Source organism: Juglans microcarpa x Juglans regia, chromosome 1D (genome assembly GCF_004785595.1).
Source record: "Juglans microcarpa x Juglans regia isolate MS1-56 chromosome 1D, Jm3101_v1.0, whole genome shotgun sequence".
In the NCBI taxonomy this organism is placed as follows: Eukaryota; Viridiplantae; Streptophyta; class Magnoliopsida; order Fagales; family Juglandaceae; genus Juglans; species Juglans microcarpa x Juglans regia.
The window spans coordinates 13,035,199-13,176,072 of NC_054594.1; the positions used below are offsets into that span (position 1 = coordinate 13,035,199).

At 38.1% G+C, this 140,874-nt stretch overlaps 6 protein-coding genes and 2 non-coding genes across 11 annotated transcripts; 4 read left to right on the forward strand and 4 right to left on the reverse strand.

Moving 5' to 3' along the window:
- Positions 1–21,271: 21,271 nt before the first annotated feature.
- Positions 21,272–26,416, reverse strand: LOC121268529 (granule-bound starch synthase 1, chloroplastic/amyloplastic-like). 2 transcript variants are annotated; one of them, XM_041172853.1, is made up of 14 exons: positions 26,020–26,416; positions 24,864–25,210; positions 24,659–24,739; positions 24,436–24,534; positions 24,238–24,327; positions 23,703–23,766; positions 23,511–23,611; positions 23,306–23,415; positions 22,985–23,228; positions 22,719–22,895; positions 22,381–22,572; positions 22,161–22,247; positions 21,817–21,945; positions 21,272–21,710 (listed from the first exon to the last, which is right to left on the reverse strand). In XM_041172853.1, exons 2-14 carry the CDS (start codon positions 25,125–25,127, stop codon positions 21,594–21,596), a joined length of 1,755 nt encoding a protein of 584 aa, XP_041028787.1. In that variant the 5' UTR covers positions 25,128–25,210; positions 26,020–26,416; the 3' UTR covers positions 21,272–21,593. The 2 variants fall into 2 exon arrangements, with proteins under 2 accessions (XP_041028787.1, XP_041028779.1); XM_041172845.1 differs by having other exon boundaries at positions 24,864–25,232.
- A 6,660-nt stretch (positions 26,417–33,076) lies between these two features.
- On the forward strand, positions 33,077–40,939 carry LOC121265149. Its single transcript, XM_041168683.1, has 4 exons — positions 33,077–34,389; positions 34,496–35,976; positions 36,058–36,221; positions 40,448–40,939. Exons 1-4 carry the CDS (start codon positions 33,077–33,079, stop codon positions 40,937–40,939), a joined length of 3,450 nt encoding a protein of 1,149 aa, XP_041024617.1.
- A 15,650-nt stretch (positions 40,940–56,589) lies between these two features.
- Positions 56,590–58,647, reverse strand: LOC121265223. The gene is made up of 3 exons (XM_041168805.1): positions 58,500–58,647; positions 57,610–57,798; positions 56,590–57,080 (listed from the first exon to the last, which is right to left on the reverse strand). Exons 1-3 carry the CDS (start codon positions 58,645–58,647, stop codon positions 56,590–56,592), a joined length of 828 nt encoding a protein of 275 aa, XP_041024739.1.
- An 892-nt stretch (positions 58,648–59,539) lies between these two features.
- Positions 59,540–59,646, forward strand: LOC121243334. The gene has a single exon (XR_005936112.1). It is a non-coding gene; the product is annotated as a small nucleolar RNA R71 (small nucleolar RNA).
- Positions 59,647–74,027: 14,381 nt separating this feature from the next.
- Positions 74,028–100,980, forward strand: LOC121268645 (vacuolar protein sorting-associated protein 8 homolog). Of its 2 annotated transcripts, XM_041172981.1 has the most exons (19): positions 74,028–75,628; positions 76,241–76,552; positions 76,661–76,900; positions 77,015–77,123; positions 77,208–77,365; positions 77,534–78,167; positions 78,740–78,804; positions 78,889–78,990; positions 79,089–79,231; positions 80,613–80,668; positions 86,962–87,617; positions 87,727–87,917; positions 88,022–88,328; positions 89,701–89,988; positions 90,076–90,185; positions 98,957–99,287; positions 99,900–100,310; positions 100,410–100,656; positions 100,741–100,980. In XM_041172981.1, exons 1-19 carry the CDS (start codon positions 74,075–74,077, stop codon positions 100,764–100,766), a joined length of 5,940 nt encoding a protein of 1,979 aa, XP_041028915.1. In that variant the 5' UTR covers positions 74,028–74,074; the 3' UTR covers positions 100,767–100,980. The 2 variants fall into 2 exon arrangements, with proteins under 2 accessions (XP_041028915.1, XP_041028924.1); XM_041172990.1 differs by lacking the exons at positions 99,900–100,310; positions 100,410–100,656; positions 100,741–100,980 and having other exon boundaries at positions 98,983–99,119.
- A 711-nt stretch (positions 100,981–101,691) lies between these two features.
- TRNAC-GCA lies at positions 101,692–101,763 on the reverse strand. Its single transcript has one exon. It is a non-coding gene; the product is annotated as a tRNA-Cys (tRNA).
- An 11,908-nt stretch (positions 101,764–113,671) lies between these two features.
- LOC121268659 (pyruvate dehydrogenase E1 component subunit alpha-3, chloroplastic) lies at positions 113,672–117,284 on the forward strand. Of its 2 annotated transcripts, none has more exons than XM_041173001.1 (3): positions 113,672–114,156; positions 114,660–115,440; positions 116,693–117,284. In XM_041173001.1, the coding sequence occupies exons 1-3, from the start codon at positions 113,917–113,919 to the stop codon at positions 116,968–116,970; spliced, it is 1,299 nt and encodes a 432-aa protein (XP_041028935.1). In that variant the 5' UTR covers positions 113,672–113,916; the 3' UTR covers positions 116,971–117,284. The 2 variants fall into 2 exon arrangements, with proteins under 2 accessions (XP_041028935.1, XP_041028940.1); XM_041173006.1 differs by having other exon boundaries at positions 113,698–114,156; positions 116,369–116,753.
- Positions 117,285–131,638: 14,354 nt separating this feature from the next.
- Positions 131,639–138,476, reverse strand: LOC121255686 (conserved oligomeric Golgi complex subunit 4). Its single transcript, XM_041156166.1, has 2 exons — positions 136,749–138,476; positions 131,639–132,484 (listed from the first exon to the last, which is right to left on the reverse strand). Exons 1-2 carry the CDS (start codon positions 138,357–138,359, stop codon positions 131,855–131,857), a joined length of 2,241 nt encoding a protein of 746 aa, XP_041012100.1. The 5' UTR covers positions 138,360–138,476; the 3' UTR covers positions 131,639–131,854.
- Between the last annotated feature and the right edge of the window lie 2,398 nt (positions 138,477–140,874).

A 140,874-nucleotide genomic window follows, 5' to 3' on the forward strand; every position in this document is an offset into this window, starting at 1 on the left:
TTGTTAATACAATCATTTGTATCACGTGATTTCAGTTTTACACTCTGTATATATACATAAGTAAGTGTGTGTGAAAAATATAATTCATCCAATCAGTCTAGGTATAGGTGTTTTGGCGGACCGAATCTGCGCAGCAAGCTGACATGCAGCAACTTTTTTTTATATAAAAAAAATGAAAAAAGAAAATTACAAAGAGAAGAAGAAGAATCATCGGCTCTCCTTCGTCTCAGTTCCAATTCAAGAAGAATCAGACATTTTTGTCTCCCCTTTGTCTCCCCTCCCCCAAATCCCATATTCGTACCTTATTTTCGCCATTTGTGGGTGGTGCTCTCTCGTTCCTCCCTCCGCTGCAGATTGGCCGATCTCCTCCATGACCCACCTCTTGTTTTAACTATTGAAGATCCAGAAACTCCAAAGTATTTGATGCATTTACCATACTATTTATGGGATTTAATTTCTTTGCATCATCCACAAACCATGTCCTAGAACCATCTTTAAAAGATATACCACCTACACTCTCATCCCTTTGGCATTTGCAATGCTAAAGACAAGAAGGATCAATTTTTGTATTTCTAAGAAAACCACTGCCTCTCCCTCGAACTCCATATTGTAGCATACTTGAGCGCTTGAGAAATTGCGAACAACTTGAGGCTCTTCTCCTCGAGCATTTGAAATGGGACTTAAATGCACATATTGAGTATAATTTTCTGAAACACGGGTTACTATAGAAAAGAAGAGGTCCAACCCCAGACAAAATTTGCAAAACTGCTTCAGAAGTACCCATTGATAAAATTCTTGTATCAAACTAATATCAAACTTGCTCCAAAAGAATCCAAAAAATCTCGTTTGGTTCAAGACACCTACATAGTGCACATTAAATAAAAAAAAAAACTATAAATCATCAAAGCCCTCAATGTCCTTAGATTTTTTTCGATAATGTCTAAAGTCAGAGAACGAATTCAAACCAACGTATAGCCTGGCAGTGTTTTCCTAGAAATGCAATGGTAGATAACAAATGCAAATCTTTTCTACATGCAGCGTAAATTAATCCAAGATTGTAGATGGTTCAAGCAATTGCAGTGTTTACTTGTGTCTCGATCTAAATCCCAAGGAATTGCAGCCTGCTCCCTCTCGGTTTCCTAGGTCCACCGCAGCTAGGGCCACCGTGACTGCCACCATGCCTCGTTGAGGCTGCCAGCCCTCTACTGGAGCTCCCCTTGCTCCTCCATGCCTAGCTTGAAGCCCCCTCTCTCCCGCGCTCCCTTTCTGTTATCTTTGTTCTAGCGACACCGTGACCCCCAATGACGCCACCAGCCACCATCGTGAGTCACGAGCTGTCGTTGCGACCGCCACCTCCTCTCCCTAGGTCCATTGATGCACACCCAGCCGTCCCCTATGTCTCTATCCCTCTCTTTTGTTTCTCTCAACCACGGCCTCAGCTGTGCCATTCCCAAGCCACCTCCAGTCGCTGCCATAGCCACCACACCACGCCACGGCTACCCATCTTCATCTCCTTTCCAGATCTCCTCAGCCACCAAGGACCACCATGGTCTACTACTCCTCAGCCCAGCACCACCGTCCATGGCTAGTAAGCACCCCATCACTACCCTTTTCACTGCCTTGGACAATCACGGTAACCCATTCATAAAAGCCCAAACCAGTAGCTTTTGACACCACGAGACCTAGCCAGACAACAAGCGACACAATGAGTCAGCCCCGAAGCATGGCATAATTCCTATTCTTTTCCCTCGATAGTTATTTTATTGTGAAGCTTGATTGGCATTGTGAACTGTGTGCTGTTGTTGTGATGTGTTGTGTGACGTGTTATGAAGTGTGGGTTGGTTGCATAGTTGTGGAGTGTTCTGTGGATGGTGATATGAAGTGATGAGATCACGGTACAGTTCGAAAGTGATTGGGAATTGCGTAAAGTGTTGGGATAGTTGTGTAGTTTGTAAAGTCACATGATGTCAAGTGACGTGTTGGGTTTGTGAAGGTTGGGGAAGATTGTGAAGTGTGATGATTGTATGAATTTGAGTAGGAGTTTAGTGTCGGGTGTATGAAGCTTGTTTATACAAGCGGACGTTTTAGTGGATTATATGTTGATCTTAGGTGATAAAAGGGGTAGAGTACATGTGTAATTTGGTTCGATGCATGTGCCAGATAGATTTATCATATGTAATGAATAATCTATCTTAAGCATAAGTACACAATATTTAAGCCTCAAGATTGGTTTAAAGTTGTATATTATGCTTGGTTTAGAATATGATGGTTATTGTATATGAATGGAGGAAGAGATGTATGTATTGACTAGGATTGAGATGTATAACTTGGTTGGTTCAATTTATGCATCGGAATGGAAGGTTTGGAAAGAAGAGTGTGATGAAGGTGATAGTGTGCCTTAACTTTAAGTGAATCATGGAGGTTCACTTTAAATGATAAGCACTTAAAGTAAAATGATGTGTTTGAAAGGGGACCTCAAGTGGGTTCCAAGCTATGGGTTTGAGAATTTAGAAAAGTGATAAAGGAAAGCATAGAAGATGGACTTGGATGATAGAGTATGTCTAAGTGAAGGAAGTTTGAGTAAAAAGTAGTATTATGTAAGTTCTAAGTTTAAGTTACATATGCATTTGAAAAGGGAATGATGTTAAGGTTATGTATGCATGTAGGTTGCCATCTGACACGCACATGAATGGACTGCATGAAATGTAAATAGCATGGAGTCTAGGTAAGTATTATGTTCATACTCTTATAGAGTTTTCTAAATGATATGAAATGATGTTCTATGAAAGTATGCTAAGTATAAGTGTTTAAAGGTATACGTATGTAAATGTCTTCTTTGGGAGTCCCTATTTATGTACCCAAAGTAATAGTTGTATACATATGAATGAATGTTATATGTAGTAGCTATTGTCTTTATTTTCATGAAATGAACTGTTGAGGTTTATGCTTAATGCTTTAAATGATGTTTAAATGATGCGATGAAAGTGTATTTAAATGAAGCTATGAAATTAAGTTTAAATGATGATATGAAATGATGTTTAAAGGATGCTACGAAATGATGCTTATGATGATGTTTAAGTTTATGCTATGAAATGATGTTTACTGATGATGTTTATACTTATACTTTTAAATGATATTTATGAAATGAAATGGACTGATGAATGAAAAGAAAGTGATTGAAATGAATGAATGTTTTAGATGTATGAAAATACGTAAACAACGATGATTGAATGAATGAATGAATGAATGATGATATAAATGGATTGGAGAGATTGCAATGTCGGGTAAGTATTACTGGTAATGCACCCAGTGCTGCCCCTTGACTGAAAAAGATTTCCAACCTGCGGCCACGGGCAAAATCTGGGTCCAAAAAATTGCTAATCCCAACATACGGGGCATAATAGTGTGTACCGATTAGAGAAAAAGTGAAAAGAGTTAAATTGAATGTTATATAATCATTTAGCTTTTTATGAAGGATGTACAAGGTGTGGGGAATGTTTTATGAGAAACTAAAACCTTTTTAAAGAAAAAAAAAACCCCCACCTTTATAATGTTTTCAAAGGAAGTGAATGTGTTACATAAAGTATGTAGATAAATGATGAATGCATGAATGAAAATCTATATTAGTATACTTTTACAGTATTAAGTAATACTCACTGAGTATTCGACTCACTTTATTTTTATGTAAGTCCCTCCATCTTTCAAGGAAAAAATGAGTAAGAAGCATCAAGACAAACATGACCCAAGGGAAGTGTGACAGACACCTAGGCGGTTTTACGTAATGAATGAAAGTAAGTTTTGTAAAAGGACTTTTAAATTTAACTTAATAATTTCCGTTGCAAAACTCTCTCTTAAATTTATAGAATATGTTTTAATTTAAAACACAAAATCCTTTATATCATGGGAAGGAAAGGAAAAAGTTTTAAAATGATCAGTAATTCCCGTCTCATTTTCAAAAACTATTTTCTAAAATCCCACCATAAGGACGAGTGTTACATTTAGTGGTTGATGAACTCACCAGGTGGATCGTGGACCACCAGCTCTATCTGGAAGACGAAGTTCGTGCTTTCCATGCATATGCCGAGAAGGCCCACCAAGTTATTTCCTAGTGGGACAAGTTGGTGGCCGATTGCTCTCATTGGGAGTCTTACTCCCATATGCTGGAAGAAGATGTCGCCAGTCTTCGAGATGAGGCGGCTGATCTACGCTAGGACCTGGAGAAGTCTGAGGAAGAGGTTGCAAGAATCCATTTCGAAGTTAGACTGGTGGAGAAGGGGCACAACAGTGGGCAAGATCTTTGTCAATGCCTGGAACAAGACTTGGAAGGAGCCAACAAGCGAGCCTTAGTGTATGTCGACAAACTAGCCTACTCCTTGGACTCCAGTAAGGTAGGGGTGGGCAGCAGGGCCTCGCCCCCGCCCCCGCTACCCCTCCCCGCTTCTGCCCTGCGCCCGTGCGGCGGGGCCACCCACCCACATCTGGGCCAACCTCTGGGGGCGGGGGCGGGATGGGGGTGACCCCTGCCCCGTAAATATCCAGCCCTGCCCCGCCCCGCATGGATATATATATATATTTATTTATATATATATTTAAAAAAAAAAAACCCAGGCATGAAACAACGTCGTTTCATGCCTGGGTTTATATCAAAACCCACCCCCCAGCCCCCCCTCTAGATTCCCAAACCTTCATCTCCCTCGCTCTCAGTCTCTCCCTCTCTCTGAGTTCTCACACCCAGTCCCTCTCTCTGCATCGCCGTCACCGTCATTGTCGTCGTCGCACGACTTGCATCCGGTCCCTCTCTCTTCATCTCCGTCATCGAAGGTCCGAAGGTAAGAAATCCTAAATTCAAAATTTAATTTTTTTTTTGTGATTTTTATATTTAATGGAGATTGGAGGAAGGATGAAGTTTATCAGAGATGGAGGATGAGATTTTGTGAATTGTGTGTTGTGGAGCTTAGATTGTGCATGTGGTTTGAACTTTGAATGACTCATGTTTGTTTGTTTTTTTTTTGTTTGCATTATGTAATGTGTGTGAATCACTGAATCATGATATTATTTGTGTCTAATTAATTCGGATTGGAACCCTAAATTAATTTAGGGCTCCAATCCAAAACCGTAAATTAATTTAAGGTTTCGAAATACCCTAAATTTAAAATACTTCAGCCTTCATATTAATAACCTTGATGCATGATTATTTTAGGAATCCATGGTCGATTTCTTCATTCATAGCTGCAATTTTCATACTTATTTTCACCTTTACACAGACTTTGTTTACCATTCTCTATTATTAATCTGACCCTTATCCGAGTAATTATTTTTCTGTACAAAGTGCTACATTCTAAAGGGATTGAATTTTGTATTGCTTTTTCTCCTAGTTGGTGCGATGTGATGATGTTCCATTTGTTAAATGATTTATGCTTTATCCGGTGAATTATTAATACTTTGAAGGATCATATCTTGAAAACCATCCTAATTAGGTCATTGTTACTGTGATCATATATAATAGACTATCCTCCAATTCAACAAAATTTCATGTTCCCTACCAAATTGAACAAAAAAAAAAAAAAAAAAAGAATGTAATGGTGGCCGTGACGAATTCATTATCCACACCTGGAAACGGCATGTTTGCAATTTAATTTACAGAACAAAGTTCAGAGTTTTATTGGAGATGGTTTTAAATCCATTAAGAATGATACCTGCCAATACCCCATAAGAAAACTCATGAGATTCATCACTACTATTTAATCAATATGCTCTATTTGTACTTGTAATAAAGTGTTGCGTAAATTAAATCATAAACACCCCTGTAAAAGACCCTATATATGAGACATGTATACATTAATCAACCTGGTGAAATGGAGTAGAGATGAACGACAGATACAAGACAATCTATGAGCATAAAAAACAATATAATATCCATGTTATTGAGGCAACTTTAACAGTGATCTCAAACTAGGGTATTTCGAAATACAATATAATTAATTAAGATGATATATATATATATATATATATATATATGAATGTCAAGTGATACTTTTTTTTATTCTACTTTTTTTTATGTTCATTATATAGTTGCTATGCTTATATTGTTAATATACTTTACTACATATATAACCAAAGTACTCAATATTTTTTTTATTTTTTTATCGTGTTTTCGTAATAGTTCTGATCCATTCAATCATGATATTTTTTATTTCTTTTATTGTGTCCAAAATTAAGGATTTAATTGTTTGGCATGTTGCTATGTTTTCTATAATTTCAGATTTCTTGTTTGCTTGAGTTTATGGATATGCCAGCAGATTCTAGTGCGAGCTCTCCTTTCCAGGCCGAGGGCACCCCTACCCCTACACCTACACCTACACCTACCCCTCCTACTCATACCCCTACCCCTAGTCCTACAGCACCTTGCCCCACCCCCAAGCTCAGCAAGATACCTGCTTCAATAGTTTGGAGTCATTTCATCAAACTAGAGGGTGGTGACCCAAGTAACCCCCAAGCCAAGTGTAACCATTGTGAAAAAATTTATAGATGTCATAATAGGAAACATGACACCTCACAATTAAAGGTGCACTTAGAAGAGCAATGTAAAAAAAGTCCAATATTAAGATCATTACAAGGGAAAAGCCAATCTAGGCTAGAAATTGGACTTCAAAAAATGACATATGAGACTAGTGGGGGTGCAACTTTGAGGGGGTATACTAAGTATAATCCCGATGAGTGTAGAAGAAACTTAGCTCGTATGGTCATCATGGACGAGCTACCATTTCAACTTGTTGATGGGAAATGGTTCCAAACATATTCTCGCTACTTGGAACCAAGGTTTAATATTCATTCTCGCCACACGGTGGCAAAGAATGTAAAAAAATATTTTTACATTGAAAATGAGAAGTTGAGGGGTCAATTGGCAGATCAATTTGTTTGTCTCACCACTGACACTTGGACATCGGTCCAAAATTTTAATTATATGTCTTTGACTGTGCATTTTATTGATTGTCATTGGACATTGTAAAAGAAAATTATAAAATTTTGTAAAATCACCGATCATAAGGGTGAGAAAATTGGGAAAGCCTTGGAGGTCGCAATAAAGGAGTGGGGGTTGACCGGAGTTGGTACAGTCACAGTCGATAATGCCTCGTCTAACAATGTCGCATTGGGATATCTGAAGACCTATCTTAGAGAGGCAAATAAGACACTCATGGGTGGTGAGTGTCTGCATGTGAGATGTGCAGCACATATTCTGAATCTGATTGTTACTGATGGTTTGAGGGATCTTCATAACGCGATTGCTCGGGTTAGGACTGCTGTGAGATGGGTGAGATCTTCTCCTTCGAGGTTGGAGAAATTCAAGGTTGCTGTGAGATCTGCTGGCCTAACATCTAAGAAGGGCTTTTGTACTGATATGCCTACACGATGGAACTCAACATTTTTTATGTTGGAGGAAGCCCAAGAATATAAGATGGCATTTGCATTATTGGGTGAAGAGACATCTAATATGTTAAATATTTTGATGATCACGGGGATAGGGGAAACCCATAGATGATGATTGGAAAATTATAGCTATTTTTGTAGAGTTTTTTAGGATTTTTTATGATGTTACCATGATGGAACTTTGTACCCTACATCCAATGTTGTATGTCAGCAAATATGTAAGATAAAAGAAGAATTAGATAACATGGTCGCGGGTGGTCACATTAGGCTGCGGGAGATGACATTAATTATAAGGACAAAGTACGACAAGTATTGGGGAGATTTAACTAGGGCTAATATTTTGTTATATGTAGTTGTCGTCTTTGACCCGAGGTATAAGTTGGATGGCATGATATTTGGATTGGGCCTTGCGTACGGGCAAGTACGGGCGGAGCTTATTGCAGCAAGGGTTCGGGAATCCCTTGGTAGATTATTTGATGAGTTTTCCAGCCTACAGAGTGGTAATATTGCGGCACCTACACCTACCCCCTTAGCCTCAGGCTCACAGTTTCCTGAAGTTGAGGTTGAGAAAAGACATAGATTGGAGTGGGGTGAGAGATATGAGTAGACCCTCTTCCTCCGGGCTTCTGTAGAGGCTCAGTCAGAGATAGACAGATACTTAGCAACAGAGATGCTACCATTTTCACGAGATTTCAATATATTAAGTTGGTGGAAGGTGAATGCCGTGATGTATCCCATCCTTGGAGGGATAACCCGCACACTTTTGGCCATCTCTGTTAGCACCGTAGCCTCAGAGTCGGCCTTTAGTACCGGAGGGCGTGTATTAAATTCATTTCAAAGTTCATTAGCTTCTGCCATTGTGGAGGCTTTGATTTGCATGCATAATTAGATCAAGAGAACTCCAATTCATGTTCCGAATGTTCTTGAGTATGAGGAGGCCGACGTCGAGGAGGAGGGTGATGATCAGCCTGGATCTGGTATTTATTTTAATTTCATTTTCTAATTTCTTATTTTAATTTATTTATTTTAATTTAATTGGTATTCATTAATTTGATTTCAAATTTAATACTTATAGTGATACATGAGACGGCGTCTACGACTACCTCCGATGCAATATGACTTTGTATTAGACTCACCATTGCCATGGTTTACACAATTTCTCCCTTAATTGTTTTTTGCATTTAAAATTTTGTTTCATCTTTCTAACTTTTTAATTCTAATTTATTTTATTTTTAACTTATTAATACTTCAGGTTTTATAACTTATTAACTTTTATGATCTTGATTTTCAGTCTCACAGCAGTCGACACAACTCACCACTCAGTGAACTCACTGCCATGGCTCCACCCCAAAATCAAATTGAAAAATTATGATTTTGTTAATTTACAATTAACTGTAATGTTGCTACAATAGTTAATTGTACAATTTGTAATATTTATTTTTTTTAGAGGAGTTTGTAATAGTGTAATAGTTTATTAGTTCTCTTAATTTGTATAATTGTAAACTACTTATTTTAGCTTAGTGCCTTAGTGATGATTATTACTTAATTAGTTAATAGTTGAAACTTAATATCTACTTAATAGGTCAATCTCTCTCTCTATATATATATTATTATTTTCTTCAGTTTTTAAATCTATATATTTTTTAAGTTAAATTATGGGCTCAAAGTGGCCCAAAAATAGATTCTGGGCCATTTAGGGCCTATAAAACTGTACTGGGCCGAATGCCCAATAGGGGGATGCAGGGTGTGGACGGATGGAGGTCCACCCCCGCACCCCAGCCAGCGGACGGGGCAGGGTACGGGGAAAAATTCCCCTCCCCCACATATGCAAGGGCGGGGTAGGGGTGGCCCACCCCGTAGGGGGCGGGTATCACCCCTACCGTAAGGAACTTAACACTTTTGACATTACTCACGACTAGATGGTTGAGTTGGAAGCTTGGTACGCCGTCAACAAGGACCTCAAGGAGTACAACAAGAAAATCATCAAGCTTGGCCGAGTTCTTGAGGCCAATAGGTTTGACTCCAAGAAGAAGGTAGTTGAGCTCGAGGCAAAGTTGAAAGCTTCTCGAGAGAAGATGGTTTGCCTATCCCCCAGCTCGCGATGGTTAGGGGAGTTCGCGACGAGTATGCAGAGATAAAGTTAAATAAATAAAGTAAAAATAATAGTAAATCCAAATAAGTTATTATTTAATTATCTAATAAATTATATTTAAAATTAGAAATCTTTTAATTTTCCAAATGCATGTTTTCTTTCCCATCCTATGTTCTTTTACCTTACAAATTATATAAGTATCTCTTGACTTCTCTCTTCACTCAAGCAAAATTTCTGATGCAAAAAAGAAACAGTGCAAGGAAGCTAGAAGTCTTTTAAGGTTCTATATATTATACATTGCCTCGAGATATGCTGAGCTAGTTATTATAAAGTATTTTAAATTTAATTATTCGTGCGCATCGTGTAAGTTAACGACTAATTTCTTAAATCCATGAGTAATTATATACCTATAACTTATTTACAATTATTTAACCATTAATTTTCAAATAATCAATGAAATCATGACACTCTATTGAAATTAATATTAATATTACAAAACTACCCTCCATTCCATGTAGAGTTGTAAACTAGTTGTAAAGTTATTATTTTCCTAAACCCAATAGCAAGGACATTTCTTCATGCACCCTTTCATAATATCATACACTAACATTAAGAGTGACAATATATGACACGATCCTTGAACCAGAGAAGAAATAAACTAATTTGAGTTTGATGTAAATAAATTTGGATCAAAACGTTGACCCGATTAGACAAGATTAATAAGCGGGTTAATTGCGGACCAACCTTCAAAATATGCAATCAACTTGTATAATACGAATAAATTCTATTTTCAAAATTTATAAATGCTTATTTTTATAGGTATTTTTTTTTGTTGATGATATGTAATATCTGTAGGGGAAACTTTCCCCTCTCAAGAAAGGCCCATAAAACCTTGGCCCAAAAACTCAGCCTAGTAAAGATCTAATCTGGATAAGGAGCAAATTGTCAACAGAGAAGGGGCTCCATTTGGTTGACAAGACAGCTCAACCTGACACATCAGCGGCCTCCCTCGAGAACTGGGTATGCGTGGGATACGCATGAGGCGCAGAAGACCCGCGATCTGACAGCACCAGGACGTCAACGGCTTCCATAAGCCAAGTTAAGGCTCAAGAAATTATCTCATATTAATGACAATGAAAATCAAGTCACACTGGCCATCATGAAACCAACACGGAGCCCCGCCGCATTTAAAGACTCTGACAGGGAAAACAGTACGAAGGCTCTAGATCTCAAAGCAATGGGCTTGATCCTCTCACTAGACTTCTGGTATAAATAGCTGGCCCCAGGTATGAGGATTCTCTCTGGTTTTTAAGTTTTCTTACTTATTGACAACACTCCAAAAATATTTACTAATTTTGGCATCGGAGGCTCTCCGGCCCCTAGGCCGCTCTCTCAAGCCGCATTTATCCTTCTCCTTGCAGGGCTCGTTGAGAAGAGATGAGTTGTTGGAGCCTGACCCAAGGGTGTGCGAAACACGACATCAACATTGGCGCCATCTGTGAGATTGTAATAGATCTTGTGTGTCCTTCGCACATCTGAGGCAACCCGTTCCAGATAACTCGGAGGATCACTGAACCTACTTGAGAGTGGAAAACATGGTAGATGGAAGACCAGACAAGCGAGGAGAGAACGCGACAAGTGATGAAGGAGGTCAGCACGCCCCCTCCAGTCCCTGATAGTGTGGAGGTTGCAAGTGAAATTCGAGACGAGCGAGAGCTCCGAAAGGCCAAGCCAATTGGGTCGTTGGAACTTATCATCCTCCACCAGAGCAGACCAGAAGCCACGACAATGATCGGTGGGTGAATGGTCCAAGAAGCCTGAGCCGCCATGCAGCAACTCCTCGCTGAGCACATGGATGTATTCGAATGGGATCATGGAGACATGCCTGGGATAGCCCCCAAGATCATACATCACAGTTTAAATGTAGACCCAAAAATGAGAAGAGTGCGGTAGAAGCATCAAAGTGTCAACGTGAAGAAGAATGCCTCAATAGCTGAAGAAGTGGACAGACTGTTGAGGGCCGGGTTTATCTGGGAAGCCCACTACCCGGAGTGGTTGTCGAACGTGGTGTTGGTTAAGAAGTCGAGCGGCAAATGGAGGATGTACGTTGAGTTCACCGACCTCAACAAAGCTTGCCCTAAGGACAGCTTACCGCTCCCCTGGATTGACGTCATCATTAATTCAACGGCGGGTCATCGCATGCTTAGCTTCATGGACGCCTACTCTGGGTACAACCAAATTCGCATGTATCATGAAGATAAGGAGAAGACCTCATTCATCACGAACCGAGGTCTATACTGCTACAAGGCGATGCCGTTCGAGCTAAAGAATGCGGTAACCACCTACCAATGGCTAGTCAATCGAATGTTGAAAGATTAGATAGGGCAAAATATGGAAGTCTACGTGGATGACCTATTGGTCAAAAGCGGGACCTTAGGACAACATCTGGATAACCTGAGGGAGGTTTTTGCAATATTACGGCGATATTAGATGAAAGTGAATTCAGTAAAGTGCACCTTTGGCGTGGGGTCGGAAAAATTCCTGGAGTTCATAGTGTCAGAGAGAGGTATCGAAGTCAATCCCGAGAAGGTAGATGCTATCCTTAGCATGGCTCCATCTCAAAGCATGAACGAAGTGTAGAGGTTAGCTGGACGGATAGCCGTGCTCAACAAGTTTGTCTCGAGATCGACTGACAAATGCCTGTCTTTCTTCAAAGTCTTGCAAAAAGCAAAGGTGTGGGATGACGAGTGTAACTAGGCGTTCAGGGCCCTCAAGGAATACCTCAGAAGACCTCCGCTGCTTAGCCAGCCTAGGTGCGGGGAAACACTTACCTTGTACCTGGTCATTTCCCCTCAGGCGGCTTCCTCGGTACCAGTGCTTGAGGAAGGTGGGATCCAAAAGCCCGTATACTACGTCAGTCGGGCCTATCAGGAAGCCGAAGCCTAGTAGCCCTGCATAGAGTAGTTAGACTTCGCATTAGTGGCCATGATGCGGAAGTTATGCCCCTACTTTCGAGCTCACCCTGTACGAGTACTCATAGAGACCCCCTGAAGAAGGTATTGCAGCGGCCAAATGCCTTAGGGCATCTTATAAACTGGGCAGTAGAATTAAGCGAGTTCGACATCGAATACGCTCTTCGCACCACTATGAAGGGGTAGGTGTTGGCAGACTTTGTTGCCGAGTTCATCGGTTTTCCAATAGGGGCAATGATACACACCCTAGAAGACCCTGGCAAGTATTTATTGACGACTCATCTTGCAGGGCAGAGGGAGGAGCTGGGGTGCACAACGAACATTGAAGCAGAGTATGAAGCACTGCTCAAAGGATTGCAGGTGGCTAGAGCCCTAGGAGTCCCCAAAATCGAGGTATAGGCTAACTCCAAAGTGGTGGTGAACCTAGTGTTGGGAGAGTTCGCCGTCAAGAGTGAGAAGCTGAGGAGATACCTCGCATTGGTGGGAGCGGAGTGGCTTCACTTCTAATATTTCCAAATTCAGTAAGTACCGAGGATAAAAAATTAGAAGGCAGATAAACTGGCACACGTAGTGTCCGAGCAGGAAGACTCAACCTTGCCAGATAATAGGGTGGTTAAGAAGGTCGAAGTGCCCGCTGTCGGGATTGAGGTCATGACGATGCAGCCTGGGGTCCCAGACTGGGCGGCGAATATAGTCGAGTATTTGGAAACCGGTGTGACACCTGAAGACAAGTAGGAGGCTAGAAAAATCAGAAATAGAGTGGCACACTACACCATGATCGAGGGCATCCTGTATTGGTGGGGTCATTTAGCCCCACTTTTAAGATGCATCTCCCTAGAGGAAGCGCAATATGTGTTAGCAAAAATATATGAGGGTATATGTGGGAACCACTCGGTAGGACGTGCACTAGCCGAAAAGTGATGAGAGTAGGCTACTATTGGCCCCAAGCTCTCCGGGACGCCAAAAATTATGCACGGAAGTGTCATAAATGTCAAAAATACGCCCAAATTCCCTATTGCCTGCCAGAGAAGCTAGTGTCGATCATATCACCTTGGCCATTTGCCCAGTGGGGAGTCGACCTAGTCGTTCCCCTTCCCCCGGGAAAGGGAGGGGTCAACTTTGTAATGGTGGCGGTTGACTACTTCACTAAATGGGCTGAGGCAGAGGCTTTTGCCACAATCACTGCAAGCAATATTATGCGATTCTTGTGGAAATCAGTAATTTGCAGGTTCGACATTCCGCATACTATCATCTCGGATAATGGGAGGCAGTTCGACTCCGACCACTACCAGAATTGGTGCCGAGACTTGGGGATCGAATTTCGATATTCATCCCCCGCACACCCGCAATCCAACGGACAAGTCAAAGTGACTAACAAAATGCTGATGGGACTACTAAAGAAACGACTCGACGATCGAAAGGGAGCATGGGCTGAGGAGCTCCCCGTCGTGCTTTGGGCCTATCGGGTCGCGGTAAAAACACCGACTGGAGAGACCCCCTTAACTCTTACCTATGAGCACGAGGCAATGCCACCAGTAGAAGTAGGGCTCCCCACATATAGGGTGCAACACTTTGAACAAGAATCCAACGACAGATGACTAGAAGAACAACTGGACACACTGGAGGAATTATGGCTAGAAGCAGAGATAAAAGCTGCAATCAATAAAAGAAGGACTGAGAAGTATTTCAACAAGCGCGTGCGGCCAAGAACATTCAAGTAGGGGAGCTGGTACTTAGAGAAATCGGAACAACAACGCGGGATTTGGGGAAAATGGGCCCCCGATGGGAAGGCCGCTACGTGGTCATTTTCACAAGTTGACCAGGTTCTTTTCGCCTAAAAAACTCCCAAGGAAACGAGCTACCACACTCATGGAACGTCGAGCACCTGCAAAAATATTACTGCTAAGCCAACTCCCTTGTCATAATTTCTATGTTGTCATGAAAAATTGCAAAACGTAACCCGAACGTATGTTTTGTCTTGTCTCGATTATTGGTTTCAGGTGTATGATGTAACAAGAAAATTGATCTGCACACCAACAAGGCTCGCATCGACGGATGAATACTTTAACAACTTACCTCCCTGTGGGGTGAAAATCATAAGTGTAATGCCTAAAGGCTGCTCTGTCCTTCTTGCAGAGGAGTGTGGGTCGACCCTTGGTCACTCGAAAATAAAACTTACCTTCCTCATAGGCGTTAACAGGCAGGAGCGGGTCCAGTAACATATTGCCTGAATGACTTACCTTCCAACGGGATACCATGGGGAAAGGTAGGCCCTAAGGTTACCTTATCCCCCCCGGAAGGGAAGAGCAGGGTCAGCTCACGACTACCCGAATGACATACTCAGACCTCTGCCACCACGAAGTGTGGGATTAGCACAAGCCTGACTCAAACCTACCCTTCCCTGTGACATCAACGAGTGGAAGTGGGTCCAGTAACAGACTGCCCGAACATATTACCTTTCCACAAAGGGTGATAGGCGAGCAGGCGGCTCGGCCTCCTCAACCGGGAGAGAGGGATCAGCCTCTGGGCAGCCCCAATAACTTACCCCGACCCCCCTCACAATGAAGAAGCGGCCATGCAACTGCTGTCTGAACTTACCTCCCCGCGGGGTATCATAGGGAAAGGTCGGCCTTAAGGTTACCTTATCCCTCCAGCGACAAAGTGCAGGTTAATCCTCAACTGGCTAAGAGTATTAGCATTGGCTTATCAATTCATAATACATCAAGTAAATACAATAAACAAGCTGGCTAAGAGTATTAGTATTGGATTGGCTATTCCATTAATCAAACGTTGTCTAATATTACACATTTTGTATTTTGCTTATTCCACTCAAAATGTAATCTTACATTGGATTATCCATTTAAACTCTATATAATAATAAAAAATATAATAAATTTCATATTTTTATTCCATTTTTTCTAATTTATTTTTTTATATTTTGCAGTTCTATTGGTCATAATTAGTTTTAATCAAATAAAATATATTTTGTGTTAAGTTTCATAATTTATAACGTGCTTTTTTCCGATAATTTTATACTTAATAACATAACAGTTATTTCGTTTATTCTAATTAAATTATTATTTTTACTTTATTTTCAACGGTCATTTAACGATAATATCTAAATTTCGTTGATTATAGTCACCTAAAATTATATATAAATGTCTTAATTAATTTAGTTACTTTTATATATATATATATATATATAAAAGACCTTGTGGGCAAAGAATATTGCAAAGTGAATGTTGGCAATGAATTGAAAAAATAAAAGACCAAACTAAAGGTGGGCAAATCAAACTGCAAATTTCGAATTATTAAAATTCAATAAAATAGTCAAATGGCTTTGCTATAGTAAAGGGACAAATATGTTGAAGCCACCGATGAAATGTCCCGAGGATGGTCACTAATTTCTTTTCTTTTTTTTATTCCTTAGTGATTAAGTAAGTATTTTTTAATAATATTATGATTTTTTTTTAAATCAGTTTAAGGATATAAAAAAAGTATGAAAAGAAGGCATTTAGTCTTCTCGGAAGAATTTTTTGAGCCGATGCAGGCATAATCTGGCTCAAATTAGCCATTTAATAAGATTCATGGGCATTAGGTTAAGTCAACACCAGTACTCTAAAGTTACATTACTTTTATGGGATGCTGGGGAATGAGATGAGATGAGAATTTTATGAATAGTAGTAAGATAGATTGTGAATAGTAGTAAGATAATATGAGTTAAGTATTATTGGGTTTTAGGAAATGAAAAAGAAAAAGTTGAATAAAAAATATTATAAAGTTAAAATATTGTTAGAATATAATTTTTTAAAATTATTTTTGTTTTGAGATTTGAAAAAGTTGAATTATTTTTTATTTTTTGTTTGAAAATTAGCGAAAGTTGTGAGGATTAGTTTGAAAAAATTGTAATGATTATTTTGAAAGTGTTTGTATTTAAATAATATTTGAAAAAGAAATAAGATGAGATGAGATGAGATGACATAAGATTTGTTTCCATACATCTCCTTAGTTTTCGCCATTTGGGCTAACCAAATATAACTAGCCAGTTTGATGGTTATCTATTATTTACTATTATTTTATTCCGAGCGGTGCTACTCCCACCGTTGGGAGCTCCCGTTGGGGCTCCCGCTAGTGGTTTTGAGATGAGTTTTTTTTTTTTTTTTGTATTTTCTTACATGTATTTTTTAACACATTTAAATATATTTTAAAAAATAAAAAAATTGATAATATTATTAAAAATACTTACTTAATCATTAAGTAAAAACAATAAAAATAAAAATAAAAATAAAAAACTCACAGCGGTAGAAACTAGCGGTAAAAGTAATATTTTCCTTATATTCCAGATGTATATGGCTACCAAGAAATAAAAAGAAAACAGAAGGATACCGTAACTATGGACCTTATTAATGCCAAAGATTACACAACATGCCAAAAGGGTGGAAGGAGTTATCCTCGGCCCACGATGGTGATTCAGGTTTCGATACGGTGCTCTTCACGTTTATCTGTAAAATAAATAGTAAATAAGTAAATAAAAATAAATAAAGAGAGACAAGGAAATTTACGTGGTTTGACATAAAATCTTACGTCCACAGGTTGTTTGGGGGTAAAATCCACTATGATAGGTGATTTTATAATCTCTCACATATCGTTCAATACAATAGAGAAATTTAGAATTTTGAGAGGTTGAAGATGATGCCTTCCTTGAGAGAGATCTTTTGGAGTCGCTATGTGTGGTGGAGTTTGCACATAGGGAGCTTGTGCAGAGTCCTGTCATTGGTAAATATCTCCTTTATAGAGGTTTATTTTCTTCATTTGAGTGATTGAGTTCAACTTGCCTTGTGAAGCCTTTTCTTTTTAGGAGTCTGAGCCAACTTCTTTTGGTTTATCTCTTCCTTAGCTTATCTCTTTCATTCTTTATCTCTTGGTTTTATCTCTTCCCCTATTATTAGTGATAGGTTTTCAAAGGGTTTGACCCAGTCAATTTGTCCCTAATAGGTGCCCACGATTCTTTAGGTCAACTTGTTCATCAAGAAGGCTTTGAGAATCTTCAAGTCAACCGTGATGAAGGTAACTTGTAAAAACTTGTAGAAGAAGCAATTTTGGGAACTGGTCCTTAGTCTGTCACTTGTTATATAATGCAATGGGGATCTCCATGAGCAGTCATCAATAAGAATTTTTGAAATTTGTAGTAAAGACCTTCGATGATGGGCTCTGTGAAGTTTGTTTGTTAGAATATTTGTGTGATAATTGAGTGTACTGATGATTGTATGTGACTATTTATCGTTAGTAAAGTGGGCATATTTCCATGCTCGATGATCATTTTTGGTGGCATTAGTGGATTTTGTCTCGTGCTGTAATTTTTTGTTGGCGCTTGATGTTTCCATTTGGATGTTGAAGGGAAAGTTTATTTGTAGTAACCCGCACTTAAGTGATCAGGGAACTTGTCGACACCCTGGATCCATCTTAGGTGGTTGTTGAGCCTGCAAACTCGTTCCCGAAGGTAACCCGTTGGCAGTGGTTGTAGCGAGTGGAAACACTCGACTTGTATTTGGTGGGAGGATGCCTCGCTGCGCTGATGGTGAGTGTGGAGTCAATTGACTTTGAGTGTAGCGGAAGGATGCCTCGACCGTGTAACTCTGACAATTTTAGTGTAGCAGGAGGATGCCTTGACCACATACTAAAAAGCACAACAAACCAACTCAAAGCATAAATTAGAATCCAGGCCAAAATGGGGGTTAGATGTAAGCATTACCTTCCAAAAATTTCGCTGCAAAAGCAGGACGAGTGAGCAACAAGGAAAAGTTTGATTTTCACTTCCATGACAAAGCATTGGAGAGAGAGAGAGAGAGAGAGAGAGTTGTAGGGTATGTTTAGGTGCCAAACCCATTTCAACCTATCTTAAACCAATCATTGATGTGACCTATCATTTTTTCAACTTTTCATAAAAAGTTAAATATATCTCAATCTATAGCCAATCAACTCACGGTGGTGAGCAACCTGTGGTTGGGTCACCTGCAGCTTGTGGCCGAGTATGTTGTGCCCGGGCAGTTTGTTGTTGGGCAACTCCTAGCTAGGCAACTTGTGGCTGGGAAACTCTTGGCCTAGTGGCTTGTGGCCAGCGAACTCCTGGCCGAGTGGCTTGTGGTAGGGAAACTCCTAGCCAGGCAGCTTGTAGTTTGATTGTTCAGAGACTGAGGCCAAGCAGTTGTGGTGAGGGACCGTGGTCTGGCAATAGTGGCGAGGAACCGTGTTCGAGCAATGGTGGTGAGGAACATGAGGGTGGGGGGTTAGTTTCCCTTGCCTAATTCATTGTCCGCCATGTGGGTGGCGAGCCATAGAGAACGTCGACGAGCTTTGGTGGAGGTCATAGGTGGCTCCACGAGCTCACGATTGGGCTGAGTTTCACAGATGTGCAGTGGCGTTGGTGCCGAGCAGATCCTGTGGCTTGCTTCGGTAGTGGTGGTGAGGAGCTTCATGGCAGAGGAGCCCCTAGAGTCGGGGATCACCTTTCTGATAGTAGAAAGCGCCAGTGGTCTAGACAGTGGCCAGTGGTGGTGGTGCCAAGTCACGAACGCGATGGGAAGTGTAGAGTGGTGGAGATCTCCCACTAACTTCTTGGCTGCCAGATGAGGAAGAAACGGCGGGCAAAGCTATTGTGGTTAGGGACCTCCTTGTTGGCTACAGAACACGGTGATGGGTCAAATGACGGCTGGCATTAGCAACGGGTACCTGGTTTGTGGGTCTCTAATGTGCAAACCGGCATGCACCCTCCGTATGCATTGTGCACGGCGTGCACAACACCCCATGGCTGTGGGGAACATGCAAAAAGCATCGTCGTTCCTGTCTAGGTGTCAGGCTAGGCAGCCAGCCTTGGCCAGCTCTGTGTAGAGGAGGTGGCGGGCTCTCATGCCTGCTGTGTGAGTTGTTTGGGGTGCCTCCTTACGTGCACTGTGCATGGTTGCATGTGTGCAGGATGTGCAGAGTGCAATGCAATTAAGTGCACAGTACACTTAAACTGCTTGTGTTTTATGCAATGTGCACTTAAGTACACAGTGCTCTTAACCTTATGGGCAAGTAACTCTCCCTCGCCCTTTTCTTTTTCAAGAGTACTAATAAAACTAAGAGATGGAAAGTCAAGAACACTTATATGAGAGGAAGTTTATCTGCTTGTTTAGAGACGATTTTGTAAGTTGAAAAATCATCATTCTTCTGCTTCTAGTGTAGAAAAGAAATCTATCACACAGATAACGCCAACTGTTAATCCCAAAAATTGCACAACAAGCCGAAATGGGAGAAAAAATCATTTTTGACCCACTTAGGTGGTCCAAGTCTCGATGAGGCAGTCTGAAACCCACCATGGCAGTTTGGAGCGGTGGTACGGTGTCGGTACGTGCATTCATAGCAGAAAATAGAAAATAAATATAGAGATGGAAACACAAATATTTATATGGTTTGGCACAAGGCTTACGTCCACAAATCGTTTGGAGGGCAAGTCTATTATAATATGAGTATTTTACAGTCTTTCATAGTCTCTTGTTTCTTTCTGTACAATGGAAGTCAAATACGTCTTTTTTGGAGAAGATCCTTTCTCTGAAGCTCTCATCGTGAGGTTGAAGATGATGTTTTGTATTCTTGTAATAGTCCCTCCTCCTCTCTCTCAGATCTCAGATCCCTTTTATTGTGGTCTCTGTAAGTAGTTGGTGAGAAAATCAGTTTTATCTTCATCCCTTTCTTTCCACCTGTGTCTGACCTTTTTCTCTCTTTTCGCTTTCTTTCTCGCCACCTCCCTCTTTTTTATTTAACACTTACTTTTTCTTATTCCCTCATCATCTCTTTTTTACTCTTTGATAATGGTCCTTTGGGCTGATCCTGTGACGCCATATGGGTCAGGGGAGTTTTACCCCCTAATATATGGGATTTCACATTGTTTGGAAATAACAAATTCTTGTTCTATATAATGTTCTAATATGACTCCAATTATATAATTTATTAGTACTTTTAATATATATGCTATATGATTTGGCCTTCCCTTGGGCATTATGGGTGTAGAGGTTTTGTTGACTAGTCATGAGTTTGTTCTCGTTGTTATGTTTGTTGCATGGTGTCTTGGCCCTTGGTGGCCTGTATTCTAAAACGCTTTCAAGTTGGTTGTTTGATTCTTGTTTACATCAACAACGGATTTCGCTGTATGAATGTGTTATACAGCTAGGAAAGGCATATGGCGGGCCTGTAGAGTATATTGTCAGTGAGCTGTACTTTGTCATTACCCATCCTTTTTCTTTGTGTTTGCGTTGTGGAAATTTAACTTTTGTTTAGTTACATGCGTCTCCGACTCTTACTGCCCAACCTTCGTCAACGGGACCAGTTGGTTAGAGAGCAGGGCTATTATTCTTCCCGGTAGGCGAAGTCGTTCTTTCTACTAATTGAACGCTCCGTGCGGAGTTGTTCTGGTTGGCGTTGATTTATCTGTTGATTCTGTTCTTCACAGCATCAATAGCCTCTGGTTTTAGGAGTGTTAAGATTTGATTTGTGGATCGTTCGTGTAGTTTAACTCACCTTAAATACCGTCTTTCTATTCGATGCAATATGCCTTGCGCCAATTTTGTTTTTAAATCCGGGAGTCCTGCAAATTTTAGCTCTCCTGTATTTATTGTGGGGATGAAACAGAGAACTCTCTTTTTTTTAGTGTTCCTTGCGCTCAGACTTCTGGAAAAGACAGTGTGGTCAGATGAATGAAAACCATCCAACCAAATGTTAAGGATAGTAATAGGATGTCTGGTTATAACAAGATTGGTCTATTCGCGATGGACAGATAGTAGGGTGGAAAATGTATACTCTCGAGTTTACAGGGATTTTGTTTTGGGCTTTTGCTATGAAATCAGTGAGATTATGCATAAGATGTGTTAGTCTCATATAGTTGGGTCAACGTAGCCTCCTACCATTACTTGTACTCACTAAAACAACTTTTGGTGAGAATAAACAATAAATAAGACGTCTTCGTTAGACAACCGATAGAAAGATCTTGTGTGAGCTTTTGGAATGCTTCCTGCTATGTAGTGGGGTTTTACTAGCAGAGACAATGTTGGGAAATTCGATTGCTCTCAAGGAGATGCAACGTTTTCCTTGGCAAGTGGAGCTATTTCCTCCCCTTCGACTCCTGGTTCACTTCCAGCCACCCCCAAACTCAGCAGCACCTCCTCCCACTTCTTTGCAGGTTCCTGCGCCAATCAATGCCAGCCAAATTTACAAGATTAAGAAACTGTGTATATAAATAATGCTTGCAACTCGAATCAACAGTGAAAACAGAAAGAAATTCTTGAGCACCTTCCAAGAGAGTTCTTGAGCCATGCAACTCTTTATCATCTCTGTGAAAACTGGAGTTCCATAGATTGCGAGGGCTCTTTTCACAGTTGTAGCAACTGCAGTCACATCAGCAGGATCCACTGCCTCACACTAGAAGACCATGCCATCGCAGATTAGAATTCTTGATATATGCCGCATTTTAAGTGGCCACCATTTAAGTGATTGACATATAAAATTACTTAAAATGTGACACATCGGTAAATGTGATTGTTGAATAATACGATTTAGAATGAAGTGGCACCCAACATGAACAGAAAATGTTAGAAGTTGCAGTTTAGAAGTCTGCGAATGGAACTAGTTCTTACTTCCACATTGAAGCTTCCCATCTGAAATCCTGTGAAACCTTCTTTAACAGTATCAACCAATCCACCAGTCGATGCGACAATAGATAACTGCAGAAGAAGAACGTGATTGCATAGCAGGGTGGAGGAATAAAATAAGAAATGCTAGACTGTGATGCAGAAAGATATAGCAGCACTATGGTTGCAGACTGAAAGGAGGAGAAACTTTGGGTTGGCACCATACGGTTCCGTAACGCATGGCGTGCAATTGAATGAGACCACATGGCTCAAATCTGCTAGGAATCATCATAAAATCAGCACCGGCTATTATCATATGGGCCAGGGGAACATTGAATTTCGCCACTCCTCGGGCCTTTTCTGGGTATAGTATCTCCAGCTGTTCAAGCTGCTTCTCCATCGATTTTTTGCCTGTCCCCTAAAAGGAATCAGAAAGGAAGCAGCTAGCGGTAAATTTGAGATTTTGATGGTGGAATGATCTACTTAGTACGGAAGAGATTCTCTTCACTTGGGTCCATAATTTCGGAAAAGAACTTGGGGGGATCTTGATCTATTTATACTTACAAGGACTATAATTTGAACATTCTCTTTGATGAACTGGGGAATGGCTGCCACAAGAATATCTGAACCTTTCTGCTCTTCAAGTCTACCAATGAAGCCTATGACAGGGATGTTTCTATCCACTGGCAATCCAACTTCTGCTTGGAGGGCTTCCTTCAACAGTGGCTTTGCATTCAACACCTGTGAATGCCAAATTCCATAAGTATTGGCAAATGAAGCAGGCAATGATGGATAAGAACATGGTAATTATTTGGTTAGAAGGTTCTTACAGTTGAAGCATCATATTTGACTCCAATATATTTGTCAGTTGATGGATTCCATTCCTGGACATCCATGCCATTCACAATTCCTGTTATGCCAGTTTTGCGAAGGATGTTATCCAATTCCACTCCTTTATCTACACCAGAAACAAGTTCTTTGGCATAGTATGGGCTAACAGTTAAAACCCTGTCTGATTCTAAGATTCCAGCTTTCATCCAGTTAATTTTCCTTCCCTTTGTGGGTTTTTCATATCTGCAAAAACCGTTATCTGTCATGTGAAAAAATTCATCATACAATTTTATGCTAGATGCAGTAGACCAAAATCATACCCATCAATAAAATCAAATGAGCTTTTCAATTCATCTGGGAGATTGAGAAGTGAGAAATCATTGAAGGCAAATCTCCCTTGGTAGGCAATGTTGTGAATGCAAAAGGCAACCTGGAAATGTCATAAAGCACAAATCCACTTTTTGAGTAAATGGTGGGTTAACCAGAATTCTTATACAGATAATTTGAGAAGGACAAGGTACTTACTTTGGCACTCTTATATATGCCCTTGGGTTTGTATATAGTTTTCAGGTAGCAAGGGAGCAGGGCAGTGTGCCAGTCATTGGCAATAAACACAACATCTTCGCCTGCATGAACGAGTGGCGGATGAGAAAATCTATCAAAATTTATATAATGGCAGGAGTTCAGATACAAAGAATCACAAATGACTGCACATACCATATGGTCCGGAGAAATATTTGTTGCTGTTAAGACTAAGAACCCTCGGTGCTTCTAGAGCTGCCTAAAAGCCAAAAGGTCATAAATTTGAGAACAATAACCAGAGAGTATACAGTTATTACGTTTGGATACAAAAAAACATGACAAGTCTAATAAAGGATAAGTAACCCATTTATGAAAGATTTTTGAAACTAAGAGAGGTACTCATTGCTTGATACATTAGAATTATAGAACATATCATTGTCAACAGTTCTATAAATACAATAATCTATTGGTGCAACCTCTGCTGCTGACAACCTTATTGTCCTCAGAACGACCAACTTCCCAGGAGGCTCTTCTCAGAAAACCGAGTACCAGGAACACCAAATAAGTTTTACTCATAACTACCGTGGTTTATTGACATTCCTTGGGCATGACTAAACGTTATGGTGGAAACTGATTGCACTACCAACATCCTATATCCAGCCATCATTTTCTGTGAAGCACTGCAAAGATCAGAATAGCATATGCAACTAGAAGGATGGAGATTATGAACCTGGCATAATAAGCTGAATCGAAGTTGGTTGTCCTGGTAATCCTCTCCAGCAATAGGCCCATAAATTTTGGATCGGGTTTTGCCCCATACCTTTAATTCCAGTCATCAGCCTATGTTAGGTACTTGACTCTCTACAAATCTGACACATCAAAAAATCTGATCTGCAATGTAAGAAGAAAGGATCATATATGGACTAACCTTTTCAAGAAACGCTGGGTGATCCACGAAAATGCGATCAACTCCTCTTTTGTAGCAATGGAAGAAGCGAACCGTTTCTTTCTGATCTCCTACTTGAAGCTACATTTCAAATGGTATTTAAGCTTTTAAACAGAGAAAATATTGCTCTTATTAGAGTGAATCTCTTTGAATTAAGAAATGAAATCTAAAGTCTGCATGTAGACTGGAATATAAGAATAAATACCTCAACTGTCACCTCTGTATCCCATGCATCTTTGTACTGATCATAACGTGGAGACACAGACATGACACGATGCCCATTGGCCTGGAAAAGGATTGTGTCTAAGGAGTTACTACAACCTCATGGATGCATGACACTTAAAAAATCATGCAATTCGTTGATCCTGCAAAGAAAGAATGAGCTAAAAAGAGAATGCCCAAAAACCGACCGCCATTGCTGGTGGCAGACCTCCAAGAACATCTCCAAGTCCACCAGTTTTGCTCCAGGGACCAACTTCTGTTCCAACAAAGATCAAATTCATCCCACTACTACAAACGATTTCTGAAGTCCTTGCATTCCCAGTCTTGAATGTCTTACTCCTTGCTTTCTTGATGGTTACTTTTGCCATGGTTCTGGTTCGCAGCTCATCCACTTTGTTCAATGATCTTAACCCATTGTGAGTCACGGTATTCTTCATCAATCCAAATTTCATCAGAGGTGCTTTCGACTCTGATCCAGAAGTAACTCCACATTTTACAAGTGAACTCGCTGATGCAATGTTTGAGCCAGCTACAGTTGCCATTGTTGATATTTTGTTCTGTTAACGAATGATATCAGAAAGTGACAACAGTAATTGATGCTCATAGATTTTAGACTCACTAGATGCATGTTATAACAACGAAAGGAGCTTGGAGAATTCACTTGCTGAGAAGCTGAAGCGTTTCCTAACCACACCTTGTCCATGAATGCTCATAGAACAAGGGCAGGGATTATACATAGCTCTCTGTGCATTGATGCTTCATCGAAATTATATTCCGGAAAGCTTTTTTCGAAAATTGAATAAAATATTATTAGAATATATTTTTTTAATATTATTTTTTTTTTTTGAGATTTAAAAAATTTAAATTATTTATCTTCTTTATACCAGAATTTGAAAAAGTTATAATGATTAAATAACATGAGTTAGAAAAATTTCCTGAAAACAAATGAGGTCTAAACCAACTTCAGCAAGTTACTTGTCCTAGACTATAATTGGCTACTTTAATTTAGTTTGAAGGCTCAAAATTTCTCAATATTGTAAGATTTTAGTAAACACCGACAGTTTGCCATTGAAGAAGAATCACAGAAAGTTGGCCTCTATTTGGTTACTAAGTAAATAGTTAAGATTCTGTTTTATGGCTTCTAAATTGTCAAAAATGTCAAAACTCAGGCGTTCGATTCTTTTCTAAACTTGGGTAACTGGTAATCAATTGGAAAATTAATAAAATATTACAATATGAGATGGGAAGAAACAAATTGCTGAAGAACCATGCGAGAGCTGGAAAAGACAGGAAGCCACATACCAAGCAATATTCAAAAAAGCAAACAGAGATTTTTCTACTTACGGTTACTTATTGGAGTTCAGTCGCTTCAATGAACGGGTACTGAGAATGAATCATGAAGATACCCAAGAGAGCTGCCATTTATAGCCGTTCTTCAAGCCAGTATCATGCATTCCACCTGGCCACAGCACAATGGCTGAGAAGACGTCTCAGCCCCACCACAGGATCTGTTCACGGCTTAAAAGTCACAAGAAGTGAGAGATATGGGACCAGCTGTTGAAGAATACATAGAGTATGCTCCAAACATTATATATTCTTTAGATTAGAGTCCAGAGACCTCATTTGCTTTGTCCTGATACTGAAAATTAATTTGCTACTGAGGATATTAATGCAAGTTTTACTGTATGGAATGAAAGGAGCATATGGTATTTGGAAGCCATTTTTTCCATCATCTCTCTTATGAGTGGTTCCAAGCAGATTTTTAAAGATTTTTTCATAAGGTCTCTTGCATTGTGTCGTCGGATTTCCAGGCCTTCAGAGTCACAGATATCTGAATTACAAATTGCACACGTGGATTTCTTGCGGCAATCATGGCAGGAGAGGATAAAAAGATATTATGAATTATAAAATTTCTTGTGGTTATCATCATTTATCATATATGTGATGGAACCCACCACCGATTGCCACTTTCCTAGGGCTTGATTAATCTCCCCTGTTTCTTTCGTTGTTTTCTTACCTTTGTCGTATGTAATATGAACGAGAAAATGCATATGCAAAAAGCAGTTTAAAAATTGTGAAGCAAGGGCATAGTTTAATGACCTAGACAATGTTTAGCTCCTTTAATGCTGATTATTGTGTTTCATGCATGTAGTTATCGATTTTGAGGGTCCTAACAGGCCCTTTTTTTCTTTTTGCTTTTTTTTTTTTTAGGAAAATACTAAATGTATTTAAAAAAAATTTACAAAAAATTTACTTCTCCACTTGTCAGTTATTTGTATGCTGAAATTCATGAAATTTGAAAATTTTCAAAAGAAAACTAACAAAATGAGTCTTGTAAGTAAAGTGTAAATAAAACTATAAGTATATGTAGCACTGTTTGCATAAAAATATCTGCAAGTACACATAATCATAACAAGTAGTAAAATATTTTAAAGAAAATGGATGTCAAACCCACAAAAATTAATTATGCTATTGAGTATTGAAATTTATTAAATTAATTACTATTTGGAAAACTGCAATTTTAAGAATAGATTATCTAAATTAAACTAAAGAAAAGAGTATTAAAATTAAGATTTTAAAGATAACAATAATAGATCTAGAGCGTTTGACTTCACCCAACGAATCACGCACAATTCATTCTTCCTTGTTATAGAATTTCAATTATTCCAAATTGATGATAAAAATCCCTTTACTCTTCAATATTTTCTCTCGAGAAATACTAAAAAAATCTCTAATTAATAACTTCATATCTCAATGTGAATTTAACTAATTGGAGACTCATTAAGTTCTTTGGATTTTTCTTAAAAATCACACTAATCGCAGTAAAGTATCTCTACTTTCGCTCAACTAATAATGCTTAATCCTAGAGTTCTAATCACAAATTACATCTCGGTGTCATTGCGATTCAATAGATTGAACAATAATTAGTTAGAAAATTGTAAACATCAAAAACATTGAATAAACACTCAATCATGAAAATATTGAACATAAAATAATTTAAAATATAAATTGTGTGTTCAATGCTAGACTATATCAAAGCTCTAGAATATAAAATTAATTCATAATGAAATTGAAAAGAAAAAGAATAAAACTAGTGTTCTTTGTTAGAGTCGATTGGTGAAGCCTGCAGCTCTTGCCTCTACTCTCCAAATCCGCCTCCTTGAAATAAACTTAAAGGATAAATTCTGAAATATTGGACTCTAAAATTTAGACTCTCCTCTCTTAATTTCGTCCTAATGATATGCTTATATAGGGTATAAACGAAACCCTAATGTTTTCATGATTTTCGCCTAAAAATTTACTTAACTTTTAGGACTAATTTTGGCAGCCTCGTACACACTCCAGGAGTTAGAATTTAGAAATCTTTATTAGGGATAAAGTTGTAGCCCTTTAAGCCAGATTTCCAACCCATCTATAATCGCATCCATTGGATATGTGAGTAGAAAGTTATAATCAAAACACTCAAGTATATCCAGGTTGTCGCCCAGTGTATTCCGAATTTGGACTTCTTGTGGATTTCTTCTGTAATTTATTTCTCTCTCCTTTTTTTTTTAATCAAAATTACTTTCAAACCATTTGCTAGTTGTTGCCCATGATGTCGTTTATGTTAGTCGGTTAGACTGATCGCCCAATCTAGTCGCCCAGAGCTTTGTCACCAAGTCTTCTCGTCTAGAAGATAAAATATCTCGCTCATTGCTTGACTTGTCACCAATTCTAATTGCCATTGAGTCTCCTCACCTCAATTTCCTTGGCCCTCTTCAGACCTCATTGTCTCTCGTTGGTATGGATCCGTAGTCTCTTCTTTTGTACCAAAATACTCTCATTTAGTACTAAATCTTCTCATTCCTTCAAATCCAAGAAAATAAAGAAAAATATGTAGAAATAAAATAAAATCAATAGTATTGAAAGAAAACTGACACTTTTCATAAATAAAAGAGTAATAAAAATTATATAAAAATCACACTTATCAAGCACTACTCTTTATTTTAATGCAAGTAAAACTACAAATGTAAGTATATATCCACCTCATACTGTATGGAAAAGGCTGAAATTAGATTGTCCAGTAACTGTATAGATATATACAAGTTTACAAGTGAGTGTGCGCATATTTACGCACACATATATATAGTGTTTGGCAACCCCTGTTACATGTATAAACCTTTCTTGGTAGACCCCGTTATATGAACCTTTATGATTAATGAAATGCACGTGATGTTGAATGATTACATATTGATGCCCATTATTGAGGAGAGCTAGGTTCTTACCATCTAGTTCTGGGTAGAGTCAATACTGCAAGGATCGCTAACCCTAACACACTAACACAGGGCTTAATTGTATGTAACGACATTAAGGATATGAGGTTAAGGAATACATGCTTTTTAAGGTTCACTGTTACGCCTTTTATTATGTTGATGATTGAGACTGCTTGATATTTGACTCAAGTCTCAAAACCTAGATTGTTATTGAGTTTATTAAGCAATAACAACATCATCAACATAGATTGTTAAGTATGATGTAGTTCTTACTAAGCATTTAACTCTTTTTTTTTTTATTTTTTTTTATTTTTTTATTTTTTTTATCATACCTAACCCAGAGGATGATGATTATGAGGATGGTGTAGAACAGTATACAGCCCAAGTGGACGTGATCGAGGCTTGAGGATTATCAGTTGCCTGTTTGCTTATTTTCGATATTGAGTTATTGTAGCACATGATTTAGACCTTTTCAACAAGTGCTATCGTGAACTTTGTTGTGTATGTTCTTTTAATAAAATACCTTGGATTTATGATTATATATGTTAATGAGATCTTTTATACCTGGTGCTAAGTAAAATAATTTTAAGTTTAATAGGATGTAGTTCCTCTAACTTTTATAATCCCAGGGGACAATGTCCTAAGGAACGGAGTGTTACAATGATGTTCCACACGTGTCTTGCAAAACATCATTTACTTTCACTCAACTGTGTGTCAAGTGCAAGTCCACTGAATGCTCAAACCATGTTTCACACGTGCTCATTGGAGTTCAATCGTGACTCTTGCCATATAAACTAAGATTCTTAACTCACTGCAAGAAAATGGGTCTATTGCGGCAATTTATGGTCTGCTGTAAATAATTCGCCGCAATAACTAGTTATTAACGGCGATTTCTTGCTTAACGCGGGTTCCAACCCGTGCGATTTTATTTTTACCTTTTGCAGTGATTTTTAACACACTTGTGACGCTAAATTGGCGCTGCAAATATTACCCCGACTTTTGCAGCGATTTTAATGGTAGTTAAGGCAAATTAAACCACCGTAAAGGTTAAAAACTTATGCCAACGCACAATTTCGCTGCAATTTTCATTTTAATGTAGACGGTGCCAAAACTACAATTTCGATACAAGATCATCAGATTTCCCCCCAAATCCCGATTTCACCTTCGTCCCCAACTTCTTCTTTTCCATTTCTCTCTAGCTGCACATATAGCAAAACCCACTCAAAATTTTCGCTATGTCCCTTCCACCGAATGAAACCACTAACATCGGCGCAGCTCCAGCCCAGTGATTCTCACATAAGCAAATTACTCTGCTCCCCCCCATCGAAAACCCAGTAATCGGCGTCTTCACTCGCATTTGCCGAGGCCACACCAGTGAAAAAGGTTTTATTTTTTCGACACCCTAAGGCTTCGTTCTTCATCATCATCGGCCCGTTTCCTAAGTTAGTGGTTTGGAGTCGATTGTCCATCCCTTCGTCTCCGGCGTTGCATCGGTTGGAGTCGATTTCCCAAGGTAAATTACTCTGTTTTATGTCTTCATAGTTCTTAATGAAACCCTAGCTTAAGGTAAAGTAGAAACAGGGATGTTTTGCTATAATATTTATGCTTAGGTTTTGAGAAGCACACACATTGGACAATCCCGTAAGCGAGAGTGTGTTTCATCATGTGTTTCTAAGGAATATTAAACCATTCACATGGCTTTTTTCGAGTGAACCACAAACTCCAGAATGCTTGGATGATCCATTAATGTTCTAAAAAGAAAACTAAATTCCCTTTCTATAATTATTCTTCCTCTAAAAAGACAGGCTCAAAATCAACCAAATATAACCTGGTATTGAGTTTCGGGTAGGACAAATTATACCCAATGATTTTGCTTTTATACCTAATACAACAACATTAGCATCTCATTAATTATATTGAATAGTTTAAAATTATCATTCTAAATGGATGCTGGATGAGGAATTTTTTATCAATTTGCTTGCTTGTATATAGTCTAATTTTCATAAAAGCCAGAGAGAAAAAATGAGCAACATTAAACTGTTTCTTAAGTCTGATTTTAACAGTTCCTATTTTCATTGATGGAATGACTTGCTTGTTAGGTTTGGTTGCTGATATATTGGTTTATGCACTCTACTTGTCTTTTAAGGCATATAGTTTTCTTCATTTTAGATTCATACCATATCAGAGTCATGCTTTTCATTTTAGATGCACAATGATCTTACATACTTGTGCTTTGAAAAAATGCACTTGATATATCAACTAAGCTGAAAATGTTTGTTGTTCATGTATTTTGTTGGCCATATTTCATGCCAATACATCTTCCTTTTTTCCTTCTAACTTGATCACCGTAATTAACACTCGATTACAACATGAGCGAGCGAACATTACATTGAACAAACATTATATTTTTTTTGTGTTGTGTCTTTTTAAGTTGGAAGCCATTTGTGTAGTTACATTTTTTTTCTTCTAGCCAAGGTTGTACACGGTGACAAAATTACGATTTATGTAGAGAAGGGGTGTAGGATATATAAAATATTTGTATATAATAAAAATTAAAAAACTACTCAATAGCGTGCATAAGTACATTATAAGAAGTTTCGAGTTTGAATGTAAAATAAAAATAAAAACATTTTATATGTCAATTGATCTCAATATTTTTTTAACAAATATATATAATTAATTATCACTTTCTTTCTCAATATAGACTAGCAAATAATTTATAAGAAAATCACAATTTTTTTTTTTTCAAAACCTTATCTCAACAATATTAAAAGCGGAAAGTACTTTCAATTTGTTTTTATTTTGAAATCTAATATTTAACATGTTTATGATTTAAAGTTTTTGGCTTGTCCATATTATTCAACTTAAGTTTTTAAAATAAAAGGTAACAAAATATTAATTATTATTTTGGTATACCAATTATTGTAATTTTTATACAACAGTTTGAGTGGCAACCTTACAAATCAATAATTATTTTTTTCGTATTCCAAGTATTGTAGTGTTTTGTATCTCAGTTTGAAACTTCAGTGACATAATTATAAACATCAACTTTGGTCAAAATGGTTTTTTAGCTTAGATGCTAGCTAGTTATATAAGTTGACTCAATTCTTAAAAAGGATTTATAGTTAAAAGATGGTTTTTTTTTTACTTAATATATTGGTTTTTCCCCATATTTCCTTTACCTCCCGGCTCCCACTTCAAGAAGAAAATTCATGCTTTTATTCTTTGGGTCGCATCCCTAGCTACCTGGTTCTCTGCATGTAAGTGCCATTTACATCTGGATGCATGACTACGACCTCCAGAATTATCACCTGCAAATGCTTGCTACTGCCACCTTCTCTCATGTCGATCCCTAAATCATCTTGTTCTTTAATTCATGGGTTTTCTTTGTATCCCATGATATTTCACAAATTCTAGGCAGTGCCTATGTGAAATTATGTCTGTGCACCATATCAGTTCCAATATATATATATATATATTAATAACATGAATTGATCATCAGTTTGTTATATGTGTAACTTCCACTTGATATTAATAAATTTTTTTATTCATGTGTCCACACCTAATTTTGTCGGTAATGGTATTTTTTTGGAGTATAAAATTATAAACAACCAAACAAATTAAACAAAATATAAAGATGGGGCAGATTAGTTTTCGTTGGAATTAGCGGAGAAATGGTGGACAAAGTTAATTAATTTATTGATTTTCATGATCAGTTTGCAAGCAGTACCAATATTTTATATATACTAATTATTTAAACTTCATTTTCCAAAGACTTTCTGCAATTAAATTATTAAATATATATATCTCTATTGTTTATAAATAACAATTAATCGATGATGTCTACAGCTTATACGCACATAATAAGATTTGAATCTTAGCTGCATCGATCTTATCTACATTACGAACCAAAGCATTGTGATGGGTCAGTCCCTAGCGTCTTGTACAATATTATATGATTGTACTGTCTCATGGATTGGTTATATATATATATATATAGTTTAATAAGAACTACCTTCGAAATCCTTCGCGGATCACATATATTCAAGTACGTGAGGGCCACGCTCCAAGAAGATGCGGACTTCTTGAAAACTCTCCTTGAGTTTTCTATCTCTGCTACGATCTGTTTCAGTTTCACGTAAGGCTGCATGGCAGCCGTTGAGAATGTTGGTCGACGGTTTGTGGATTTGGTTTCGGTGGTACCCCAGCCTCTTCCTGAGTTGGTTGTGTCTCACCGTGCGCCGAAAACTAAAGATGGAGAGCTTTTCTTTCAGTTCTCCAAAGAGGAAATATTTCGGTTGGCTGAACCTTTCAGGTTCTCGATTGTTTTGAAGTTCCTCCGCAATAGGCCTTCATTGGATGCTATCAGGATCTTCATTCGAAATCGATGGAGTCTTGAAGGTGTTCCAGTGGTTTCGACCATGCGGCATCCCATAAATGTTTTTGTACGCATGGCTTCAGAGGAGGATTGTATGAGAGCACTGTCTAGGGAAGCTTGCGATATTGACTGGATCCCATATTGTGCTTTCCATTGGACACCAGATTTTAAGGAGGAAGAACCATCTATTGTTCCGGTTTGGATTGAATTACCAGATTTGCCTCCTAACTTTTATCATGAATCTTTTCTTAAAATTTTAACAATCCCGATAGGTAGATTTATTAGGCGGGATAATCCCACGCAGTGTGCGACTCGCACCGATGGTGCGCGTATTTGTGTGGAGATGGATGCTGCCATTGAACCTCTTTCTCATTTTTGGATTGGGACTCCTGGCTTGGGGTCTAGCCGTAAGCAAGATATTGTGTATGAAACGTTGCCTGCGTTCTGTTCTAAATGCAAAATTCAGGGGCATAATGTACGCACTTGTAGAGCTAGGAAAAAGAGACCAGAAAATCTATCTTGGGTTCGGCAACAAGAAACTGTTGTTGAAGACCAAGAACCTGTTGTTGAAGAGCCGAAAGAACCTGTTATAGCAGAAGCTGGGGTTGCAGATCAAACAAAGTTGGTTCAGGAACCCAAAGAGTTAACGTTTCCTTCAGTTACTGCGGAAAAAGAAACTGCAGAAAATATTACTTCGGAGATTAATCTGGTACTCAGGACTTCTGCATTAGCTTTGTTGATTGAAGGGTTGGATGTGGATAAAGAGCATGGTGAGGTTCCTAATACAGAGGGTTCTGTAGAGGCAAGGCAGAATAAGGCAAGATTGGAAAGGGTTGATGTGCTGCATGATTCAGTTACTCTGCTACGGGAGGCGAAGGTGGCTACAGAAACTTTAGTTGGGGATGGTTCTTTTAATGATTCGGAGGTGTATACAGAGCAGAGGGTTGATGACCAAATGCAAGAGGATGTTGTCTGTCTGGAAGAAGGGTCTCTTTCAGATCCGGAGCCTGATATACATGCTGAAGTTTTTCCGCAGAACAAGGACTATCATACGGAAACAGAGGAAGAAGCTGAAAAGAGGAAGTATAATAAAAAAAAAAATTCGAGAAAATAAGGAGTTCTAATCGGGTGATTACTAGAGCAACAAAATTTTCTTTATGACAGGTTCTATTTTGGTATGGAACATCAGGGGACTCGGAACTTCTATGGGACGTTTAAAGAGTTTGATTAGTAAGTTTAAACCGAAGATGGTAGTTTTGTTGGAGCCTTTCCAGAGTTTTGATAAAGCTCATTATTACATGCGGGCTCTTCACTTTGATAATGTAATATCTAATGATAAAGTTGGTGGGAAAATATGGGTCTTGTGGATGAATGATCTGGTGGTGAATGTTATTCGGATGACATCGCAGTTCTTATCTTTAAGTACAGTGGAGGGTGATTTTCAGTTTTTGGGTAACTTTATTTATGCAAAATGTAATATGATGGATAGGCGAATTTTATGGGAGGACTTGAGGTGGAATAATCTGAGTGAGGATCCTTATTTGTTTGCTGGAGATTTTAACATTATTCATTCGGATTTGGAAAGGAGGGGTGGTAGATCAAGGTCAATAGCTGCTATGGATGATTTTAATAAATGGATTCATGAGGGTGGTTTGATTGATTTAAACTCACATGGTAGTAAGTTCTCTTGGTGTAATGGTCAGCGTGGATTAGCTAAAGCTTGGGCTAAACTGGACCGTGTTTTACTTGATGCGAATTTAATGTCTATTGTCCCTAATGTGACTTGTTCGTATTTGCCGAGGATGACTTCGGATCATTGTCCCATGTTAATAGAGTTCCTTAAAGATCCTTATTCCTATGACCCTTCTCCATTTCGTTTTCAGCAAATGTGGGTTGAGCATCCAGAGTTTATAGATTTTGTTAAGAGTGTGTGGTCTGTTCCAGTGGTTGGGATGGGGCTTTTTAAACTTGCTAATAGGCTTAAAAGGGTTAAGGTGGCTCTTCGTGAATGGAATAAGCGGGTGTTTGGAAGGACCAATGCTCATATTGCATCTCTGGAAGTGAAGGTTGAGGGGCTTGAAGGGAGTCTGCAAAGAGAATGGGATATAGATGCCGAGAGGGAGCTTGTGGTGGCTTCTGCTGAGTTGTCCACTTGGAGACGTAGGGAAGATATCAGATTAGCTCAAATGGCAAAAATAAAATGGAATAAGGAAGGTGATAGGAACTCTAAATTCTTTCATGTGTGGTTAGCTAATAAAAGATGTAAAAGAATCCAAGGAATGAGAACTTCGGATGGGATTGAGTTTAATTCACCGGAAGAAATTCATAATGGTGCCGTGGATTATTTTGCGGATTTTTTTAAAAATACTAATCAGTTAAGAGCATTTCCGGATTTATCACATTTGATCTCGCCGGTTATTGAAGAAGTGGATTGTACCTGCCTTTGTTGTATTCCTTCCTTGGAAGAAGTCAAGGAGGCTCTCTCTTCTATTCCTATAAACAGTTCCCCTGGGCCAAATTGTTTTGGAGCAGGTTCTTTTAAAAGTTGTTGGGAGGTGATTAAGATGGATGTTTTGGAAGCTATATCTGAATTTTTTCTATCTAAAAAACTTCTAAGGTTTTATTCGGCTTCTTTTATTGTGCTTATTCCGAAAATAGATGTACCTACAGGTTTTGATGAATTTCGGCCGATAAGTCTTTGTTCAGTTTTCCATAAAATTTGTTCAAAAATTATTGTGAGTCGTTTGGCAGGTTTTCTTCCCAAATTGATATTCCTTGAGCAAGGAGCTTTTATACCTGAGAGAAGTATTTTTGAGAATATTAGTATTACTCAGGAAATGGTTCATTCCCTGAATAAGGTTTCTCATGGAGGCAATATTATGATTAAAGTTGACATGGCAAAAACATATGATCAGGTAGATTGGAATTTTTTGTTGGAGGTTCTCTGTTGTTTTGGATTTCTCCCTTCTTTTTGTGAGTTAATTCGTGCTTGCATTTCGAATATTTGGTACTCTGTAATGCTAAATGGAATGATGAAAGGTTTTTTTTAAGGTGGTCTTGGGTTACGTCAGGAGGATCCATTATCGCCTTATCTATTTATTATTATTCAGGAAGTCCTTTCTCGTCTTTTAAAACAGAGTGTGGTGGCAAAAAAGATTGGGCAATTCTCTCAATCTAGAGGTACTCCTCAGATTTCTCATCTTATATACGCGGATGATATTGTATTTTTTTTAAAATGGGAGTAAGAAATCTGTTAGGGAACTTTTAATGGTGTTCGAACAGTATGAAGCATGGTCTGGCCAGATGATTAATAAAGAAAAAATAGCCATATTTTTCTCTTCAAAAATTTCTGTTGCTCGTAAGAGAGTTCTAAAAAGGTTGACAGGGTTTTCGGAAGGCTCTTTTCCCTTTAAATATCTGGGAGTTCTGATAGTATTGGGGCGTCTAAAACATGTGCATTTGGAGGAGATGGTTAATAAAGTTTGGAATAAAATTAGCGGCTGGAAGATGAAGCTTCTCTCCTCGGGTGGTCGTTTAATACTTCTTCGGCATGTGCTTTCTAGTATGGCCTTACATTTATTTGTTGTTTTGCAGGTGCCCCAATCTATTATTAAAGTTTTAAACCGTATGATGAGTACTTTTTTTTGGGGTGAGGTGAATGGTAAAGCAAAAAAAAAGTGGGTGGTATGGGATAATATGTGTAAGCCCGTGAAGGAAGAGGGTCTGGGCTTGCGTAACTTGGAGGATATGCAAAAAGCATTGCATATGTGGCTTGCATGGAATTTAATTCAAGGTGAATTCTTATGGGCAAATTTTTTAAAGGAAAATATGTGGGTTCTTTGCCTTGGTCTCCCATTGATACGAAAAAAGATACGAGGTTTTGAAAAATGATAGTTAAGAGTATTCCTGATGTGCTAAATAATTCAAAGTGGAAAGTGAGGGAAGGGAATATTTTGTTTTGGTATGATAAATGGAGGGATAGGGGTCTGTTAGTTGAGGATTGCCAGATTGTGGGGACTCCGTTGCTTAAAGTTAAGGAATGTAAGTTGAATAATAGTTGGGATATGGAGCTGTTGGTTTCGTTAGTGGGTCAGGATAATGTGGATGGTATTATTGAGGCTTTGGTTGGTTGTAAGGAGGGGTCTGATGTGTTAATCTGGACTAATCATGAGAGTGGTAATTTTTCTACTAAATCAGCTTGAGATTGTATTCGAATAAGAGGTACTAGTTTGGATTGACATTCTTGGTTGTGGCATAGGTTGTTGCCTCTTAAAATTTCAGTTTTTATGTGGAGAACATGTAATATGGCTTTGAGCATTGATGATAGTCTTAGACGGATTGGGATCCCGATAGTTTCTTGTTGTGATTGTTGTGAAGTAGGTAAGTATGAGGATCAAAATCATGTGCTGTTTGGAGGAGAGTTTGCAACTAACATATGGCGTCTTTGTGGTAATATTTTTGGTCTACCGATTGGTCGTACTTGGATGGAGACAGTGACGACTTGGTTTAGACGTGCGTCAAACGATTCTCAAGTGGGGATTTTTGTGGGGCTACTTCCGTCGGTTATTAGTTGGCACCTTTGGTGTAGAAGGTGTGTTGCCCGTATGGAGGGGCGCACTCAATCTATTAGTGCGGTTTGGCATATTATTAAGAATTGGATGGGTTTAATAAGTTCAAATATGAAAAAGGTTAAGAAATGTTCTATGCATGAATTGCAGATTTTACATGCCTTGCAAATTACGCCTAAAGTCCCTGTGAGGCAATATTTAAAGATTGTGGCTTGACAAAAACCTACTCAAGGGTGATTTAAATTGAATACAGATGGTAGTAGTCTAGGAAACCTAGGTTCTTCAGGGGTGGGTGGTATTATTAGAAATGATCAAGGACAATTGGTGCATGCTTTTAATTCTCATATTGGCTTTGGTTCAAATAATAGAGCTGAGTTGTTAGCTCTGTTGCAAGGTCTTAAAGCCTGTAAAAATTTAGGGATTAATTTTGTGGAAATAGAATTAGATTCTCACGTGGTAATCTCGTGGTGGATTAGGCGGAGATGTGGAGTATGGTATTTGGAGGATTTTTGGGATGATATACTTGTTCTAATGGATTCGATGGTTTTCGTAGTCCGGCATGTTTATAGGGAAGGAAATAAGTTGCTGACTGGTTGGCTCGGAGTGTGGCGGCTGGTTTTAACACGGAATGGAATATTATTGAGGATTTACTTAGGATCCTCCGTGGATTAATTAGACTGGATAAACTAGGTTTACCATCTTTGCGTTGCTGTTAGAATTATCCATCTTGTTTGGTTGTTGGCTCGGAGTGTTTGTTGGCTCGGAGTGTTTTTGTCCATGTTTTGTGCTAACGTTTGTGTTGCAGGTGGGGTTTTTTTCTCTAATTTTTGTTATTTGAATAGAAGAAACTAGGCTCTTTTTGATACCTGGTTTCGGATTTTTATATTGTATCCCTAGGTATTGGTATGTAACCACGGTTTTCCTCCGCCACAAGTGAGGGTTTATTAATAAAATTGAGATGGAGTCACTCATGGACAGGTGATTCTTGGCTCTTTAATAAATAAATAAAAAAATAAGAACTACCTTTGAAGATTTGTTTGCAGAAAACGTAGCTAGCTAGCTTTAGGATAAAACTTCACATCCCAGATCATCTGTCATCAAACTGCATTAATATAGACATTAATCTTCTCAAGCATCAAATGTAACATAAAAGTACATGAATTCTTTCCATTTTAGCTTAAAAAGTAATGGAAACTTCATTGAAACTACTGGATAGCTAGGGATCGATGATGATGCAGTAGTACTTGAGCAAAACAAATAAGCTAGGCCAAGTACATGATGCAGCAATTGCAAAAAAAGTACATGCATTATCTGATGCTTGTCGATCCAAGTGTCTGCCACTTGTGCAAATTATATGTGTCATATTACCAAGACAATAGTTGTTAACATGACCAGCTTATCAAATTTCGTGCCCCACCATGTGAATTTCATCCACATATACCCTACTCATTTCCAAAGATGCAGCTTGTCTTTGTTCCCTTCTTTTGTTTCTTCTTTAGTTTTTTTATTCTTCTGTTCCCTGTCTCACTCTACCGATCAGGTGCTGGGAATCAATCAGCTTAGCTTTAAGACAAGGTGGACTTAACTTCTCAATGTGTAGAGATAATTACTATAATGTTAATTTGTTGTTTTGGTATGGAGTTTCTTCTATTTAAAACATTATAGAAAAAAGTATATATAATACATATCATGTTCAAATTATTGGGATAATTTTTTAACTTCAAATTATCAAGAATGGTATATAATAACCTTTAATTATAAAAAGAATAATACCAGATACAATTTTAGGGTATACGAGCCTCACGCCCTCCCTTTAAAAAAAAGTGAGATACGCCATTAACTTTCTTTCAAGAGAGTTTACGAAACTTGTACACTTCTTATTGGCAATTTTTTTTTTTTTTTTTGTTTAATCTCAAAACGTCACACAGTTTTCTAACAAAAGTCTTATGAGGAAAAGGTTGTTTTAATAACCTTTGATCCAAACCCTATATGTGCCCTATTGACCAAAGGTTCTTTTATTAACCTTTGATCCAAACCCTTTTGCTCTTTTGTTCCAATATTATTTTTGTAGAAGTGTATTTTTGTTTTTATTGATGATGATGATCATGAATTCAAGTGAAAGAACCAAATCAAAGCTAGGTGATCATGAAAATGTGGGTCAACATAATTAAGGCCTTTGTGCAAATATGTTGTGGAACAAATATTTAATAAAAGGTTATGTTATAATTGGGTGTAGTCAAAATGACAAAACAATTGGAATGCCTATAGGCCCGATTGGGTTCGTTGCATATCTACTAGTTCATGATGATTATGTTAGTTTACAAGATTGTCAAACAAATTATGGGTTTGCCAAGTACTACAGATCATAAATGAATAATAATATGTCTTAAGCAAGTCTGAAATCCACCCACCATGATCACTTCCTCGTGCTAAATCCAGTGGCGATTTTTTCGCACCTCATAAATCCTTCTTTATACTTTCTTATCCCATATGTAAGTAGAATATCGTAATAACCTGTCATATACTTGTTTTGCAAGTCGAATAAAGAATTTGACAACTTTTCTTTTTTTTAGATGGACAAAAGTTGGATGAATTTGGGTGACAGACTTGTATCACCTGCATATGCTGAAGGGGTTAATAATTTCCTCACAATGGCACGAAACCATTCCATGGAAAGTGATCGCATTCGATGTCCTTGCCGTATATGCTGTAATAACCTCTTCTTGCCTATATTTGAGGTGGAGAATCACTTTTTCATAAAAGGGATCAATCCAAATTACACCCAGTGGATATTTCATGGAAAGGAGGAAACACTCCCCACCATTAACGATGACACCGATCCCAGGGTTGGAGTGGAAGACGAGTACATTGATGACATGAATTGTATATTAGATGACATACGAGCAGGCACAATCGGAGATGCTCCTGAAAACAACACTGCATCGCCAACTCATCCATCAATACCACAACCCTCTCCAAACTCAACTTTTGACCAACTATTAGAGGTGCTCGACGTCCTCTTTTCGACGGCTACATTAAATTCTCAAAGCTGTCATTCGTTGTGAAGTTGTTACATATTAAAAAAATCGGTGGGTGGTCAATCAAGTCTTTTGATATGCTCATAGGCCTTCTGCGGTCTGCCTTTCCTGATGCTAAATTGCCTAGTTTATATGAGGAGGCAAGGTCATTGGAGCGAGGTTTGGGTTTCAAGTACCACAAAATTCACGCATGCCCCAACGACTGTATTTTATTCTGGAAGGAATATGCTAATCTTAATAAGTGCCCTATATGTAAGGCTTCACGTTGGATGCCAAATACACATGGGTCACGTGTGATCCCACAAAAAGTGCTTCGACATTTTCCTTTGAAACCAAGATTGCAGTGTCTCTTTGTGACAGACAAGATAGCATGAGATATGAGATGGCATAAGGAGCAGAGGGTACCCGATGAGACTAGTATGAGACATCCTGCTAACTCTGAGTCCTGGAAGACATTTTATAAAGCCCATTCTCGATTTGCTAGGGATGCTTGTAATGTTAGGCTTGGTTTGGCAAGGGACGACCTCAATCCCTTCAATAACCTAGCAAAGCCATATAGCATTTGGCCAGTTATTTTTGTCCCGTATAACTTGCCGTCGTGGTTATGCATGAAAGACCAGTTCTTCATGACATTACTCATTATCCCTGGTCCAAAATCACCAGGGATTGACATTGATGTCTATTTGCAGCCGTTAGTTAATGAGTTGATTGAGCTATGGGAACATGGGGTACCTACATATGATGCTTCTATTAAAGAAATGTTCATGTTGCATGCTGTCTTATTGTGGACAATTAATGACTTTCTTGCTTATGGGAATCTTTCTGGGTGGTCAACTAAAGGGAAATTAGCATGTCCCTCTTGCAATACAAGCACAGATTCCAATTGATTGAAATATGGCAGAAAGCATTGTTATATGGGACATCGACGTCTCTTACTGGAAGGTCACATTTGGCGGACGAGAGAAAGGTTGTTCAACGGTAGAGAAGATCATCGCATGCCACCAAATTGGGTTGAAGGAGCGGGTCTCTTAACTCAACTAGATCTTCTTGGAGATGTCCAATTTGGAAAATCTTGTAGGAAGAGAAAACGAACTGCAGAACAATTAAACTGGACAAAGAAAAGCATCTTCTTCAAGCTACCTTATTGGTCAATGCTACGGCTTCGACATAATCTAGATGTTATACATATTGAGAAGAACATTTTCGATAGCATATTGGGCACTTTAATGGACATTCTTGGTAAAACAAAAGATAATATAAATTCTCGGTGTGACTTGGAGAACTTGGGCTTCCGAAAAGAACTACATCTTAAGCGTGAAGGTGGACGTGTTACAATGCCACATGCATTGAACACATTACATGGAAATGAAAAGAATAAATTCTGTGAGTGGCTCGCTAAGGTTAAATTTCCAGATGGATTTGCCACCAATGTCACGCACTGTGTATCTGTACGTGATTACAAAATTTCAGGGCTCAAAAGCCATGACCATCATGTTTTCTTGCACGACTGCTTCCTATTGCAGTTGGGGGGTTCTTAAGGAGTGATATTGCATTAGCTTTGACTGAACTTAGCAGTTTCTTCAAAGAGTTGTATGCACGAACACTTGATGTGAATCACTTATCACAGCTGAAACTTGATATCGTCAGCATTCTATGCAAATTGGAGATGATATTTCCTCCTTTTTTCGATATTATGGTCCACCTAGCTGTCCATTTACCAGGTGAGGCCATACTCGAAGGTCCAGTTTAATATCGGTGGATGTACCCGTTCGAAAGATATCTCGGTAAATTCAAGCGGTATGTTAAGAATAAAGCCTATCTAGAAGGTTCAATAGCGGAAGCCTACATTCACATCGAGTGTTTGACATTTTGCTCGATGTGTCTCCAAGATGTTGAGACGAAGTTTAATCGAGGGGACCGCAACATTGATGGTGGAGAAGAGGATACTATAGATGGATTCAAAATTTTCAACCAGAAACTTTGTCCCTTGGGTATAACCCGAAATGTGCAATTAGAAGATACACTCTGTACCTCAGCCATATGGTACGTGCTTAACAACTGTACCGAGATTGGACCCTATCTCGAGTAAGCAATCATGACTTCCTTCGTGCTTTTTCGAAACGACCTACTACTATCTAGAAGATTTTACGTAACTAACTAATATTGATTGGACGATTGTGTTCTCTAAATGCAGGGAGCACTACGACAAATGTAAGGAATTAAACCCAAATTCTGTCGATCGCACGCATCAAATCGAGTTTCCAACATGGTTCAAGCAACGTGTAAGTTAGGAATTGGGTGCATTTTATCTACTTATAATAAACCCGACCTTGCTTTTGACTGTGTATGAAAGTATAAGTTCACAATTTAGCCCGATATTCTTGTAGGTTCAGGACCAACGTACGGTAAACCCACCACATGTGTCCACTAATTTGTATGCGTTAGCTTGTGGTCCTGACCCTTGGGTTGCATCATATGCTGCATGCATTATAAATGGTAAACGATTCCAAACGAAGCAGCTTGAATTTCGCCGGCGATCACAAAATTCAGGAGTGTTCATAACTGGTGACGAAGATACTAATAATGTAGACTTTTATGGTGTTCTTAATGATGTTGTGGAGTTACACTACATGGGAGGTTGTCAAGTGCACTTGTTGAGTTGTTATTAGTTTGATGTTGGTGATAATAAACGTGGGGTACGAGTAGACGATCATAAAACTAGTGTCAACATGGACAGAACTTGGTATAAGAATGAATCATTTGTGTTGGCATGCCAGGTTTCCCAGTGTTTTTACATTAGAGGTATAAGGTCGAAGGGGAACTAGTATGTTGTGCAGAAGTATAATAATAGGAATGTGTATGACATTCCACCAGTGCCAAGGGTTCTGGACGATATTGATGGCGATTCAAGTGAGGATGATGTCTACCAAGAAAATGAGCCATCATTTGATTATCCACTTTTACATTGTGATGCATGTCTAGTATCAACTCCACTTAGTAGGACTGATATAAAACCTATCCACATTGATGCACGAGGTCATATGGCGGTTGGTGGTGAATGCAGCAATTCAACAGACTTTATTGATGATGGAATGGTTCCATCAGGTTCCGAATCTGGTTATGGTTATTGGGAATATTTAGATGAAGAGACCTATCCACCGATGAAGAATCGGAGTCAGAATAGGCAACCTGACAACCATTGGAAACCAGGTGAACACCGCATCAGTTGAAAGAGGCAGCCTTCATGGATTGGGTCGCATGCTGGGTTGCCTATCTTAAGTTTATTATAAACTGGATCTAATTTTTTCTTTGGTTTATATATGCCAAACTCTGAAATTTACAAGATTAATGAGGGTACATGCACTAATATATATAGTTTCACAATATTTATTTTAATGCATTATCTTCTTGCATGCTTGCTGTGGTTATATTTCCTGTACAAAGCTTCTTGTAATTCACGTTTGCTATTGTTGAATCTCAGATGGATGGAAATAGCTGACATTTGGTCAAAGTGTTCAAGGCAAAATCCATTACAATCTCATATCAACCCAAGGAGTTGATGAGGAGCATGCACGGCACAGGTAGATCACTTCCCAATGTACGAGGAACCTGTCCCAGGAAATTTGTGCCATACAGATGTAGTGCACGCAGGCCACGTGGTGTCCGCATCAGTGACTCCAATTCAGATGATTCAACGCAGCCTCCAAGCCAACCATTGGAGCATTATTATGCGAACCCAAGGGTGGAGACCCAGGCAAACAGAGAACCCTCCCCGAGGGAACAACCGGAGCCTGTTCAAAGTAATCAACTCGGTCTAGTTGACTTTGATGCGGGGTGATTTTATGAGTTTTATCATTGTTTTGTAAGATTGATTTAAACAAATGAGACCCCTAACGCAACTCTGTTGTTATTATGTCATACACGTGATGACGGCTCATCTGTGCCTGTAGCCAACCAAGCACAGACGAGACATGGTCAGGGGCCGACGAAGTGTACTGAATTTGAAAAATTACGTAAGCATGGTAAAGTGTTGTTGAAGATAAATAATGGAGAAACAACACTATGCTACGAGAATGCAAACATGCTTACAACACGTTTAAGTTGGATCATTAAACATCATTGCAACATGAGCTACCCTAGATGGACTGATGTACCCCAAGAGGATGAATTAATTGATCGTGTTCGGGTAAGACGACATATGGTAATTTGATGTTGATCATTACAAATTTAGACTATATATAATTCACGAGTGTTCACCCTAAATTTTAATGGGCTATGTAGGGTGACTTTGAATTAGATTGGGACTTAGAGAACCATCGCTTGCCTGTGACTAAACAGGTTCATAAGCGATTTAATGTCTTCCACCACCAACTGCATAAGATATATATGTCATATGCCAGCCATGACGAGGCATTAGCGACTGGGACTAAGTTTGGTGAGCCCCCTAGTATGGTTTAATCTCCGTGAACAATGGAGTAGCGAGGCCTTCCAGGTATGCATTTTGGGTGTTCAATCCAAACCCAGACAATTTGGGTAATAACTCCCCTAACTTGCATGGGATATTTATTACTCTGTGTACTGAAGGGCTTAAATTTATGGTTTTTAATGACAAAAAATATCAAGTAAAAACCAGGAGAATAGAAAGATGCTGAAAATTAACCACACAACAGGTCGCAAATCCTTTGTGAGGATGCTAGAACAGAAGGTATAAGGTTTGAAATAAATTATTCCCCACAAAATACATTTCCCATTTGTAAGCTCTATCATATCAACCACACACTAAATTGGCATGTGAAATTTAAGAGGTAGTTTTTTTGGAAGGAATATGCTAAACTCATGTTTCTCTCATATTTGATTAATAACTATGTGCACGCATTTGCTTGGTTAGTCATTTATTAGATTTATTAGTGATTAAGCTATCGATGCCATATGTAACATATTATCTGATTGAATATGTTACATGCACACATACCAAACACATGTATCATGTTGAAAATACAAATTTGGTGGACTTCTACAAGGAAACCCATTGGTCCAAGAAGAAAGATAAATTTGTGACGCTTGCCACTGAAGAAATTTATGTGAGTATTTTCTACCATAAATCTTATTTGTTAAATGCAATGATGGTTCTATTTATCAGATTCAATTTTAAAAATGCATTATTAGGACATAAAAGTCCATAATCGGTTCATTATGTCCTATTGCAGAAGGATATGGTAGGAAAGCTGGATACTCTAGAACTAGATAAACGAACTGACGAAGCAGCAGCGGGTGTCTTCAGAGATTTACTTGGGCATCGACCGGGTTATGCTCGAGGATTGGGAGAGATGGTGATCCTGGAGTCTACAAGACAACGCTCATTCGCACGAGAGAGAGAGAGAGAGAGAGAGTATATAGCTTTGATTGAAAAACATAAGAAAGAGGCTGAAGCTTCCAAGAGTGAGATAGAGTCAATGAAGGCAAACATGCAGGTTATGATGGAGAAACAAAACGAAACCGATCGTATGTTGAGAGCCATCTTCGTTGCGTGCCCGTCCCTCATTAATGAGGATATTTTTGTGGGAAAATGTTTTGTGGGGAAGGTTTTTTTGTTGTATTTTTGGGTGCATTTTTGTGACACCTGATGGTGGATTGACAAGATATATATATATATATATATATATATATATATATCCAATGGGAGGTTATATGTAAATGTTTTGTGGGAGCAAGCTAGGTTGGGAAAGTATATGTTTTGGCCCAAGATATATTCTTAAATACGTATTTAAGAATATGTACAAACTTTATGAGATGATGTCAGGCCTCACTGCACATGAGTTAAACATGTAAGTATCTACGCCACCGCCTTCACTATACTTATGATTGGGTGTAGTGGCATGCTTACCAACATTTGGTTGCTTGTTGTACAAACTAATTCACACGATGTATGTACATGGTTTGAATGGGAGGGGTCGGCTTACGACAGAGACCAATACGTGTCCTGAAATTTTGTAATCTTCTTCCTTGTGCATGTTATGTCGTGATGGTATGTGCTACAAGTTTGTCTTATGCTTGTCTTATGTTTTGTACATGGTATGAATCGGATGGTACGTGCTTGTCTTATGTTTTGTCAAGGAAAGGTGGTGGCGTGCGTTTAGTATGTAGAACTTAAACAGGCTTATGAAATTTGTTAATTTCATTTGAGACTAATTGGTGCAGAATATTTCATCTTTCCTTTCATCTCAACTTGAGAATCATATTTTTTTTTTGGAAGAACAGTGGAAATTCTCTGGGGCAATCATCTTAATCAAACAATTGCAGTAATCTGTTTACTGATTTTTTAGGAAACGGGTTTTAAAATCAGAAAAATAATTGGATCAATCTGTAACTTGGTTTCTCAGTATATGGAATTTGAGATTTTCCGAATCTGATTTAACCATATTCCTTGGGTTTAAATGCATCCATTGTTACCAGGGACCTCATTCTGATTTTGCTGGACCAACTTCTGGGAGCACAGCCTGTGTTGCAATCATTAGAAACAACGAACTTCTTGTTGCAAATGCTGGTGATTCTCGTTGTGTGATATCTAGGAAGGGTCAGGTAACTTTTTAATCTGCTGGAGTTCTTACCAAATTTTGTCTGGTACACTTCTTATGTTTTTTCCTTTCCAGTATAGCCATTTAAGTTTGTATTATGTCTAATGGGGGGGAGTTAGACTTACTGCTTCCAAATCCTTGAAACATGAAAGCTACTGATATATTTATGTTCCTCTTGTTGTCAATTGGTAATGCTATTAAAAATGGAGTATCTTGTAATGAGGTGTATGAAATGGAACTGCACTTGATGGTGAACTGAACATATCATTTTGCGCAAGGAAAGGTTGATGAGACTAATGGGTGATAGAGATACCTCTAGAGCCTTGATATATTTATTCTTTTTGTTGCACAAGGGTACCTTGTAGAAGGGCCTACATCAATTTAAGGAATTGTATGGCTTATTAATTCATATAAACTATTTATTGATAGATTTGTCCTGCTAGTGAGTTTCTTAATATAACTCCAGTGCATTTGATGTGTGATCTTTATATGTGGATTACTGTCTCTGTAAATTTCTTTCAAGGATTGCATGTCAAGCCAGCAGCTGGTAGATTTTATTCACGAACAACTAACCTCGGTGAGTGCGTAGGTCTCTTGATACCTATTTAATAACATGAACATCTAGTTAAGATTTATTGTGTTTGTACGTTGGTTGTGAAGAAGTAATGAATTGTGTTTGGTTTTTACTTGCATATATACATATTCCAAGTCTTGAAGGTCTAAATACTGCAACCTGTTTGACAGTAAACGTTGTGAAGATGCAGGAAAACAAGCTTTCACTGGTTTGTGAGATAGTGCTTGATAGGTGTTTGGCACCAACAGCTGGTGGTGAGAGATGCGACAACAAGTGTACCCAACAATTAATTGGCATACATTAATGGGTTTTTTACTTTATCCCGACACTTGGTTCCCATGTTTCCGAACTTCCAACTCCTCTTTAATTTAGATGCTAAGTGTTGATGATGATGATGTTTTTAGATATTATGGCATGCAAATATAATGTACCACATCTATTTGGAAATTATGGGTTTTCATAGCTAGTTTCATACAGATCATGATCAGTAGGAATGCCTATATATAGATTAAAAATATATACCTTACTGATATATAGATCATCTTCAATACCTTTTTTAATTAGATTAAATATATATACCCTACTGATATCAGTTAAGATAAATTAGAGTTTATTAGTTACATCTCAAATGTTGGACATTACTATTAGATAGCTAGCTAGAATTCATTCATGGTTCATGTACATGATTTATTTTCCTAGATCTTTTGGTTTAGAATGTAAAAAAAGGTTTTAAATATATAATATGGATACAGAAAATTTTTGCTATTAATGTTCGTGTGCAACTTATGTTAAGAAAAATTGTCACTTTGGAGATTTGCGAATGTTGGATATTTCTTTTGCGCAGCTCATGTAGAAGGCAGTGTATACTTGGGTGATAACACTGTTCCAGACAGCTGGAATGTTTGCCGCTCAATCACCAGGTCCGGCTCATCAATGATCGATATGCGAAGTTGCGATGAACTCCACCCACCATTTGTTTTCATATTTGTTCTAACTGGATGGACATTTGTATTGTGGATGTTCCTGTACTTTAAAGCTTGTAAGAGACATGATTAGCTGCTCCCATTTGTAGTACTTAATTGCCTTCAATTAATGCACCATATGCCAGTGTATAGTAGTAACCTTAAAGGCTGGCTGATGTACTAATGTATTGATGTATTGGCTGAAAACTTGAATTTAATTTATATATATGCTATTATGGTCAAGTATTGGATTAAAGTACTATTTGGTAATATTGTAAATGAGTTGGAGCAGGAAATTAGGTACCCTAAAAGAAATGATGCTTTTTATATACTGGTTTGGTAGCAGGGTCAAAAACCCATTCGCGGCGATTTCCAGTTCGCCGTGAATAAGTTTTCAAAACACCAAATTTTTTTGAGAATCTAGTCATGAAAGAGTAAAAATGCCGAAAAGGATTTTGGCGGTGAACAATTTTTGCTGCAAAAAAGCTTTTTGGCGGCAAAAACTTATCATCGTGAAAAAATATTCGCCCCATTGAACCATTCGTGACAGACTTGGAAACACTGGTGTGGGTCATTTGTGGCGAATTTAACCACCGCTAGTAATAATCACGGCAAATGGGATGCGAAAAAGATTTATTGGGGCGATTCCTTAACACGTTGCAAATGAGTGGGAATATTTACGGCGACTTTTAGCGTATTAGCGACGACACGAAACGCTGCAATAACTTATTTGCAACAATATTACATTGGGATCCAAATGATATTTACAGCGTATTTAACAATTCGTGCGGCGAATTTTTTTGCCGCAAATAAATATTTTTCGCATCGATATTTTGGTTTCGCTGGATAATATTTTAAGTGAGTCAACAATTGCGATGAATCTCCGGCACAGCATAAATCGCTGCTAAAGGGAATTTGTGGCAAAATTTGGGGTTATTTGCGGCGAATGGTGGCGCCGGAAAAGGCCCAATTTCTTGTAGTGACTAAGTCTTTAGCATATTTTGATGGAGAAATAAATATTCTATTATTTATTTGTTTAATTTGAAGACCTAAAAGAAAGTTAGTTCTCCAACCATGCTCATTTCAAATCCAATCTTCATTTCCTTTGCAAAGTCATGAGCTTGTAAGTCAATGGAAGATCGATACACAACATCATCAACATAGATATGGGTTAAAGTGATTTCATCCCAAACCTTTCCAATGAAAAGGTTCAATTGAATCTAAATTGTAAAGAACTATGGACTAATAGGTAAGTAGCAAGCTTCTCATACCAAGCTCTAGGAGCTTGTTTCAAACCAAACAAGACATTCTTTAACTTATACACATGGTTAGGGTAAATAGGATCTACAAAACCCCTTAAGCTATCCTACATAGACTTCTTTGCCAAGAACTATATTGAAGAATACACCCTTAACATCCGTTTAATATAATTTAAACCTTCACGACAAGCAATATCAAGTAAGATTTGAATGAGAATCTAGTTATTAGGGCAAAAGTCTCATAAAAGTCTATACTATTTACTTGGGTATAACCTTGCGCGAGTAACCTAGACTTATTTTAAATAATGATACCATTCTCATCAACTTTATTCTTAAAAATATATTTGGTATCTATAATATTGTAGTCCTCGAGCCTATGCATTAAAGACCACACATCATTCCGAATGAATTGATTTAACTTCTCATGCATGGCATTTATCCAATTCAATCACAAAGGGCCTAATCTACCTCTTTAGGTTCAATTTGAGATTGAGTGAGTTATTTGGTTGAGCACTCTATTTCTCAGTCTCATTCTCTTATTTAAGTCTCCTATGATGTTATCCTTGGTATAGTTCAACTTAACTTTAGATGAAGGCTCTTTAGAGGAACTAGGTGTTTGACTAGAAGAATATGTTGGTATTCTAACTACATCCCCAACACCTAATTCTTCAACCTCCTCATGTACATCTCTAGGTGGTCCTGGTCACTTTGTGACTCCTCAAATTTATCATGTACCACCACAATAGTAGACTTCATGATTGTATGAGTATGTAAATTATATACCTTGTAACCTTGTTATTTTTAAAGTATCCTAGGAAGGTTGCGAGATCACTCTTTGGATCGAACGTAGCTAAGTTCTCTATTTTTAGCATTTACTTCTAAAAACTAAAAAAAGTACTTAACAATGGACTTATTACCATTCCACAAATTATGGAGCCTAATTGGTTCTCGGCCTATAGGAAACCTTGTTGACTATGTGAAAATAGTGTTTATAGTTTCTCCGTACAAGTTTGTAGATAAGATTCTTGTCGTGAATCATGACAGTGGCCATTTCTTGAATGAATCATTTTTTCTCTCTGAATAATACTATTCTTTCCGCTCAAATTTACTGCTCCTCTCTATAGTTTTGATTTTTTAATTTTTTTTTTACTTAATAATTAAGAAAGTATTTTTTAATAATATTATATATTTAAAAAAATATATTTAAAAATATTAAAAAATACACGAATGAAAAAATAAATAAAATAAAATAAAATCCTATAACTAACGGTAGCTCCAGCGGTGGCTGGGAGCGGGGACTATAGCATGGTCCTTTCTCTTTTTACAACTCTGTTTTGTTATAGAGTGATAGGTACAGATAACTGTTGATGAATTCCCCCTTCATTACAAAAGTTCTCAAAATTAGAATTCTCAAGACTTTTTTTTATTAGAAAAATGATAAAAACATAACTTTTCGCAATATTTTACACAACAATATTTTAAAATGAATGACATTTTTGTAAAATACTTTATAAAATTAACATCATTTTATAAAAATATCCTTACTTTATAGCATGTGTTGTGAAATATATTGTGAAATGTATTGTATGAGTATCATTACTCTTTTTATTATGACCACTCTTGATTCTCGCTATGATTTTTGGCTAGCTCAAAAAGTCTGAACTTTTCATTCAATAAATTTATCCAAGAGTATTTTGTGAAGTCATTCATAACAACCATTATGTACAATTTACCTTCTAAGCTTTTAGCATTCGAAGGTCCACAAGATCAAGATGCAACAATTCTAAAGGTCTTTTGGTCAAGATGTTATTTTTTTCTTATGGTTTGATCTAACTTGTTTCCCTAATTGACAAGAACCACAAACTGGGGAATCACTTTCACCTAATTTAGGCTACCCCTCTTCAACCCCCTTTTTGGAAGCCTTGAGCAAGTCTTTATGGTCCATATGGCAAAGTCTTTGATGCCAAAGGCCAATCATGTTGATTTTTGTTCAATTACAACTAACTTTAGGGTTATGAAAAATGCAATAACAATTATCAGAAGTCCTAATGCCTTCCATTACACATTTGACATATATATCATAGACAAAGCAACTTTTATTAGAAATTAAGCCTCAAGGTCACCGTCACAAATTTGACTAATACTAAGCACATAAGGTTTCAAGCCATCAACAAATAAAACATCATGCAAAAGTGGTAAGTCAAGAGTTTCAACAAAACGTTTAGAATGTGAAATTTACCTCCATGAGAAAAAAGTCACAGTTCCATTTCTAATGTTTTTTGGTTTCAAGGCAATGTTTACTACAAAATACGTGTTGTCCTCAGTCTTTTTCACCCAAACATTTTTAGTAATGCGACTTAATAAGATTTTTCAACCCTTACTATAATTATTTCTTTTCCCATAAGACTAGTATTTTCAATAAATTGGGCCAACTATTCACTGATGATTTTGGTTTGTCAAGTTAAGACCATGACTTATTTTCTAGGCACCATTCATTCTTTCCAAGAAAGAAGTTCTCAATGTTTGTGGTGTGGTTTCAAAGTTCATAAATAGTTTGACCACCACCACTACAAAAGTGACATGTAAGAACAAAGTTTTATCAATTTGTGTTTTTGTTGTATCAAGGCATGGACGTTAGACTATATGGGTGTGAGGGTCCTATCTAACACGAAAGGGGACAGACCATTTGTGGAGTTGAAAGAAACGCAAAGATGAGAAACACTCCAATGGTCTTAGGAACCAGCAACAGGAGACACCGAGTGTAGCTAGTCCAACATTTGGGCGAGTGTTGCGCTGAAAATATCTGCAAGTGCACATAATCGTAACAAGTAGTAAAATATTTTAAAGAAAACAGATGTCTAACCCTCAGAGATTAATTATGTTATTGAGTACTGAAATTTACTAAATTAATTACTATTTGGAAAACTGAAATTTAAAGAATAGATTATCTAAATTAAACTGAAGAAAAGAGTATTAAAATTAAGATTTTAAAGATAATAAGAATAAATTTAGAGCGTTTGATTTCAACTAGAGAATCTCACACAATTTATTCTTCATTGTTATAAAATTCTAATTATCCCAAGTTGATGATAAAAATCCCTTAACTATTCAATATTTTCTCTTGAATAATACTAAAAATATCTCCAATTAATAACTTCATATATCTATGTGAATTTAACTATTGGAGACTCATTAAGTTCTTTGAATTTTTCTTGAAAATCACATTAATCGCGGTAAAGTATCTCTACTTTTACTCAACTAATGGTACTTAATCTAGAGTTATAATCACAAATCACCTCTCGGTCTCATTGTGATTCAATAGATTGAATAATAATTAGCTAAAAAATAGGAAGCATTACGAATAAGGACTAAACACTTAATCATGGAAATATTGAAAATAAAATAACTTAGAATATAAATTGTGTGTTCAATGCTAGACTACAACTCTAGAAAATAAAATTAGTTAATAATAAAATAGAAAGAAAAATAGTAGAACTAGTGTTCTTCGTTGGAGTCGGTTGATGAAGCATGCAGCTTTTGACTCTATTCTCCAAATCCGCTTCCTTGAAATAAACTTAAAGAATAAACTCTGGAATATTAGACTCTAAAACTCAAACTCTCCCCTTAATTTAGTGCAAATGATATGTTTATATAGGGTAGAAAAGAAACTATAATGTCTTCATGATTTTTGCCTAAAACATTGCCTAACTTTTAGGATTTATATTAATAGCCTTGTATGCATTTCAGGAGTCAGAATTTAGAAATCCTTATACGAGACAAAGCTTTAGCCCTTTAAGATATCTTTCCAACTCATCTAAAATCACATCCATCGAATATATGAGTAAAAAGTTATGATCAAAACACTAAAAAATGTCCAGTCAGTCTCCTAATGTATTCCAAACTTGGACTTCTTGTGGATTTCTTCTGTGATTTCTTTCTCTTTTTCTTGATCAAAATGACTTTCAAGCCATTTGCTAGTTGTTACCCCCAATGTCACTTAGGTTGGTCTTTTAAATTTAATGGTTAGACTAGTCGCCCAAAATAACTGCCCAGAGCCTTGTCGCCAAGTCTTCTCACCATGAGGTAAAATATCTCGCTCATCGTCTAACTCTTGTCGTCAATTCTGGCCGCCATTGATTCTCCTCGCCTAAATCTCCTCGACTCTCTTCATATCTCATTACCTCTCATCGGTCTGGATTCGTAGTCTCTTCTTTTGTACTAAAATGCTCTCATTTCACACTAAATTTTTTTATTCCTTCGAATCCAAGAAAATAAAGAAACATATGTAGAAATAAAATAAAATCAATATTCGTGAAGGAAAACTGATACTTTTCATAAATCAAAGAGTAATAAAAATCACGTAAAAATCATACTTATCAAATACCCCTAAACTTAAACTTTGGTCACCCTCGAGCAAAGAAAAAGAGATAGACAATTAAAATAAGCATTGGTTTGATTCGTAAAATTTATTGTATCAAATATTGCCTAAAGTCTATAATTCAAAGAAATCATTTAGGATCAATCAAGTCTCAAAAGTTAATTCAAAACTCAACTTCACTGCATTATCCATCCTTCATGCATATCTATCATTCTCACTTCATCATTAGCTCTTTAGATAGTTTTATGCAAACAAGTAAATAAATAATGGATCTCTAAAAGCTCCATAGACTTACTTTTCAAATCACTCTTTATTAATGTAGAACAAAAACTATCACCAAGAATCAATAGGTCTTTATTAAGCTTGTAACGTAAGGCTAGACTGAGAGCTACAAAAAAAAGGTAAGATTCAAACAAAATAAGAAAACTTAAGTTTGAACACCAACAAAACAAGTAGAGCATTCTCACTTCTAACACAAACATCTCTTCTCAATCATTGTGAATCTCTCAACATACCTCTCTTTATTGTACTTTCAAGTATTTCTCTCTTTACCCCTCTATTTGGCAGGTCGAACATTTTCTTCTTTTTTTTTTTTTTTGACAGTAACCCATACATTTTCAACTGCCTTTGTGTATGACTCTCGTCATCCTTTTCTTGTTGGCCACACAGTAGACGAGCTGACTTTCCATACCCCAAAACTTATGATTTTGATAACATGGCTATAATTAACTTTACTTGTAGACCTTCTACCTCTCTTGCCTTTCATGATCTTGTGAGTCTGTGACTTTGTGTAAACTTAGTTATCTTGAAAGGTAAAGAAATTAGTGTTTAAGTTCAAATAGGGCAGGAAATGTGAGATTTACAAGAAAGAAAAAGTATAAGACTAAGATATAATTCAATAAATCTCAAAAGAGTGACTAGGGATAAAGATAATAAACAAGTAGGCTTAAAAGACTCAATCGGTCCAAAGAATGTCTTAATCATTTCTCCAGTAATATTCTGTCAAGGATTTCACTTCGAGTGTAATCAAACAAGTTCTAGAGTAAGTTGAGACCATACAAATTCACAAAATTCACATAAAATTTCTCTAGGTATGTAAAACAATTAATGATCATTATATGCATTCATTGAACATAGAAAATATCAAATTAAGTAAGATCAAGTAAAGAATTAACAGCTAGACTTAAACAATGAGAATTTTTCCTAAAAATTATAATCAATTTCAATCATATTCTTATCATATGCTTTTTATTCATCAGACCATACTGTTTTTATTATTATTATCATGATTATTATTATTATTATTATTATTGAAATAGAATAATTTCCTTTCTCCCAAACTTATATATCACATTGTCCTCAATATGAAAGAGGAAGAAAAACTAAAGAAAAGAATGAGAGAAGATAAGAGATGCTCCCCTGAAGGTGCAATTGTGTACCCGTTGGAGATCTCCTCGATCTCTTCGTTCCTGCAAGATAAAAGCAAAAGAATAATATTAAGCAAAAAAAAAAAAAAAAACTTAAAAAAGAAATAAAATAAAATAAAAACTTGGGTTGCCTTCCAAAAGTGCTTTATTTAAAATCTATAGCTAGACATTATCCTTTCATTATTTATCACTGGCGAGATCGATGGAACACTTTTACAAGTTCAAGTCTCCATCCACATAGGGTTTTAATCTCTGTCCATTTACTTCAATGTCCCTTTTGTCTTGTGATGGATTTTAACCGCCCCATAGGAAAAGACACAGGTCACCACAAACGGTGCCGACCACTAATAGTGCAGCTTTCCCAAGAAGAGTCAAAGTCTGGAGTTCAATAATAAAACTTTCTGCTCAACTTCGAATTTCCTTCTCAAAATATGCTTATCATGCCATCTTTTAGTTTTATCTTTGTAAATCTGAGTATTCTCCACAAGCATCATTGCGGAACTCATCTGATTTGCAATATTCTCTTCTCGCCAGCTACTTGTAAGTCAAAGTTTAGTGTCCTCGTAGCCCAATAGGCTCTGTGTTCTAGCTCTATGGGTAGCTGAGATGTTTTTCCATAAACGAGCCGATAAGGCGACATCCCGAATAGTGTTTTGAATGTTTTTCGATAAGCCCATAGCGCATCATCTAACCTTCTCGCCCAATCTGTCCGAGAGATACTCACGACCTTCTCCAGTATGCGTTTCAACTCCCGATTAGACTCCTCGACCAGGCCGCTCGTTTGAGGATGGTATGGTGTCGCCACGTGATGGGTGACTCCATACTTAGTCAGTAGCGCTTTAAATTGACGATTGCAAAAATGCTTCCCACCATCACTGATTATGACCCTCAAAGTGCCAAATCGGGAAAAGATGTTCTTCCATAGAAAATTCACTACGACCCTCGTATTATTGGTCTGCAAGGTGACCGCTTCCACCCTTTTGGAGACATAATCTACAGCAACCAAAATAAATTTATTAGAATATGATGATAGAAAATGACCTATGAAATCTATACCCCAAACATCAAATAGTTCAATCACTAAAATATTGTTTAAAGGCATCTCATATATCTTAGAAATGTTGCCAATCCTTTGATAATGATCACATAAATTAATAAAATTAAAAGTCTTTAAAAATAGTCGGCCAATAAAAGTCGCATTGTAAAACTTTCGTGCCCTTTTTGCTCCACCAAAGTGGCTGCCCGCTTCCAATGAGTGGCAGTGTTTGAGTATGCTCTCCATCTCCTCATTGGACACACATCTCTTGATTATCTGGTCCACGCAACGCCAGTATAGAAAAGGTTATTCCCAAAAGTAATATTTCGTGTAGGAGAAGAACTTCTTCTTTTGTTGATATGTCATCTCGGTTGGTAGAATTTTGGACACAAAATAATTTACCATGTCAGCATACCATGGAACGATTTGTATAGCCATTAATTTTCTTTTCTGGAAATGTCTAATTAATTGGGAATTTCTCCTCACCAACTGCCTCTTTAAACTCAAGACGAGATAAATGGTCGGTCACTACATTCTCGGAACATTTCTTATCTTTTATTTCCAATTTGAACTCTTGTAATAACAAAATCCATCTTAACAGTCTTGGTTTGGAATCCCTCTTCGAGAGCAAGTATTTAAGAGCTGAGTGATCGGTATAGACGACCACCTTTGAACCTATCAAATAAGAACAAGTTTGTCAAAGACAAACACAACCGCTAACAATTCTTTTTCAATAGCAACATAATTGAGTTGAGCTTCAATTAAGATCCGACTTGCATAATAAATAACATGAGAATTTTTATCTTTTCTCTACCTCAAAACAGCCCCTATAGCATAATCACTAACATCACACATTAATTCAAAGGAAAAATTCCAATCCGGTTATACAATTATAGGTGCTGAAATTAATTTATTTTTCAATATTTCAAAAGCATGCAAGCTTTCATCAGAAAACTCAAACCAAGTATCTTTAATCAACAGATTGCAAAGAGGTTTAGTAATTTAGAAAAAATCATTGATAAACCGACGATAGAACCCGGCGTGACCCAAGAAACTTCTCACACCCTTCACATTGGTCGGCGGTGGGAGTTTGTCAATAACTTCTATCTTTGCTCAGTCTACCTCAATTCCCTTGAAAGAAATGTGGTGACCAAGCACTATTCCCTCATTGACCATGAAGTGTCATTTTTTTCAATTTAAAATAAGATTTGTCTCATTGCATCTCTACAAAACCAAAAATAAATTAGATAAAAAATTATCAAAAGAGTGACCAAAAACTGAGATGTCATCTATAAAGACTTCTAAAAATTTATCCACCATGTTCGAGAAGATAGACATCATGCATCTTTGGAAAGTGGTTAGCGCATTGCAAATACCAAAAGGTATATGCCTATATGCAAAAGTGCCATAAGGATAAGTGAAAGTGATCTTCTCTTGATTCTCAGGTGTAATAGCTATTTGATTGTAACCAGAATATCCATCTAGAAAACAGTAGTAAGCGTGGCCAGCATATCTTTCTAGCATTTGATTAATAAAAGGTAAGGAAAAATGGTCTTTCCGAGTTGTATCATTAAGTTTTCGATAGTCTATACATACTCGTCATCATGTGACTATCCTCGCCGGTATGAGTTCTTTGTTGTCATTCTTGATCACAGTTATCACTCCTTTCTTTGGAACGACTTGCACTATATTTACCCATACAATATCTGAGATTGGATAAATGATCCCAGCATCTAAAAGTTTCAATGCTTCTTTATGCACCGCTTCTTGCATTGATGGGTTTAGTCACCTCTAGGGTTAGATGATTGGTTTAAAATTATCCTCCATTAAAATCTTGTGCTTGCAAATTGAATGACTAATTTCTTTGATGTCTGAGATGGTCCAACCCAAGGTCATTTTGTGTTCCCGCAAGACTCTCAGCAACTTCTCTTCCTCTACATCACTCAAGGAACTGTTAATAATAAATGAAAAAGTAGAGTCCTGACCTAAAAAAGCATACCTGAAATTTGATGGAAGCGGTTTGAGTTCAAGCTTAAGTGGTTCCTTACTTGGAGATGTCAACTGAGATGAGTTTAACTCTTCCACTTTTGGCTTTGTTGAAGGAGTGAAGAATGGTGTAGCTTCCAAATACCTCTCACACTTCCTAACCTCTTCATCTTCGAATTCAATAAATGTAGATTTGCCATCAGCACCGCCAATGTGGTAATAGAATCAAGTTAAAAAAACTCCAGTTGTCTTCCTTGGCATTGCTTTCTCTGCTTACCATTGATAGTTGTTGGATGTCAATTCTTCTAGAAGTTCATATACGGCTTCATGGGTCTTACTCATTAATAGTCTTCTTGCGGCCGCATCAACCATAGATCGATTTATGGGTCCTAAACCATTGTAAAATGTTTGTACATGAAGCCAGGCTGAGAGGTCGTGATGTGGACACTTGCGCAATAAATCCTTATATTTCTATCATGCCTCATACAATGATTCACCCTTAATTTGGGTGACGGTAGTAATATCATTCCTTAACTTCACTGTCTTGGCCTGAAGGAAATATTTTGTTAAGAATTTTTGTGCCAACTCCTCCCAAGTGGTGATGATGTCGGGCGGCAAAGAGTTCAACCAAGTTTTTACTTTTTCCCTAAGTGACAAAGGAAAAAGTCTCAATCAAATCGCATCATCTGTCACTTCATTAAATATCACAAATTTTATGAAATTTGCAATATGGACATTAGGATCCTCTTGTGACAGCCCCAAACTAGACAGTTTGTTGAATCATTTGAATGATGGCCGGTTTGATCTCGAAATTATTGGCTTGTATAGCTGGCCGCCTTATACTAGATGTCACCCCATTGACAGAGAACATAACATAGTCTCTTAACGTCTTGTGCTCTTGGTTGGTCATATTAAATTTAGATGTGGCGACCTCTTTCTTTTTCTCTTTATTAATCCGACCTAAGGTTCTTTAAATCTCGGGATCGAAAAGTGTATGCTCTAATGATTTAGATCAAGGCATGCACTTCTGATTCCTGAAAAGAAAAATCAAACTAAGATCTAATTTAAACTTATTTTTTTAATATAAAATAAAATTCAAAGTAGTAACAATCTAGCTAGTATCAATATCAATAACAAATAACTAATTCCCTGACAACGGCGCCAAAATTTGTTATCTTGAAAATATCTATAAATGCACAGAATCGTAACAAGTAGTAAAATGTTTTAAAAAAATCAGATGTCGAACTCTCAGAGATTAATTATGCTATTTAGTACTGATATTTACTAAATTAATTATTATTTGGAAAATTAAAATTTTAGAAATAGATTATCTAAATTAAAATGAAGAAAAGAGAATTAAAATTAAGATTTTAAAGATAATAAGAATAGATCTAGAACGTTTGATCTCACATAACAAATCCTATACAATTTGTTCTTCCTTGTTATAAAATCACAATTATCCCAAGTTGTTGATAAAAATCTCTTAACTATTCAATATTTTATCTCAAATAATGTTAAAATATCTCCAATTAATAATTTCATATCTCTATGTGAATTTAACGAATTGAAGACTCATTAAGTTCTTTGAATTTTTCTTGAAAATCACACTAATCGCGGTAAAGTATCTCTACTTTCGCTCAACTAATGATACTTAATCCTAGAGCTCTAATCATAAATCACATTTCGGTCTCATTACAATTCAATAGATCGAACAATAATTAGTTAGAAAATTGCAAGGGTTAAGAACAAGGAATAAACACCTAATAATGGAAATATTGAAAATAAAATAACTTAGAACATAAATTGTGTGTTCAATTCTAGACTATATCAAAACTCTAGAAAATACAATTAGTTCATAATAAAACTGAAAAGAAAAAAAAAATAGAATTAGTGTTCTTCGTTGGAGTCGGTTGATGAAGCATGCGGCTTTTATCTCTACTTTCCAGATCTGCCTCCTTGAAAGAAACTTAAAGAATAAACTCTAGAATATTGGAGTCTAAACTTCAGACTCTTCCCTTAATTTCGTGCTAATGATATGTTTATATATGGTAGAAAAGAAACCCTAGTGTCTTTATGATTTCCGCCTAAAAAATAGTCTAACTTTTAGGATTTATATTGGCAATCTTGTATTCGCTCCAGAAGACAGAATTTAGAATTTTTATTTAAGACAAACTTGTAGCCCTTTAAGATAGCTTTCCAACCCATCTAGAATCGCATCCATAAGATATATTAGTAGAATGTTATGATCGAAACACTCAAGTATGTCCATACTATCTCCTCGTGTATTCCAAACTTGGACTTCTTGTGGATTCCTTTTGTGATTTATTTTTCTTTTCCTTGATCAAAGTTACTTTTAAGCCCTTTGTTAGTTGTTGTCCATGATGTCGTTTATATTGATCTTTTAAGTTGAATAGTCTAGTCGCCCAATCTAACCGCCTAGAGTCTTCTTGCCTAATAGGTATATCTCATCGGCTCTCTTTAGATCTCATTGCCTCTCGTCGGTCTGGATATGTAGTCTCTTCTTTTATACCAAAATGCTCCCGTTTCGCACTAAATCTTCTTATTCCTTCAAATTCAAGAAAATAAAGAAAAATATATAGAAATAAAATAAAATCAATAGTACTAAAAGAAAACTGATACTTTTCATAAATAAATAAGTAATAAAAAATCACATAAAAATCACACTTATCAGCGAGTAGGAACCTCATGAGAATCTGGCTGACATGTCCCAAAACAAGATAGGAATGGAGGAACTCGGCCATAGCAGATGAGCTAGAAAAGTCATTTCCCATGAGAACAAGAAGGAGAAGCTGAAGGGATGGATGGGCTCGGGTGAGTTACAAGCTACCTGCCTAAGGTGAGAAATGATCACTCACCAAAGAGGAGCTACAGAAAACTACTCACACAACCAAACATGGGAACTTTCCTGGATAACATGGAAGAGTTCAGAAAAGTGTTAGCAACATACGCAGAAGCCCACACTCCATCTGAGAGGTCACATTCGGAATGACTTTGGAATTCAAGGTGAAGGCGTGACAATTCGTGTCATTATGACCCAGAAGTATGGCCTGATGCCACGTGGAAGATCCTCGTTCAAAGAAGAACTGAGGAGTTGGTAGACCGTAGGGTGTGCAGACCATGCCTTAGTCACCTGTCTCTGTTAGTCTCTATCAGTCTCTATCATCCTATAGTATGATAGGACAATGATGAAAGACTCCTATCCAAACATATCAGGAGTCAATGATACTTTTGAGAAGACATCTAATATTCCCATTCTATTTAAAAGACTTAGATGTGGGACAAGATCTCAGTGTTCAGACCTTACTTACTAAAGAACTCGAGAAGGCAACTGCTATAGAAAGCAAGGAGCAGAGAAGCAACAAGCGACTTTTGTATGAAGGTAGGTTAACTTCTAAGACAATGTTGTGTAATGTGGGTTGAATATGTGTGTGAGTGGCATTGCATTACTTCTATCATCTTTGCCCCTATTTCTATAAGCATAAATAAATATTTCCAGCACTAGGTTTCTAACTATATTTACACTCTGATTTCTGATGTTTTCAATGTTTTCAATACTTTTAACTATTTTTTACAATTGATGACGAGACTTTGTGTGAGAGCCCTAGATACCAGTGTGTGTGAATTGTGCATGTAAGTGTCTATGGAGTCAGCAAAAGTCTATATTCATGGTATGAGACAGAAAATTCCTCGAGACCAATTCACGAAGTGTTGCCACGTACATCACATAAGAAAGAGAATGCCTCGTAGGGAGTGCGGTGGAATGACATCGTACTTAGGCCCCGTTTGGATAGTGAAAATATTTCATCTCATTTTATCATTACGATTTTTTCAAATTCTTACACAAAATATAATAAACAATTCAAAATTTTAAAATCTCAAAATAATAATAATATTAAAAAAATAATATTCTAACAACATTTTATTCAATTTCCATCTTTCATCTTAACTCATCTTATCTCATCTCATCTCAACTCACTATCCGAACAGTACCTTAGTCTCACTTGATAGTCCGGATGTGGAATCTCTCGACGTATCACGTGCTGATATCTTCGACTTGGATTCAGTCAGGTATAGTAGCATCCCTAAGACAACAAGTTACAATGTGTGCTTATGAGCAAGCATGCGCCTATGAGCAAATTTGTGCCTATGAGCAAATGTGTATGTGTGCCTATTAGTAATTGGGGAAATGAATGCCTATGAGCAAAGAATGATACTTGACCCAATACTGATTTGTATAGCTTTTCTATTACATGGAGATGGGTAATTCATCATCATAATAGTACTATGTGTTTTTATCTATTTTGCATAAAGAGAGGGTTACGTCTCGAGAGAGTGATTGCTTGCCATGCCTATATATATATATATATATATATATGTTTTCATTGAGAGGGAGATTCTTTGCCAAGTTTTAAGGGTACATGTAGTTGCAAGAGAGAGGGTGATACCTCCCCACACATGTGTTTTTCCTGTATTTACATGAAATATTTTCATTGCATCTTCGATAGCATTATCTTTCACTAACAGTTTTGTCATAGTTTACTAATTTATTTATGGTTTTGTTCTCAAGACCATAAACTTTGATGCAGGTTCAAACCCTAGCATGACACTTGAGGAAGATGAGTCAATCCCGACCGAGTCCTACTAAGGAGATTAGGACCCGTCTTAGCACCAGTACCTACCATAACTATCTTGTGTCTTTTGTAAGATGTGCATTATTAAGCCGAGTGCTCTTTTGTAATTTAGTTGGCCGCCTATGGCAAGTAACTCAATATATCTTGAATAATATAATATTTTGAGATTATGAAGGGTGAGAAACCCCATTTGTATGAAGTCTAATTTCTAGTACATACATGTTTACAATGTTACTACAACGTGTTCCATTTATATTTCCGCTGCATTTTCATAAATCGAATTTCATTCACATGTACTTCCCTCAAGGTTACTACATGCCTAACAATTCTTATGGATATTGACCAATCAGCCAGCATTCTTGGCACTACAGTACCTCACCTAGTCTTTCATGAGGGATGTGGCACCACAATGGGTCAACCCAAATACGACTTGTTGAGCAAAATGAGTCAGACTTTCAAATCCTAACATGACCCATTAAAATAACGGATGATACAACACGACCCGTTTTAACCCGTTCAATAATTAATTAGAAATGGATTGTGTCGTACACGACACATTTCGACCCGTTTCAACTCGTTTTATGTAAATAGGTTGAACTAACTCACATAATCCATTTGACATGATTAACATAATTTTACATAAATGTTAAGATCTATATTTATTAATAGCCACAATATCTTAAAAAACAACAAGACTACATACTAATAAAAAATATTAATATTTTTTCAAATTTGAACCTATAATAAAACTAATATTACAAGCCCAACAATAACAAATATGAACATAGGTGTAAAATTATAATCCCAATAATAAAAATATAAGCATATTGGGAAGTGTGGGCAACATAAGAGAATGAAAGATGAATGATAAGTTATGATGTTTTAGCTTTTAGGGTTAAGAGGGTACGATTAATTTTGTTATAAAATCTAAACGGGTTATTACAAGTTGATTTTGGATTAAACAAATTGACCACTTATTGACTTGCTTATTAATCTTGTCTTAATGGGTTAACCCATTTTGGCTTGAATCCATCTATATCAAATCCAAATCCGCTAATTTCATATCACATTCGTGTTGGATTCATGGGTCGTATCACATATTGTCACTTCTATCTGAGAATATGGATGGTGATTTGATCTCTCTCACTGTATAAAACTCATTCAAGGTGAAGCTCCCTCAATTTTTCTTTTAATTGTTTCTCAATTTTCTTTTATTGTCCACCAAAGTCATTCGTAACAATTCCACTTGTTTTTCTCGATTGTTTTCCCATGAAGGTCTAGCAAAGTCTAAGGTTCTGTTTAGATACTAAGGTTGTGTTTAGGAGCTTAGATCATCTTAAATTACTTCACTACTATTTACAAACAGTTCACTACTATTGACAAACTATTAATTATTATTTCATTATTATTCATAAACTATTTCACTACCATTCACAGATGATTTGAGATACTATTAGCATCCAAACGTATCCTTAGGGTCTATGTTTGGAACACAAACTCACCTCAACCCATCTCAAACCAGTCATTGATGGGACTCACTACTTTTTCAACTTCCCATAAAAAAATTTAAATCAATTTCCGTCTATTTCATACATTTAAATACATATCTCAACATATTTACATGCAAACACATTTTGATGAGACTCACAAAACATTACTATTCACAGATCAACTCAGCATCCAAATGTAGCAGAATATCTCAGATAATCTATAAATAGTAGTGAATAATAATGAAATAGTTTTAAAACATCTGAGAATAATTGTGTTCCTCAATAGACCCTAACATGTAGATTATAAAACACAATTATTTTTATGGTCTCAGCCAATCAAACGTCTCATAAGGATCTGGCAAAAGTGCCACATATGTTAAATCCAACTCATAAAATATTAATTACAACTCATTTGGACAGTTTTATCATCAGAATGCATACAAATGATTCTTATTTTAGCAATTTGCAACCTCACATCAAAACATAACTCTGCCGCATAAAAAAATGAGTATGGTGACTCGATTTTCCAAACTATCATGAACCATACAAGAAAAAACATATCATAGTAGGGTCAAAAAATTCACTCAAAGGCCTTTCACAATATTAATTCAAGGCATGTTTCATTTAGAATGTGTAAAGGACGTGTCTAACCACCGATCGTGATCGTTAATCTGTAAATTGTTAAGTGGGCGACGTGAGGGGATACCTGTTAGGGACCCTGGTCTTATCCCTAACACTATGGACTACGAGTTTGCCTTGGTGAGGATGATGACCGAGTGACCTTGCCAACTTACTTAGCCTTCCACAAAAAGGTTGGTGTTTGGGTGATAGAATGATGAGATGATGATGAACTTGGGTAGACTAAGTGTTTAGGGAGGGCAAATCAATATGGGCGGCTTGGAACTTGTCCTTGAGTGTGGCGCCAAGATGATGGGCTAGGGTTGGATGAGTGAGGTGATGTTAGGGTTTTTAGATGATCTAAGTGATGATTATGAGTGTTTGAGGCAATGTGGATGGCTTGAAGGGTGCCCTTGATGTTTGGCCCACTTGGATGGTAATTAGGGTTGGTATAGTGAAGTGTAGCTAGGATTTTGTGGGTGGCTATAGTTGATTTCGAGATTGGGAAGAGTTGGCTTAGGGTTGGAGTATAGGATGATACTAGGGTTTGTGAATGAGGTGGAAGAATAGAAAATTAGGATTTTGGTGTAAGGCAACTAGGGTTGCCGAAATGGGTATGGAAGGATTAGGGTTGACTTGGTCTTTGGAAGGTTGGCTAGATTTGGACGATTTGGAAATGGATATGGAAGATTTGCAAGCTGGAGGGAATCTTGAGGGAAGGGGGGAATTTGAATTTGAACTAGGATGGCAAGTCAATAGTTGACTAGAGAGATTTTAGGAAGAATGATTTAAGGGACTGAATGTGATTATCAATTCCTTAAATTAAGGGATTTAAAATGAGATTTGAATTTGAATGTGAAGAAGTCAAGACTCTTAAAAGGAACGAGTTACCTTATAGGGTTTGAGGTGGGCGGCTAGGTTTTGAGGGAGGATAGACTTATGGTGGCCGAATATGGTAAGTGAAGGAATGGAAAGATGAGAGGCAATTAGGGTTTAGGTTAAGTCAAGGTTTGTGAAGGATGAAGGGCAATTATGAAAATGGTTCACTTATGGAAAGTAGGGCAACACTAGTGGTTGAGAATGATAAGTGGGAATTATGGCTAGGGTTATATGGATATGGAAGCAAGTGTTTCGGCTAGAACAAGTTGGATGATGGAAAGAATTTATGGAAAGTGGCAAACACTTTAGTGGTCGAGAATGAGGGTATGGAAGGATTAAATGAGCAATGAAAGAATGAACACAAGAACAAAATGATGAACCCTAAAAAACAAAGTAAAATACTTAAGAACTTGAATGAACAAAAGGTAACAAATCAACTAATGATTCACGGATTGCACAATAGTTGAAATAAATCTCATGAATTGACAACTTGATAAAAATAAGGATAAAAACAACTTGGATTCACGAATTGCAAGGTTTGATCCTCTCTTTGGGATCCACGAATTGCACCCAAAAAGTCCAAGTGCCTAGCACCGATTATTGATCTCCTAAACAAAATAATTCTCCTCTAGGGAATATGCCAAAAGATCCCAATGCAAAGACTAAGGGTTCTATTTATAAGGATTACAATTTGGAAACTCCCAATAGGTCTCTTGGAAAATAAATAATTAAAATAAAATAAACAATAAACAATAACATAGTTGGCATGGGCCAAGTTGACCCATGGCATGCATGAGCCCATGCGTAGGCTAGGCTGGCCCATGGCATGGGTCATGGGCATGGCTGACATGGCTAGTGGCTTGGCTATGGGCCACAAAACATAGGGTCCTACCAATATTGGTAGGTACACATAGAGTGTGTCTCCTTCTATAGGTTGTCTTAGAAGTGGTGGATTGGTTAAATCAGTGTTTTAAATTTCGTACCATACCGGCCGATACGACCGAAATTTTTCGTTTCGACAGTCCGGCCGGTACAGATACTATACATGTTCCGTACCGGTCAAAATACCGGCTGTACCAGCCGGTACCGATCGTACCGGCCTGAATTTCGGCCTATACAGGCCGATATTTCGAACTGTGTTTAACCCCAAATTTTTTTTTTTCGTTTTTTCAAACCACAAACTTATTTTTGAACCCCAAATTTAGACTAGACTATTTATAATTTATATATATGTATTTATATATAATTTATTTATATATAGACTATTATTTTGGAATATAATTTTTATATATATTTATATATATAATTTATTCATATATCGATTATCCCGAAACGGTACCGGTACCGAAATATTTCATTCCAGTGCCTTGACCGGTACGGCGTCCGGTACGGTATTCAAAACATTGGGTTAAATGCTGTTTTAGTTTTTGGAAAGTTTCGTCACACTCCTCGTTCTAGGGGTGTACTTTTTGCAATACGCTAGAGAAGTGGAGGCATTTGTCTGTGGATTTGGATACGAACCTGTTCGAGGCTGCTATTCTTCTCGCCAGCCATTGCGTGTCATTTAGGCTCTTTGGCGGCTTCAAGTTCATGATTCCTTTAACTTTTTCTGTGGAGGCTTCAATTTCTCTTTCCGACATGATGAACCCTAGAAATTTCCCCAACCCTACTCCAAATGCACACTTTGACGGGTTCAGCTTCATCTTGTACTATTGTAGTACTGTGAATGCTTCCCTTAGGTCAGCCAGATGTTGGGGAGCTCTTGCTTTTAACTAACAGGTCATCTACGTAAGCTTCCATGGTCCACCCTATTTGGTTCTTAAACATCCGGTTGACTAGCCTCTAGTAGGTTGCCCTTGCTAGCTTCAGGCCAAACGGCATGACTTGGTAGTAATACAACCTACGGTCTGTGATAAATGAGGTCTTTTCTTCATCTGCTAGGTACATTCAGATTTGATTATAGCTTGAATAGGCATCCATAAAACTCAACATCTTGTACCCCGTAGTGGCATCCCCAATGACATTGATTCGTGGTAGGGCGAAGCTATCTTTTGGGTTGGCTTTATTTAGGTTGGTGAAGTCCACGCACATTCTCCACTTCCTGTTTGCCTTCTTTTCTAGGACAATATTAGATAGCCATTCGAGATAATGGGCTTCCTTGATGAACCCTGCAGCGAGCAGGCATTTTACTTCCACGGCTATGGTTGTGTATTTCTCCATGTTGAATGAACTTCTCTTTTAATGTACCTTTTTGTGCATGGGGTCCACGCATAGTTGGTGTTTGATAATGTTGTTATAAATCCTGGGCATATCTTCATGACTTCAGGTGAATACATCCCGGTGGTCTACTAATAATTGCTTTAGGGCCTCTCGGTCTTCTGGGGAGATCTTAGTTCCCATTCACGTCGTTGCGTTGGGACGATCTGGATATAACGTTACGATCTGGGTATAATGTTACAATCTCCAAGGGCTCATTTGCCTCTGCTTGCTACAGGTTTTGCTCATCCCTCACCTATACGCCCCTTGTGTAGAAAGACCATAGCGGGTGGGGGCAATGTGCCCTAACCGTCCTCCTGGGCGGCCTGGTCGTTGCCATCTCTAATAGTGCATACTTCTCCCCCTTTGCTCCTCAGTTCCTACGCATAACACTCTCGTGCTAAGGCTTGCTAGCCTCGTGCTTCCCCTACTCCGCCTTCAGTTGAGAACTTCATCTTGAGATAATACGTGGATGTAACTGCCCTGAGATTGTTCAATGTTAGTCGCCCCAGTATAGCATTATATGAGGTGGGTGAGTGGTCGCGGTATGCATCCCTTTTCCTGCTGTGATCAAGAAGGTAATGGCGCCTACTGGTTGAATTAGATCCCCAGAGAAACCCTTTAGCAGTGTCGGCGAGGGTCTTAACTTAGTGGCGTCTATGCCATTCCTCACAAAAGCCTCCCAAAATAATGTCTGTTGAGCTCTCATTGTCAATGAGGATGTGCTGGTAGTGTAATTAGCGACCATGAGGGTTACCACTAGCGCATCATCATGAAGGTACAATACTCCTTCACAATCTTCTTCTCTGAAAGAGATAGTTACTGAGGGATCAAGTTTTTGATGCTTGGGTGACTTGTCTGCTACATAAATTTCTTCGTATCTTGCCCTTTGGGCATGCGCCCTTCTGCTATACAAGGATGCACCGCCCCCAGCAAATCCCCTAGAGGGCCCTGTCCCAATCGTTATTTTGAGGTGCCCTATCCTCGTCGTTATTACGACCATCTTCCCTCAATTGGTGCCGCCTATTCGGGATGTTGCTTCTATGGGGGTTGTCCTTTCTCAAATCATCATTTAGGTTTTGCCCACTCTACGACCATTCGTTCAAGCTCTCCAGTGCTTGCCAGCTCATTCACTCTCTTCTTCATGGTCATGCAATTCTCTATCCAGTGTGAGCTTGTTTGATGGAGTTTATAGTAACGCCTACCGGTTCTAGGCTGGCAATATTCTCTCCCTGATTCTTCATTTCCTTGCACATTCAATTATTGTGGATGAGTCGAGTATTATGCTCTTGTCGCCTTTCGTGCCTCTTATCTTGGTGGTTCGGTGCAATTTTCTTATCTCCTAAACTGCCTTTGCATTCCACCTTCGGCTCTCATTTCCTTGGCTTTCAATGAGCCTGTAATGTATCTTCTGTGTTGACAAAGTCATCTACCTTATTCATGAACTCTCTCAGGGTAGAAGGGTCTTTCTAGCCAATTCAGCCATAAACGGGCTGCATGACCATATCCCGCCTAATAGGGTGGCTAGAATGATCTTCTCGTCTTGGTCATCCGTCGTCAACCTTTCTTTATTAAAGCGGGTGCAGTATGTCTTTAGGCTCTCATCTTCCCTCTGTTTGACGGTCAGGAGGTACGTCGTTGGGTATTAATTATGTTAAGAATTGCTTGGCTAGCTCTTTAAAGCTATCAATCGACCCCGACCGGAGCATTCTAAACCATCCTCTCGCCATTTCCCTCAGAGTTAGGGGAAAAGATCAGCAGATAGTTTCTCCTGTGATATCCGCTTTGAAGTTCTCCAAGTGATCTATTAGACCCATCACATCTCTATCTGTGGCACTTTAAATTTCGACTGGAGTGGCACGGCCATTACTTCGGCCTTATAAGGAAAATTCGTGCGGCTCAACAATTGTTCCACTGAGGAAGATCCTCCCATCTTCTTCAACATCTCCTTATACTTGTCGGCAAGGCTGCGTAGTTTGTCATGCAACTTCTTCTTTTCCACATCCTCCACGTTTACTTCTCCCATTGCAATGTGCTTCTCCTTCTCCCTATTCACTATGGCCAGGTATGATAGTATCACCGAGCTCGATGTTGCGGCACTTAAGTTCCTCGTTCTCTTTCTTTAGGTTTTCCATGGCGTCTAACGCCATCTTCAACTTTTCTTCAATTGTTGCTAATTGTGTTTCCATATCTGCAGGCATCGCTTCCGGTTCATGAGTTGCTTGAGAATATGTCATAGTTGGCATGAGGGAACCACATTGAAGTCCAATGAAATATTGAAATAACAGATTACAGTATCCCACAGATGGCACCGTTGTAAAGGATGTGTCCCACCACCAGTCGTGATTGTTAGCCTGCAAATCGTTAAGTGGGTAGCGTAGCCATCTGCTTGCTCAAGTAGGATTTCCAACTCCGCCCTCTCGTCCTTCCATCTTTCAAATTTCCTCTTGGCGTAGAAAGAAAAGACACACATCGGGCGAACTTCATCTTCCAAGTCAGCACGATCAGCCATGATCTAGGCTGCGAAATCATCGACACCCTGCAAAAATAAAACCAAGAAGAAGTTAAAAAAATAGAAAGGAAAAAAGAAAAAGAGAGAAGTGAGAGAAGCAGAGTTAGAGGTACCCAGAGAGAAAATTACTTATATGATTAGCTATGTTGCTGACGGCATCATCTCTAGTAGGACCAGAGGAGGTGCAAGTACCTCCCTGCACCTCCCCATCATACCTCACCTTAGGCCTATAGTAAGGGCCAAGGGAGAAAGCCTCAAGAGGCACCGCCGCTGAGTCTGCTCCAATCTCAGGGACCTTACCCAAACATCCCACCGGGTGAACAATGTTGGTGTAAGCAAGTTCAACCTCCCTAAGACTAATGTCCTCACTCGCAAGACCGCCCAAAGAAACACCCTCCTCTAAGGGAAAAGATTCAGCATCATCTCCAAAGGAGGAGGGAAAGGAAGAGGGAATAGAAACGTGGTCGCCACTTGCCCCTAGGTCGAGTGGAGGGGTCTTTCCCCCTGAGATAGTAGTAGGCAAAGAGTGGGGTGCTGAACTTTTGCCTTCACTTTGTTCTTCCACTTCTTCACAAATAGGAACATCGCCGCCCTTCTCGCCACCCTAGACACCATGGTTACCTAGGGCACCATCTCCACTGCCCCAATTTCCCTCATGGGCCTCCTGGTCGACAAGGCTCAACTAGAAGGTGGCGTCCATATCAACGTTGCCCTCGTCGCCTTCCCTTAGCAAATCAGAAGCTTCGAATGTAGGGAATTCAAAGGTTGGGCTAGATGTCGAATCAAACTATTGGAAAGGAAGATAAAAGTCAAACACGGTTACCAGGTCAGAAAGGGCTTGACCCATCAAACCCTCGATGTCATCAAGACTTGGAGAAGGCGCGCGTGCTGGTGAGCGATTAGGGGTAAAAGGTGAAATACCCTAAGGTCGGCCAACCCCCTCTTCACCGCAGGGGAAGGTGTATCTGTAGTAGGTTGGCAAGAACGCTTCCACAAAGCTTTGGGAGAAGAATCAAAGGATGGCTTGATTGAGGGAGATGGCGCCATGACCTTGCTTAAGAAAAGGCAACTTTTGACCTTCGAACGGTCAAGTATAACCAAGAAATGATCAATATTGGTGGGCGTCAAGAGATCCTCAATCCAAAGGTCATCCTCATGTTCACTCGCCCAGGTGGTAGCCATGTCAACACGGGATTACTCTCGTTCATATAGATGTTCCAAAGCCGCCATTAGGCCTTTGTCGACAAAAATTTTACTCCAGGTAGCCCTAATTGGAAATTGCCGACGCATGGCCTTTGAATTGGGAAATTCCCAACCTGCGCCTTTACCAAAAAAAACTTCATCATCAATTGTTTGGCATTTGAATGACGATTTTCAAAACGGGCCAAACGTTGCTTCCTGATCTGAAAACTACAAATATTGCCTGGAAAGCTCCTCAAATAATAAAACTCCAAGAACTCTCGGGTGGTTAAATCTAGGTATTTTTCCCTAGCGGGTTCCAGAACCAAACGAAATACAATGCAAGAACAGAGAAGAACCCGCCACGCGTGAGAATGAAGTTGTGTTGGGGTTAGCCGAAAAAGGTAAAAAATGTCGCATACTGGGTGACAGAAAAAAAAAAATCACAAACCGTGGGTTAGGGCACAGACGGGAAGACCAACCTTTTCGACAAATCCTTCCTCATCAACACAGCCACGATGAGGGAGTTCCAAGAGTATTGAGTCTGGAATCTTGTAGGTGTGACACATATTTGTCAAATCCCTAGTAGTGAGGGTGGAGCGCGACCCCAAGATTTTCCAAGCACGGGACATCTTTAGCAGAATAAGACTTCGAGTTAGCAGGTGTTTGTGATGTGTTTCGTTGGGCCATGAGGATGACAAATGAGCAGAAAGAAAGGAATAAATGGGAAACATTAGAGTCGCAGATAAAGAACTCGAGATAGTGGGGTCTCAAGAACGTAAAGAAGAAATGAAGAAATCGGGAAGAAGATGACGAAAAATGAGAATGAGTAGAGAAATGAAGAGTAGGTAATAACTGCAAACCATTATTACCTGACTAAATGACGTGACTGAAAGAGAATGCGATGACGATTATTGGGTAACTTACGCATGTTTTCCAAGTTTGAAATTCTCACCTCTTGATAAGTGGAAGCAATGAGTAAAATAATAAATGGGCCAGTGGAGTAGTCCATAGATAGTAGTTTAGATTCAGAAATGAATTGAGATGAATTGAGATAGTTTGTGAATAGTAGAATAAAAATTGAATTATTTATTATATTTTGTATTGAAATTTGAAAAAATTATTTTGAGATTTGAAAAAGTTAAATTATTTATTATATTTTATATAATAATTTAAAAAATTTAAAATACTGAGATGAGATGAAATAAGTTGAATTAAATTTTAAATACAAACGTTCTTAACTGAGAAAAATAAGATATTTGTAATTCCTTCGTTATAAATTCCCTGCGCTTACATGCGAGAGGAATTAGCGGGCACCTGGATGAGTTAATGGATGGTGAAACGACAAGCAATTATAATAGCTTTAATAACAATACGACATGACCAAGAATCTCACAATCACCGAAGTATCAGTCCCGGCTATGGAACTCGACCTCGACTCGTTCCTTGATTCTCACCTTACCAGCGACGATGACGGCGGCGACGAAGACGACGACTTCAACACTGTCCCTCACCGCACCATAGACGAAATCCTCAACGCCTCCGATTCATCCACTTCATCTTCCCCTCCGCCATCCCCACCGCCCACTCATCCCCGCCCTTTTGGCCCCAAACAAGAAGTCTCAGAGTCCGTAAACGACGCCGTCTCAGTCCCCACCACTAAACCATCCCCTGAGTCTTACATTACGGAAACCCTAAGACCGGATGGAAACCCCTCGTTTCTGTCCAAGCCCGGACTGTTCAGTCGGGCCCGACCCGGCGGTGGTTTCTCTGAGGATCCGTTTAAGAAGTTCCCGAACTCGCGAGCGTTGCCGTCGCTGTTCGGCGGGGTGAGATCGAACGCGAAGCCCGGGGCTGCGTTGGCAGCTGCGGCGGCGGCCTCGAGGCCTCTGCCGACTCCTCACGCGGCTGCGATCAAGTCGAGGAGGGCCGGGACTGGGGGCTCCCATAAGGCTCTCGACGATTCCGAAGTGGGTTCAGATGGATTGGGCTCTCCGAATGAAATTCGTAATGTGAAAGCCGTTGAAGACAATCAGAAAATGGGCGACTTCCAGTCTGCTCTTGTGGTGAATGATAAAGGTGGTGGGGTTTACAGAAGAAATGAGGTTTTGGATGGTGTGAAATATGAGGGTTCTGGTGAGGTTTCTCATAGTAAAGAGGTTAAAAGTGAAGCGGAAGATGCCGTTGAACGGAAGGGATCAAGGGTTAGTGATAGTGAGGAAGAATTGGTGGAAACAAGCACTTCAATTTCAAATACCAATGTAGAACCGATAATTGGTGAAGAGGATGAGAACACTGCGAATTTAGACAAGAATGCCTTTGTGGTGGGCAGTAACGACTCTGAATTTTTGGATGCTGATGGTTCTGAAGAAAAGGTCGGTCATTCATTGGATGAATTTGATGAGAAAAGGAAGGTTGATCAGGAATTGACAATGGTGGCATTGGAAGCACGGAATTTAGATTTAGACAAAGAAAAGCATAATTTGAAAGATGATGAGGCGGATCTTGCCGGTGACGAGGAGACAAGCTCGTTGTCTGATATCACCGAACTTGTGGAAGAGAGAATTGGACAATTGGAGAGTAGGAGGTTAGCGGAACAGAAATCACGGGCTTCAATGAAGCCGCTTGAGTTAGCTGAGGAACTTGAGAAGAAGCATGCTTCTACTGGTTTGCATTGGGAAGAGGGTGCAGCTGCTCAGCCAATGAGGCTTGAGGGCGTCCGGAGAGGATCGACCACATTGGGATACTTCAATATTGATACGGATAATACCATGACAAGGACTATTTCTTCACATGCATTCAGGAGAGATCATGGTTCACCTCAAGTCTTGGCTGTTCATGCGAATTATATTGCGGTGGGAATGTCAAAAGGGGTCATTGTGGTCGTGCCCAGTAAATATTCCAGTTATAATGCTGACCTCATGGATGCAAAGGTTGCTTTTTCATTTGTTGATTCATACTGCTCTTAATGGTTTGTCTTTTCGGGATTATATGCTTATATATGTTATTTGTTCTTTCTGTTGTTGAAACTTGAGTAGGTGTCTGTAATTGATTTTGTGTAAATGGAATTAAGGAAGAATGCCCTGCTTTACCCTTTCAAACGATATTTAGTAGCCAATTTCTAGTGTCCTGTTTACGAAATTGGAAAAACTGTGAGAACGCTAGTTGATGTCCAACTGAATTGCTTATTTCAATCTTCGAAATGCCCCCATTAATTTCGTACAAAAACCAAGTGTGCTCGATCCTCAACTGGAGACTTCAATTAAACAATAGCTTGATATTACTACAAAGAAACATTGTAACAGCTTGAGGGGAAAAAAGAACTTTTCATTGTGTATACTTAGCATGAATGTATTCTGTCAAAATGACTATAATTAGCATGGGAAGCAAGGAATCTTCCCATTTATGATAAATACAGTGTGCAAAACATCTGGCTGTGTTGTATTTATGAAAGCTTCCGTGGACTTTGCGATTGCATGTTGCATTAGTTACAGTAGATTTGTTGACTTAACAAATAAATAACAGCTATGTTGTTTTTGTTCCAGATGTTGATGCTTGGTTTGCAAGGGGATCGATCGCATTCTCCTGTAACTTCCGTGTGCTTCAATCAGCAAGGGGACCTTCTCCTAGCTGGTTATGGTGATGGTCATGTTACTGTTTGGGATGTTCAGAAATTATCAGCAGCTAAAGTTATTACTGGAGAGCATGCAGCACCAGTTGTACATGCATTCTTTCTGGGGCAGGATTCTCAGGTTACTCGTCAATTTAAAGCAGTTACAGGTGATAGTAAGGGTCTGGTTCTGCTGCATGCCATCTCAGTGGTTCCTGTGATTAATATGTTCTCCATCAAAACCCAGGTAAATATTTGTTTGCATTATTTTGTGGTTTATGACTGTAGCATTATCTGATTATATACTTATGAGTTGACATCCTTCCCGAATCAATCGTATCGTTGTTTGAAATAGTGTCTTCTTGATGGACAAAAAACGGGAATTGCGCTATCAGCTTCACCACTCCTTTTTGACGAATTCTCTGGAGTTGCTTCCCTCTCTTCTCAGGGAAACAATGTGGTTTCTTCCAGCAGTCTTGGTAGTAGGATGGGAGGTGTAGTTGGTGGAGATGCTGGCTGGAAACTCTTTAATGAAGCCTCTTCTTTTGCTGAAGAAGGTGTGGTCATATTTGTCACCCATCAAACTGCTCTGGTGGTATGAAACCCTCAGATGATAGGACATATTCCATGTACCTTTTGTCTTGTGAATCTTTTCTTCTTTGTGGGTATATCTTGTCCAGATGTTTAAAATGCCACGTGCATGTCACAGGTGAGGCTTACTCCAACATTGGAAGTCTATGCGCAACTTTCTAAGCCAGATGGTATTCGGGAGGGTTCTATGCCTTATACTGCATGGAAATGCATGACACAATCGCGTGGTTCGCCTACTGTTATTTTTTGAATTTGTCTAGTGAACTTCATTTTGAGATATTTTATCTTAATAAGATTTGAATTTGTTTCAGAAAATATGCCGCCGGATGCAGCAGAGAGAGTTTCATTGCTTGCAATTGCATGGGATCGGAAAGTTCAGGTTGCAAAGTTAGTCAAATCAGAGCTAAAAGTATATGGGAAATGGTCTCTTGATAGTCCAGCAATAGGTCTGGCTTGGTTGGATGATCAGGTACATATATATGTATATATATTGTCATCTTTTATATGCTATTAATGTTATTCAGTTTACTTATATTAGTTCAGGATTCTTTTCTGTTAAAAAACCATAATTGTCTGCATGAAGTATGGCATTACTTTTCTGCATATATGGATGAGTGAGTGTTTTATACTTTTCCAGATGCTGGTGGTTCTCACATTAGTTGGACAACTTTGTTTGTTTGCCAAGGATGGAACTGTGATTCACCAAACAAGTTTTTCTGTTGATATTTCTGAAGGAGATGATCTTGTTACGTATCATACTCACTTCATTAATATCTTTGGAAACCCTGAGAAAGCTTATCACAATTGTATAGCTGTTAGAGGGGCTTCTTTGTACATACTTGGACCTACACACCTTGTTGTTTCTCGCCTTCTCCCATGGAAGGAACGGATTCAGGTTCTGAAGAAAGCAGGTGACTGGATGGGTGCACTAAACATGTCAATGACACTTTATGATGGTCAAGCTCATGGTGTTATTGACCTCCCTAGAAGCTTAGATGCTGTACAGGAGGCCATAATGCCATACCTGGTAGAGTTGCTATTGTCATATGTAGATGAAGTATTTTCTTATATTTCGGTGGCATTTTGCAACCAAATTGGAAAAATGGAACAGCTGGACAACCCAAGCAATAAAGGCAGTTCTGTGCACTCTGAAATAAAAGAGCAATACACTCGTGTTGGTGGAGTTGCTGTGGAATTTTGTGTTCATATCAAGAGGACTGACATACTTTTTGATGAAATTTTCTCCAAGTTTCTAGCTGTTCAACAGAGAGGTAGATATCACATACATGTGTATTATCAGCTTAAATGCTTCAATTACTGTGAAGTTTCAATATCTTTTGAGGTCTTCATTTTTTAGTGCAATATGGTAAATCAATCTGTGGCAATCATAAACTCAAAACCCAAGGATAGAAAGTTGTTCTTTTAATTTTAATTTTTTTTTTTATCTTCAATAGGGCCAGACAGCCTGTAAGGTCAGATTACTATAGGCTGGCAACAGGACATGTTTAGATGTTTGGGAAATATGAACAATTACAACAATATTCCTGGCAGGCTTTCTCGCTTATGAACTTTTTCTACCAATATATATTGTTTTTTTATGCATTTTTGAGTTATTAAATGGATGGCAAGGTTGTTCAACTCTTCTTCTGGCACCTTGAGAGTATTTGAATCCATGTCGACTTTTGGTGTTTCTTTTTGATTTAGTTCGTGTCTGTTGCTGTTTGACTGCCTATGAAGTTTGTGTATTCTTCCATATTTTCGGAGTGACATACAGTAATTTGTACATTTAGTAGCCTTTACACTTTACCTTTCAGTAATTTACCTTTTTTCATTACATTTCCAGAAACATTTTTGGAGCTCTTGGAGCCATATATATTGAAGGACATGCTTGGATCTCTACCTCCTGAGGTATTTCCTGATGTTCAAGTGTGTGGCCACATTGTGAGCTTACTAACCAATTGTGATATTTTCTTTTTCTTTTTCCTTTCTAAGATTATGCAAGCACTTGTAGAGCATTATAGCAGCAAGGGGTGGTTACAGCGAGTTGAACAATGCGTCCTTCACATGGATATCTCTTCCTTGGATTTCAATCAGGTCTTACTTTTATCTGTGTTAATAGTTTTCCTAGTTTAACTGAATCCATTTGCTATGATTTGTTGACTTGACTGTATGATGTTTTCTTTTCCTTGAAGGTTGTCAGGTTATGTAGGGAGCATGGATTATATGGTGCGCTGGTATATCTCTTTAACAAGGGATTGGATGATTTTAGGGCTCCTTTAGAAGAGCTGTTGGTGGTCTTACAAAATAGTCAAAAGGAAAGTGCTGCTGCCCTTGGGTATGTTGCCTTTATCTGTGTTCATTGTGTTGTAATTCATTGATCATGGAATATTTCAAGTATCCTATTTTCTTATTCTAGTTTACTCTTGTATATGTTGTCATGTCAATTTTAGTAAGTCTTAGTTTAATCACTTATTTTTAATCCTTTTCTGGGGGTTGGTGGACTTCATGAAGTGGGGGAGGATTTACATATATCAGATTACCAGAAGAATCTTGACAGAAAAAAAAAAAATCCACTTTTTAAGGAACTGTAACCAGCATGGTAGTATAACATAGTAACATATTATTCTAGGAACTGCAAATAACCCTAATCTTAAGAAGCTTCCAATCAGTTGATTTCAATGAGGGCTGCAGCCTAGGCCTATGTTGCGTGGAGTTGGAGTCAATTGGACCTGTCTATCAATGCACAAGTGTGATACCCCATACTAAGTAGTGAGTGCAGGTGGTATATTCCCTACACTACTTGGGAGGGAGAAGTTCTTGTTCTTTATAAAGATCAACGGGGCTCCAATTGTACCCTTGACTAGTCTTTTGGAGTATGGCCCAAATGCGGCTTCATCTCCCTTGGAGCATTACAAAGAGCTAGCTTGCTTCTTTTTTCCTTCCCCTTTCCTCCTGCACTTCAGTTTTCTAATTATAATCTGTGATTGTATGTGTAGTCCTCACTGAGAAATGGTTTTGTGACAACACATGTAAAAGACACTTTTCACTTGTTTGTATTTTAACTCTTAACTTAGTGAAGGCTGCTCATATGGGGGCACATGCTATTAAGAGGTTACAAATCTTTACTTATCAAAAAAGAAATCTATCAAATAGTGCATCAAAGCATGATTCTTTAACTTCAGTATTATTCCACAAGTGGTTAGTGGGTAAACATTTACCGGAAAGGTACTAAACTTCTTATTAAAAAAACTTGAGGCATATGACTGTTGTGCAAGTGTCTTTATAGTCAGAAATTAGTTTCTTTTTGTAGAATGATGTTCAGAGAGGCATAGAAAATATATTTGCTGAGTTATAGAATTGGATGAATCAATTTAAATATAACCAGAACTTTATGACTCAAATGCGTGTTTTTCTTTAAATTGGATGTCTTACAATCCCTCCCCCTTCCCCTAGGGGACTAGCTAACCCAAAATAGAAAAACAAAGGTAAAAGAATATAATGAGAGAGAGAGAGAGAGCATTTACTTATAAGAGAGAGTCAGAGAGCGGTGACTATTATGCCTTACTAGATCCTAATAGCATTCTAACCGAAAGGTATTACAGGGAGATAATATTTCCCATTATTTACATTTTGGCCTCTTATGATCTAGTAAGGTGTTACAGGGTTCCCTTTACCGCCTTGAAGTACTCACCTTTTACATTTTTTCTTGCTAACAGGTACAGGATGCTTGTTTATCTGAAATACTGCTTTTCCGGTCTTGCTTTTCCACCAGGTAAGGATTTGTTGCTGGCAGACATTTTTGAATCCACTTGTTGAAAGATACTCTGTGCAAATGAATGTGAAAACTTTTCCATGGATCTAGAACTGACAGATTTTCCAACTAGACACATTTGTGACTAGTTGTCTTGTATTTTCCTTTGGCTGTGATATGTTGTGTATGCATGTCATGCTAATTTCATCCAATTTTCAATGTAATCCTTTAAGCATGCTTGATGCAGACATGAATAAAGAGATTCAGGCCTTGTTTGTGTAACAAGGTATTCTCAGGTATTCTCAAATATTTCCTTCCCAAACATCACTCAAACACAAAACACTTTTCAATTTCTAATTTTCAACATTTTCATCTAATCATTATCCAAACACAAAACGCGATACAACTTTTCCAAACTTCCAAATAAAACACAAAAAATAATATAACTTTTTCAAATTTCAAAGCAAAAATAATATTCAAACAACTTTTTAACTTTATAATATTTTTATTGAACTTTTTCTCTCTTATTTTCCAAAACGAATGAAGCATTTTAATTCAAACCATTTCATTACTATTCAAAGATATTATGAGATATTCTAAGTGTCCAAAGAGCCCTTAGTCATTGTTTGTATGTGTGTCTCAATGTTGGCCGCATAGAATTTTCACCATGCAGGGCCCGCATGCATTGCCCGATTGATGTGAGGCTTGTGTGTTTAATAGTTGGTTCGTAAGTGGAATATAATTTTGGTTTTGTTTTCTAATTGAATGTAACTTTTTAATTATTGGAAGATCTGTACTCATAAATAAAACAAAGATTGGAAGATCTATAATTTCATTGCTAATCTGGCATGTTAAGGTTATTTTTGTAATTGAGTTGAGTTTAAAAATCTTTTAATGTTTTGGGTGTGTTTTATTGGAGTGCACGTTAGTCTTTTATCAAATCATTTGTTCATCCCAGGGCTGTGCACAGAACCATTAGTGCCTGTTTTGGAGCAGGCTCATGCAATTGCTTCTTCTACATAATTTGGGGGAATCATGGGTGGTCCAATTGGAGGGAAAGGCTAGTGAATTGTCTTGTGGGGATGGTTGGGTGTTGGGATCTCCTATAAATACGCCCATGGAACTAAATGATCTTTTGGGGGGTTGTTGGTATTCATGAGGATTTGTTGTGTTGTAACCTTGGGCGATGTGTCTTCCTCTGAAGGGTGAGCTGGAAGGTATCTCTAATTGGGTCTGGTAGAGTTTCAGAACTTTCCATCATGCTCTTAGAGTCTTCTGTGAAGGGTTCAAAGTGGAGCTTTTGGCCTTATTACTGACATTGAAGCTAGTAGAAACTCTAAAGCCCACGGTGTTATTTTCTAGTCCTAAATCAGTTTCTAAGAGTCTTAAGGGAGTCAGAAAGGTTATCACGCTCCATTAATAATGATTTCAAAAATGGTTGCTCTAGTAGTGGTAGAGCTAAAGGGAGGGGCTCTCAGTTTGTTCACGAAGCTCAAGATATTATGATGGAACTTTAGGGGGACTGACTGATGAAGGGGATAAGCAATTCTGTCTTGGGACATTGCTTAGAGATTGGGAAGATGATATAGTTTGTCTTTAGGGAGCAAAATTGAAACATGTGTCCTGTAGTGTTGTCTTGAACCTGTGAAGTGGCTAAAATATGGATTGATGTTGCTTGGACTCTCGAGGAGTAGTGGGAGGTATCTTGTTTGATGTGGGGTAGTCAGATGGTGGAAATGATCGATACTTGCGTGGGTGAATTTAGTGTCGCATGGAAACAAGTTTGAATGGGCTTTTGCTGGGGTATATGGTCCCAATTGGGATAATATGAGAAGGTTTTAATGTTACTTGCCTCCCTAGTGAAAAGTTGGGCGAAGCTTGCTTTTGTCTGATTATAATGGAGTTCTTAGGTTTCATATTTTATTGATTTGTGGATGGTGGGAGGGGCTTGTACATGGCCACATAGTTGAGACATCCTTATTTGATTTAGACTAGACACTTTCTTATCTCATCTTTGGGAAGCTTATTTCCTGGTGTCTCCTAGGGTGTGCAAGTCACGTGCATTCCCTTTGAAAAAAGAGGGCAAATCTAGGACCCACATGAAAAAATTCACTTTTAATGATGGCCTCCGCTTTTTTTTGAAGGGAGCACGCGGTGTTTGCGCACTCTAAGACTGTATCTAGCATTACTTTATTAGAATTGGCTCATATCGTTTCCCAATTCTTCTTTGACTGTGGGATGTTCGGGGTGGCAAGATCTTTCAAGGTTGAAAATATAGGGCTACTTTGAATAATTTGCATTGAAAGCAAAGCATAGGTGTTTGGTGGGTATATTGGGGTGGCAAGTTTTTTCTTTCCACTTTCAAGGTACCCCAAGCTATACCTTGGCATGTAAACTTTAGGCTTTAAAAGATGACCTTGGTGTTTGGAATGGCAGGTGTTTGGCAACATTAGAAAGAAGAAATAATATTCTTATTGAAGAGTTAAAAGGACTTGATGTGATTGTGGAAGATAGACATCTATGTGATGAAGAGTAGTCGAGGGAGATAAGACTTTTTTATTTATTTTTTATTTTTTGATAAGTAAACGATTGTATTAATAAGAATAGGCATAGCCCAAATACACAAGAAGGTATACAAAAGGTGACACCTATTTAGGAAAGAGAAATGGAAACAAGAAATTCGTGAAGACCAAGGCCATTAAAATCTACAACTATGACCCGTAGAAATAAAGTTCTAACAAAAAGTGATATAAGTTCCTCTAATGAGCGCTCCTTGTCTTTGAACGTTCGGGCATTTCTCTCCTGCTATAAGCACCACAAAATACAGATAGGAATCATCTTCCTCATGGTTGTGATTTGAGTAATACCTCTTAGATTTTTCCAACTAGCCAAAAGCGCAACCACTATGGCGGACATAACCTAAGCTAACTCTACTCTGGAGAACACATCATCCCATAACGCTCTAGTAGTCTCACAATGCAGTAGAAGATGATCCACGGTCTCACCACTTTTCTTGCACATACAACACCAATCTACTATAATCACCTTGCATTTCCGTAAGTTATCCATCGTCAAATCTTACCCAGAGAAGCTATCCAAGCAAAAAATGCCACTTTGGGAGGCGCCTTATTTCACCAAATCCTTCTCCATAGAAACTGATTGTTCTGCGATTGTGTGAGAGACTTATAGAAAGAGCGAACTGAGAATGTGCCTTTACCTACGGGTACCCACCACAACTTGTTAGCTCCTTGAGTGCTCGATCTCATGGAGTACAGAAGACTAAAAAAATCCTCAAAGCTGCCAACTTCCCAATCTTGGGTTGCCGTTGGACTTGATCACCAAATAGCACCATAAAATTAGCCATTGAAGCTTCTTTCTCACATGCAATCCTGAAAACTACGGGGAATGAATCCTTAAGGGCGTTATTTCCACACCATAGGTCGCTCCAGAATTTTATTCTAGAGCCATCTCCCAACACAAGTCTAGAATGACGAGTAAAAACCCCCCACCCATGTCTGATGTGCTTACAGACTCCCACTCCATAGGCCCTATGTACCTCTCTAGTGCACCAATCCCCCCCACAGACCTCCATATTTGCAGTCAATCACCGACTTCCATAAGGCTTCTGGTTCCGTATTATATCATCACAACCATTTCCCAAGTAAGGCCCTATTGAAAATCCTCATATTTTATTTCTCACGCACTAGAAGAGATTGGGGAGCATTGACCAAATGGAGTTTGAAATCATCCCCCACACCACTCCAAAGGAAATCATGATGAAGTTTCTCAGTCTAGGTTATGAATTATTCTTGAGTTGGAGAGGATAATCCTTATGGAGGAAATATGTTGGAGGTGAAGATTGAGGGTGTTATGGCTTCAAGGAGAAAATTGTAAAAAAACTTTCATCATGCAACTAATTCACATAAAAGAAATAATTTCATCGATTCTTTATCTCTTTGCCCTTTGGTGATTAGTAATGACATTAACAATTCCAATGGAATTTGTACACAAAACAATTCTCTTGGAGGCCCAATTGGTGGACTTTCTTTTTCTTCCATTGAGCAGCCTGAGGCCTAGTGGTTGGAAGGCCTTTTTAAAATATTGAGGTACGGGAGGTTGTGAAAGCTATAAATGGTAGTAATGCATTGGGTCTGGACGATTATTCCTTTTCATTTTTCGAAGTGTGTCGAGAGGTAGTGAAGGAAGATGTCATGTAGGTATTCCATATGTTTCATATGAAAGGCAACTTTGAGAAGAGCCATAATGCTACATTCATTGCCCTTATTCCTAAGAAGCATGGGTTGTCATATCAAGGACATAAAGCCCATAGTCTAGTGGGTGTTGTTTATAAGATCATGGCCAAAGTTCTTAGAAATAGAATGAAATTGGGTTTTTCCTTTGCGGAAGTCATTTCCAACTCTCTAAATGCCTTGTTACCGGGAGGCAAATTCTTGGCACACGCTCATAGCTAATGAATACCTTGATAGCATATTGATATCAGACTGAAATGGGGAAAGCCAGGAGTGCTGTATAAATTAGACATTGACAAGGCTTTACGATCACTTACCAAAAAAAAAAAAGTAAAAAGAAAAAAAAGAGGCTTCTTAATTTATTTGTTGAGAAGATGTGGTTTTGGGGAAATGATGATTGGATTGCCCAATGTATCTTCTTCATGCATTTTTTGGTAGTTATGAATAGTACTCCTATGGGATTCTTTAACATACCAGGTTTACGTAGGGGTGGAAATTCGTGTTCGTAGGTCATGTTCGTATTGTGTCAAGTCATGAGTATTAGACTATATGGGTAAACCCGAACACAACCTATTTAATTAAACCATAACACAACCCATATAAGTAACGGGTAATACGACACGACCTGCATAATGCGTTTAATGATCAACTTTTATTGAGTTAATCTGAACACGACCCGTTTAACTCGTTTTATATAAATGGGTTGAGCTGACCTATATATTTAATTTTAACCCAATTAATACAATTTCATATATAATACAACGATAACTATATAAATTATTCACAATTACAATCGGATTAATGTTAAAATATTTTATGATCAGTATCCAAACCAATAATATATAAGAAAAATAATATTTTTCATAAAATAAAATTACATATTAACTAAAAAAGTTAAATAGTTTGAGAAATATTAAGTAGTCAAATACTAATATTAATATTACATCCTAGCAATAACAAAGGCATATAAACTAAACATTTTATAGGAATTGAAAATAGAATTTATTCATGTTATACGGGTTGATTGTTGGTTTTGTGGGTTGACCTGACCTGTTTATTAATCATGTCTTATCTGGTCAATCCGTTTTGACCCAAACCCATTTATATCAAACCCAAACCCGCTTATTTCGTGTTGTGTTGGTGTCGGATTCACGGGTCGTATCATATATTGCCACCGGTAAGATTACATCAACAAGATCCTTTATCCCCTTGTTTGTGATTATTACAGATATAATACCATCTTCTTTGTAAGTATATAGGAATGTTAATTCACTACTTTTTATACTAACAGGCGATAAAGGATTCTATAAACATTATAAACCTCAAAAACCATCAATCACTTTACTAAACATCAAAATAATAGAAGTAATAAAGCCAACATATGAAAACTAAGGAAAAACCATAATGTTGCAACACAAGACCTAGTAAAATCCTAATAACCTATGTGATAAGGTCAAAGGCCCCTATACTAACTTACATAAAAAAAAAAAAAAAAAAAAAAAAAAAAAAAAAAAAAAAAAAAAAAAAAAAAATTGTCTCCTATACTGACTTAAAAAAAAAAAAAAAAAAAAAAAAAGGAGGTCTCCTATTTTGACTTTGGCTTGCAAACTCGTCCTTGTCATTACTTGGGACATTTTAAAAGAGTATAAAACAAAAATGAATCGTTACTCTATTAAGTAGCACATTATAGTGTAAAAATGTTATCAACTTGGGTTTCTTTGATAACATCTTTTATAACACATGACTTCACTTGCACATCGTCAACAACATTTAGGTTTAAACTTATAGTGACCCACACACATTAACCTTGTGTACCTAGATTGTGCACTGGTTCGACTAACTGTGGTCCTCAAGGGGAAGCACGTCTCTTGGTGGACCACACCTTCTCAAAGTACTTCATATATGACATGATGTTTTGCCTGACATCGAGTATGAGCCATTCAAACAAGAATTCCTTGCTTATTTGATAATGTACATGTTTTGAAGATTTTTACAACTTCATTTCAATATTCGCAGGATGGAACTGATTTAGAAACACTGAAGCAAAAAGTTTGCCTTTTGCAGGACAAGGAGCTCTGCCCCCTACTCGCTTGCCTTCTCTTAGAATAGAACTTCTACGATTTCTCTTAGAAAATTCTGATGCCCTGAACTCACAAGCAGTTTCAAGATTATCTGGAGAAGCATACTTGAACTTGTATCATCTCTTACAGTTAGATACTGAAGCTACGTTAGATGTTTTGAGATGTGCTTTTGTAGAAGATGAAATCCCAAAACACGACTTTTCGTTGCAGGATTCGGCAGATGATGATATAGAGGCAATAAAAGAAAATGATAATGCATGTAAAAATTTATTGGTTCAAGATATGGTGAATGCTCTTATTCATATTCTTGATAGAGATATTTCCCAAACTGAGAGGTCTGGTGGTAAAGATGTCGTTGGATCATTGGAACACTGGCCTTCAAAGAAAGACATAGGTCATATATATGAGTTTGTAGCATACTATGTTGCATGCAGAAGAGCTAATGTCTCAAAAAGCGTACTGAGTCAGATTATAGAATATTTAACATCAGAAAATAATTTTCCACCTAATGTTTCTACACATCGTACAATCTCGAAAAGAAGAGAGAAACAGGTGCTTGCCCTTCTAGAAGTAGTGCCTGAGACTGACTGGAATGCTTCTCATGTGTTAGGTCTTTGCGAGAAAGCCCAATATTACCAGGTATGCTTACTTATGTGACTTATGATGTTTTGCCTGGAAGCATGGTGCCAAAATGTACATATTCTCCGTTTTAGTTACATGTAATATAAGCTCTATTATAATTTTATAGGTTTGTGGCGTAATTCATACTAGCAGACACCAGTATCTTGCTGCTTTGGATAGCTATATGAAGGATGTGGATGAGCCGATTCATGCATTCTTGTTTATCAACAAAACAGTATTAGAGCTGAGTGGTAACGAACTTGCTGTTTTTCAATCAGCAGTCATTTCCCGGATACCCGAGCTGGTTGACTTAAGCAGGCAATGCTTTTTGCAAATATTGTTTGAAGGCCATGCAGGATCTTTTGTTACTAAGAAACTCATTTACTCTGCATTCAATCTCATACATTTCTGATCCTTTGCAGAGAGGCCACGTTCTTCTTGGTCATCGACCATTTCAACAATGAAAGTTCACATATCCTGTCTGAACTTCGCTCTCTTCCAAGAAGCCTTTTCCTTTATTTAAAAACAGTCATTGAGGTTCACTTATCTGGTACCCTCAACTTTTCGTGTTTAAGAGGGGATGATATTGTGGATTCTTCTGATGGAAGAAGGGTGAAGGATCAATCAAAAGGACTTGAAGATTACTTGGTTAAAGTCTCTAATTTCCCCAAGTTCCTACGTAACAATCCCGTTGAAGTGACTGATGAAATGATTGAACTTTATTTGGAGGTGAGCACTTGTAAAATTATATGTAAAATATGAATTGACAGAGATTTCCTTTGGTAACTTGCATGTATATTTAGGATTTGGAAAGGATTTCACTGTACTGATTTAAATTTGTCGAGTTGAAAATTCGTTGTTTGGATCATGTATATGCATTGGTGCATTTCAAATTCACAAATTGGAATTTCTTAGCTGGATACTTTAAATGCCCTTGCATGAGAGTATTGCTTTTTGTACTTGATGATGACTTGGTGCAGTGGTCACTGGAAAAATCAGGCGAAAATGGTATTGCACAGAAAGAAAAGGTATTTAAAAAGAAAAGGAGAGCAAACAAGAGAATGTTTTGTGTCCCAGAGCAAATATTGCCATCAATTAGTTCCCTTTCACCCATCTAGTCCTCCCATAAGCCCATGCCTATGCTCACAAACTGAAATTCTCACCACTAACTGCCCAACCCTAAACTTCACCTATAACTTGGTTGGCGGCAAATCTTAGTTTAGGGTGAGGAGAGCTGCAATTTTCTTTGCTTCCAAACAAAACCAGATGAGAATACAGATTTCATGCCATGATTATGGTTGGTTTTTGGGTGAAAGAAATTTACTTGCATTGATGAAGAGAGGATGGGGGAAAGAATAAACCACGTGTTGGTGTCATGCTTTCTCGCATTGTTTTTCTTGCCTTCTAAAACCAACCCAGATGAGAAGATTATCTTGGATACAAAAGGGTACTGATGGATGTAAGTATTATGGGTTCTGGTTTAGAGGTTTGGGTTGGAGAAAAAAGAGATTCTTGAGTTAGAAGTAACACTCATTGCATCTCTGAGGGTCCCACATTGAAGCCTAGTTAATTTGTCAAATTGCAAATCATCGACAAAATCTGGGATCAGTTTTGGGTTTGAAATCTTGGGATGACATGATCAAAATTGAGATCATTACTCGTATCCTAATGGTCCGCCCAAAGGCCCCAAATGGAAATATGCTCATCCAATTGAGACAAATATTCTCGTTCTCCAATCTTAAATGAATGTGTTTGTTCAATCTCATCCTATGTCTTTGAAGTTCTTGTTATTTAGCTTTGTAACTGAAGTCCTCTTTCCCACTCCCCTCTCCCTTGCACCCAAAAGTATTAATATGCTCAGTTGTTTTTCTTTTGTTTTTTTAATGATTTGTGGTTGGAAATCAATATCTTGTTCTGTGCTCATTCTTTGGACATATCATGCTTAATCTTGTATTTATTTTTCTAAAATCTGCTGATTTTGCACCATAAAGTACATTCGTGGTTATGGCCATCTTCACATCTGTCATTTTAGCCATTCCTAAAGGATTTATATTGGGTTATAGCAATGCGATAATAAGTTTCTTACCATTTACTTTTGCAGCTTTTATGTCAGTATGAACCCAATTCAGTGCTGAAATTCCTGGAGACGTTTGATAGCTACCGTGTGGAACACTGTTTACGCCTGTGTCAGGAATATGGAATTATTGATGCTGCTGCATTCTTGTTAGAAAGGGTTGGTGATGTGGGGAGTGCTCTTTTCCTTACACTTTCTGGCCTTGATAGCAAGTTTGTTGAGCTTGATACTGCTGTGGAAAGTGTAGTTTCTAATGTGGCTTCTGGTTCTGCTGCTGGTTCAGAGTATCTCAGGACTGCAATGAATACGAAGGAGGTCTGTAACTTTTAATCAGGCATTTAAGCTTCTTGTGTTTGCATATAGGACCGTTATGCAACTTCAAATCTGATATTTCCCATATAGGTGAATGAGATACGCAATATATTGAATGCCTGTATTGGACTGTGCCAGCGAAACACCCCTCGTTTGAACCCTGAGGAGTCAGAGACACTCTGGTTCAGATTACTTGACTCGTGAGTCCAACATCAATCTTTCTTTTATTTTTTACTTCTGTTATATCTGCCGTAACTTGTTTTCTTCATAGCAATATCAGTATATAATTGTCTGCTTTAGCAGCTGCTGCTAATCCTAAATATGGAGGAGAAATCAAATTTGTCTCTATGATTATGTAGTTATGACAAACAAAAAGTTCAATAAACTGGCCCTGCTTTAATTAGAATGGGGTAAACCGTGAGATGATGAGCTCAAGACGAAATAACATTTATATTTGAAATGGTGAAGTGGGTTACATGCTACATGAAATACTTCTTGCTTTAGGATAAGTTAAGTTCCAAAAGATGAGAGTGTAGGGTTCTCTACCTCTTCGATACGTGTGATGGTGAGTGGTGAGATGATGAGCTCAAGTCAAAACAAAATTTACATTTGAAATGGAAAAGTGGGTTACTTGCTACATAAAATACTTTTTGCTCCAGTATAAGTTGAGTTCTAAAAGATGAGAAATAACTTAGTGGTGTAGGGTTCTCTCTCTTGATACATGTGTAATGGAAAAATAGGGTTTATGATTACAATCAAGGGAAATTAAGCCTCCAATAAGTAGGGAAATCAAACATCCAATAAGTTAACAATTGATGGTCAACAACTGTCTTGTGTCAGCTACAATGTGTAAACAAATGCATTTGATAAAAATGAAAGACTATTCCAGAACTCCCAAACAGTTGAAATTTCCTAAACAATTAAGGAGACAACTTTATTTACTTCCTAATTGAAGAAAGAACCGTCATAAAATCCGACATGTCTCTCTCTCTCACCCCCATTTTTTCTATCTTTTTAGGAAAAATTACAGTTTGCACCCTGGAACTACCATTGATTTTGCAGTATGTATCATAAACTACAGAAAATTGCAGTTGGCACCCAAAACTTCCCAAATTTGATAATTTGTACCCACACTTGAAGATCTGACTAATAAGATTGTGCCACATATACTATCATTTGTTGATCTTAACAGTGAGATCTTAACCAAACTTTGGTGGTTCGGCATGGTAAATGCCGTTTTTGGTAGTTGAGGCCTGAATTGGAAAAATAAAAAAGAAGAAATAACGGCGTAGCTCGATGGTACAAAATTTTGTTCCCCCTTTTTCCTTTGGTCAGAATGAAGGTTGATTTAGATAGTTTCTATTAGGAAATAAATGAATGATAGAGATAACAAGGGAAGACTTGAATATATCATCAAGACTCTAATTGTCATTTCATACGTAGTGTTAGCCTTTACATGGTCTTCAATGAGAATCTGTGAGAAGATATTTCCATATTCAGTTCCTCCTATTTTGTTCTCACAACAACTTTTCTGCTCTTGTGGGCGTTTGTGGGAGTCTACGAATTTTGTTTTTGATAGGTAAGTCTACAAAATTTTGATAGCAAAAGATTATTATTCTGGGAGGAGTTGGCGGGTTTGGGCAGTTAGTGGGATGTACTGTGTTAAATGGTGGACACTTTAATGTTACGCACTTCCCTAGTGAGAGGTGAGAGATCAGGAGATGGTCATCTTTGCCCCGCCATGGAGTCTTCTTCCAATTTTGTTCTTGAGCAAGGGCTTTTGGATTTTATTTTAGCTGGTGAAAATTTTAAATGGTCAAATAATTGTGACTCTTTATCTTGATCTAGAATGGATAGATTTCTGCCCACATCGTTTTCCCCTTCTGGATTGCAGACGTTTCATAGTGGTAGATGATATTTCAAATTTGAAAAAATGTGCTTGAAGACTGAAGGTGTTTTTTATTTTGATAAGTAAGACATCTTTATTGATACCTTCAAGCCTTTTTGTTTAATTAGTAAGAAATCTTTATTCATGGAAGGTTTTAATAAAGATTTATACTAATAAGAAAAGACTGAAGGTTTTGTTGATAAGGTTAGACAATGGTAGTCATCCTACAACTTTCAATGCTCTCCAACCTACATATTCACCAAAAAAACGTAAGGCTCTAAAAGGGAACTTAAAGCAGTGGAACAAACAAAATTTTGGCGATGTTGAATTTCAGTTAAAAGATCTTATGGATGAGTTGAGCCTTGATAGGATGGAAAAAGTGAGTTAAGGGGAGAAGAGAAGGTGAGGAAAAATCAAGTGATAAGTGAATTGGAGTGGGTTACATTATTAGATATGCTGGAGGCAGAAGTCAAGAGTTGCTTGGTTGAAAGAAGGCAATAGGCATACAAAGTTTTTCTATCGAGTGGTTAACTTGAATTCGAGAAACAATTCTATTGAGATGATGTCAGTTGACGGCTCAATCTCTACTTATTTAGAAATCATATTGTGCAATTCTATGACAGTTTGTTTACTGAGCAACTTGATTGGAGACGCCAACTGGATGGATGGATTTGCTTTTGATTCTACTGGGCAGGAGCAGGCAGTGTAGCCTGTGCCAAGGATCCTTCGGTGGCAGACAATTTTGAGATCCTCCTGTGATTCTCCATAGTGGAGTGTAAGTTTCATTAGAGCAGGTCAAGATTGGGAGGGGAAACTTTTTGTGAATTTTTTAACTTCCACAAGATTGAGAATAGAGGTGGTGACAAGGTTTTCTGGGCTCCATCCAAAAAAGGGATGTTCAATATTGATTATTTTTACAAAGCCCTCAATTCTCATGTCAACAAATTATTCTCCTAGGTGAGCGTTTGGAAGACAAAGGTTCTCTTGAGAGCTGTGTTCTTTGCGTGGACAGCCTCTATAGGAAAGATTCTCACCATGGACAATTTAAGGAAGAGACATTGTCATGATTGATTGGTGTTGCACGTGTAAAGAAGTGGGGAGCCTGTTGACCGTCTTTTACTGCATCATAAAATTGCAAGTACACTGGAGTTCTTTATTCAGGTTGGATTGGCTTGGATCAAACCCAGAAGAATTGTGGATTTTTTTTTTCCCCTGCTGGAAAGGGTTATGTGGTAGTCCACATATTGCTGCAGTGTTGAAGATGGACCCTATTTTCCTTTTTTGGTATATTTGGAAGGAAAGGAACAACAGAATCTTTGGGGATAGTGAGCAAATTGTAACACCCCGCTCCCCAATAAAGTCATTTTCAAAATTTTTGAGGAACCAATGTGCTACTAAACTTGACTTACACTTTTCTTACTAACGAAGCGCCATGTACGAAAGATCCCATAAACAAATAAATTCAATCTTTATTAAGTATTTAAAATCCAAAAGAGAGTCTGCAGAAGCACTTATTTAAAATCAATAAAGTCTCAGTGCTTATCAAAATAACTTATTAAACTAAAATCATAAAACTAAGCATAACACAAACTGTCTAGGCCTCTGCCTCGCCTCGCCTCCCTGGGCCAAATTTTATTCTGTAGGCCCATCCTCGTAAAGATCATCACCTGGGGTGGTTAAAACATAAAAACATAAAAAAATGAGTCGAATACTCAATGAGCAACATATTATACAATAAACATCATAAACAGAGTTTTCTTGAAAATAATATACTCATAAATACATACGTAAATAACATGAACATGAACTTATCTTTCATTTGTCATAGTCCAGTACTGATCCCCGTGAATTAGGGTTAGCGAATCTAAGTAGATTCCGATTCCGCTCGTGGCCGCGAGTTATGGAATCCATACATAAGAAAGACACACTGGGTTCACTACTAGCATGTACAACTTGGCAATTGAATATGCCCATAACATATGGTACCGTCTTCATATCATAACATAGGCCGTTACGTATCTTATCATTCATACTTCATTGTAATCATACTAGCATACTTGTCATATCATAGATTTCAATTGAAATCGCATTCTTTCATAAAATGTTGTGATACATATTTCCTCACATAAAATCATGATTTTTCATAAATATTTTAATGAATAACTCTTTTCGTAAAATCATGAATTTTCAGAAATATTTTAATGCATAAATCTTCACATAAATCATGGCTTTTCACAAAATATTTTAATGCATAACTCATAAAATTATGACTTTTCATAAATATTTTGATGCATAATTATTTACGTAAAATCATTAGATTTTCATAATTTTATGACGACTTGGGTGCATAATAAGGGGCTTCCAATGGAGGGCGTACATGCATAATACTTTTATAAAAGACATGTCGTTTACCGTACATACGTGTAAGGGTATGATCATGCTACTTACCTCGGAGTGTTAATCCAGTATTTTCGGCATGAAATCAATCACGTGAACTAGGAGGAGAGAGAACATGAGGGATGTTGGTGGGCTAGAGGTGCTCTGCGTGATTTTGGGTAAACGAAAACTACTCTAGGGCTTGAAGAGGAATGAGATACATGTATAGTGCATGGGGCTGAGCGTATATATAAGGAGTCGGTTTAAGAGTTTTAATTTGAAGATAATTTGTAGAATCGTAAGAGTTCTATTGGAGCATGAATCCTAGTGAGAGGTGGGGACATGCATGACTTAGAGTTTGAGAAGGTAGTCGGTTAAAGAATTTTAACATGAAGATGACTTGTAGAGTTGTATGATGTATCCCTGTTGGAATAGGATGCCGATGAGTTCGAGTTGGACTAAGTCATGATCATTCAAGAAGAGAGTTTCAATTTAAAAACATGATGATGTAGTTCATTCAATGTAGGATTAGCAATGATTGAGACTATGTAGGGGACTTCAATCAGTGATGATTTTAAATTGAAATAATTTCTAATGGCCAATCTTTAAATTCTTAAAGGAGTTTAACTCGTTTAATAAATAATAAATAGGATTTAACCTAGTTATTGAGCTTAATTAAACCTCTTAATCAATCTCAATAATTTATCGCTCGTGGGCTTATCCAATATGACCCATTAAATATAATTTAGGCCTAATAAAAATTATCAATATTATGACCTTAGAATTATTGTGCTGGGTCGTTAAACAAATGTTGGGAGAGCTCAAAGAATTTTTTATCAATTCATGTGGTGGTCCATGAGGGACAGAGATACTTTAAATTTGAGAACATGTGGCTGAAGGCTGATGGGTTTACGGACAAAGTTAGATTTTGGTGGTCTGCATATAAATTCACGGGTACTCCTAGCTTTTTTTAAGCCGGGAAACTTAGAAGCCTTGAAAAGCGATATGAGAAAGTGGAATATGGAAGTCTTTGGGAAATTAACAACTAGTGGAACAATCTGTTTCAGGAGTTGCAATGTTTTGATGAAAAAGAGGTGTATGGGGTCGTCTCGGCCGATGACAAGGCAAGGAAAATGGTTGTAGCAGTTGAGCTGGAAAAAAGACTATTATGTAGGGGTGTAAATCGGTCCGGTCCGGTCCGGTCCAGGGGGTAATGGACCGAAATTGGCGATCCATCATTTTTCCCGGATCGGTAACTATCGGTCCGGTCCGTCCATTCGATCTGGCCCAATTATTTTTTTTATTTTTTTTCTTTTTAAAATAAATTAATAAAAAAATTATTAAAAATACTAAATTAAAATTAAGTAAATTATTAATGTGGATTATGTAACTAACTCAATAAAAAATTATTTTACATGGTCAATGATAATAAATTAGATGAAAATTACATTCTTAACTTATATAGTTACTATATAATTAGTTAATTGATATTATACATTAGTTAATTGATAGAATATTAATTTGTTAATAACATATTTAAAATTTTATATTTGTAATGATGATAGGTTAGATGAAAATTACATAATTAATTATGCAATTATTATATAAAAAATATATATTTTTAAATTCGGTCGATCTGGTCCAGGGTGGGAAACCCCTGGATCGGGACCGGACCGAAAAGTCTCTGTCCTTTATTTCAGGGACTGAGACCGACCGTTTTGGGTCTCGGGTTGGTCCAGTCCGGTCCGAACCAAACCAACCATCCGATCGGTTTCTCCGGTTCAGACCGACCAACTTTCACCCCTATTCTTATGGAGGAGATCTCCTGGAGGCAAAAATCTCGGGCCTTTGGTTGAAGGAAGGAGATGAGCACAAAGTTCTTTCATAGAGTAGCTAATTCCTATCGAAGAAACAACGCCATTGAGGTTCTTCATTCGGAAGATAGGGTTCTTTCGGACAGTGGTGCTATTAAGGATCACATTGTCCACTTTTATGAAAAGCTTATGACGGAGCAACATCAATGGAGGCCTGAGGTAGATGGGCTGGTTTTTTATTCGATTGATCAATCAAGTGCGACTTGGTTGGAGAGGCTGTTTGAAGAGGATGAAGTGCTAAGCTTGCTAAAAGGGATGGACAAAGACAAAGCACTAGTCCTAGACGGTTTCACAATGGTTTTCTTTCAAGCTTGCTGGGACATTGTCAAGGAGGACATTATGGAGGTTTTTCTTGAATTTCACTCATTAATGAAATTTGAGAAAAGCCTTAATGCCTCATTCATTACCCTCATTCCAAAAAGGGTGAGGTTGGTGGAGGTGCAAGACTTTCGTTCCATAAATTTGGTGAGTGGGGTATACAAGATCATATCAAAAGTTTTAGCTAAATGGTTGAGTGAAGTTATGGGACAGATCATCTTGAAGTCAAATGCCTTTGTTAAAGGAAGGCAAATATTAGACTCGGTCCTCATCGCTAATGAATGCTTGGAGAGTAGAGTCAAAGCCGGCACCCCAGTTATCTTATATAAATTGGATATAGAAAACTTTTGATCATGTGAATTTAGATTTCTTGGTGTATATACTTGGTAGGTATGGCTTTGGAGAAAGATGGTGTCAGTGGATGAAACATTGCATCACAACCGTTTGATTCTCAATTTTGGTGAATGGCACTCCTGAAGGCTTCTTTAATAGCTCTCGGGGCTTGAGACAGGGGACCCTTTATCCCCTCTTCTATTCATTTTAGTGATGGATGTGTTGAGTAGAATGTTGAAGGGGGTGGTGGATAGGGGTTTCATCTCGGGTTTCTCGGTGGGTGGTTCCTCACATGGTAGCTTATCAGTCTCTCACCTCCTTTTCGTAGATGACATGCTGATTTTTTGTGAGCCGGATTTTGACCATATTTGTTCCTTGAGAGCCCTTCTGCTTTGCTTCGAAGCTACCTCTGGTCTTAAGGTGAATCTATCGAAATCTGAAATGGTTCTAGTTAGCTTGGTTAATAATCTAAGTGAATTGGCTGCCATCTTGGGCTGCAAGGTGTCATCCTTGCCAATGAAGTATCTTGGACTTCCTATGGGGGCTCCTCATAAATCCAAGGCAATGTGGGATGTGATTGTTGAGAAGATTGAATTCAAATTGGCGGGTTGGAAGAGAATTTACTTAAATCAAGAATACGTTATCCAATCTCTCAACATACTTTTTATCTTTATTTCCTTTGCTTGCAGGGGTGGCGAATAGACTGAAGAAGACTTTCCGTGATTTCTTGTGGGCAGGTTTAGAGGACGCAAAAAAATTCCATTTGATTAAGTGGGATAAAGTCTGCGCCCCTTTGTCTCGTGGTGGGTTAGGGGTTAGAAAATTGAGAACAACGAGGCCCTTTTAGGAAAATGGCTATGGCGGTATCGTCGGGAAGGGGATGCTCTTTGGAGGAACATCATCGACGTTAAATATGGGAGCATTTGGGGAGGCTGGTACTCAAATGAAGTAGGAGGGGCATATGGCATGAGAGTTTGGAAATTTATACGTAATGGTTGGGAAGATTTACTTGGTAATTTTAGATTTGAGGTGGGAAGCGGCATGCGAATCAAGTTTTGGCACGATATTTGGTGTGGTGATGTTACTTTGAAAAATGCTTTCCCCTCTTTATAGGATTGCGTGCCTCAGTGGCTGATAACATGGACATCTCTACTGATTCCTTTCAATGGCCGTGAGATTTATCAGAGTTGTACAAGATTGGGAGGTGGGAGACATTGCTGAATTTTACAGTGTTATACGTGCTGAATTTACAGGTACGAGGGGAGGACAGATTACTTTGGACACCTACATGGAACAAGAACTTCTCAGTCAGATCCTACTACAAGGTATTGATGACCCACTCTTCCAATGCCTTCCCATGGAAGTGCATTTGGAGGAGTAATGTCCCCCTCAAGGTTGCTTTCTTCGGCTGGCTGGCATTCCATGGGAAAATATTGACTATGGACAAGCTGAAAAAGTGTGGAGCGGATTATCTCCTTCACTGTGAAGTAATCAAGGCTTTATGGGATGGGATGAAATCTTCACTAGGCTTGGTATTGCATGGGTAATGCTTAGGAGGGTGATAGATTTATTGTCATGTTGGAGAGGAATCCAGGGCAATCGTCACATTGCGGCTGTTTGGAAGATAGTGCCTCTATGCTTAATGTGGTGCACATGGAACGAGAGAAATGGTCGTCGTTTCGACAATAAGGAATGCTCACCAGATGGGTTTAGGGATTTTTTCTTTCATACATTGTTGCTATGGGTTTAATGACTTTTATGTTGCTTTCTGCAGCGCGTAGCTTGTAATTAGGCTCATTCTTATATACTTCCTGTGTACTCGGGCATTGCCTAATTACGTGAATTAATAAAATCTCTTTTTACTTAAAAAAAAAAAATTATCAATACCATTCTCGTGTGACCTGGTTCTATTGACTATGATGGATTAAATCTGGCATGATTTTCACTTTCTTTTTCTTGATAAGTGTCTATCTTCTACTTTCTGTGTACTTGGGTTGCACCTTTTGTACTTTTTTAATAAAGATTATTTTAGTTATGGGAAAAAAAAATTGTACATTAATTTCTAGTAGGAAGTTATTGTGATCTTACCAATGAAAAAAGTAAGCTATTGTGATCGTAGGAATTAAGATTCGTGCATGTGCATTTTATTTAAGCGCCAATTATTTGCTAAAATTCATTACAGGTTTTGCGACCCTTTGATGGATTCAGAAAATGATGTGTTATCTGGAGGAGAAAATCATGTTCAAATGCTAACTGAATCATCAGCCTCACAAGAGGATGAGGAGGCACGCATAGTTAGGTGGAGAATCTCAAAGTCCAGTAGAGGAGCTCATATCTTAAGGAAATTGTTTTCTCATTTCATCAAAGCAATTGTTGAGGGAATGATAGGATTTGTTCGCCTGCCAACTATCATGTCGAAACTCCTTGCTGATAACGGCAGCCAGGAGTTTGGTGATTTTAAACTTACCATATTGGGCATGCTCGGAATATATGGCTTTGAAAGACGAATTCTGGTACATTACTTTTTAAGCTCATGCTGTGCTTCAGTCGTGGTCTGTCTTTATGTATCCTTTGTGGCATGAATTCATGTATCAGGGATCTTTTTGCATCTTTATTGAGTTTTAACTTCACAACAGACATGATTAAGTTTTAAAGGTTCTTCATCTGAATTACAAGTCTGTTGGTATGATCGTATGAAGGAGTTTTATAGTTTAAGATCCATGAATAAAGTTTCTTCCAAATTTGGAATTTATAATCTCCTGAAAACTAATGTAATGATTTTGAAAGTTGTGCATCTAATTATGACAAAGGGTTGCATGGCATGTTGCACGTAGTATTTCTGCCATACAAAACCAGATTCATCAAGGCATCGAGTTTTAGACACAAGTAAAGTTATTAAACTTTGTACCAATTCTCATCCAGTATGGAAATTTTAGTCTAACTGTAATTTCTAATTGTATACATTTACTTTATAAGTTATTACTTGTATACATTACTTCTTGATCTTCTTGTGATGAATAACTGTTCTTATTCCTTAATTATAATATGACTCAAACGTGATTATTTCAATTGGGAAATGTTATTGTTTTCAATTGATGCAAATTATTTACTCTGTTATTTTTTAGGACACTGCCAAATCCTTAATAGAGGATGATACGTTCTATACCATGAGTTTACTCAAGAAGGGGGCCTCTCATGCATATGCACCCCGGAGTTTTGTATGTTGTATATGTAATTGCCTGCTCACGAAGAATTCCTCTAGCTTCAGCATTCGAGTTTTTAATTGCGGCCATGCAACTCATATCCAATGCGAAGTTCCAGAAAATGAGGCATCGAGTAGAGGAGCCTCATCTGGATGCCCAATTTGTATGCCGAAGAAGAAATCGCAAAAGGCTAGAAGTAAATCGATTCTTCCAGAAAATGGTTTAGTGAGTAAATTTTCATCCAGACCCCAACAATCACATGGAACCAGTATCCTACATCGGCACGAAGGTGATGCATCCGAGAGTTCTTATGGGCTTCAGCAAATTTCACGGGTAAAAGGATTTTCTATCTTATAATTATTACCATCATTTATTTCTGTTTCCCCCTGACTTCACAAACATTGAAACCTAATAAAAAATTGGATGCTGCAGTTTGAGATCTTGACCAATTTGCAGAAAGACCAGAGATTAGTCCAGATAGAAAACATGCCTCAGCTGAGACTTGCGCCACCAGCTGTTTATCATGAAAGGGTAAAGAAAGGAACAAATATTTTTACAGGAGAAAGTAGCGAGACCCTTGCAAAAATAATAGAGAAACCAAGTAAAAACAGGAAACTGAGGGAGCTAAGAGTGAAGGGATCGTCTCTTCGGTTCCCACCTTTGAAATCAAGTATATTTGGTGAGTACTGATATTAATTCTACTTGGGGTTGAAGCTTTTGTGATCTGTTCAGTGTTAACATATGGGAAACACTTATTATATAGGCAAGGAGAAGAGCAACAAGCGATAATGCAAGCACGTGTATAGAACAGTAACAATACTGGAGATGATGAAGACCATGACATTTTTTTCTCCTCCTTTTTTTTTTTTTTTTTTTTTTTTCCAAAATTTTGTTTATATGTACAACTGTTGTAAGTAGAATAAGCTGTGCATTAAATAATGTGAAGGTATTCTTTACGGAAATTGAAATAGAACAGAATCAATTAATGAAGCGATATTTTTTAGACTACGGTCTAATTCCTGCTGCCCTTTTTGTGACTGGAGAATGGTGGTGCACCCTACTCCGCCTAGTCGGGATAGGGGGCTTTGTTACCTCTGTTGTGGATAGAGTTGTGCTGTCTCTTAGACTTAGGCCTCTAGAGATTTATAGTCTAGACTAGATCATTTCAGTCACAGAAGTGTGTTAAGAAGCTATTAATGTTGTAATTGGCTTGTACTGTTTATTTCTGGTCAACGTTATAATGTCCACTTTTAAGAATGAATGTGCTCCGTTTATACTAATAAAAAAAAAAGAGAAAAAGATAGGAAATGGTAATCCTGAAAGCCGAGAGAACATCTCTAGATTAGATCATATCAGTCATGGAAGTGTGTTGAGAAGCTATTAACGTTGCAATTGGCTTGTATTGTTTATTTCTGGTCAATGTTATAATGTCCGCTTTTAAGAATGAATGTGCTCCGTTTATACTAATAAAAAAAAAAAAAAAAAAGATAGGAAATGGTAACCCCCGAGAGAACTGAGGAAGATCAGATTTGTATTTTGCCCGAATCAGCTTAACGAATCTGTGAATGGAGAGAAACTTGAATCTGTTGAGTGTTGAGTATCAAAAATTAAGGAAGAAAAAAAATTACGCAAAAGAACAGCAGGGGTGGGCGGAAAATTATATGTAAAAAAACGAAGTTGCTAACGAAAACTGAGAAAACAATTGAAGAAAGTTAGGGCCCTACCAGATTCAAACCGGTGACCTCTTGATCTGCAGTCAAATGCTCTACCACTGAGCTATGGACCCTCAATATATAGTGATATTTAAATATTTATTAATTTAAGAACAATGCCTAATTTTCATAAAATAAAAAATCGTACAAATATCAACTTGGCTCATCCGGTGAAGCAGTGCCACGTTTGAATCCGGATGAGAACAATATAGTCCACGTAAGAAAAGGGGGTTTCGAATTTTTAGCCAACTCGCAGTGTCGGGTTGCTACTTTTCATAAATTAATTATATTTTTATAATTCGAATAGATTATCATTAAATGAAATAATGATGTAATTTTATCACAAAAGAGAACATTTTATATCTCGATCGAGTTTATATAAATATTTGTACGACCTACATGCATCCGTTTACATAATATCGATATTTATATTTTACAATGATATAATTAGTTACCTCTATGGCATGATCAGGAAGAGGGCTCTCATTTTTTAAATACTATTGAAGATGTTCGCTTTGCAAAGAAAAAGACAACAGATGGAGAGGAGCAATTTTCATTCGTACCAATTGTGTCCGAGTCATTTACATGTGCATCACAAAAATAGATAGCATGAATTTTGTAAGCAAATTGCTTTCAAAATCTTTGGCTTGAGTCTTGACATAATTTAGGTTGCGTTTAGGTAGTGAGATAAAAAAATAATGATTATATTGAATAATAATGAATAATAATGAAAAGTAAATAAAAATTTATAATAAAATAATAAATAATAAGAGATTGTTCTTGTAACGCCCCATATTCGGGTGGGTTGGAGAATTACTATCTGTCACTTATAAACATGTCTTCCAACACATCTAAAAAAAACAAAATCTCCAAAATCTTCATAAGCAAAATCAATCTCATGTCTTCTAAATAAACACCTTAAAAACTCCGCAAAGTCATCATTGCAATAATAATAAACCAAGGGCTCCACAATCTCCCGGTAGTCATAACATGTCAAACTAATAATTCCATAAGTCTTACTAAACCAAAACATAATTAAATCTAAAAGACATAAGAATTCCTTCTTTTAACATCCTCTCCTCAGTTTAATCATGCTCATCATTCCTAATCTAGGTCCTCAGTTGGACTCTCCACAACATCTGAAAATATTATGAAGATAAGAGGGATGAGTCGTCAACAACTCAGTAAGCAAAGAACATATGCTAGCGTGCAAAATATGAGCATTTACAAAGTATAGCATGCAGAACAAAATATTTTCCAAAATTATCATACAGAACAAAACATGTTTTCCAAAGTAACAGAGCGATGATTTTAAGATAAGTAAAACCCATAGCACTTTGGCATAACATAAACTGAGTATCATCATCACATCAAAACTGAGCATCTCACATAGCAGAGACCATGTTCCACCCCCGTGGTAGGGTTGTGCTAACCCCGGTGGCCAAACCAGGCAGAGACAGAGATGAAATCTTTCCTTTATTTTTCTCGGAGCCCCAAGTGTGCACACAGGAAAGACCACAATAAAACCACTTTGTTTCCAAAGTGAGTGCACTTAGAGACAGAGAAGTTGGTACCAACCCAAACAGAGCAGAGCAGAGACAGAATCAGATACAAAATCAGTACACCATGGCAAAGGTTTTCAGATGCCATATCAAAATAAAACAGAGTACCAAAACATAATCAGATCATTCTCACATATTGAAAACAAAAGTTGGAGCATCTTTCTAAATCAATGCACAATTTTTCAGATTCTCAATATCGCTCTTTTTCATATTTCAGAGACAACATGACAAAATTTAGCTCATGTCTATACAATGCATGCCAGAAAATATTTTTCATTTTTCATATAGATTTCATGAGTAATGCAAATAAGCGACCGAGGTTGGTTTTTCCCCAGTTCTCATTTCATCACAAAATATACAAAATTTTCAGAAAGTTAATCTCAGTCTTAATAACTCGTATAAAATCTAGTATAGGAACCCCGCTTACCTGACTCCTGCAGCGTATTATCTATGCTTTGAAAATGATCTCTATCAGTCTCGTCACCTATTCATAAAAATAATATATATAAACTAAGTATTAAAGACCAACAACACAATTTCGATCTAAAAATTTAAGACCCAAATTCTAAACCATATTTCAGCAAATTTAACTCAACTCAAACAACCATATATATAATCACTTGGACAGCCTACATTTCAACCCAAAATACCATATTCCAATTTCAATATTGGCCTAAACACCCACCAAAACCAATGTCAACTCAAATAATCAATAGATCAAACCCATTTCATCAACCCATAACTCCAAGCAACCACCAACAACTCAACCAAAACAACATTACATATTAAACGTTTTTCTCCGTTCACAACTCCACAAAAGAGAATCCAACACTTCTAAATGTTAATCGGCACTCAACGAGATTCACTACTATTTATTTCCAAAGCATAAAACCACAAATCACAATTCATTCTTCTTAGAGAGGGAAAGAGAAAAGAGAAAACTTATCGATGTGAGGGTCTCTCGGCAACAAGTCTAATTTTTTTTTTCCACCCAAAAACGCAATACCAGGAATTAACTAGAAAAAATTACAGGTGAGTGAGAGTGTGGATGAGGAAAAGGGAGAACAAAATCAGAGTGTGTGAGGCATTTGCGAAACAAAGAGAGGGTCTTACCTTCGTTCGACAGGGCTCATCGTCAACACCTCAGAACTGAGGTTATCCATTTCGCAGACGTAAGAGAACAAGAGAGAAGCGAGAGTGAGTGAGCATCTAAAAGGGAATATCAGTGAGGAAAAAATCACAGTGGCACCACCTGGAATCTCAAAGCAGAAACACAGAAGATAGAGAAAATAAGAGAGCGGCGTCGACTTGAGAGAGAAACCGATTGTGAGGGAAAAGAAAATGGAGAAACAGTCGGGCATGAAACCCGGACTCACCAAAACAGAAACCAAATGAAGGGAAGAGAAGAATCGGGGAGGATGGGTACTGGGTGAGTGAGAGACGGCTGGAAGAGAAAGGAAAGAAAACTGAAAAGAGAAAGAGGGGGAGAAACAATCAGGAAGGAAAAAAAAAAAGAGAAAGCAAAAAGGGCGGAAAGGTACCAACTAAAAACGATGTCATTCAAGGGCCTCAACGCTGGGTCTTACAGTTCTCATGAGAACATTTCTGGAGCTGCGAATATTGAAGATATACAACACTCACCACTTGGGTTACGTATTGATTTAAGTGTGCATGTGTTTATTTGTTGTATGCATGCTTGCATTTATTGTTTGTTTTTTTTTCTTATACCCGGCCCGGCCTTTAAGCGCACAGTAGTGACACTACTCCAAGATTGTCACGTAGAGTCGTAGACGCTTGAATTTTGTAGAGGGAAGTGCATGCTAGCTTGAGTGAATATATTTGCTACTTTATCAACTATGGTAATGTAGCAATTAAGCTAAAATGTCCTTGTCGACTACCTTTTTTGTGTATAGAATGGTAGTCCATTAATTCTCTATGCTTTGTGTCATAGCAACCAAATTAAAGCACTCATGCTATTACTTTATTACGCCATGAAATTGGAACGGATGTAATGGTATGGCCAACAATCGATACTTAGCTGAAACGAAAGCCTGTTTCTTAACGATCCATGAAACAAGGTGTTAAGAGGTGGCTTGAATTCAGATTGAACAGTGCATGTGTCGTAGGTTCGCTCGAGCGGAGGTTCACTCAGCTCGAGCGAATTCAGACAGAGAGCTTCGCTCGACATTCGCTCGACACTCAGCTCGAGCGAATTCAGACAGAGAGCTTCGCTCAAGCATCGCTCGACATTCAGCTCGAGCAACATCCAAGTCAGAGAGCTTCGCTCGACCCTCGCTCGACACCCAGCTCGAGCGAGTTCAGGCAGAGAGCTTCGCTCGACTCTTGCACAACTGTTGGTTTGAGCGAAGTGCAGAAAATCTACGTTCGCTCGACACTCGCTCGACGTTCGCTCCAGCCAATGTTCACAAAAATGAATTCTCACTTTTCCTATAAATATCAAACGGCGCCTCTTCTTTTCTAGATAGACTTCAGAATTCATTTTGTCTTGTTTTAAGTGTTTTCTTGAGAGAGAAGTCTAGAGTGAGTTTGAGAGATAACTTCCTTGTGAAGTTTTGTTGTATTCATCTGTACTCCATATCTGTTGATAGTGAAATTTTCGATATCAACCCCACCAGTGGACGTAGGCTCATTTTGAGTCGAACCACTTAATTCTTGGTGTTCTTTCTGTGTGATTGTCATCAATTTCTTTCGTTTAGTTCCGCTACTATACTTCGAGTTAGTCTTAGATCTACAGTTATTCCCAACAAACTGGTATCAGAGCTTGGCTCAGGGTGATCTGGAGGGATGGCTATGGCTAAGTTCAAAGTGGAGAAATTTGATGGTCAGAACAGTTTCAGTTTATGGCGCATCAAGATGAAGGCTTTACTGCGACAACATGGCTTGTCAAAAGTATTAGAAGTGTCGGTATCTGACGATTCTCCGGCTCCTTCGAAAGAAGAAGAAGAGAAGGTACACAGTACTATTCTTTTGTCACTATCTGATGGAGTTTTAAGAGAGGTTGCTGACGAGGAGACTGCAACTGGTCTCTGGTCGGCACTTGAGAATCTGTACATAAAGAGATCTCTCACCAACCGGTTGTATTTGAAACAACGGTTATACACTCTCAAAATGAAGGAAGGTACTCTTATTTCTGAACACCTAGATGAATTTAATAAAATCATTATGGATCTGAGGAACATAGATATTAAGCTTGAAGAAGAAGATCAAGCGTTAATTATTTTATGTTCATTACCCACATCTTTTGAGAACTTTGTGAATTCCATGTTGTATGGTAGAAATACAATTTCCTTGGTAGATGTAAAGTCTGCTTTGAATTCTAAGGAGTTGAGAAATAAATTGAGTGTGAAGAACACTAATGACCAAGCTAGTGGCTTGTTTGTTAAGGGGTCCTCAAGCAGGGGTAGATCGAATGACAGGGGTTCAGAGAAGAATAAGGGGAAATCCAGGGGCAGTTCACAAACAACGATTAGTAAGAAAAACGTCAAATGTCATTACTGCCATAAGTTTGGTCACTACAAGAATGAGTGTCCAAAACTGAAAAACAGAGAGGACGGCACTAGTTCATCTAATGCTGTTAGTGTTGCTGATGATAGGCCTAACGACCTAGATCTTGTTCTAGCAATTAGCGACTCCAATAGTCGCTTTAGTGACAAGTGGGTCATGGAATCAGCTTGCACTTTCCATATGCGTCCCAAGAGGGACTGGTTCACTAACTATGAATCGGTCAACGGAGGCTCCGTTTTGTTAGGGAATGATATGGGTTGCAAAATTGCTGGAATTGGTTCAGTCAGAATTAAGATGTTTGATGGAATTGTCCGGACATTGTCTAATGTTCGACACATTTCAGAGTTGAAAAAGAATCTTATTTCTTTGGGTACTCTTGATTCTCTGGACTACAAGTATACTGGTGAAGGTGGAGCTATCAGAGTCAGTAAGGGCTCTATGGTTGTGATGAAAGGAGATAAGACAAATGGTCTTTATTTCCTTCAGGGCTCTACAGTGACAGGTGTAGCTGCAGTGTCAGTTTCAGATGATCCAGATTCAGATGTCACTCGTTTGTGGCATATGCGTTTGGGTCATATGAGTGAAAAGGGAATGTCAATTTTGAGTAAGCAGGGTTTACTATGTAATCAGAAGATAGGGAAACTAGATTTCTGTGAACACTGTGTGTTTGGCAAACAGTGCAGGGTTCAGTTCTCTACAGGGGTTCACAGAATCAAAAGTTCTGTGGACTATATTCATTCTGATCTTTGGAGCCCATCTTCCGTCCCGTCAAAAGGTGGAGCTCAATATTTACTTACGTTCATTGATGATTTCTCACAGAAGGTTTGGGTTTACTTTTTGAAGTAGAAAAGTGATGTATTTGTTAACTTCAAACAGTGGAAAGCTTTGATTGAAAATCAGACGGGCAAGAAAATCAAGCGACTTCGCACTGACAATGGTATGGAGTTTTGCGGAGGTGAGTTTGTTGAATTCTGTAGAAATGAGGGTATTGCCAGACATCGTACAGTTAGACATACTCCACAGCAAAATGGGGTAGCTGAACGGATGAACAGGACTCTCTTGGAGAGAGCTCGCAGCATGCTTTCTAATGTAGGCTTGGCTAAGGATTTCTGGGCTGAAGCAGTCAACACAGCCTGTTACTTGGTCAATCGTTCTCCAGCCACAACGATTGGTTTGAAGACTCCGAATGAGGTATGGTCTGATACTCCTGCTGATTATTCAAATTTGAAAGTTTTTGGTTGTCCTGCATATTTCCATGTTAATGATGGAAAACTTGAGCCAAGGGCAAAGAAGGGCATATTCATTGGGTATGCTAGTGGGGTGAAGGGATTCAGGTTGTGGTGTACTGATCCTAAATCATCCAAGTTTGTGATCAGTAGGGATGTCACTTTTGATGAAAAATCCATGCTTAGTCCGAGAAAGGAGATTACTGAGTCTATAGGACAAGAACAGGATGTTAGAAAGCGGTGGAGTTTCAGGTGGAAGCACCACAAGGGCTGCCCAGTGGCGCCCAAGATCATGCTATTGTAGATGAGCATGATTCTGATTCGAGTAGCGGTGCACAAGGTGAGCAAGACTACGGTATAGCGACTGGTAGACAGAGGAGGCAGATTAGACCACCTCAGAGATATGCTCATGCAGATATGGTGATGTATGCTCTTACTACGGCAGAGAATATTGTTGGTCAGGAGCCTTCCAGTTATTCAGAAGCTGTCAAGAGCGCAGAATCTGCATAGTGGTGCGCAGCTATGACTGAAGAGATTGAGTCTCTTCACAAAAACCAAACATGGGATTTGGTTCTGTTGCCAAAGAAGGTGAAGACTGTTGGCTGCAAATGGGTCTTCAAAAGAAAAGAGGGAATCCAGGGTGATACAGATGCAAGATACAAGGCATGCTTAGTTGCTAAGGGCGTCAGTCAGAGAGAAGGCATCGACTTCACTGAAGTCTTCTCTCCAGTGGTGAAACACAGTTCGATCAGATTACTACTTGCTTTAGTAGCATTGTATGACTTAGAGCTACAGCAACTTGATGTTAAAACAGCGTTCCTACATGGTGAACTTGAAGAGACCATTTATATGCATCAGCCAGAGGGATTCATTGTTGAAAACAAGGAAGATCATGTGTGCAGATTGAAGAAGTCTTTATATGGTTTGAAGCAGTCGCCAAGGCAATGGTATAAGTGGTTTGATTCCTTCATGATTGATCATGTTTATTTGAGAAGTAACTATGATAGTTGTGTTTATCATAAGGAATTATTTGATAAGTCTTTCATTTATTTGCTATTATATGTTGATGATATGTTTATTGCTGCTAGAAGCATATTTGACATAGGTTTGTTAAAGACCCAACTCAGAAATGAGTTTGAAATGAAAGACTTAGGTGCTGCGAAGAAGATTTTGGGAATGGAATCTTTAGAGATAGGAAAGCTGGAAAGTTGTACTTGTCCCAGGGAAAGTACATTGAGAAAGTGCTTCAGAGATTTGGGATGTTTGATTCCAAACCAGTAAGTACACCATTTGCTACGCACTTTAAGCTTTCAGCTTGCCTATCTCCTCAGACAGATGAAGAGGAACAGTTCATGGCTAGTGTTCCTTATTCAAGTGCAGTTGGCAGCATCATGTATGCAATGGTTTGCACCCGCCCAGACATTTCACAGGCCGTGAGCGTAGTTAGCAGGTATATGGCTAATCCGGGTAAGACTCATTGGCAGGCTGTGAAATGGATACTCAGGTATCTGAGGGGAACCCTGAACTTTGGGTTAATATTTGATAGAGATGTCGATCTCAGTTCCAAAGTTGCTGGTTTTGTTGATTTTGATTATGCTGGAGACTTAGATAAGAGAAGATCATTGACAGGTTATGTTTTCACTCTGTGTGGGTCAGCTATTAGTTGGAAAGCAACACTGCAATCCACTGTTGCTTTATCAACTACCGAGGCAGAGTACATGGCAGCAGCAGAGGCTGTTAAGGAGGCCATTTGGTTGAAAGGCTTGGTCAATGATTTGGGTTTACAACAAGATGGGATCTCAGTATTCTGTGACAGTCAGAGTGCAATACATTTGACCAAAAATCAAATGTATCATGAGAAAACGAAGCACATTGATGTCAGGTACCATTTTCTCATAGAGATTGTTATAGAGGGTGCTATACAGATTCTGAAGATTGCTACTACAGAGAATCCAGCAGATATGATGACTAAGCCAGTTGTAGTATACAAGTTCAAACTTTGTTTGGACTTGATTGGTGTTCGCATTTTGTCATTCCCGTAAGGGATTTGGTGGTGGGGATTGGTTTTGTGGTCGGAGGTTTTTTGTGTTTTGGCAGAGTTCAAGCCAAGGTGGAGATTTGTTAAGAGGTGGCTTGAATTCAGATTGAACAGTGCATGTGTCGTAGGTTCGCTCGAGCAGAGGTTCACTCAGCTCGAGCGAATTCAGACAGAGAGCTTCACTCGACATTCGCTCGACACTCAGCTCGAGCGAATTCAGACAGAGAGCTTCACTCGACATTCAGCTCGAGCAACATCCAAGTCAGAGAGCTTCGCTCGACCCTCGCTCGACACCCAGCTCGAGCGAGTTCAGGCAGAGAGCTTCGCTCGACTCTCGCACAACTGTTGGCTTGAGCGAAGTGCAGAAAATCTACGTTCGCTCGACACTCGCTCGACGTTCGCTTGAGCCAATGTTCACAAAAGTGAATTCTCACTTTTCCTATTAATATCAAACGGCGCCTCTTCTTTTCTAGATAGACTTCAGAATTCATTTTGTCTTGTTTTAAGTGTTTTCTTGAGAGAGAAGTCTAGAGTGAGTTTGAGAGATAACTTCCTTGTGATGTTTTGTTGTATTCATCTGTACTCCATATCTGTTGATAGTGAAATCTTCGATACCGACCCCACCAGTGGACGTAGGCTCATTTTGAGTTAAACCACTTAATTCTTGGTGTTCTTTCTGTGTGATTGTCATCAATTTCTTTCGTTTAGTTCCGCTACTATACTTCGAGTTAGTCTTAGATCTACAGTTATTCCCAACACAAGGTGTGGAGCAAAATATATATATATATATATATATGTATATATATATATATCAAAACTAGCTAGTTGTAGATTGCCAGCTATCGATCTGGACTCCCGACCCAGAGTTACAGAACACAAATAGTACTTGAAGGGATCCTTTAAAGTAATCCATGATTTGTAGACCTCTTCAAGTGTATCTTAAGACGCGCGCTTGGCTGCAGACCAATGAGTAGAAGTGGATCGGAGCTGCTGACATAACCGATTGATTGAGAACGAAAATCTTTGGTCTTGTGATTGTGCAATATTTCAGAGCCCCAACTATGCCTATAATGAGAATGATCCATTAAGGTTATGCCATCGTACTTGGAGAGTGTGGGTCAGTGGAGGTTCGAGTTGCTTGAACAAAAAAGAAGATATTAGGAGAGAGGTCCATGGTCTTTCAATGAAAATTCATGGTGTATATATATATATATATATATATATATATGTCGTCAACACAGATCATAATAGAAATATGTATGCTGCCACTCATGTACTGATCATACAAAAACGGAGAGCTAGGCGCTATCCTCCAGTGAGGTGGTGACCTGAGATCTTAACAGGTATCCGCTAGTGAGGGGATCGTGGCCCGAGATCTGAGAGAAAATTACGCTTTAGGGGACTGTTTTAATCCATTCAAAGATTTAGTCTTTGTTGAATATAGGGTCTACACATGCACTTAAAACCAAAGATTGATTGAAACGTTGAGGTCGAAACATCAGTATGCATAAGTTAATGTAAAGGTGTTGTTGGCATATATATAGTTAGAATGATAAAACAGCTCTTTATAGGGAAGATCAACAGATCATCTCTTTATTCATCATATCAAGAACATGTCTCCATGAAAATAAGAATAAATATGCTGTAAATAACTTAAGAAAAACTTTATATACATTCATTTTTGTGCACTCCTTTGTGTACTCTACTAATGTGACTGATTGCGTCACTTTTTTTTAATATAAAATAACTATTTTGGTCAATCACATCAATTGAGTATGTAAAAAATATATAAAAATGACTGTACGTAATATAACATATTGCGATACTAGCCCTCTATTAAATATTAAATGGAGGGTGATACTACTCGCGGTAGAAATATTAAATAAAATAAATAACTGAAGCATGATATTAGGCTTAAGAATAGCTCTCGGTTAAGTACGCCTAAAAAGTCAAGTGGTCAAGAAGCTTAGCAACTTAGAAGTCAAGTGGAAGTTGATACCACAATATTATAGCGAGAATTTGAAAATGTGATATGTGTAATTAATATTATAAGGTACCAGAATGTTATATCATTAAAGTTACAACAACACTAGTTTTCATCCTAAATCTTGTCATCCACAGTCACACTTGTTAATGTGGCATATTTTAAGTCACTTGTTTTATCAACCACCTTTTTTCTTTTTCTTTTTTTTTTCTTTTTTTTACATTGAGGGAGGGGGTCGAACCCATGATCTCCATTTTGGAGATGTGGGTCTTGTGCTATCAGGCCACAAGCCGTTGGCTTATCAACCACTTAATGAGAAAAAAAAAAAATTAGTATATGTGGTCTTTATGTCCTTGAAATATGCCTATCTATTATTGCATTTAGTTTAAGAACTAGAGAGAATTCTGTTGTAATAAAATTGTTTATAATCACCATGGCAGATTAGTCAGCATTCACTTCGTGCTAATAAGCTCCTGTGGACTCATGTATTGCCACTTCCAAAATTATTTTAATTTTGCAGATAATGTAGGGACCATGAATGGAGGAGAGAAGACCCTTATTGCTCTTCAAATTACTGTCCTTGAGGCCTTTAGAATGGCCAAATATTTTGTAGATTGACTCTTGAAAATTGCATTGTGTGGTCACTTTTGTAACATGTATTATTTTATGATAATATTTAACACATGAAACTTTTGTTTTAGTAATCTAGAATGATTTTTTGTTGTGTATAATATCTTTCATGTTGTGTGAAGTTGGGGTATTAAAGTGAACCATGAACTCAAAGAAAACTCAAAAAATTTCCTCGTTTATTTTCGCAAATGAGATGAGGTAAGATGAGTTGAAATAAAAATTGAAAATTGAATAAAATATTGTTAGAATCTATTTTTTTAATATTATTATTGTTTTCAAGTTTGAAAAAGTTGAATTGTTTATTTTATTTTATATAAAAATTTAGAAAAATTATAATAATTAGATGAAATGAGATGTATTGTAAAAATAAACGAGGATTGGCCAACTCATTACAAATTGACAAAACAAGTAAATGCCCTACACAAGAGAAGGATGTATTACCATTTCAACTACCATCACTACCACTACAACAATCACTCAACAGTCTAATGCAAAACCTAATAACTAACATCAAATCTTGAAAGCAACAATGAAAGGGTAAAATGGAGAGGGAATACATTGAATCGGAGTCACTTTGAAAATGAGTAATGCTAAATACAGTTTTAGGATGGATAAACCTCGCGCATTCAATTTTTTTTTTTTTTTAAAAAAAGCGAGATTCACTATTAAAAATGAGTTTTTTTATGTAGTTCTTAAATCTACCTACTTTTTACAAAGAGTGTATATTACCCAAAAGAAAAAATTCTTTTTATTAGCCACTATTCATCATCCCATACTCTACACTCTATGAAAAATATTCAAATATTCTATAAAAAACACCCCAACAATTTATGAAAAGTTATAAATATGAGATGTATGATGTGAACAGTAACTGATTTGTAGCAAAACTCTACTCGAAGATATATCATTTGAAAATACTTTGTTCAAACCCCCCACATAACTGAGTTTACGAGGCCAAAGTTGTAGGCAATGTAGTGGGGCAACATTAGCAGTAGATGCAGCCGTAATTGTGTATAACTAATAAAGGTTGGTTGGAGTTGGGTGGCTTTCCCTTTCGGTAAATACAAATACGCCCAACAGCTCCCAACTCTCAAGCTCCAGGCGGTTATTGCAACACTTCCCTCCCTCGTATCCTCCGCCCTTCCCCCCTGCCTTTCCCTTCTTATTTTCCCCTCCACCCTCAACCTCCATTTCATTTCCTCTCTCTTTCTAAGCCCCCAAACAAGAGGCGACGCTGGTACCGCGGGGAAACAGAGACAATAATGTCTTTCGCCACCACCAAGTTCGCCCACCCCATTCCTCTCAGCACAACCGCCGCCAGATCCAATGACCACAAGCCTTTTCTCGACCCTTTCAAAGCAACACGTTTTCTCGGATCCACTCACAAGTTTCGCTTCCATCCTCTGACGAATTCCAATCACACTAATATCCATCGTCGATCCGCCGTGGTCGCGGTATCCGACGTCCTCAAGGCAAAGAAGCCCAAATCCACCTCCAATCTGGTAATCTCCTCACCCGCTCTGCCCCCATTCCTTTTTCTTTTTTATTTTTATATATAAATATTAACGCTTTTATGGTAATTCGATTATGTGATCCTAGATTTTCTGGGAATTCTCTTTTCGCTTAGAAATATTAGTTAAATAAAAGAATTTCTTAGTAGTACTTTAAAAGGGTTTCTGCTTTCGTTTATGGGTATTTGGAACCTGGGAAAGCTAACATATTCGACTGGTTGAAGCCTAATTAAAACTATTTGTTTAATTATGATACTATTTTGATAATTTGAAATCGAAGTACTCAGGTGATAACATTCTCTCTTTAAATCTTGATATTGTTTTCAATACTATTGATTTATGCCTCAACCGGATGGTATTGGAGAAAAATTCATTATATCACTCCTCTCTCATATTAGCGTCTAACAACTAAATAATCTTAACATATGATTCGTTCTATATTTTCTGGAGACACAAAGTCTCAGATTTCTGCTTTTGCCTAATTGTGTTTACAGCTGATCACGAAAGAAGAAGGCTTGGAACTCTATGAAGACATGGTATTAGGCAGAGCTTTTGAGGACATGTGTGCCCAGATGTATTACAGGGGAAAAATGTTTGGTTTTGTTCACCTCTACAATGGCCAAGAGGCTGTGTCAACTGGGTTTATCAAGCTTTTGAAAAAGGAAGATTGTGTGGCCAGCACATACCGTGATCACGTACATGCACTGAGCAAAGGGGTCTCACCTCGTGCTGTGATGAGTGAACTCTTCGGAAAGACCACGGGATGTTGTCGCGGCCAGGGTGGTTCAATGCACATGTTCTCTAGTGAGCACAATGTACTTGGCGGTTTTGCCTTCATTGGTGAAGGGATTCCCGTGGCCACAGGTGCAGCATTCACCTCCAAATATAGGAGGGAGGTTTTGAAAGAGGCAGATTGTGATCATGTGACTGTGGCATTTTTTGGAGATGGGACTTGTAACAATGGGCAGTTCTTTGAGTGTTTGAACATGGCAGCATTGTGGAAATTGCCAATTGTGTTTGTTGTGGAGAATAATCTGTGGGCTATTGGGATGTCACACTTGAGAGCAACCTCGGATCCAGAGATTTGGAAGAAGGGGCCAGCATTTGGGATGCCGGGTGTTCATGTTGATGGCATGGATGTTTTGAAAGTGAGGGAGGTGGCTAAGGAGGCAATTGGAAGGGCTAGAAGAGGAGAAGGGCCAACATTGGTGGAATGTGAGACATATAGGTTTAGAGGGCACTCATTGGCTGATCCAGATGAGCTTCGTGACCCTGGTGAGCATTTGTTTGTTTCTTTCCCCCTATTTTGGATGCCTAATTTCTTTTTGGATGAGCAGTACATTTACTTTCATTTTTGTTTGTGCTAGAATGTGATGTTTTGTGATTGTGCATTCAAAGATCTAGTTATTGCCTCTTTCCCATGGCTTTTTACCACTGTTCTTTCTTTTTATTTTTTTATATGGGTAAACCAATTCAAATAATGCCACTCTGTCCTCGGTTGTATGTCACTTGTATTGGAAACATTCCATATTCTGGCATTGAATCACTTGCGTCAGATTATGAGCATAAGGGTTTTTAGAATAGCTACTTAAATGCTAGATAGAGCAGCTAGTTCTTTTGTTGGATGTTTACTTTATTGGAATATTCATGCTGGTTACCATAGTAGCTTAGTGTCGCCACGTGCAATGTTTTTCTTGTCAAAAGTGCAAAAATAAAGTTTTGAGATTCTTCAAACGAGCTGGTATAACTGTATTAGGAATGATTTCTCTAAAATAAAGAAACCTATCTTGGTGTTGATGATGATGTAGGCCCTATGGCTTCTGCATTCTTTTTATTTATCGGTATGTCTGTTGCTGTAAACATATGTTTTTTTTTTTTTTTTTTTTTTGCCATTTACCAGTGTTAAATTTTGATACATCCCTAATCACAGCGGAGATATAGAACTTGATTAGCCTTGTCCAAGCATGTGGTCTCTACTCTGGACATACTTCCTTATCTGCTTATAATTTCAGTTATCCTAACTTGCAAATTATTACAGTTGTATTTTAAATTACGTTTTCATATTAAGCCATTTAATTTCTGAAAAACCTATATAAGGATATGAACTGGAGAGATGGCCTTTACTTCATCTTCCTTTCTGGGATCACGTTTTATCCTTAGTGATGATAGATGTTCACCTCAATTCATGGTTCTACTTTCGCAGCTGAGAAGGCACACTATGCCACTAGAGATCCCATCACAGCATTGAAGAAATATATGTTTGAGAACTTGATTAGCCTTGTCCAAGCATGTGGTCTCTACTCTGGACATACTTCCTTATCTGCTTATAATTTCAGTTATCCTAACTTGCAAATTATTACAGTTGTATTTTAAATTACGTTTTCATATTAAGCCATTTAATTTCTGAAAAACCTATATAAGGATATGAACTGGAGAGATGGCCTTTACTTCATCTTCCTTTCTGGGATCACGTTTTATCCTTAGTGATGATAGATGTTCACCTCAATTCATGGTTCTACTTTCGCAGCTGAGAAGGCACACTATGCCACTAGAGATCCCATCACAGCATTGAAGAAATATATGTTTGAGAACAATCTAGTCAGTGAACCAGAGTTGAAGGCAATCGAGAAGAAGATAGATGAGGTGGTTGAGGAGGCTGTTGAGTTTGCAGATGAGAGCCCTCATCCAGGTCGCAGTCAGCTATTGGAGAATGTGTTTGCAGATCCAAAAGGTTTTGGAATCGGACCCGATGGCCGGTATAGATGTGAAGATCCCAAATTCACCGAAGGCACTGCTCATGTGTAATCAATCCCTTCAAGCTTGGAGGTTGAGCAATCTGCTTCTTCTGGCTTTCAGTTCATGGTTGTAGTATTTATGTTTATTTACTTCTAGCTATCACTAGTAAACTTATGAAACAGTGTCAGCTTTTCTAATGTAAGCAGGATTTGTTCTTTCGTTTGCATTATGTATTTCCAATTTTGGATTTTGCCCTTTTTCTAAAATGTCATGTCAGATAAGCAAGTGTTTGGAATGGCAAATTCCAAAAGCCCAGTTTGCATACTCTGTTTGTAGCAAAATATTATATAATTTTGCATTTATCAGGTCCCCTTTTATCTTTATTTACTTGTGTGTTTTCATGTTAGCAGTTAGTGGAAAAGGTAGGAATTTATTTCTCAAGGAAGACAACATTCGGATGGACCACTCGTTCTTCTGTTTCCACGTGGGACAGTGGGAGCGTGATGTTGATTAGGAATTTGTGGATTAAGATACACCCCCTGTTCTAAAAAAAATAATAACAAAAAACCCATGCGTTGTGCTTTGTACCATGCGAACAGCCACATGTACCAAAGTTGATGAAGGGTAAAGCCAGCTCTACCATAATGCGCTCACAAGTAAAATGCGTTGTCTCGAAGCAGATTCGTCTTTTTGTTTTTGTTTTTGTTTTTTTCATCTCAACGTTTCTATCATAAGTAGTATATGGAAAATGCTACTTCCTCCGAAAATTTCTACTGACGATTTGTACCGACTCAGGTGGCTGCTATTTAAAAAAAAAAAAAAAAAATTGAAATCGAACCTTTCCCTCTCGCCCCTTCATTTCAAACCGAGAAGCTCCTGAGCCGAACCCTCTGGCCCTCTTCACTGATTGGAGTAATTTTGGAATTGGTTTTAGAATATCACAGTATTGAGAAACTCTGGCTTTCATACATGTTGCAGAGCCGTATCTGTTATTTATAGAGAACATTGTTACAAATAGATAAGTATAAAGATAGGAGATAAGTACAGAGAGATCTACAGTTGTATCCTTGGAAAAATTCAATGAGGGAATGTAGGAAACGGGGAGTTTACATAAGAAAGCGATCAGGTCACGCAGAAGCAATTTCCATATTTATTAGAGCCACAATAACAAGTTGTAAAGCACGAGATAGGGTAAGATGGACAATAGGGCATCAACCCTTGACTCCAAACCACAACCCTTGAGAGACAAAATGGTGCGAGAGAAAAGAACTGTCAAGATGGAAGCCATGCCTCCCGAAGTTATACCTCGATTAATAGTTGAGCAACATGAAAAAGAAAGGAGAGAGGCCGAACAATGACGAAAGGAGGAGGAATTCCGACGAGACCAAGAGAGTGCTTAGAAGGCCAAGAATCTAATATTTGAAATGCTGAATCACGCCGACACAAGTGTGGCACAACATAGAGAAAAGAGGATGGTGTCGGAACATGATGAGCAAGAGGAGGGCAAAGGTGAAGATTCACCAACTTGTGATGCTCCCAGATTCTGCTTGGGATTTGGCAGACTCTGAAGCGTCAGGACATGCAACACAAGGTTACATACCCCCGTTCATGACAGATAAAAATGCAGTGCACCTAGCATGCATCTAATAATATGCAATATTCACAGTGGATAATTTTTTTCTTTAGCAATACTATGCACTGGATGTAACATATCCCAAATAAAATAAGCGTACTTCATAAACATATAATAACTTACGTCTACAAGTTATAGTAATTGTCCAAATATCTGTAACATCACAAGTACTGGAGACGAGGCTCCTCATGTACATAATAAAACGAACATAATAACTACTAGGCTAGGCTAAGTGCTCATGCAACTCAGCTAGGATAGCCATATTCCTATCCAAAAATTAGAGCATCGACGTGATGAGCTCTTCATTGTTGTGTTGTGGTCTAATCAACCTCTTCCAGATGATCCTCCACGGATCCTCCTAATCTTGACACATAGTCTACCTCAGCAGGTTAACAACCTACTTAAACTAGCAGTATACAGATGCATGCATGACAGTAAAAACACATGAATGTTGACATGAACCTAAATGAACGTGATATGACTTGGCAAATAGCGTGACATATGCTGACATGACCTAAATTGACATGGATTGTACTAACATGAACTGAACTTGAAACTGAATGAGCTAAACTTGAAATTAAACATGAACTTAGAATCTTGTTCAATAAATGAACTGGTTAATTAAACATGACATGGTTTGACTGAAAATATGTGACTAAACATGGACGTGACCTAACTTGACTGAACTTAACATAACATGAACTGGAATTGACATGAACTAAACGTGAATTAAACTTGAAACTAAACCTGAACTGAACGTGATATTGAACATGAACTGAACGTGAAACTGAACATGAACTCTAACAATTAGAATGATTTCGCCAGGAGTACTTAGTAGTATGATTACATCATGAGTATTTTAAATAAGATACCCTAACGATCAGAATGATTACACCAGGAGTACTTAGTAGTAGTATTAATGATTATGCCAGAAGTACCTTGCGTGAATTATCAATGGAGATCCTCGAACAATCATAGTGATTACGCCACGAGTATCCCATGCATGATTGATTGAGAAAATACTGTTTTTCGTGACAACTATATGCATGGAACAATGACATGTGAAATGATATGACAAATGACATAACTTAACATGAAATGACATGTACGTGTGATTAAATGACATGGCATAACATGGCGTGCAACAATTAATCATGACATGACATGAAATAATGTGTAATAGATAAATATGTACTTGAATTGAAAACATGGCATGACATAATATATATATATATATATATGTATATATTTATAAGCATAATAAACACGAATGATGGTCTCTTACCACCATACATACACAAGTATCCTGAAAGTAAGTTAGAGGTCAACTTACAGTGATTGTAGCATGACGTAAACTAGTGTGAACTAGTGTGAATTGAAAGGAGATATTTCTAAGAGTTAGAAACTCCCCATTAACAAACTTATAAACATAAAAAGACTGACCCAACCATTTCACCCCTCTACTTATGAAAAGATGGCCAGTTTACCCCTAAATTTTGTCCTAAATCTAAATATCAAGTCAAAAATTTTAAAAAAATAAAATAAAAACTAGAAGAAGTTCAATATGGTCGAGCCATTCTAGGGCAAAAATCAACACTTTGTTGCATACTTGACCTTCAAACACATTTTCATGCTTAAACCTATTTCACCAACTTCCAAAAATTATATCTTAGGTTCTAAAGGAGATTTTTCTAAGACATCTTAATATACACTCCATAAAAATTATAAACTCCTTATATAAATAAACATGTCAAAACATTAAATTTTGACCAAATAGAACAATCCACTATGTTCTTGGTCTAACACTCTTCAAATCAACTCCAAGAATTCCAAAAGTTCATAAATATACTCCTAACATGTTTATAAGTCAACCAAGAAATGAACAAACAAATCATAGACCACAAAAATCACAAACAGCTTGCACACTAACTTCAAAGCTGAGTACCACATGCTTTGATTTTAGATCAAACCACTAGATTCAAATTTCTCATAAAATAAATCTTTAAGAAATAAAAACATATACCTCATATTCAATTTCTAAACATGATCTAAGCATTAAACCTAAATCATATGACAAAGATCCATAAAAACACCGGGCAAATCCGTGAGCCTCAAGTTTGTGTGCTAACCGAGTACCATTTGTTCTTGACTTAGATCACACACTCCAAATCTAAAATATTCAATGACTAAACCTCAAAGAACCAAACTATGTGCTGTGAAATCAATTCCTAAACATGATCCTATCATAAAACCCAAAAATCATATGGAAACAATTTCATAAAAACCTCAAGCAACCCGAAAGCTTCAATATCAAGCCATATCCGAAACTTTGCATGCATAACAATTTATTTCATCAAGATCAAGGCCATTATTCTCCAAAAGTAACATCTTAACATATAGATCAAAGTCCTAAGATCAAAATATGTGAATATTAAGATCATAGTATCATGCTTCCATAACAAGAGATCAACACTTTCTCAAAACATAAACTGTTTTTACACCTCCAGTTTCCAACATTCTGAAATCATGCAAAACTCTTTGTAAAAACTCTTAACATACAACAAATTAAAATCATGCAAAACTCTTATATAACTTGCATGTTAACATGTTAACTCTAAACCATAAAAGGACCGGACCAAGATATTGCCAAAAACTTCGTTAAAGAAAAATCAAAGTTTCACACATCTGGATTGTCACCCAGTAAGACCTTTCCATACTCAAACAGACTTTTTACATATCAAACCTCTATAAAAGAATATAAAAAATATACCAATAGAAACTAGACTTAAAGAGAAATAACTTATATGAGGTAGTTTCATAAAAATATACTTAAAAAGGCTCCAAAATAATCAAGCAAGAATGGCCAGAAAAGCTATCTGAAATCTCTTCTAGAGTTCTCTCCAAGAAAGCAAAGTGAAAGTGACCAAAACATGAAGAACAAGTCATGGATGACTTATATAGAATTAGGGGCTAGAGGGGATGTGAGTGACCACTTGATGGTGGTTTTATCAGCCAAAATTATGGGTAGCATCACATGATTTTCAGCCAAGGAAGCTTCTATGTGAATGGTGGTGGTGAGATGGCTGATTGACCTCTCATCAGCCTATTTGGGGCTACATGGGCAGTGAAAGTATACTCATGGAGAAATGTCCTCAAGAAGCCATGCATAGGTCAAGCTTTTCGAAGGGCCTTAAAGGGACTAAGGGCAGGTTTGGGGGATGGGATGAGACACAAAATTCTCATCTCATCTCATCTCATCATTACACCTTTTTCAAATCCTCATACAAAATATAATAAACAATTCACCTTTTTCAAATCGCAATACAATAATAATATTAAAACACAATATTTTAAACTCTCAAACAAAACACAAAATTCTCATCTCACCCCCCAAACCTGCCCTAAACCAATTGGGGCTCATTTGGGGTGTCAATAGGGTTTGGTTTGGGGTTTCAATTTTTTACAAGCACAAATCTAATTTTTCTTAGTCCAATGAAATTTTCAACGTACAAAAGAATGAATAAAGGTGTAATTACATAAATTTGAATAGTTAATAGCACGCGAAAGTAATTTAATCAAGTGATTAAACACTAAACTAAAACTGACCAACATTTAGGGTTTGGGTTTCAGTTTCCACCAAGGTTTTGGGGTTCCAATTGGATCTCAAATTTTTGGGATTTCACTAGGGTTGAAACCCTCTTTCGTTGGCACAAAAATTAATGGTTGGATGGAATAGTATTTGGCTTAGATGGCTTGATCACAATGCTTGATTTTCCTTCATTTCCTTCACATTTCCATCTCATGGTTCCTCTTGGTGCCAAGTGTGTTTTATACCATTCACCAAGTATGACTAAGATCTTACGAAGTATCCAAATAACACTTCTCTACACTAATTATGGCAATCCACACTATGATTTGAAAACAACTAGACTGAGTGCTAACACAGGTGTTACTATTCACTCCGAAAATGACAAAAATAACTTTGCAACATAAAATCCTAAATAATCTTACGAACCTAATAGTGCAATTCCTTTCACAAATTTTGTCTCCTAAGAATCTCAAATAAATCAAAACGCATTTTCGAATAACAAGCATCTGGAAAATGAAAATTGTATTATTGTGCCATAAAATCCTAAATATTCATTTCAAACTAATGGAGTAAACCATTTTCAATCCTATACTCATAAGTACCTCAAATAAATAAAATTGTGTTTCTGTCTCCAAAGTGGATAAGAACTGACTATGCTGATAAACTAAAACCAACATGACTGCTTGATTTGTGAGACTTTTTTGGGGTTTTCAAGACGTTTCTATAGCTTAAAGAAATTCATCCACTAAATTTTTGGCTGGCTACTACACAATGTCCTATGACTCCTAACTTGGCCTAAGTGCTAAGATACAAGAGACCACAATCGATGGACACGGTCAAAAAAGAAGACGAAGGAGACATGAAGAGTCATCTTATGTCTCAACCTCAGATTATGAAGGTCAGCCTGCTGACGTAAATTAAGGGAAAACCCCATCTGCAGTCAAAGATGATCAGAGGCATTGACAGGTCGCTGGTCTAAAGTCGCCTCTCTTGAGAGGACCAGGCAAGGGACGACTCTCACAAAATTTCAAGGATGAAATTATTATAAGGAGGGGAGTATATGAGGGCTTTGCCTAATGAGAAAGGGGATAGGTCATTTATGGAGTTGAAAGAAAGGCAAAGATGAGAAACACTCTAATGGTCTAAAGAATCGGTATCAGGAGATGTAAAGTGCAACTCGTCCAACTTCTAGACAAGCAGCACCTTGTAGAAGGCTCGATTGACATATCCATAGTGAGGTGGAGATTAACGTTTCGACTATGGTAGGCAAGTAAGAAAAGTTGCCTACAAAAAGGGCGAGAAAGAAGAGCTAAAAAGGCTGATGAACTCAAACAAAGAGTTAGTCGCCCAAGGCAAGATAGGATCACTCACGAAGAGGAGCAACAATCAAGGATAGACCAACAAACATGGGAACTTTATGAGATAACACGGAAGATCTTGGAAAGGAAGTGTCAGTGCCATACATAGCAGTCCACACTCCATCTGAAGGGTCATATCAGGAATAGGTTTGCAATGAAAGGTGAAGGCACAACAAGTCGTGTCGTCTGGACTCAGAAGTATGGCTTGACGCCATGTGGAGAACCCTCATTCAAGGAAGGACTGAGGAGTTGGCAGACCGTAAGGATGTGCGCACCATACCTTGGTCACCTGTCTCTGTTATCCTGCAGTATAACAAGACAATGATGAAAGACTCTTATCCAAGCATATATGGAGTTAAAGATACATCAGAAATGACATTTGACAATCCTACTCTATTTAAAGGACCTAGACATGGGACAAGATCTCATTTTTGAAACCTTATTCACTAGAGAGCTCGTGGAGTCAACTATTACGAACACCAAGGAGCGGAGAGACAATGAGAGAACTTTCGATGCAGGAAGATAGGTTAGCTTCTAAGAAAAAGCTAGGTAATGTGGGGTAAATGTTATGTATAAGAGGCACTGTATTGTTCTGTACTTTCTTTCTCATTATACAAAACATGAATAAATATTCATAGCATTATGTTTCTAACTATATTTACTTGCTGATTTCAATGTTTTAATGTTTCGTTGCTTTAATTGTTTTCAATATCTGATCCTAAAACCTTGAGAGGGAACCTTTGATATTGACGTGTAAGAGTGCGTGCATGCGTAGCATGAACTTCTGATCATGGTATGAGATGGAGAATTCCCCGTGACCATTTCGCGAAGTGCTATGGTACATCACACGAGAAGGAGAATGCCGGGTAGAGTAGCATCCCTGGTGCAACAAGTATCTGTGTGAGTAAGTTTGTTGTGGTGTATGAGAGCTTGTGTGATGAATGTGAATGCATGTGTGGTGAATTAGAGTCTGTGTGGCGACTGTGAATGCCCGTGTGGCATATGTCTATGTGATGTGCACTTGTATGGTGGAAGTATGTAATGTGGCAAAAATAGGCCAAATATTGGCTCCCGCAGAATTGAAAGAGCTCAAGGTGCAGTTGGAGGAACTGTTAGAAAAGGGATTTATTCATCCCAGTTCTTCACCATGGGGAGCACCTGACTCCACCTGTGCTATTCGTGAAGAAGATGGATGGTTCCATGCGAATGTGCATAGATTACAAGGAGTTAAATAAAGTGACAACCAAGAACAAGTATATGTTACCTTAGATTGATGACTTATTGGATTAACTACAAGGACCATCAGTATTTTTGAAGATCGATCTACGATCTAAATATCACAATTTGAAGGTCAAGGAATAGGATGTGCTGAAAACTACCTTTAGGACAAGGTGCGGCCACTACCAAGTTTTGGTAATGCCCTTTGGGTTAACCAATGCTCCAGTGGCATTCATGGACATAATGAACAGAATATTCAACCTTACTTGGATAGTTTTCTTGTCATATTCATTGATGACATCCTAATTTACTCAAAAAGAGATGAAGATCATACAAATCACCTAAGTATGGCGCTAACCATACTCAAAGATCAGGAGCTATATGCCAAGCTCAGTAAGTACGAGTTTTGGCTTCAGGAAGTAAAGTTCTTAGGTCACGTGATTTCCAATGGAGAAGTAGCACTAGCCCCTAGCAAGATTGAAGCAATAATGAATTGGCAAAGACCGACCAGTGTGCATGAGATTCATAGTTTTCTTAGGACTGGCTGGTTATTACAATAGGTTTGTGGAAAGATTATCCAGTTTGTCTAGACCACTTACCACCTTCACCAAGAAGAATGCAAAGTTCGTTTGGAGGATAATTGTGAGGCGAGCTTTCTAGAGTTGACGAAAAGTCTTACGACAGCACTAGTACTTACATTACCGGAGCCTCATAAGCCCGTTTGTGGTATATAGTGATGCGTCCAAGGCAGGACTAGGATGTGTGCTAATTCAGGAAGGAAGCGTACTCACCTATGCTTCACGTCAGCTAAAGGGTCATGAGCAGAGTTATCCTACTCACGACTTGGAATTAGTTGTAGTGGTTTCTGTTCTTAAGATTTGGAGACACTACTTATACGACGAAAGTTCGAAGTCTTTATGGATCACAAAAGCCTCAAGTACCTTTTTGAGCAAAAGAGCCTTAATATGAGACAGAGGAAATGGTTAGAAATGATTAGTAACTACCAGTGCAACATTAAGTACCACCCCGAAAAGGCCAATGTGGTAGCTGATGCGTTGAGTCGCAAGAGCAGAGCAGAAGATTCGTCTATTCCATCATTAGAAGTGAGATCTCAGTATGAGGAAACTATTGATTGGAAACAGTAGTCAGGAAGCAATTCTGACCGCAGCTCAAAAGTTCATTCTGTTGGATTGAGAAGAACTAAAGAGTCGTTAGAGAGAAGATAGTAAAGTTGTGGAAGTCATCAGAAAGGTTGAGAAGTTGGAAGGGCCAAAAGACTTCAATGTCAATGAAGATAGAATATTGTGCTACAAGGATCAGAGAGTTATCCCAGTCGATCAAGAGTTGCGAGATAGGGTTTTGAGAGAAGCTCATAATACTCCTTATATAGCTCATCTTGGTAGTAGGAAGATGTCCCAGGACCTAAAGCGTCATTTCTGGTGGGAAGCAATGAAAAATGATGTGGCAGAGTTTGTAAACAAGTGTTCTATCTGTAGACTTGTTAAAGCACTCTAGAAGCCAACAGATGTGTTGCAGTCACTGTCAATCTCAGAATGGAAGTGGGAAGATGTCTCCATAGATTTTGTAGTAGATTTTTCAAGAACTACAGCTAGGAATAACACTATCTAGGCGATGGTTGATCATTTAATAAAGAGTGCCTACTTCATACCCATCAAGAACATTGATTCTTTGGAGAGATTAACGAGGATTTACGTGTAAGAGATCGTCAGACTGCATGGAGTACCGAGGACTATCATGTCAGACAGAGACTCCCATTTCATGTATCAGATTTGGCAAAGTTTGCAGAGTTTGATGGGCACCAATTTGAAATTTAGTAGTGCCTACCATCCTCAAATAGACAGACAAACCGAAAAGGACGATTCAGACTTTGGAAAACATGCTTAGAGCTTGTAGGCTGGAACACGAAGGGAACTAAGAGAAGCAGTTACCGTCGGTAAACTTTGCATACAACAACAACTTCTAGGCCACCATTCAGATGACACCCTCTGAAGCTTTGTATGGCAGATCCCTGTTATATTGGGACAATATTGGGGAGAAGAAGGTGATTGGACCGGAACTCGTACAAGAGATAAAAGACCAAGTCCCTACCATTAGAGAAATGATGAAATCAGCACATAGTCGACAGAAGAGCTACGCTAACAATAGAAGAAGTATAGAGTTTGAAATCGGAGATTGAGTTTATGTGAAAGTATCTCCTATGTGAGGAGTAAGCCGATTCAGTGTTAAGGGCAAGTTAAGCCCTAGATACGCGGGAACCTATGAGATATTGGAAAAAGTGAGAGTAGTTGTTTATCATGCAAATCATTGATTGGAAAGAGAAGGAATTGAATAATCACAAGATTCCATTGGTCAAAGTACTTTGGCACAATCATATCTTTTAGGAAGCTACTTGGAAAAAAGAAACTGATATGAAAGCCAAGTACCCTCATCTGTTTGGGTGTTAGTCCGATGTTTGTTTTGTCTATGGTCTCGGCTCAGCCACTTTTTGTATTCACTTATGTGCAAGGTTGCATTACATCAGTCCGTCATTGTACTTCATTTGTTTGGATATCAAATAAATTATATATTTTTTTCATCTCAGATCTATTGTGGACCCGTTTTTAGTTTGTGCTATGAGTTATCTTCCATCTTTGACTATATCTTTTTACAGTTTCCATGACACGCAAACAGAAGACTGTTAGGAAATCGACGCTTTCCACACAACAAGTGCAAGAGATGAGAGGAGAACTCCGTAGGAGGCGACTTATCGAATTAGATAGGTAGACTGCTACCTATTTGGCTGGAGATGGAGCATTTAGAGCTCTATTACACCCATGTGATGGACACAAATAAGAATGGGGTAGGCTATGAGAGCAAGGCCTTACCTCATGAGGAGCGCTACCCATCTCTTCACTCGACCACATGGATGGATCGAGATAGTTTTAGGGCAAGGATGTCACAGGACAAAGCCGAGTCTAGCCGAGCAGCTAAAGAGCACGACGCATCCATCAATCTTGAGCCCAAGACATCAGGATCATCCATGTCATCTACTCATCAAGGACGATTGCTCGTTTAGGGTCATGTAGCCGACAACGACGACGAAGAGGTCAAGCAGCACATTGATCCCAAGCATTTTGGTAATATGATTTACAACTTCGATGAGGACATGCAATATGCCTTAGCATACCAAAACTGTAGAGCCTGACTCAACCCCACCCACATCGACTATCAACTATATGTCTAGTGATGGACAGTAGGCTTGGTGAGCAACATCTTCTCTTTTGTTTGATAGTAGTTATTTTAGTAGTACATGCATAGACTTCAAGGACGAAATCTTTTTTTTTATGAGGGGAGAATGTAACAGTCCACCATAAATTCAGTGGATGAATTTCTTTAGGCTTTAGGAACGTTGTAAAAACTCCCGAAATGTCTCACGAATTGAGCAATCGTGTATAATTGAATTTGTCGGTATAGTTAGTGTGTGGCACACTTAAGTGCCAAAAATGTGATTTTATTATTTCAAGTACTTATGAGTATGAGAATGAGAAATGGTCTATACCATTAGTCTTAGATGAATATTTAGGATTTTACAACGTAATAAAATGGTTTTCATTTACCAAACAACAACTGTTCGAAAACGCATTTAGATTTGTTCGAGACACTTAGGAGTTGAAATTTGCGAAATGAAGTGCAATCCTAGTTTCATAAGAATATTTAGGATTCTATGGTGCAAAGTGAATAGTAACTTTTGTGTTAGCACCATGTGGCACACAATCCAATTGTTTTTAGATCACAATGTGAAATGTCCAAATCAGTCTAGAGAAGTTTCATTTGAACACTTGGCAAGATTATAGCCACACTTGGTAAATAGTATAGGACAATTGGCACCAAGAGGAACTATAAGATGGAAATGTGAAGGAAATGAAGAAAAAACTAGTCTTGTGATCATGCCACCTAAGCCAAACACTATTTCTTCCAACCTTCATTTTTGTGCCAAACCAAAGAGGGTTTCAACTCTAGTGAAATCTCAAACATTTGGAATTCAATTGAAACCCCAAATGCTTTGTGGAAACCGAATAAAACATTTGAATAGTGAGTTGAGATGAGATGAGTTAAAATGAAAGTTGAAAATTGAATAAAATATTGTTAGAATATTATTTTTTAATATTATTATTGTTTTATGAATTGAGAAAGTTGAATTGTTTATTATATTTTGTGTGGAAATTTAAAAAAGTTGTAATGATAAGATGAGATGAGTTGAGATTAACTCTGAATCCAAACAGGGAAATCCTAAATGAAGTCAATTTTAGCTTAGTGTTTAATCACTTGATTAAATCACTTCCACATGCTATTAACCATTCAAATTCATGTCATTACACACTTATCCATCCTTTTAAACCATAGTATTTTCATTGGGCCAAGAAAAACTAGATTTTGGCTTGATACAAACCGAAATCCTAAACCAAACCCTATTAAACCCCCAAATGAGGCCCAATCGATTTGGGCCCATTAAGGTCCACTGAATTGCACCACCTATGCTAGGCCTCTTTGAGAAGTTTCCCCTTATCATGAGTGTACATTTACTACCCATGTCTGTCCCAAATAGTGGTTGATGGGAGGGCAATCAACCACCTCACCACCACCCCATCACACGGCAACTTCAAGGCACAAAACCGTGTGTTGTAGCTCATGATTTTGGGCATGGTTTTGGCTGAGAACCCATTAACAAAAAGTTACCCTCAAATCCCCTCCAACAGTATATGAGTCGTCCACGGCTTTTTCCTTAGGCTTTTGTCACTTTGAAACACTTTCTTGGAGAGAACTCAATGAGAAATTTCAGACAGCTTTTTTGGTCTTTCTTGCTTGAATTTTGCGAAGCTTTTGTAAGTAGATTGTCATGCAACGCTCTTCACACAAGTTGTTCCTCTTTGATTCTAGTTTCCATTGGTATATGTTTGTGATTTTTTATGGAGGTTTGATTAGTGAAAAATATGTTTAAGCATGAAAATGTTATATTGGGCGATAATCTGGATAGTGTGTATTTTTTTTTATATTTTTGATGAAGTTCTAGGCAAGATCTTGATCCGATCTTTTTATGGTTTAGATTTAACAAATGAAAATTCAAGTTGGAATTAATTTGTTGCATATTGACAGTTTTTAAGAGTTATGCATGAGATGAGAAAATTAAAAACTGGAGATGTGAAAATAGTTTATATTTTTAGTAACCTTAGATCTTTTGTTATGAAAGTATGTTCCTATGATCTTGATATTCACATATATTGTTCTTAAGACTTTGATATATGTGTTAGGAAGTTATTTAGAATATTTATGGTTATGATCTTGAGGGAATGAAATTTTTAAAAGGTCATGTTCAAGTTGATCTATATAGTCGAGTATCCAGGACTTGACATGAAACGAATATAATCCACAAGCACAAATTGCCACCCCTAATTATTCTCAGTTAGGAAACCTATAGACCAAGTCACTCCAAGACACTTGGAAACATTGGTTAATAATGGCATCAAATAAAATTGCCAGAACCGTGTTAGTGCCAATTTGATGAAATGTTCTAAACATATTCATAGACCATAAAATTTACAATGGAAAATGCTTGGTTTACGTAGAGATTTTATAAAAAAAACCTTATATACTTATTAGTATGTTACATTAGCGTTATTTTATAATAAAAATAATTTTAAATTTTAAAAATCATATAAAATCACGTTTAATTTATAAATATAAAACTTTTTTTGTTTTTATAGTCCTGGCACTTTTTTCAAAAACAGTTGCTTGAGACAGAATAGGTAGACAGGATTAATTCCAAGAATTATGAGGAGCTACTCTTCTCCCACCAAACCAGAAAGGAAAGAAGATATGTCATCAAATTACTTTGAAATCACAAGGACGATCCTATCAGAGAAAGGTAAATGGCCAGGGTCTCACCCAAGATGCGTCATGCGCGAGCTATATGAACTCATCATATCCCCACATGAAAATAATTTGAGACGGTATGCTTTTATTCCCGCATATAGAATTGCTTGGTGGAATTTTCGTTAATATACTTGGGGAGAATATATTCATTTTTTTTTCTAATCAAGCAAACATGTCATTAACATAAGGAAATCAAGATACACGAGGAGGGAGCGAGATTTACCAACAAACACCCTATTACAACAAACACAGTGTTAAAAGTGAAAAATAGATCGAGTTTTGGAACAAAAAACTTGATCCCAACCCATTCCCTGCAAAAAAAAGTGCTTTCTTAAATGACAGTTGAGGTAGTGGATGTTAGTAGTGCACTGCAATTTATTATCATGAAATGGCCACAGAAACATAATAGGATGACCGACATTGATTGGCTTGGACCATTGCTGGCCGAGTTTCTTCACGTCCACCTATGACGGCATGTGGAGTCCACATGCTGGTGATAGTGAGATGGAGCAAGTCAGATTTCAAAAATCTTGGGGTGGTGAAACTATTGTTATGGTGTGTATAGCCATTGGATGCATCTTAACGCGACTGCATGTGGTAGCCATGCGCGGAACAAGCCACATGTGAGAATCATGTGTCAAGATTTTCATTGCGGTTCTGCTTCGTGCCAATAGATCAACAGCTAGAGAGTTGCATAGTAGGGTGCATGTAGACAATCAGTCGTTAGAATGCGATGGATCAAGCCTAGACTAAATCGGTGAAATAAAAAAAAAAAAACAAACAAACAAACAACCAAACAAACTAGTTGAAAAACCTATAAACAGGTCGGTACCGTAAAGGGAATAGAGAGGGTTCCTCCTCTCCGGTGGAACAGCAGAATGGAGAGGATGAGGCACTTTTTCTTCTAGAGAGAAGCGGGTGTATTTCATCCAGCCACATGGAAAGAACATGTTCACAACGACCGCTCTAACTTCCCAAACCACATAGTTAGCCATTAATGCAGATGTGTACAATTGTAAGGTAAAATTTTCATAGTTGTTGTAAAATCTAAGTATGCTTGTACACTTGAGGTTAAAATATGGTAGGTTCAAACGAACTGAAGGCAATGCATCAAGGGAATATTGAAAAGTATCTCACCCTGCCGAACAAAAGCTTATGAAAAAATAATATAACAATAGGAATAAAAGAATGTGAAGATAAAGAGGGAGACTAGACAGATGGGAATTACAACTTGAGAGCAGCAATTGCTTCGGGTTTAAAATCAACCCTGAGACCCAACACTCGCCTAACCTCGGCTGGTGTTAACCTCCAGGTCATAGGTCCTGAGTTCTCGCCCCAGAAATCTAGAATCTCAGACACCTTCTCCAAGTTGAGGATTGTTGCCATTTGAGTAAGACGGGCAAACTTATCCCTAACAGTCCTCTGAGTCATGCCAGAGAAATGGCTTACCAATGCCCTTGCATCTCTGTCAAGCTGAAGGCCTCCGAGCTGACTGAACCTTTTCTGCATCATGATCACTTCGAGCCTCTTAACAATGAAGTCAATGACTAAATGAACAAACGAGTCATAGTTGTTGGCTGTCATTAGTGGCTGAAGCCATGCCACGTTTGTCTCGACAGCATGAAGAAGTTTCTGGACCCATGGATCATTCATCTCATTATCAGCATATTCAACCTCTGACAGCTCGTAGCTGATGGTTGCTACACTATCTAACAGTGGACGGATTCTGGGTGTCACGGTTGCCACAAGCTGTTCCATGCCAGCATTCAGAGCTTGCTTGAAGATGTTGCTCATATCACTCAATTCAGACAAACAAGATTTCACTCTTTCCCTATCGCCTGGTGCTGGGAATACCTGAAAGAATATGATTTTAAACAAATTTAATGTAAAACAATACAAACTATTTTTACCAGCAGGCAAATTTACATCTCTTGGCAAGAACCTAATCAGGCGTATCAACACATTGGACAACAACGCCTGACACAAATATAATAAAGTGAAGAAAGAGCTGAGAGAAGTATCCAGTATAGGAGCCAGAGTTTTCACATAGGACCCAATTACCCATCAGTAGAATCAACAAGGATACTGGGAGGAAAAAAAAGCAAAAAACAAAATACAATTAGGATTCTTCTCATATATTTCATACATCCCATATAATAATAGTTACTAGAAAAAATGATGCCCTTTAACAGGAGACCCAAATGATTAATATGGAGAGAAAATGTTTCTCTCATAAGGCATAGCAATTGTTGAACCCATGGCACACCAGACAATTTTTTTATATATAAGTAAAAGTAAAGACTTTATTGATAGTAAAAGGCACAGCCCAAGTATACAGGAAGTATACACAGAATACATCTAATAACCACTAAGCACTAAAGAAGGATACAGGCAAATTATGAAAGCTGTCCTCATTAAAAACAATGACAGAAGCCCAGGAAAACAGTGTGGCAAAAAATAATCTCTTCAACTCGTCCAAGGAATGCTCCTTGTCTTCAAAGCACCTATTATTTCTCTCTATCCACAAACACCCCATAATACAGTGAGGTATGAGTTTCCACACAGCGGCAATATGAACATTACCCTAAGACTTGTCCAACACTTAAAAATATCCACCACTCTTCCAGGCATAACCCATGCCACACCAATCCAGTTAAAGATCTCATCCCACAAGAACCTAACCACCTCATAATGTAACATTAGATGATCTACAGAATTCCCGTTATTCTAACACAAGAAACACCAATCCATAATGATGAGACCCCGTTTTCTCAAATTGTCAGTGTTGAGGATTCTCCCAAAGGGCCCAGTCCAAACAAAAAAAGCAATCTTAGGAGGAATCTTACATTTCGAAATACCCTTTGAGGGAAAGCAATGGTCATTATGAAATCCCCAAAGGGCCTTACAATAGGATCGCACAGAGAAATAAGAATCTTAAACTCCCCCACCAGGAGCCCAAATCATCCTGTCCTCCATAGCATTACCAGAAGCCAGAGCATACAAAGAACCAAAAAATCAGCAAAAGTTCCAAGTTTTCAATCTTGGGCTGCTCTCGAAAAACAACATTCCACTGGATAGAGCCATTGGAATACACCTACAGGTCAGCCACCAAAGCCTCTTTGTCATTTGCAATTCGGTAGAGAGTGGGGAAGACACACTTAAGAGCCCTTGCACCACACCAAGCATCATGCCAAAAAGAAACAATGCGGCCCCTCCCAATCTCAAATCTGAAAAAGTTGGAGAACCTCTCCCAACCTAAACGAATATTTTTCCACAACCCCACATCATATGCTCCCCTCACTTCATTGGAACACCAGCCCCCAATACTCCCCTATTTAGAATTGATAACTACTCTCCACAAAGCCTCCCCTTCCCAATGATACCTCTACAACCACTTCCCCAAGAGTGCTTTATTGAAGATCCTCAAGTTGAGCACCCCTAGACAATGACAAGTTACCGGAGAACAAACTTTGTCCCAACAAACGAGATGGAACTTAGCTTCCTGCCCAAAACTCCCCAAAGGAAAGAGCGGAAGAACTTCCCAACACAAGAAGCCACACCTGTAGGTAAAGGAAATAAAGGAAAAAAGTATGTTGGTAGGTTAGATAAAGTGCTTTTTATCAAAGTGGTTCCACCCCCTTTGACAAATAAATTATTTTCCATCTTGCCAATCTTCTTTCAAGTTTTAAAAGTATACCATATCCCAAATACATTTCACCTTGAAAGTAGCCCTCAATGGAAGACCAAGATATTTCATGGGAAGCTAAGAAACCTTACAGCCCATAGAAAACCTATCTGGACCTAAAGCTTTATCTTTAGTCATCCCACCAATCACCTAATAAACTTCATCCGCCTCAAACGGTCCCTCCAACCAAATAGACAAGACTGGTCAATGGACACCAAGGCCAGGTCATCAAGATTAGGTGTGATACCCCATATGATATGAATAAGGGTAGGTGGTGTATGGGATTCCACATTGCTTGGGAAGGAGAAGTTTTTGCTCTTTATAATGTTCCAATGGGACTCCAATTGTATCATTGACTAGTCCTTTTGGAGTATAGGCCATGTGGTTTGGGTCTTCCATTGGAGCGTTATAAATGGTATCAGAGCCTATCCCAACCAAAAATGTGGGACTTGAGCCGTGCCACCTACAATGGACAGGCCCGACAAGGACGTCGGGAATTTAAGGGGGGTAGATTGTGATACCCCATATGATATGAATAAGGGTAGGTGGTGTATGAGATCCCACATTACTTGGGAAGGAGAAGTTCTTGCTCTTTATAAGATTCCAATGAGACTCCAATTGTATCATTGACTAATCCTTTTGGAGTATAGGCCATGTGATTTGGGCCTTCCATTAGGGCATTACATTAGGCCTCCAAGAGAATTGTTCTAAAAGAAAACTGTTGTAATAATTGACAATATGACTCTTAATAACTTCATGATCCGAACAAACCTGACCATCAACCTAAAGCATCTCAATAGCATTATTCCTACAATGATAAGTTTTTTTATCAGTATTTCTATTGTGAGAATTAGCCACCCGAAGGAAAAATTTAGTGCATCTATCCCCTTCTTTGGACCAAAGGCTCGCGATTTCTATCTCCATGAGATTTCTTCCATTAGAAGCACCCTCTCAAGCTCCATGGTGATAGATCTTTTACTAAAAGACTCCTCCACAAAAAGAGGAGAGATCACTTTCCTTCGCTCGAAAAACCTATAAATCCTAAAAAAGCAACCACTTTTGACGACAATATGCCCAAATACATATGCATTCCACATCTTCAAATCCTTTTTTAAGGCTGAGTTTACAAGCCAAAATAAGACTTGGTGTGCCCTCCAAGGGATACGAGGACCACTACGATCTTACATTCTCCACAAAGCCCTCAACTGTCAACCATATGTTTTCAAACTTGATATATCTATTACCCTCATGAATACGCCCACAATCAACCCCTAGGGGTTGGCTCAAATAGTAAAAGCATTGGTCTTGGTGGTATGCTCCCTACAAGGTCCAATGTTTGAATCCCACTAGGTGCAAACAATCTCTAGGGGCCATCAGACTGAGGGATTTTCCTCTTTAATTACCAAAGGTGTATTTGTGGGATACTCGTTTTCGAGGGCCTGTGCACCCCCGCAATTAATCAGGATGTTGTTCCCAGACACCCATGTGTAGATGCCACCGACTAGAGGAAAATCCAGTAAATCCATATCAAAGAGAAATTCAAAGAATTCATTCAATGCATGGCTAATCAGAGCTTCTCCCGATCTTTTGCTTGGGAACCAAGTCATATTAAAATCACCGCCAATGCACCAAGGTAAGTTCCACCAACTACTCATACCACACCAAACATTTCAGGAATAGAATGCATATAGTTCCAATGCAAATTATTGAAAGATACAAACATTTCAATCATAGGAAAATAATGGAAAGACACAAAGGCTTAACCCAAGTTAAGCCTACTTTTTTTTTTTATCTGGATTAACGCCTATTTGAATTAATCTCAATACCAAACATTTAGCCCTTTGTAAAAGTTGAAAGTATACAACCGTCTCAGTTGGTTGTTCTGCTTTTCTATATCTGCATAAACCTCAGTGACAGTCAACAACATTGCCAGTATAAATTGAGCTTTAGGGAATTATTATTATTATTATTTTATAGGTATGGGCTGTAGGGAATTATGAACGTTCCGAACTGAGTTACAGAAGAAACAGAAATAAAAGCATTCCTTTTTTCCAATTTTTATAAATATCAGATGTGTACTATAGCCTTGTAATTCTGTCTCAGAATTAGCTCTAATCCAAATCCTGAGCTAGTAGCAGCTTATGCATCAAGCAAGAACTTGAATGATCAGACAATGTATCTATCTAGTTTGAAACTCCATTAGTTGGTTGCAATATCTCATGTGAAGCAACAAACGTAATCGAATTGATAGCTTCACTTTCGAAAGTGTGGCACTCATGTACATTACCTTGTAATACTCTAAAATGTTTCTTTGTCATGTCACAGACAATGCACCCCAAGCAAGTGAAAACGTGAGGTATAGGTACAGACTAAAGAATAGTTCTGTTTCAATTATTCAAACTAAAGTAATAGGTGATTAAGTATACGACTCACCTCAGCACATTGCTCCTCAATCTCGTGTTTGAGCTTAAGGACATACTCACTGCTAACATCCATGTTATTCAAGGCAGTTGCAATCTCTGTCCCGGTCTTCTGCACGCCGACACCTCCCAAGAACAGCTTAGCACCGAGGTTGGGCTCTCTCGCCTTTTGTTGCAGAGCTTCATGATACTCATTGCTCAACAAACTACTCGCACCACTCAACATCGCAATGACCGAGCTGATATTGGATGTGGATATGGCCCTCCTCAGGCAACTCTGTAGAACATAGAAGACGTCATCGACCATGGAAGTGGTCAAGCTGTCCGGCACCTGCTCATCGATCTTGATCGCCTTCCTCACATTCTCCACCATAAAGAAACCCTCTAGAATTACATAGAATCCGGTAAGATCTTGAAGAACCTTGCTAAGACTTCCACTCCTAAAGGCCTTAGTGGCCCGCGGAAGCACCTCCGGATCGACGGAACTCAAGCCCTTGATCTTCGATACCATAAATTCGGTGTAATCCTCCCCCAATTGCATTAATGATAGTATCTCTTCCAAGTACAATTCGATCTCCCTCGGGTCCGGACCCTCGGATCCTCCTCCCACAGCAAGCAAATTCTTGTTTTGTGCATTGATCTCCGAGGACAATCGGGCCAACTTCCTGAACTCCATGTATTTCTTCAAGATCAATGAACCTCGAGAATCGCACTCCTCCTGGAGCTCGCAAATCGCGTAAACGATCCCGTCGTCGCCGCAGAGACCTCTCAGAATCTCGTCGTTTTCTTCGATTGCCAGGACCACGTCCTTAAACAGATTCGTTAAGCAGGAGATGAAATTCACCTGGCTCGTCTGGTTAGGGTTCTTGCTACTCTGTTCCATTAACTCCACCATGTGCTCGAACTCCAGCCTCGCTCTCATTCCTATCACCTTCTTTAGGTAACCAACGTATACCTGTAATCCCTCATCCTCCAATCCAAGTGGCGAATAGATCCGAATGAACCGTAAGATCGTCGGGTGGTCGCGTTGATCAACGGCCGCGGAGAGCTTCTTGCGCACGATTGCTTCGAGCTGGTGCTTGGAGGCTAACATCTGGTCCCTCTGATCGGATCCTGAGTCCTTGTACTTGGCGTCGATCTGGAGAAAGGTCTGGACGTAGTTGGCGGCGAGCTCGAAGTCTTCGGTATCGAGGGCCTTCCTGACGCCGTCGATGCAGTTGGAGCGCTGGACGACGGCGTCGATGCGGTGGAGGGTGGAGTTGACGCGGGACTGGGCGAGGTCGAGCTCGCGGACCTTGCGGCTGACGTGGTCAGCGAGGTCGCAGGTGGAGGAAACGTTGGAGAGCATGTGCTGGGAGTCGGCGGAGACGATGTCTAGGACCTCAGCGGACTTCTGGAGGTGGTGGAACTGCTTGTCGAGATCAGAGCGCTGGGAGAGGAGGTTGTCGAGGTCGAGGTCGAGGGCCCTCTGGTAGGCAATGCACTCGTGGAGCAGGCGGGTCATTGCCCCGACGTCGGTTAGGGTCCGAATCTGGTTCATGGCCTCCGGCGTGCCGAAATTGATGGACGTAGTGGAGGAGGTAGGGATGCCTCCATTTTCTTCTTCGGCCGCGATCGACCCCATTGTCGCCTGATCTTTTCCAACTTCAATCCAAATCCCAAATACAAATGACGGCTGTGGCTGTTATGTTGGGAGCGGCTATGCTCTAGTGTGAATTTCACCGGTTTTAGAACGGACTGGAGATGAGTGTAAAAAAATGAGAAATTTTTATACAAACACTATCATCTTATTTTTATTTTATTATATAAAATGTTACATATTTATCATCATATTTAATATATCACATCTTACATAATAAAATAAGAATATAATATATAATATTACTCAAAAAAGTATAATCCAAAGACGAAATTCAAATCCGAGTGGGATTGGTGCTAGGGGTGCTACAAGCACCCACAGATGGGGGCCACCCTAGTTCCACCCCCACATGAGACAGAGATAGTTTGGGCCATTGAATCACGGCACCACCCCTTGTGGATGGGTGCCCCCATCCGGATGCTAGGATGGATTGGCCCCGCGACCATCCATCAACCTCGCCCAAAACTAATTGAAAAAAAAAATCTAAAATCCAAAATCAAACTCTAGCACAGAGAGAGAGAGAGAGAGACACCTAGGGCTATAATGTCGAGGGTGAATGTGAGAGGGAGAGAGAGAGACATCGATGGACGGCAAGAAGTTTTGGGCAATAGGAAGAGAGAGATTGAGAGGGGAAAGAAAGAGAGACATCGCAGGAGAAGGTGTTAGGTTTTAAACAAAACCGAATAAGAAACAACGTTGTTTTATTAAAGAAAATAATATATATATATATATGTATATATATAGTTGGCTGGGCTTGATACTAGAGACCAGGCAACTATATAGTGGTTCTCATTACATTCGATCTACTTTTGACATTGGGGCTTGATAAGGGCGGGATAGTGGGCGCCCATTGTCCAATTCATCCGTCCATCATGCTAACCACGTAGCAAAACAACCCATCCGATTTGTGCCCGCTACTTGGCCTGTTCACCCAATCTTCTAGGCTATAACACAACAACCCACTTTTTACAAGAATCATGAAGGCAAATTAAAAAAGAAAAAAAAAATTCTTGAGGCATGTCGTGGTGTCTAGTAAGGCTAAAAACCGACTTCATCGGTGCGGTTTCAGTCCAAAATCGACGCCTCACCGACGGGTTTTGGAGAGGCTTAGAACCAGCCGATTGGGGGTAGAAAACCAGCAACTACAATCTTGGCGTAAATCAGTGTAGTTCGTCAGTGTACCGTCAGTATCTCTGTGAAGGAGGAGGGGAGAAACGGACTGCCATCAATGGGAAGAAGCAGACTTGCAGAGGAAAAAATCAAAGGAAAGAAGAAGATGGGGGGAGAAGAATACTAAGGGGTTATTAATCCTAAGTCGAAACGACGCCGTATCATCTAATTGTTTTTATAAAACTCATAACTAAAACGACACCATTTCACTTAAGTGAAACGACATCATTTTATATACACATAATATAAAATATATATATATATATATAATCAGCCAGTTCAGCGGTTTGGATTTTGCTTAGATCGAAACTGAATAGGTTGGCGTCAATTTCCTTATTTTTATACCATCGGCCGACCGGTTTTCTGCCGATTTTGGCTAGTTCCAAACTCTAACAGCCGGTCCGCGTCGGCAATGGCTAGTCCCCTCGATTTTTGTACAACCCTAGTGTCTAGGACCAAATCACGCCTTCTAATGAGAGGTTGTCACATCAATCTCTCATTTGTCTATGAATGAAGCCGCACAACATAGGATCTAGAATGACTAAATATATTTTAGCTGAGGAGTCACATTAAGGTGGTCTAGAGTGTCATGAATCCAACCCAACATTGTCGTAATCCATTATCGTGACTGATGAGATCGCCACTGCCCAACCATTGTTGTGGACTATCCCGTCGAAGAAAGTAACTGACTTCAAAGGAGACAAAAAAAGGAGTAGCGCATTGCCGTTGTAATTCTAAGGCAATGAAGTTGGTTTGCTTCTAAGACAGTGCCAAGGATCACACTGGGGGGGAGGGGGGTAAATGTTGTGTACTCATGTTATGGAATTTTGGCATATGCATACTCTATAATCTCCCCATTTCTAATAATGAAATAATAAATTTTTAGCCATTATGTTTATGAATATTTTTACTTGAATATTTGTACTTCATATTTTTTTAGATTTGAATGCATTTTTTTTCGGTGTTGTTATTTCTGTGTGAATAATCGTATCATGTGTCAATTATCATGGACGAGAAAGAGGACTCCCTGGACCATTTCTGTGGTATGTAACCATGAGTTTCATATGGATAAAGAGAGTCCCTGTGATAATTGGAGTGGGGCAGTATCGTATTGGCCTCACTTGATAGATGGAAAGAAGAATTCCTTGGGCGTATCACGTGTGGTGTCTTCGAGTTGGTTGGCCAAGTAAACCTTTTTCTTAATGGAACATCTATATCTTTGTGTGAGAGTCGACCAGGTAATTCCTCCGAGAGTGATTCATCACCATGCTTATATAGATGTGTTTTACTAAGAGGGTGATTCATCGATATATTTACAAATACATAAGTT

Excerpts from the sequence above, each read along its gene's own strand:
- LOC121255686 (XM_041156166.1), bottom strand. The coding sequence starts at position 138,359 with ATGGGGTCGATCGCGGCCGAAGAAGAAAATGGAGGCATCCCTACCTCC. Across the intron at positions 132,485-136,748 it reads TTGAGGAGCAATGTGCTGAG|GTATTCCCAGCACCAGGCGA; the intron begins GTGAGTCGTATA and ends ATATTCTTTCAG.
- LOC121265149 (XM_041168683.1), top strand. The coding sequence starts at position 33,077 with ATGGCAGCCGTTGAGAATGTTGGTCGACGGTTTGTGGATTTGGTTTCG. Across the intron at positions 34,390-34,495 it reads GAAGAAGCTGAAAAGAGGAA|GGGACTCGGAACTTCTATGG; the intron begins GTATAATAAAAA and ends ATGGAACATCAG. Across the intron at positions 36,222-40,447 it reads TGGCAAAAACATATGATCAG|ATGGACAAAAGTTGGATGAA; the intron begins GTAGATTGGAAT and ends TCTTTTTTTTAG.
- LOC121268645 (XM_041172981.1), top strand. The coding sequence starts at position 74,075 with ATGACCAAGAATCTCACAATCACCGAAGTATCAGTCCCGGCTATGGAA. Across the intron at positions 75,629-76,240 it reads CTGACCTCATGGATGCAAAG|ATGTTGATGCTTGGTTTGCA; the intron begins GTTGCTTTTTCA and ends TTTTTGTTCCAG. Across the intron at positions 77,366-77,533 it reads TGGCTTGGTTGGATGATCAG|ATGCTGGTGGTTCTCACATT; the intron begins GTACATATATAT and ends ATACTTTTCCAG.
- LOC121268659 (XM_041173001.1), top strand. The coding sequence starts at position 113,917 with ATGTCTTTCGCCACCACCAAGTTCGCCCACCCCATTCCTCTCAGCACA. Across the intron at positions 114,157-114,659 it reads CCAAATCCACCTCCAATCTG|CTGATCACGAAAGAAGAAGG; the intron begins GTAATCTCCTCA and ends TTGTGTTTACAG. Across the intron at positions 115,441-116,692 it reads AGATGAGCTTCGTGACCCTG|CTGAGAAGGCACACTATGCC; the intron begins GTGAGCATTTGT and ends CTACTTTCGCAG.
- LOC121265223 (XM_041168805.1), bottom strand. The coding sequence starts at position 58,647 with ATGCTAGAAAGATATGCTGGCCACGCTTACTACTGTTTTCTAGATGGA. Across the intron at positions 57,799-58,499 it reads ATATAGGCATATACCTTTTG|GTTCAAAGGTGGTCGTCTAT; the intron begins GTATTTGCAATG and ends CTTATTTGATAG. Across the intron at positions 57,081-57,609 it reads TGAGTTTAAAGAGGCAGTTG|ATTATGTCTCCAAAAGGGTG; the intron begins GTGAGGAGAAAT and ends TGGTTGCTGTAG.
- LOC121268529 (XM_041172845.1), bottom strand. The coding sequence starts at position 25,217 with ATGGCAACTGTAGCTGGCTCAAACATTGCATCAGCGAGTTCACTTGTA. Across the intron at positions 23,612-23,702 it reads ATATTTCTCCGGACCATATG|GCGAAGATGTTGTGTTTATT; the intron begins GTATGTGCAGTC and ends TCGTTCATGCAG. Across the intron at positions 22,896-22,984 it reads TCAAATATGATGCTTCAACT|GTGTTGAATGCAAAGCCACT; the intron begins GTAAGAACCTTC and ends TGGCATTCACAG.